This window comes from Electrona antarctica, assembly GCF_951216825.1.
Source record: "Electrona antarctica genome assembly, chromosome: 8".
Lineage (NCBI taxonomy): Eukaryota > Metazoa > Chordata > Actinopteri > Myctophiformes > Myctophidae > Electrona > Electrona antarctica.
This window is the reverse complement of record NC_136789.1, coordinates 31,468,692-31,612,870: the sequence shown is the minus strand read 5'-3', so window position 1 is coordinate 31,612,870 and position 144,179 is coordinate 31,468,692. Positions and strand designations below refer to the sequence as shown.

Here is a 144,179-nt window from a genome sequence, read left to right as displayed (position 1 = left end):
TACCAAGAGGTAATACTACTACTACAAGTACTACCAAGAGGTATTACTACTACTACAAGTACTACCAAGAGGTAATACTACTAATACTACTACTACAAGTACTACCAAGAGGTAATACTACTACTACAAGTACTACCAAGAGGTAATACTACTAATACTACTACTACAAGTACTACCAGGAGGTAATACTACTAATACTACTAATACAAGTACTACCAAGAGGTAATACTACTACTACAAGTACTACCAAGAGGTAATACTACTACTACAAGTACTACCAAGAGGTAATACTACTAATACAAGTACTACCAAGAGGTAATACTACTACTACAAGTACTACCAAGAGGTAATACTACTACTACAAGTACTACCAGGAGGTAATACTACTAATACTACTAATACAAGTACTACCAAGAGGTAATACTACTACTACAAGTACTACCAAGAGGTAATACTACTAATACAAGTACTACCAAGAGGTAATACTACTAATACTACTAATACAAGTACTACCAAGAGTGACCAGATGTAAATATGAAATAAATGCTTAAACATGTAGGTAACAGAAGTGAACCTTTCAAGCCTGTTTTCTCAACTCGCTGTTTTCTGCAAGACATTACTCTATAAGCCATATCTCTAAAACTGGTGGGTCAAACTGAACAACCATAATATGTCAATTTGAAGCTATGATTCCCTGCTTTCATATGACATGAAAAAAAAGAAAATTCAAAAAAATCCAATGGCAGTCCCTCATTCAAATTTAGTCACAGAGGTAATACTAAACTGTACTACCCAAGAGGTAATAACTACACTATACTAGTAATTAGGGTCCCGATTGGATCGGTTGATCGGAAATCGGGGCCGATCACGTCATTTTCAAATGATCGGAATCGGATTGGGAGACAGAGAAACGTGATCGGGGCATCCCTATAGTATCAATATTATATCCATATGATATTAGACTGGATATTGTCTGTGATTTGGGATATTAGTAATATTGTGATATGGTAAAAAAGTGTTCTATAATAAAATTATATATATCAGATCTGGAAAAAATCGGTATCGGCAGACGCTCAAAGTCAAATGATCAGAATGGGTTCGGGAGCAGAACAACGTGCTCAGGACATCCCTACTACTTACCAACCTGGCAACCTTTTTCAGGCCACAGACCAAAATATTCACATTTGAACTGGGGATCCCCACCCACGATTCCACTTGGCACCCCCACCCATGATTCCACTGGGCACCCCCACCCACGATTCCACTGGGCACCCCCACCCACGATTCCACTGGGCACCCCCACCCACGATTCCACTGGGCACCCCCACCCATGATTCCACTGGGCACCCCCACCCACGATTCCACTGGGCACCCCCACCCATGATTCCACTGGGCACCCCCACCCATGATTTCACTGGGCACCCCCACCCATGATTCCACTGGGCACCCCCACCCATGATTTCACTGGGCACCCCCACCCATGATTTCACTGGGCACCCCCACCCATGATTCCACTGGACACCCCCACCCATGATTTCACTGGGCACCCCCACCCATGATTCCACTGGGCACCCCCACCCACGATTCCACTGGGCACCCCCACCCATGATTTCACTGGGCACCCCCACCCATGATTCCACTGGGCACCCCCACCCATGATTTCACTGGGCACCCCCACCCATGATTCCACTGGGCACCCCCACCCATGATTTCACTGGGCACCCCCACCCATGATTCCACTGGGCACCCCCACCCATGATTCCACTGGGGACCCCCACCCACGATTCCAGGCCAGGCCAGCAATGTGTGTGTGTGTGTGTGTGTGTGTGTGTGTGTGTGTGTGTGTGTGTGTGTGTGTGTGTGTGTGTGTGTGTGTGTGTGTGTGTGTGTGTGTGTGTGTGTGTGTGTGTGTGTGTGTGTGTGCAGCAGGTGAGCAGACATCCAGCAGTAGCAGAGTACTGGTGTGACTACGGGTCATTCCTCCTCCTGACCTCAGATCAGGGCAAAGCTCAGGAGTGTTTTCAACGGGCCGTGTCTGTGCAACACACACACCTGGAGAGGTACATGCACGCACGCACGCACCGCACCGCACGCATGCCTGTGGCCACTTGAATTAAGGTGACTTGATTGATTGACATCAGCCTGTCGGCTCCCTTTGCAGCTTTTTTTCTTTTTTTTTAATGTTTTTTTTGTGGCTTTCGCCTTTATTTTATATTTTTTATGGAGGACAGACAGTAGGCTGACAGGAAATGGGTAGAGAGATGGGGGGGTGACATGCAGTAAAGGCCGTCGGGATCGGGAGTCGAACCCGCGGCACACTGCCAGACTGGATTACCAGCCAAGGTGCCTGGACCGCTGAGCCACGGCCCAGGCCCCCTTTGCAGCTTTTAAGCTTTTAAGGCGATGCTCTGTTTTCACCAGTGTTGCGTGCAGCGGACGACAGCATTACAATGTTGTTTAAAAAATGCACGAGGCAAAAAACCTATATACCACTTCCATACCAGAATGGGAAGAACACTATTATTTTCCCCACATGCACTATTTCTATTTCTCATTACAAGTGCGTTTATCTTATATCATGTAACACCAGCACAGCTATTCCAACCCCCCTCAGCTAAATGTTGATGTGTATTTCATTGCGTTAAGAGTGTGCATTTCATTGTGTTGGTGTGTTGCATTGTGTTGGTGTGTGTGTTACATTGTGTTACATTGTGTTACATTGTGTTACAGTGTGTTACAGTGTGTTACAGTGTGTTACAGTGTGTTACAGTGTGTTACATTGTGTTACATTGTGTTACATTGTGTTACATTGTTACGTTGTGTTACGTTGTGTTGCAGTGTGTTACGTTGTGTTGCAGTGTGCTGATGTGTGGCGTAGTATCTCAGTGTGTTACAGTGTGTTACAGTGTGTTACAGTGTGTTACAGTGTGTTACAGTGTGTTACAGTGTGTTACAGTGTGTTACATTGTGTTACATTGTGTTGATGTGTGGCGTAGTATATCAGTGTGTTACATTGTGTTACATTGTGTTACATTGTGTTGCAGTGTGTTGATGTGTGGCGTAGTATATCAGTGTGTTACAGTGTGTTACATTGTGTTACATTGTGTTACAGTGTGCTGATGTGTGGCGTAGTATCTCAGATGTGGGGTCAGCTCGACGACGCAGAGACGTTTCTGGAAGACGCCACACGCTGCCACCCTGGCAGCGTGGAGGCCTGGACACTGTTGGGTAACATATCGAATATATAACATGTTATTTATCACTGTTAGGTCAAATATGGAAACTATACATATATGCTATACTATGCTGTACAGCACTTCATAGTATATATGTACAGCATAGTATAGCATATATGTATAGTTTATATGTATAGTGTCATTATATAGATATGTTCTAGTTATAGTTTATATGTATAGTGTCATTATATAGATATGTTCTAGTCACGTTCTTAGCTTACGCATGTTTCGCGATAAATGCATTTTACATATGTGATGTATTCCCATGCTTTTTGTTCTTGCTTAATGTAAGTCGCTCTGGATTAAGAGCGTCTGCTAAATGCCTAAATTGTAAATTGTAATTGTAAATATACTACAATATAACATGTTATGTATCACTGTTAGGTAACATATACTACAATATAACATGTTATTTATCACTAGTGTTAGGTAACATATACTACAATATAACATATTTATCACTGTTAGGTAACATATACTACAATATAACATGTTATTTATCACTGTTAGGTAACATATACTACAATATATCATGTTATTTATCACTGTTAGGTAACATATACTACAATATAACATGTTATTTATCACTGTTAGGTAACATATACTACAATATAACATGTTATTTATCACTAGTGTTAGGTAACATATACTACAATATAACATGTTATTTATCACTGTTAGGTAACATATACTACAATATAACATGTTATTTATCACAGCGTGGAGGCCTGGACGCTGTTAGGTAACATATAGAATATATAACATGTTATTTATCACAGCGTGGAGGCCTGGACGCTGTTAGGTATAACAACATGCTGCGACGCGTTGAGAGCTTGTAGATCAGCACTCTTTAGCTATAGTGGAGATGTGGTGTAACGACATTGGATTTCTAAACAAATTTGTTCAACGCAAAATATACTGTGTTCAAGTTCAGGAGACTTTACAGACGGGTAATCAAGGAGTAGTAGTGAAAAATGATTTATATAAATAAAGCGCCTAAACCTGATCCCTGAGGAACTCCAGACCATAATAACATCATGTGCTGTGGTGTCAACAGGGCTGTTCCACGGTTCCCATGGCAACCAGTTCAAGGCGGAGATGGCGTTTCAGGAGGCGGGCAGAGTCCTCGGCCCCTCCCCTCAGCCCCCGTCAGCCTGTCAATCACCCAGCATCAAGCCAGGTGATTGGTCAACAGCAGGAGGTCACAAATGTTACCAATTGTGACCGGGGCTATAAGTCATTGGAGTTTTTCTTCTTTTTTTTACCATTTTCGTTTCTTCATGTCATGTGAAAGCAGGGAATCATAGCTTCAAATGTATTGGTTGGTTGTTCAGTTTGACCCACCAGGTTGGAGATATGGCTTATAGAGTAGAGTGTCTTGCAGAGAAACAGCGAGTTGAGAAAAACAGGCTTGAAAGGTTCACTTCTGTGGACAAAAACGGACAATAACTAAACTAAAACGAAAACTCCAAAACTATTGGACTGTAATTAGTCATGTGTTTATTACTTATAAGTGCTTTGAGTATAGTGCATATAGAAAAGGGATGTGTCGATGAGATATTTTGGCCGATATCGATATCCGATATAATTCATTGCTGTTATAACCGATATTACCGATGTCGATATGATCTAATTCTGTACTGAAGAATTATAATAATTTTGTCCATTCTGAAAAAATACATGTAACAGGGTATCTGCACTGCAGGCAAGTCAGATTTAACATATTTAATATTGTGAGCTTGTAGATCTGTTCAAGCTGTTACTTTAGGCTTGTTTATCTGTAAAGACAGACCGATTAATCGGACCAATTAATTAATTGATGAAGGAGGAGCAGCAGGAGGTGACGGAGAGGAGGAGGAGGAGGAGGAGGAAGAGGAGTCAGACCGACGCAGTGAGGAGAAGGAGGAGGCTCACACTCGTCCCGAACAATACAGCATCTACACACACACTACTGACTTCCTGCTCAAACACCACGCACTGAAGGTACACACACACACTACTGACTTCCTGCTCAAACACCACGCACTAAAGGTACACACACACTACTGACTTCCTGCTCAGACACCACGCACTGAAGGTACACACACACACTACTGACTTCCTGCTCAGACACCACGCACTGAAGGTACACACACACACTACTGACTTCCTGCTCAGACACCATGCACTAAAGGTACACACACACACACTACTGACTTCCTGCTCAGACACCATGCACTAAAGGTACACACACACACTACTGACTTCCTGCTCAGACACCACGCACTGAAGGTACACACACACACTACTGACTTCCTGCTCAGACACCATGCACTGAAGGTACACACACACTACTGACTTCCTGCTCAGACACCACGCACTGAAGGTACACACACACTACTGACTTCCTGCTCAGACACCACGCACTAAAGGTACACACACACTACTGACTTCCTGCTCAGACACCACGCACTGAAGGTACACACACACACTACTGACTTCCTGCTCAGACACCATGCACTGAAGGTACACACACACTTTAACAATTTATTTATGTCCACACAGAGGAAATTGCATACAAGGACATAAATAGTTCAGGTACAGCAAAGTTACATCCACAAAATCAAGGAATATGTCCTCAGTCACGATACAACAAGAATGTCACCCAGCATTTCAGTACCTTCATGATGCTCAGTGACATCATAATGTTGCTGATGTCTGAGGTGGGCGGGTCTTTCAGTACCTTCATGATGCTCAGTGTTTAGTGAAATCGGGACCAGTGGAAAGATCCCATAGGCTACGCCCACAATGGGCATTTTGGTTTAATGTTTGTCTCTAGTTCAATGTTTGTTTTTTAAACGCTATTGACTCTTACTTAAGTAGTAAAAAATGTGTGTGCGTGCGTGTGTACGTGCGTGTCAGGTGGCAGAGCAGTGTGTGTCTCAGTGGCTGCTGTGTTCAGGGGGAGTTGCATCATCACAGTACCTGCTCCGCCTGGCCAGACTGCACCTGCTCCAACAGGACTACCGCACCGCCTCAGACTGCCTGGAGGAGGCGCTGCAGCACAGCTTCCAGGTGACGGCACCATATATACCATCTAACACGCACGCGGCCATCTTGAGATCAGAGTTGGGAAGCGCTCGCTTTCAGTAATGCAACGTCCCGCTGCCTCCTGCGTTATGTGCACATTCCAAACAGGCGGTACGCAGCCTGGCCGTTGGGTGATATCCAACGAGCACTTCCAAACAGGTGGTACGCAGCCTGGCCGTTGGGTGATATCCAACGAGCACTTCCAAACTCCAACACTTAGAAAAATAATCACCTTCAAGGAATTTCATGACAGAAAGTATAGCTCACAACAACATTTTGGGCGGGAACCCCCTTTGGTGTTTTAAAAGCATTGTTATACTTTAGCTATTGAAAAATAGCAGATCTACAAGCTCATAGCGCGGCACCGAGTGCCACGCTATGAGCTTGTAGATCTGCTATTTCATAGCGCGGCACCGAGTGCCAAAACGTGGGGTTATGGTTAGGGTTTGGGGTCGGACTACAGAGAGGTTGTTCCAGTGCCTCAATGCACATACAAAACTGCGTTTTGGCACATTTATTATTATTATTATTATGAATTACCTGCCTGTGATTCCTCCTAGCTCCCTTGTGTCTCAAAACGTAAAAGTTTAACCACATTATCAGCAGCGCCTCGAACATGGTCAAAGGGCTTTTGTGTGCACCCCAGACAGTTGATTGATTCAATATTTAGATCTGACGTTGATTTGATCAGACCTGCCTCCTCACTGAACTTAAACTCCATGCAGAATCCATTTTAGACTACACGTCTCTGCTTCTGGTGACCGATATTGTCATTCTATAGACTCATTGACGTGTGTGTGTGTGTGTGTGTGTGTGTGTGTGTGTGTGTGTGTGTGTGTGTGTGTGTGTGTGTGTGCGTGTGTGTGTGTGTGTGTGTGTGCGTGTGCGTGTGCGTGTGCGTGTGAGTGTGCGCGTGCGTGCGTGCGTGCGTGCGTGCATATATAGGACTCAGACACGTGGGCGTTGTACGGACACACTGTGTATGAGAGTGGAGATCACAGCAGAGCTCAGCAGATCTACCAGAGATCTCTGGACTTCACCACACAACCTGCAGACACTCACAGCGTGTTCCTGCGACTGGGACAAATATATCTACGCACCGCACAGGTACTACACGACACATACTACTACAAGTACTATCCGTCCATCCATCTTCAACCGCTTATCCGTAGTCAGGTCGCAGGGGCAACAGCTCCACCAGAGTGTTCCAGACTTCCCCTCTCCAGAGCAACATTAGTGACTTCCTCCTGGGGGATCCCGAGGCGTTCCAAGGCCCAGTGAGTCGATGTGTTTCCTCCAACTGCGCCTTGGTCTGCACCGGGGTCTCCTCCCAGTGGGACGTGGTCCTTGGTCTGCCCCGGGGTCTCCTCCCAGTGGGACGTGGTCCTTGGTCTGCCCTGGGGTCTCCTCCCAGTGGGACGTGGTCCTTGGTCTGCCCCGGGGTCTCCTCCCAGTGGGACGTGGTCCTTGGTCTGCCCTGGGGTCTCCTCCCAGTGGGACGTGGTCCTTGGTCTGCCCCGGGGTCTCCTCCCAGTGGGACGTGGTCCTTGGTCTGCCCCGGGGTCTCCTTCCAGTGGGACGTGGTCCTTGGTCTGCCTCGGGGGTCTCCTCCCAGTGGGACGTGGTCCTTGGTCTCCTCCCTTTCCCTTAACGCTGCGTGAATTTTGTTTCTTACAGTTTGACGAGGCTAAAACCATCTACCTGAGAGCCTGTAGCTCCTCCCCCTCCTGTCTAACCTGGCTGGGATTGGGCATCGCCTGTTACCGGGTAAATTACATCCCACCCCTCAGCCAATCAAGCATGTCCTTGTTTGTATAACCCTTTGCCTGCTACATTTTCAGGCCACTTATGCGACTTTCAAATCCCTTATATTGATCAGAGCAATGGTCACCAAGTTTATGTATTATGTGGAGTGTATTAGGAGTGTAACGATACACTCTGGCAAATACATTATATTTGAACACATAATGGACAAACCTGCACCTTGACATGAACACACAGAATACACACATTTATCGATGCCAACGATACCAAAGTGGGGTCCGGGGACCCCCAGGGGTCCTTGAGGGAGTTCCAGGGGGTCCCCAGCTAAATGATCGTTTGGAACCCAATGGGTCTGTAACTCTCAGAGTGTACAAATGGAACCAAATGGACCCATTTGGTTCCATTTGAACACTCTCAGAGTGAAATTAACTTTGATTTTACAATATAAATTGGGGGTCCCAGAGATAGAAATGCCATTAAATGGGGGTCTGTAGACTAATATGCATGTCAAACTGGGGGTCCTTGAAACGGGTTGAGAATCACTGCTAGAGCCATACAATCTTCTCTTATGGGGGTCCCTGGAATATGTTTTCAAATGGGGGTCTGCGGGGCTAATTAGTGTCAATTTCGGGGTCCTTGATGTGAAAAAGTTTGGGAACCACTGGCACCAGTGTTCATGTGTCTCTCAGCTAGGTGTCGTGTGGTTACAGTGGTCATGTGTCTCTCAGCTAGGTGACGTGTGGTTACAGTGGTCATGTGTCTCTCAGCTAGGTGACGTGTGGTTACAGTGGTCATGTGTCTCTCAGCTAGGTGACGTGTGGTTACAGTGGTCATGTGTCTCTCAGCTAGGTGTCGTGTGGTTACAGTGGTCATGTGTCTCTCAGCTAGGTGACGTGTGGTTACAGCCTACAGTGGTCATGTGTCTCTCAGCTAGGTGTCGTGTGGTTACAGTGGTCATGTGTCTCTCAGCTAGGTGACGTGTGGTTACAGTGGTCATGTGTCTCTCAGCTAGGTGACGTGTGGTTACAGTGGGCATGTGTCTCTCAGCTAGGTGACGTGTGGTTACAGTGGTCATGTGTCTCTCAGCTAGGTGTCGTGTGGTTACAGTGGTCATGTGTCTCTCAGCTAGGTGTCGTGTGGTTACAGTGGTCATGTGTCTCTCAGCTAGGTGTCGTGTGGTTACAGTGGTCATGTGTCTCTCAGCTAGGTGTCGTGTGGTTACAGTGGTCATGTGTCTCTCAGCTAGGTGACGTGTGGTTACAGTGGTCATGTGTCTCTCAGCTAGGTGACGTGTGGTTACAGTGGTCATGTGTCTCTCAGCTAGGTGACGTGTGGTTACAGTGGTCATGTGTCTCTCAGCTAGGTGTCGTGTGGTTACAGTGGTCATGTGTCTCTCAGCTAGGTGACGTGTGGTTACAGCCTACAGTGTCCATGTGTCTCTCAGCTAGGTGACGTGTGGTTACAGTGGTCATGTGTCTCTCAGCTAGGTGTCGTGTGGTTACAGTGGTCATGTGTCTCTCAGCTAGGTGTCGTGTGGTTACAGTGGTCATGTGTCTCTCAGCTAGGTGTCGTGTGGTTACAGTGTCCATGTGTCTCTCAGCTAGGTGTCGTGTGGTTACAGTGGTCATGTGTCTCTCAGCTAGGTGACGTGTGGTTACAGCCTACAGTGTCCATGTGTCTCTCAGCTAGGTGACGTGTGGTTACAGCCTACAGTGGTCATGTGTCTCTCAGCTATAGGTGACGTGTGGTTACAGTGGTCATGTGTCTCTCAGCTATAGGTGATGTGTGGTTACAGTGGTCATGTGTCTCTCAGCTAGGTGACGTGTGGTTACAGTGGTCATGTGTCTCTCAGCTATAGGTGACGTGTGGTTACAGTGGTCATGTGTCTCTCAGCTAGGTGACGTGTGGTTACAGTGTCCATGTGTCTCTCAGCTAGGTGACGTGTGGTTACAGTGGTCATGTGTCTCTCAGCTAGGTGACGTGTGGTTACAGTGGTCATGTGTCTCTCAGCTAGGTGTTGTGTGGTTACAGTGGTCATGTGTCTCTCAGCTAGGTGACGTGTGGTTACAGTGTCTATGTGTCTCTCAGCTATAGGTGTCGTGTGGTTACAGCCTACAGTGGTCATGTGTCTCTCAGCTAGGTGACGTGTGGTTACAGTGGTCATGTGTCTCTCAGCTAGGTGTCGTGTGGTTACAGTGGTCATGTGTCTCTCAGCTAGGTGACGTGTGGTTACAGTGGTCATGTGTCTCTCAGCTAGGTGACGTGTGGTTACAGTGGTCATGTGTCTCTCAGCTAGGTGACGTGTGGTTACAGTGGTCATGTGTCTCTCAGCTAGGTGACGTGTGGTTACAGTGGTCATGTGTCTCTCAGCTAGGTGACGTGTGGTTACAGTGGTCATGTGTCTCTCAGCTAGGTGACGTGTGGTTACAGTGGTCATGTGTCTCTCAGCTAGGTGACGTGTGGTTACAGTGGTCATGTGTCTCTCAGCTAGGTGACGTGTGGTTACAGTGGTCATGTGTCTCTCAGCTAGGTGTCGTGTGGTTACAGTGGTCATGTGTCTCTCAGCTAGGTGACGTGTGGTTACAGTGGTCATGTGTCTCTCAGCTAGGTGACGTGTGGTTACAGTGGTCATGTGTCTCTCAGCTATAGGTGACGTGTGGTTACAGTGGTCATGTGTCTCTCAGCTAGGTGTCGTGTGGTTACAGTGGTCATGTGTCTCTCAGCTAGGTGACGTGTGGTTACAGTGGTCATGTGTCTCTCAGCTATAGGTGACGTGTGGTTACAGTGGTCATGTGTCTCTCAGCTAGGTGACGTGTGGTTACAGTGGTCATGTGTCTCTCAGCTAGGTGTCGTGTGGTTACAGTGGTCATGTGTCTCTCAGCTAGGCGACGTGTGCGAGGCAGAGGAAGCTCTGATCGAAGCTAACCGCTTGAACAACCATCACGCTGCAGTCTGGAGCTACCTGACTCTGATCAGCCTCAAGGTGACGCACGCACGCACGCACGCACGCACGCACGCACGCACGCACGCACGCACGCATGCACGCACGCACGCACGCACGGACACACATTACTATGTTCTGTGTTAAACTATATCTAATATATTAGATATATCTGTCGGGAAGAAACCACCTAACTCCAAAATTTACATTTTTCAGGAAATGAAAAGTACGTATACATTTTCAGGAAATGAAGAAAACCTAGAAAGCAATATTACTGCCTCATCAAAGTTGGCGTTGTGACTTATATATGGTCAAGTCAATTACTTAGAAGAGGGGGAGAGGTGCATGGTGGAGTTAGCTGTTTTAGCAGAAAGTTTGAGGGTCCAATGGAGTTAAGAGGTTTTGTCCCGAGCGCTTTTTTTTACTACTTTTCATTGATTCAAAAAATCCCAAACCTCAAAGATGGAGTTAGGAGGTTTCCTCCCGACAGCAGTGTATAATAATGTATTATTGTGCTTACTGTTGAACTGTTGTTCTGTGTGTTAAAAAAAACTCTGCTTCTTTTTCAGAGCGGTAGAAAAGTGGAGGCAGAGCAGGCTTATAAATATCTGCTAAAAGTAAGTTCATTATTACACCGGCATGTACTTCTATTGTCTCTGTAGCTGCTTGATATTATTAATATTTTCCCCATTGTTCCGATTGTTCCCATTGTGTTCCTATTGTTTCATCATATTATGTTTCAGCTGAAGTTTGATGACGAGGCTGTTCTGACGGAGATCAAACGGCTTCAGGAAGAGCTGGGATTCGGAAACCCCTGCTTCCAAACGCTGACTATAAGCCACGATGAAACCCCTGCTTCCAAACGCTGACTATAAGCCACGATGAAACCCCTGCTTCCAAACGCTGACTATAAGCCACGATGAAACCCCTGCTTCCAAACGCTGACTATAAACAAAGCAGAAATGATTTATTGTGTATTGTCCCTTGGGTTATGAGTTATATTGTCAGGGGCCCCGCTGACGATTTGGTTGCCCTATTATTCGTGCTGCCCCCCCCCCTCCCCCCCCTCTCCCACTCCCTGCATGAGATGAAGCGCTGCATTATCTCATGCAGATCGGCTACTTTGACGTTTGTGAGAACGCACACATCGGCGTGCTTGTTACTGCCTGAAATATAAATAGCAGATCTACAAGCTCATTATTGTAGCAGCTTGTAGACTGAGCATCTATATTTTTGGCTGTGTTCCAATCAGAAAAGGGGCTTCAAGTGGTTTATAATAATACAAAAATAAAATAAAAGAAAGTGACACATAATACCGCACCTTTCAGCAGGCCCAACTAGGGAGAGGAAATGATCACCCCTCCCCCCTTCCTTTAAACCCACTCTGTACTCTGACTAAAACTAAGACGAAAAATGCTCGTCGCCTTTTTTCACTGACAAACTAAATAAAAACTAAGCTATGGTGACTAAAACTAAGACTAAATATATTGACAATTTCGTCAAGAAATAAAAACTAGACTAAAATGTTAGGAAGGGTCTAGTGGACAAGAGATCCAGTATAAGTCATTTTACACTTGGTTGCATGCTGAAAATAGCAGATCTACTTGTAGATCGGCTATTTCCAGCATGTGTAAAATCAGTCATTACAACATCATCAAGGCCCGCCAAAAGACATTTTAGTCGACTAAATCAACTGTAGATTTAGGGCCGATTCATACTCCTATTTTACCGCTGTAGTGCCGAAATGATTTCGGCTCGTCAGAAATTTTCAGTAGCACCGAAGAGCCGACTTTAGGACGGTACCCGCCCCCCCGAACCTCAAATGACGTCACATTGTAGGCTCTACAGAGCCGAACCGACTTTTATTCGGCTCTAAAATAGGAGTATGAATCGCGACTTAGTCGACTTAAATCTTATATTTAGTCGACTAAAACTAGACTAACACTAAAACATTCCAGGTGACTAAAATGTGACTAAGACTAAATGAAAACTATTCAAGAGACTATGACTAAAACAAAAATCTAAATGTAGCCTACTGCTAAAAACCACACTACTGTATTTTTTTCCCCTGTGATATTGAATTGTGTCCTTATTCATGTCATGTCTATGAATTGATTGCATAGGGCCTAAATGGAAACAACACCACAAGGACCTTTTTTTAGAGGTGTGATCGCTTTTGGACTACATGTTTGACTGTAGTAACTGTAGTTTTTTTTACATTTCAACAGGTAACAGGTTTTTATACCAGACATGTAGCACAGATAGACAGATAGATTGGGCAGCGGTGGCCGAACGGTTTGCGGAGCGGTCTTGATACCGGAAGGTCGCCAGTTCGAATCCCCGGACCGGCACGTTTAAATTACCACCGCTGAAGTGCCCTTGAGCAAGGCATTGAACCCCAACCATGAAATGTTCTATGAGCAGGGTGTGGCTGTAAACAAGCATCTCGAGCTTAGTCCACTTACCCTGGGTAAAACAAAGAACTTTGCTTTACTTAAGAACTCCTTTATCCCTTAAGGGCCATTAGACTATATAATGAATCAATGGGGGCCGTGGGGGGGAGACGAGGAGGGGTCAGTTAACATATTTGCTTTCTTTCTTTTTTTCACTTTTAACTCATGCCTCTTTTAACTTATAGCTATTGCCTTTTTCTACTGCTATTCTATTTACTGATGTAATGTATTTGTTCATCATGCTCTTTTTATTCTGTGTGTATGTTTTATACTGGAGCTGTTGGACAAAACAAATTTCCTTCGGGATCAATAAAGTATCTATCTATCTATCTAATAAACCATTCAATCAATCAAAGGAGAAAGCTGAACATTTCAACGTCCATGCAATACCTCTAGTAAACCACTAGATGTCCTACCAGACCACAGCATCTACATGTCTCCATGGACCGCATACTAGTTATTGTAGACCTGATGCATTCTAAAAAAAAAATTATCTTCTAAATCAGTTTTCTGAAAAACATGTTTCTATGTCAGTGGTGCTCTAGCCTGGCTAATAAGCCAGACTAATATCACATCCGCTGGTAGGCAACTTTTTTTTGCCAACGGCTGATTCGGTCTGGTTTATTAACCAGGCTAGTGTTGTCGTGGTGTGTGCGCGTGCACGCGTGCGCCTCTCTCTCTCTCGTCGCAGTCCCGCGGCCCGCCCCCTTTCATGACGACGACAGGCAGTATTTATTAAAACAAATATTTAAAGCCTCGATTCGAACAAAGCCAACTCGGATCGTGACAACTCATGACAACAAACACAATATTTTGGGCAGAACAAATAATTAGAAAGAAGAAAAGTAGGGCATTGACTTTTTTGTTTTTCTTTATTCATTTTCTGTTCGGCCCAAAATATTGTGTTTGTTTTGTTTGTTGTCATTGGCGTTTTCTTCAAAACACACATTTTGCTACTTGTTCTACAGATTTGGTCCAAAACTCAGAACACATTTATCTCTGGAGAGTCATGTGATCAAGATGTACAATGAGTCTGATTTTTGAGGGGCGCTAGCCATGCAGCAATTAGTGTAGATTTCCGTCCTACACAAACATTAAATTCCCATTGCCAATAAATGGAGAATTGTGGAGTCATAGTGTCAAATATTATACTATGCAAATATGCATAGTGTCTATATTACATCATGATGATGTAAGCACACGGGTGTGATATTTACCATATTACGAGTGACTTCCAAAATGTGTGGGCAGCCAACCCTGGTCTGGCTGGGATATCTACAGTAGGTCATCCTCAGACGAGCTCTCCATCGTTGCTTCCAGACCATCCCGGTTCTCCATACATCTGGCCAGTTCCTTGTATTGGTGCTTTGATCTCCTGCATCGTTCTTGAGTACATCCACGTATGTTAGTGTGGGACGTCCTCGTGATCGATGCCCGTGTGTTGGTTCCCAGATCGAGCACCAGTTTGCTGGCTGACGGCTCTTGGTGTTTGGCAGTGTCCTGCTAGTCTCATTCTCCTGGCTGCTATTTTCTGGCTCACCCTGTTGGTATCCCCTCATACAGAATCTCGTTGGTAACATGTACTTGAGTCTTGCTGATGTTAAGTACTGCATGTATAGAAGAAGCCGAGTTTGATTTGACGGAGGAGGTTGGAGTTTGCTTCACCCTCTGAAGCAAAGCCAGGAGAATGAGACTAGCAGGACACTGCCAAACACACCAAGAGAATGAGACTAGCAGGACACTGCCAAAGACACCAAGATAATTAGACTAGCAGGACACTGCCAAAGACACCAGGAGAATAAGACTAGCAGGACACTGCCAAAGACACCAGGAGAATGAGACTATAGCAGGACACTGCCAAAGACACCAGGAGAATGAGACTAGCAGGACACTGCCAAAGACACCAGGAGAATGAGACTAGCAGGACACTGCCAAAGACACCAGGAGAATGAGACTAGCAGGACACTGCCAAAGACACCAGGAGAATGAGACTAGCAGGACACTGCCAAAGACACCAGGAGAATGAGACTAGCAGGACACTGCCAAAGAGACCAAGAGGAGAATGAGACTAGCAGGACACTGCCAGACACCAAGAGCTGCCCAGCCAGCAAACTGGTGCTCTGGGAATCAACACACGGGCATCGATCACGAGGACGTCCCACACTAACATACGTGGATGTACTCGAGAACGATGGAGGAGATCAAAGCACCAATACAAGGAACTCATGGCCAGATGTATGGAGAACCGGGATGGTCTGGAAGCAACGATGGAGAGCTCGTCTGAGGATGACCTACTAGATATCCCAGCCAGACCAGGGTTGGCTACCTAGGGCCCACACATTTTGGAAGTCACTCGATCGGAATGTAATTGTGGTAAAAAAAAGCTGCAACTACATATCCAACACAACACAACACACTACACGCACGCACGCACACACACTAAAAGACAGACTCTAGGGGAATTGGCTGGCTCGTCCAGCATGTAGATTTTATTTTTTATTGTGAACAGAATTGTTCTAGTTACTGCAGTGGAATGTGACAACACTCAAAAACACATCAACAGCTTCAGTGACTGGCCGACCTCATAACAGTACCCGAGGGTGGCATGTAAACCTCACAACAATACCCGGGGTGGCATTTAAACCTCATAACAGTACCCGAGGGTGGCACCATGTAAAACCTCATATCAGTACCCGAGGGTGGCATGTACACCTCATATCAGTACCCGGGGGTGGCATGTACACCTCATATCAGTACCCGGGGGTGGCATGTACACCTCATATCAGTACCCGGGGGTGGCATGTACACCTCATATCAGTACCCGGGGGTGGCATGTACACCTCATATCAGTACCCGGGGGTGGCATGTACACCTCATATCAGTACCCAGGGGTGGCATGTACACCTCATATCAGTACCCGGGGGTGGCATGTACACCTCATATCAGTACCCGGGGGTGGCATGTACACCTCATATCAGTACCCGGGGGTGGCATGTACACCTCATATCAGTACCCGGGGGTGGCATGTACACCTCATAACAGTACCCAAGGGTGGCATTTAAACCTTATAACAGTACCCGAGGGTGGCATGTATAACCTCATATCAGTACCCGGGGGTGGCATGTACACCTCATATCAGTTCCCAGGGTGACATGTATAACCTCATATCAGTTCCCAGGGTGGCATGTACACCTCATATCAGTACCCGGGGGTGGCATGTACACCTCATATCAGTACCCGGGGGTGGCATGTACACCTCATATCAGTACCCAGGTGGCATGTACACCTCATATCAGTACCCAGGGTGGCATGTATAACCTCATAACATAATCAAGCAGAGATAGGATTGGTGGTGCGGCATTCGAGGGTTCAGTTCTATTGTCATAACACCATATCTGTTCTAATACCATACTGGTACTGTACGGAGTAGTGCAATTCTGCAGTACTGAAATACTTGGGGTGGTAAATAGTAGTACCACAGTAACTGTGATACTTTTGTGCCATTGTATTTACCTGGTATTTCTACATAACCTAACATAAAGCCGGCTCCTGCTCATTTTCCTTGTTTTTTTCCACACTAAATGCATCACCATATCACACGTGGGCTTTGGGTTGTTGGTTGAAATCCTACTACAGAAACGCTGCGGCTGAGTAGCAATTTCTTGCTCAAGTGGGAATCACATTTAGCAAAAGGAGCTTAAGATTTTGCTGTCAATCGACGTATAATAAAATGCAGGCTGGCGCTGTAATTATTATTAAATGGCTAGTTCAGATTTTTGGACTTAAAGCTGTAGGAAATACTTGCCATTAATATAGTGGTTGGAAATTTATTGAATTGATTGCCTGAGTCCTGTGGTGGGAGTTCTGCTCTGGTTTTGGTGAAATATATTTAAGTAGTTCTGGTCATTTGGTGGGGGACACTATAGTCTGGGGGGCCATGTATTAAAAAATAAATTCATCCACGAATCTAGCATAATTTGTATTGTTGACCTATTTCTACCATATAGAGCTACTTTCGTTCAACTTTGACCCCACCTGTCACATGGAACTATGGCGTAGTGATACTCGGGACACAAAAACATGGGAACAAAACAGTTCCATGTGACAGAGAGGTCAAAGTTGAACGAAGGTTGCTCTGTATGGTAGAAATAGGTCAATAATACTATTACAAATGATGCTATACTTTGTGGGTTCATTTATTTTTAATGCGTGGCACCCCCAGACCCCCGCAAAATGACCGGAACTACTTAATATTCACCAAAACAAGACCAGTACTCCCACCACGGGACTCCGGGATATCAATTAATACCTTTCAATTCCAACCACTATATTTATGGTAGGTATTTCCTACAGCTTTAAGGCCAAAAATCTGAACTAACCATTTCAACTGCAAAAATAAATACATGTACTAAAACTCTCAAAACACTGGAGGGGAGCTGTGATTAAAAGTGAACAACACTAAAGCAGTGCAGGACCTCAATCTATTTTCATGTCAGGGAAATAGACACATATTACCCCACGGACTAGTGTTAGTGTCGAAGTGTCCTTGATCAAGACACTGAACCCCTAATTGCTCCCGATGTGCAGGTTGGTGCCTTGCATGGTTTCCGCCGCCATCAGTGTATGAATGTGTGTGTGTGTGTGTGTGTGTGTGTGTGTGTGTGTGTGTGAATGGGTGAATGTGATGCACAATCGCTGTAAAAGCGCCTTGAATAAAGGCACTATATAAATGCAGTATTTACCACACTCACATTTGAAAAGATATGTCAAGATTTGTATCGGTGTAGTGTATAGGAACCTTTTTCTTTAAATTTCAAGTTATGAAGTATGAGAATATCGTTGGGAATCCCGATTGGGGGTCCTGGACATGAAAAGGTCTGGGAACCACAGCAACTACAGCTGCTAGTCTATATGACAGACTCAACCTAAAAGCAGTTACTGGTCTTTAACGCCAGAGGGCAGCATTGTGTAATACTTAAGTGTTTTAAGAGCATTGTGAAACAAATTAACAAAGTTGTCATAGTGGAAAATACAGTTGTTAAAGCATTATGTTATACTTCAGCTGTTGAAAAATAGCAGCTCTACAAGCTCATAGCACGTACGAGCTTGTAGATCTGCTCTCTTTGAAAACTATGCTGAATGCTGATGCTATATGCAATACTATCTCATTTTGCTTGTACAGTAGAGATTGTACAACCTAGTTTTAGATGCTGGTCCACGGACAAATTATACACAATTCATTTGGGGGTCCTTGACATGACAATGTGTGAGAACCACAGATTTAGGGTTACAATAGACTGTCACCCTGTGGCTGTGTTAGGTACTGCAGTGTTGCACTACTACTATTTCAGTAGTCAGTATTTCAGCACTAATACTCTGATACTAGAGTATTTCAGCAGTAATACTCTGATACTCTAGAGTATTTCAGCAGTAATACTCTGATACCCTAGAGTATTTCAGCAGTAATACTCTGATACTCTAGAGTATTTCCGCAGTAATACTCTGATACCCTAGAGTATTTCAGCAGTAATACTCTGATACTCTAGAGTATTTCAGCAGTAATACTCTGATACCCTAGAGTATTTCAGCAGTAATACTCTGATACTCTAGAGTATTTCCGCAGTAATACTCTGATACCCTAGAGTATTTCAGCAGTAATACTCTGATACTCTAGAGTATTTCAGCAGTAATACTCTGATACCCTAGAGTATTTCAGCAGTAATACTCTAGTACAGTACATATAACCAGTCCTATAAACAGTGTTCTGTAATTTGCATCCATCAGACACAAACACCAATCAATCTCAGCACCACATTCAATAGTTTCTTCTACAATCCCTGCAAGATTCCCGCATTTTAATGGCATAAAATGCTTGAATTATCGTTAACCAATTAACCAATAGCATCGTGCGCTATTCACCAATGTGAGTTTGTTTGTTATTTGACAATTCATTATTTTACCATCATTTTGAGGGACTTTTTCTTCTTCCTTTTTTTTTTTACCAGAACCACCCAAAAAAAATTAACGGTATAATGATGTATAAACGTGGGTGACCAATCAGATTGCTTCCTCGAAACGACCTGTTGTATAATGATGTATAAAGGTGGGTGACCAATCAGATTGCTTCCTCGAAACGACCTGTTGTATAATGATGTATAAAGGTGGGTGACCAATCAGATTGCTTCCTGGAAACGACCTGTTGTATGATGTGGTGTGTGAACCATGGTTTTCTCTTCACCGAGGCTCAGTGAGGTCATGTTGTAGTTCGGTGCATGTTCACCTCACCACCGAAAATCCAGACTATGAAAAAGTGAATGGCTATTTGACCGGACTTGGACTTTTGATCACCAGTTATTTATTCACCGGAAAAAAAGGGTTACTCAGCAGCAACTTCCCTTCATATGCCGTGCAATTGTTTTCCGGGCAAAGGAAGCGAACGGAAGCTTCCCTTACCTCATTGTGTGGACTTGGCCAGCAGTCGGTTCCCTATATGGAGACATACAAGAGACCCTTCACCCATTCAGGACGGCCGGGAACCCCTTACAGTGTTTGAAGCGTTCATGTTATACTTCAGCTGTTGAAAAATCGGTGCCGCGCTAGGAGCTTGTAGATCTGCTATCTTTTTTTAGATCTGCTTCTGGGGGGGGGGGGGGGGGGGGGGTCGATGGGGGTCGGCGACCAACCGAAAGAACTTTGAAAGAATGTATATTCAAAGATTTGCGCCACATTTTTTGCAATTTTTCAAACAATAGCAGATCTACAGCTTGTAGATCTGCTATTTTTCAACAGCTAAAAGTATAACATAATGCTGAAAAAAGACCCAACAGGGGTTCCCGTTCCAGAACGAGTTAAAACTGCAGTTGTCATTTGCTTAATGTGAAACGTTGTCTCCTGAACAGGAAACATGCCAGCGTACGGTAACAACTTAAGAGTATATATTAATAGAGACGGCACCCGGAGGAAACCCAGAGGCGGTATTGCAGCGCTGGCCCAAACACATGAACGCGCTGGTCCGTTGACTATCATTGTGCACGTTGATGATGACACGTGAACGCTGTTTCATACGTGAACGCACATGAACGCGTGCAATGATAGTCAACGGCACAGCGCGTTCATGCGCTTGGACCCAATCCATCCCAGAATGCACTCTGTTCCTACCCGGAAGGAGGAGTGAAATCGCCTCATGCGCTTTTGAGCAACTTAATGCAAGTGGATGGGAGGAGAACTCGGGTGCCGTCTCTATTCATATATACTTTAAGGGTAACAAGTGTATATAGGATGTCTGTAAAGTGACAACTAAAGGACTTTGAACACCTCTTCTTAACATGACATACATAAACAGAAATAAGACCATTACTGCGCCAAAAGTCATCATCAAACCACCGGTATATACTATGAAAAAAAAAAGATGGTCAAATGAACAAATTGTCAAATATTACCTTAGCAAGAGAAAATAACCGATCTACATGCTCACAACCGCTCGCGTTGCTTGAAATTGAGAGCTTGTAGCTTGTAGTTTAGTTTGGGAGGTCGCGAGGGCCTAAAAAAGGCTTGAGAACCACTGCTTTAAAAGAACGGTTTTGCGGTCGCCGAGAACAAAAAACAACAATAAATAATATTAATAATACCAAATAGACGGTATCTCTCGGTAAACCCTTTGTTTACTGTGAGGTGTTAAAACATGGCTGTCTTCATGAGGCGTCGGAGGTACATCATTCACTTTGGAACGTTAGTATTGGTCAGCAGTCACATCATAACTGTTGTCAATCAACCTTCAAATTTCACCCCTGCTCCAATGAGAGGAGGCGTTGTTCCTGAGAGCCTTCCTGATTGGCTGGTCGGCTAGGAAAGGCCTGGTGATTGGATTAGAGCGTCGGGGCGGGGGATAGGGTAAGGGGGGCTTCGAGGATAGGGGAAGGAAGAGAATTTATCCAAAAACAAAAACAAAACGATTCCTCCCCCACCCACAAAAAGAATAACTGTTGATCGTAGGGCTGGGCAGTAGCTCCATCTTATATCCATATCGTGATGTGAGACTTAAAGGGGAAAACCACCCATTTTCAACATTTTACTATGTCATTAATATACCATAGAGCTGTTGTGTGGAAATAATAAAAAAGTCCCCCCATTCTGTGCTTCCTAGAACTGTAATTATAAAAAAAATCATTAACATGGTGAAACACATCTTGATGATGTCATCAAGATGTGTTTCACCATGTTAATGATTTTTTTCAGACCTCTAGTTCTAGGAAACACAGAATGGGGGGACGTTTTTATTATTTCCACACAATAGCTCTAAGGTATATTAATGACATAGTAAAATGTTGAAAATGAGTGGAATGCCCCTTTAAGGTGCGTTCAGACTTGAATTTAAAATATTCGCCTCGGTTCGTCCCGTTTTGTGCCGCGCCCGTTCGCGGCGCCTCGCGCAACTTCTCGACTTCGTGTGTAAATCGCGCCGCTCTTAACGTTCCAAGTCTGAGCGCACCTTAAGATATCGTCTGGGCGTTGTGGATATTGAAATGGTGATATGGCGTACGTTTGGTCTTTGCCTGGTTCTAATGGCGTTCTGCTCCGCGAGGCGCTGGAAACCGCCGCCCTACGAGCTCCCAGCGAAGGCATGGAAGCCTCACGCTGGGAGCTTGCACGTCGGCCATTTTGTTTTTCTTCTGTCGTATAAATTATGACAATGGTTCCCAAAGAGGGGTCCGGGGGGCCTTGAGGGAGTCCCAGGGGGTCCCCAGCTAAATCATAAGTTTGGAACCAAATGGACCCTTATGTGTGTGTAACTCTGAGTGTACATGGGACCAAATGGACCCGTTACACTCTCTCAAGAGTTAAATTAACATTGACTTTATTACAATACAAATTGGGGTCTCAGAGATAGAAATGCCTAATTAGCCTAATTCAGGTCAAACCGGTGGGCCCTTGAAAGGAAGATGGTTGAGAAATCACTGCTAGAGCCGTCAAAATCTTCTCTTATGAGGGGTCCTTCATATGGGGGGGGGGGGGGGGGGGTCCGTGGGATAATGAGTAGCATTTTGGGGGTCCTTGACATGAAAAGGTTTGGGAACCACTGTTCTGCTTTTCTCTATAAACGGCGGGTCCATGAGCTGTAGCGATGGATATGTCGTCAGCTCGTGGAGCTGCTGCTGTCGCCACTGTTGGAAACGTATACGTTGATATTGGCTGCGTTCGGAAATCCGCTGGGAGAAACACGCTCAGATATATATATAAATCCGCTGGGAGAACGTATATATATATATTATATATATATAAATACGCTGGGTGCAGTACTTAGTTCAGACATCATTGGTCATTGGTCCGACAAACGAGACAACCTACCTCAAACCCTAACCTAACCATAACCACGAGCAGCGCATGTTCAACATGCGGGACGCATTTCGGACTAACGCTCCGTCGGAATTACGTGCGGTCCCCCTGGGAGAACACGCTCAGATGGCAATACGCTGGGAAAACGCGCTCAGATGGAAATACGCTGGGAGAACGCGCTCAGAATGTCAAGAGTGTTCTGGTGTCAGTCTGTCAGATATCAGTTCATTAGCCAACAGTCGACTAGACACTCTTTAACGAACGTTGCCATTTTTCACCCTTTATAATTCATGTCGTTCATTCAATTCACCACATGCATAAACATGATTGTGAGGTGTTTTTTTCTTCTTCGTGTAGACGCATGTTGAATACCGTCTAGATAAGTGGGCACTAGAGACCTGCGGACGGAGTTTTTTGTGTCACTCGCAAACCGCAAATTCATTATCCGCCCGTTATCCAACCGCGTCATCCTATTTATATTAACCGCACCATCCGCCAACGCGGTTACCCGTGGCAACCGCGGCTAAATGCGCCATCCACAGGTCTCTAGTGGGCACAGTGGGCGCTCACTGGGGATTCCGCTTACTCACACCTGGTGAGCTTGTAGATAAGCTTTTTTTTTTTTTTAAATATTCGCAAAATTAGTGACAATTCTTTTCCATTTAACTTTTCACTTATGCACTAAGTAGCCCAAATCAGTTGCTTTATTCCGGGGTTTTTTTCTTCTTTTTTAGATAATCGCTTAAATCCGTTAGTTACAATTAACTTTTACTCCGCCAACTCCCGGCACTCTAAGAACGTTATTTCCGAACGCAGCCCGTTTATCGTTGCCACATCATCATCATCATCGATATGGAGGTTATTTGGTAAAAAATAACACTTTCTTTTCTTCTTCTTGATGGCCCAGCCCCTGGTGTGTGTGTGTGTGTGTGTGTGACGTGTGTGTGTGTGTGTGTGTGAGACGTGTGTGTGTGTGTGACGTGTGTGTGTGTGACGTGTGTGTGTGTGTGTGTGTGTGTGCGTGTGACGTGTGTGTGTGTGTGTGTGCGTGTGACGTGTGTGTGTGTGACGTGTGTGTGTGTGTGTGTGTGTGTGTGTGTGTGTGTACGGTGGTAAAAAGGTTCAGTTCTCTTCTATCATGTTCAGATCTAGTTCTGTACAATCCCTCTCAAACACTGCAGTCTGCTGCGAGGGGAGGGGCTCCTCCTCCTCCCCCTCCTCCCCCTCCTCCTCCTCCCCCTCCTCCCCCGCCTCGTCCTCTCCCCCCTCCTCCACGGGGCCACCTCCCCCCTCCTCGTCGCTCTCGCTGAGGGGTCCGATGGAGGAGCAGCGGCCCAGGAGGTCTGCGGGGGAACAGGAGCGCCTGTAGTCCAGGAACAGGTCCCTGACCCCCCCTCCTCCTCCTCCCCCGCCACCGGCGCCGCCGCAACCCCCACGCTCCACCGCCTGGGGGTCAAAGCTACGAGTCTGGAGGAATCACACACGCACACGCACACACACACACACACACACACACACGCACACACACACACGCGCACACGCACACGCACACACGCACACACAGAAGAGAAGAAAAAGAAATACAAACTACTTAGTCCAACTAGTATGTCCCTCTGTCATACCACTAGTTATACTAGTTATAGTACTAGTTAGCAGGGTATCCTGAGAACTCGCCAGTTTACCAACTTGCTGCGATTCAGTGTATTTTAGTTTTACTTCACCTTCATTTAAATTGCATTGAATTGAGAGAGAGAGAGAGAGAGAGAGACAGAGAGAGAGACATAGAGGAGAGAGAGAGAGAGAGAGAGAGACAGAGACAGAGAGAGAGAGACAGAGAGAGAGAGGATAGTTGTTTAGAGAAATTAGGAATGCTAAAAGTTTAAACACCAAAGTACCGAAACAATGTAATTCATTAGTAAACAATATCCTGAAATGGTAGCCCTATACTTAAGTTATCATTGGTATTAACATACTCACCTTTTTATCATCATCTAGCTGACCATTTAATTGCACTTTGGAAATGAACCACAACATCTGTGGGTTTGACTACACTACACTGATGAAGACAGCATGTTAGCATAACGATGAAGACATTGATGAAGAATTTTCACCGTGGCGACTTGGTAAACTGGCGAGTTCTCCGGTATTCGTTAGCAGTACTAAGAAGCGTACCTGTGTCATCTTGGTGAAGTCCAGTCCAGGTCGGGTGAAAGGTCGGTCGGGGTCGCGCCTCCTCTTCAGCCCGGGCTTGAGGAGCAGCAGGAGGTCGCACGGCTGCGAGTGACAGCGGGGCAGCTGGGGAGGCAGCGCCCTCCGCAGGGACGAGGGCGTACTGCACGCCGACGAGGCTCCGCCCCCTCCTCCAGCCGCCGCGGCCGCCGACGAGCAGACGGAGCAGCCCCCCCCACCCCCATGAGGAGGAGGAGGAGGAGGAGGGGGGGGAGGAAGAGGAGGAGGGGGGTGCGGGGGCAGGAAGCAGGCGCCGCCACCGTGGTAGTCTCCTCCTCCGCGGATGAGCACGGGCGACAGGCTGAAGCGTCTCTGGGGCTTGGTGGGGCCGCCGTAGTAGTGGTGCTGTTGGTGTTGGTGGTGGGGTGCCTGAGGCGGGGGGGGAGGGGGGCCGCCGCCGCCGCAGTGGGGGTGCAGCGGCGAGGGGGACGACGAGCAGGAGGAGGGGGAGGGGAAGAAGCAGCAGCAGGAGGCCGCTCCACCACCCCCCCCCAGCAGGGGGCCGTCCTCCCACGGCAGGCTCCAGGGGAGCGGCGAGTCGGGCGACAGGGCCAAGCTGAAGAAGGTGGGGCTAGAGGAGGAGTGGAGGGAGGAGTTAAGGGACGACGAGGGGGGGAGCGGGGGGGCCACTCCGCAGCCCCCTCCTCCTCGCCCCCCTCCTCCCCCTCCGGGCCCCACAGGGGTCCAGACGTGGGAGGCGCTGGGTCTCCAGGTGTAGCCGCGGCAGCGCGACAGATCCTCCGGCACGGACAGCGAGCGACAGTGGCGCTTGGAGGGCGGGGGAGGAGGCGGGGGAGGGGGCGGGACCTGAGAGGAGGAGGAGGCGGGGAGGGGAGGGGCCGACGGCGGGAGGAGGGGGGGGTGTTGGTGGTAGTGGTGGTGGTGGTGGGGGAAAGGAGGAGGCGCCGAGTAGGAGGAGGAGGAGGAGGAGGAGGAGGAGGGGTGGTGGTGGGGCGGGGGGAGGTCCAGGGGGTCCGCCCCCCCTGGCCCCCCCACCCCCTCCTGGAGGAGCAGGAGGTGGTGGTGGGCCGAGTCCGGAGGGGGAGGAGGGGGGAGGGGCCCCGGAGGGAAGGACGAACTCAGGAGCTTGGAGGAAGGAGAACACAGCTGGTGGTAATATCCACTGTCTGTAGACGGGAGAGAGAGAGAAAAATATAAGAGAACAGTCCAAATGCACAGTTTTGGCAGCAAAATACATGTGGAGTTGTCATCAACTGAGGGGCAGCCAGTGGACAGAAGAGACAGGTATATCTGTCTGAACAGGGTCATTAAGTTGCTGTTATGTTTCTGTTTGTTAATTTATTTTCATTGTTACTGTATTGCTTGTTGTTCATTATTGTTGGGATCTTTGTTGTTGTCTGTGTGTGCGCAATGTTGACTTTTGTTTTGTTGTATGTATGCTTTGACAATGTAGAACATATTTATCATGCCAATAAAGCCTTTTGAAATTGAAATTGAATTGACAGAGAGAGAGAGAGAGAGAGGGAGGATATTTTCACACGTCAAAAAAGAAAGAAGAAATGGAACGATGCAAGAAATCTGACCCGTCTGAACTAGTGCTGTACTGTACTTGTACCGTACGTGCGTGCGTGCGTGCGTGCGTGCGTGCGTGCGTGCGTGCGTGCGTGCGCGTTAGGCTCCGCAACAGTGACACAAGGCTGCTGTACTTTATACCTCATACTTTAAATGCTTAGTCTGAGGTATAAAGTACGTTGGCTGTGACCATGAGACCAGTTTCTGAATTTGTCTATAAGACTAGGCTAGCATCACTCAAAAAGAGGCGGATTCGTATGAAACTCAAGCGATAAGCACCAGTGGGTTACTTTTCAGTCGAATGCAAGCGAGCCAGCCTGGTGTCGACTGGCTTTAATTAGGAAACGCAGAGACGCGTTATTACTAACCCTAACCCTGGCTAAATCTAAACCTAACCTCAGTCTTAACCATCCGTACATTTAAAAACTGTGTACATTGGTGACTATAATCTAGCATTCTAGCCGATCTTGAGGCCTACAAAAAAACGGGAAAATCAACTAGTCCCAGCAAGGTTGACTAGTGGATTTACTAGTCGACTAGTCGACTAGTTGCTTAACCCATTTTGAGCTGAGGATGATTCTACAAATGCCTTTTAATTCCTGACAAACCCATGTTTCTGTGTCAGTCGTTTTCAAACATTTTCATGTCAAAGAACCCCATAACTAGATGTATTTGGCCGTCGACCCCTATCTGAATATATGTTGTTCCAGAGACCCATCAGAAGCAAAGATTTGAGTTAAAAACTCGCTCTGAAAGAATATATATTCAAAGATTTGCACCACATTTTCACGATTTTTCAAAGATAGCAGACCTACAAACTCGTAGCGCGCCACTCGGTGGCGCGCTATGAGCTTATAGATCTGCTATTTTTCAATAGCTAAATTATAACATAATGTTTAAAACACCAAAAGGGGTTCCCGTCCAGAATGGGTTAAAGCCCTAGACGTAATAAGAGTCAAACAATGGCCCAGGTATCATCAATAACAGATCTGTAGATTTAGGTAGCTCTCTAGGAAACAGAGGTTTGGTACGACCTGTGATTTATTGATCTGCTGACTGATGGAGATGAGTCTGATGATGATGATGATGATGAGGATGATGATGATGGACTCACCGGGCATCAACCCATCTGGCCACCGCTCAGCCAAGTCTCTAGGATCCAGCTGGGACTGACAGACACGCACACACACACACACACACACACACACACACACACACACACACACACACACACACGCACACGCACACACGCACGCACGCACGCACGCACGCACGCACGCACGCATACGCACACACACAAAAATAATTGATAATTGTTAGGGGTGCGCGATTATGAAATTATGACCGATATCCGATTATTTGCAGGGTCATATCTGCTGATTCCGATTCTGATCGATTCCGATATTATACAGAGGACCACATTGGAAACAAGCCTATAGGCCCTATAGGGGCTTAATTGGCCCTAAAGCCTGTTAATAAAGTATTCAATCAATCAATAAATAGCATAATACTTTTCCAAGTGTCTGTTTTGAGTGTTTTCACTACTGAATGACTACTGAATGAGACGAGTAGTACACAAATTAAAGATGCATTTATTTTTTGCTGGTGAAAACTGATTAAATAATGTGTATTATTTTGAGACCACAACTTTAGTTTTTTCCAACCAAGGTTCATGTTTTAGGTTGTTATTAGAGAAAGTAAAAGATGAGTGTTCTTTTTTTTTTCATTTGCTGCTTTCTTTCGTTTTAGGGATTTTAGCTGTTTTTGACAGGGGGGCGGGGGGCATTCGAGCATTTTTACAAAATATGGCGATTTATTTTTTTATTATTTACTATAGTCCTAATAAACCCCAGGAAATTACATCTGGCCACAAAGAAATCACAGGATCTACTGAATGTGAAGGTAGCCTACTGGGGGGAAGCCACACTGTGTGTCATAGGCTCAATATGTCAGTTTGACACATTCAGTAGATCTCGTGATGTTTTGTGGCCAGATGAAATTTCCTGTGGTTTATTAGGACTATAGTAAATAATTAAAAAATAAATTGCTATAAAATGTTGTAAAAAAATACATATTTAGCCCCATGCTCGAATGCCCGCCCCCCTGTCAAAAACAGCTAAAATCCCTAAAACGAAAGAAAGCAACAAATGAAAAAAATAAATAACATCTTTTAGTTTCTCTAATAACAACCTAAAACATGAACCTTGGTTGGAAAAAACTAAAGTTGTCCTAGAACACTAAACATAACTTTTCATCCCATTTAGACCTGAGATCAGATTCTAAAAATGTCTTCTGAATCCTGACAGTTTTCTGAAAAATCCATGTTTCTGTCAGTCGTATGTTGTCACTCAAACATGTTCATGTCAAGGTCCCCAAAATTATATGTAATTGGCCGCCGACCACCATCTGTTCCAGGGACCCTCCCCAGAAGCAAAGATTTAAGTTAAAAACGTTCGCTCTGAAAGAATATATATTCAAAGATTTTCACCACATTTTCATGATTTTTGTGCTACGAGCTTGTAGATCTGCTATTTTTCAACAGCTAAAGCATTAACCAAATGCTTAAAAGACCTGCCCAAAATGGGTTAAGCTGGGGTGACTTACCAGGTGACTGCCCCCCGGGGGCGGGGCGTGCGCGTCCAGAGTCTCTCTGGTCAGAGGACAGTCCACCAATCAGGAGACCACAGCATGATGATGTCACACCGTGGAGGAGGGGAGGACCACGATCCGTGAGATCGGTGGCGTGGGGCGGCGGTGGGGAGGAGGGGTGGGGGGGGGAGGAGGGGCTAATATTCTGGCTCCTCCTCCTCAGGGCTAGGCAGCCCTGCCCACGCCTTAAAAGGACATTGTTAGATGGCGTCGCCCCCGGCAACTAGCGCACCTGAGGAGACAGGAAGAACAGGTGAGACTTATTAGTACACCAGAGATTAAAATAGGGTGCATTTTGCATCCCAAAAACGCAGTTTATAGACGCAATAAAACAATGACCTGTGCATCCCACGGGATGCAAACTACCGTTTTTTATTCTAGTTTATTTTGCTAGCTTTAGTTATAATAATCATTTCTTCCTCTGTTTTCTACATGAATATAACCACATTATAACCATATAAGCTCATAGCGCACCACCGAGTGGCGTGCTACGAGCTTGTAGGTCTGCTATTTTTGAAAAATCGAAGAACGACTGACAGAAACATAGCTTTTTCAGAAAACTGTCATCAACTGACATTTTTAGAATCTGATCTCAGGTCAAAATGGGTTACATGGTGCAAATTGTGAAAATGGCAAAATATTACTCCTATTCTAACGTCGTTGAAGTGGGACTCATCTAAAAGACCATCCCTGCATCCCGGGACTCATTACATTGAAAACCTATTTATTTACATCACTGGTACACTTTGGTTCTCAAAGGGGGGTCATTGAGGGGGTTCCAGCAAGCTCCCCATTAAAGGCTCAATCATCGTCTGGATTTTCAGTGGTGAGGTGACCATGCACCGAACTACAACATGATGTCACTGAGCCGTGGTGAAGAGAAAACCACCGCCACCGCTCCAGCCCTTCTCTCTGTTTTTACTCACAACCACTCAACGTTATTTCATCTCCGGTCACCTCACCACCGAAAATCCAGACTATGAATGAGCCTTAAAGGGATAGTTCAGATTTTTTTAACTTAAGTTGTATGAAATACTTGCCATTAATATAGTGGTTGCAACTGTATTAATTGATTGCCCGAGTCCCATGGTGGGAGTTCTGCTCTGGTTTTGGTCAATATTAAGTAGTTCCAGTCATTTTGTGGGGGGCACTGGGGGCCACGCAGTAAAAGTAAAGAACGTAATTTGTATTGTTGACCTATTTCTAAAATATTAGCGCGACTTTCGTTCAACTTTGACCCCTCTATCACATGGAACTATTTTTTGGGCGTAGTGATATGGACACAAAAAACATAGTTCTGTGTGATAGAGGGGTAAAAAAAGAACAGAAGTTGCACTAATATTTTTGAAATAGGTCAACAATACAAATTACGTTAGTTTTGTGGATTAATTTACTTTTACTGCGTGGCCCCCAGTGCCCCCCACAAAATGACCGGAACTACTTGATATTTCACCAAAACCAGAGCAGAACTCCCACCACAGGACTCGGGCAATCAATTAATACAGTTGCAACCACTATATTAATGGCAAGTATTTCATACAACTTAAGTTAAAAGACTATCCAACGTTGAAGCTGCCATTACCCTACTGGCCGTGGCAAGTGGAACTGCAGCACATCCATGGAGGTGGACGGACGCTCATGACGTCATGCCATGTGCGTAACGTGCTTCAGCCCGGGCCTCACATTTGAGGTCCGGTTCTGCTCTTCCGCTCGCTCGAGCCGTTGAGTTATAACTAGTGATGGGAGATTAATACATACACAAACACATCTGTATGGGCCGATTTTAGTTGTTTTTAGATTAATCAGCATCGGTTTGATTAATCAATCAGACCGATTAATTAATCGGTCCGATTAATCGGTCTGTCTTTACAGATAAACAAGCCCAAAGTAACAGCTTGAACAGATCTACAAGCTCACAATATTAAATATAAAGGTATTCAAGTTAAATCTGACTTGTCTAAGCCTGCAATGCAGATACCGTGTTATGTATTTTTCAGAATGGACAAAATTAGTGTAATTTTTCAATACAGAATGAGATCATATCGGTAATATGGGTTATCGGCCATAACAGCAATAAATTATATCGGATATCGATATCAGCCAAAACGCCTCAGCGGCACATCCCTAGTTATAACGGTACTTCCGGCAGTCTTCCGGGTGCCACTGAGCAAATTCCATCCAAATGTCTAGCGGGTAGAGTTGTCCCGACACCATTTTACGAGTACAACTACAAGTACTTAATTTTTAGTACTCGCCGATACCAAGTACCGATACGAGTACTTTATTTTTGTCGAGTAACTACTTAATTTACCCCTCTTTTTCTCATAGATGCAGATTGGACCTCCGATCTACACTTGTCAGTTGTAATTTATGCCTGTAGATGTCTGTTTTTGGGCGATTTGCTGCAGTGTTGGGTCAGACTTGCTCCTGTTGCATTCGTTCAGCCTATAGTGTCAATTGGATGTTTTGGTACTCGGGGTTAAAGTATCGGGGGCCGGTTCTGAGTAACGAGTATTTGAGGGGTGGTATCGGCCCAAGTAACCGATACCAACTCTACTAGCGGGGGGGTGGGGCTGACGCTCCGGTCCTCACTCTATCCTTTATAAGTCTATGGGTTCCAGGGGGTCCATCAGCTGAATTAGTTTAATATGGCATCAAAATCACTTTACCTTTATATTACCTCGGCTAATTTGGAAAATTGTGCCGATCTACAATCACAAAATGTTTAGATGGGGGTCCCCGACATGAAAATGATTGAGAACCACTGGGATGCGAACGCACACACTCTTGATTATCCATTTTGTATTTCCCTTGCTGTTGTAGGATTATAACCATGTTATTTGTATTAATAATAATAATAATAATAATAATAATAATAATAATAATAATAATAATAATAATAATAATAATAATAATAATAATACTTATGCTGCTACAATGTCTGAGGACAACATCATGTTATTCTTATGTACACAACACCAACTTGAACCTTAACATGAACAGTACTTAATTTATACTCCCATCCCATGGAGGTGCTCCGCTTGCCTAAAATGACAAGCCAACAGCGTGCCGTGATGCAACACGTTGTTAGCTTGTAGATCAGTTATTGTAGCCGAGTGATCTTTTTTTCTGCTTTTCAATGGCAGGACAAAACAAACACGTGATCATTCATGTCCATAAATAAATCCTTGTAATCCACAACAGTCTCTCCTCAGTGTTACAGACCTGGAACCCACCTCAAGGAACCCTGAGGGTCTCTGACTGGACCCCAATTTAACCCATTCTCTACAGGAACCCCTTTTGGTATTTTAAGCATTCCGTTATACTTTAGCTATTGAAAAATAGCAGATCTTCAAGCTCATAGCGCGGCACCGAGTGCCGAGCTACGAGCTTGCAGATCTGCTATTTTTGAAAAATCGTGAAAATGTGCCTCAAATCTTTGAATATATATTCTTTCAGAGCGAATGTTTTTAACTCAAATCTTTGCTTCTAGGGGGGAGAACCACTGATATAGAAACATGAGGGTTTTCAGGAAATTGTCATGATTTAGAAGACTTTTTTTTTTTAAATTTCGACTCCATAGTCTGCTCATGTCTGTAATAGTACACAAACATTTGTGATTCTTTTTCATTTCATATCAATCACTTTGAGCACTTTTGCCAACTATAAAAAGAGCTTGAAATGTTATTCTCGACTTTATGCATAAAACAATATCATGTGTGTATTGGGTCCAGCTAGGGACCCTCATGGTTCCTTGAGGGCCTTCCAAATATATGGACCCTTACAGGTCCGTAACTCTGAGTGTAGCCTACACAATATGGAACTAAATGGACCCTTACATGGTCTGTAACTCTGAGTGTAGCCTACAAAATATGGAACTAAATGGACCCTTACATGGTCTGTAACTCTGAGTGTAGCCTACAAAATATGGAACTAAATGGACCCTTGCGTGGTCTGTATCTGTAACTCGAGTGCACAAATGGAACCAAATGGACCCTTACTCTGAAAATGTAACTCTGAGAGTGTACAAATGGAACTAACCGAATTGACCCTTTTACAGGTCAGTAACTCTGAGAATAGAACAATACAAATTATGGAACTAAATGGACCCTTACAGGTCTGTAACTCTGAGAGTAGGCCAATACAAATGGAACTAAATGGACCCTTATAGGTCTGTAACTCTGACTAGGGTTATACAAATGGAACTAAATGGACCCTTACAGGTCTGTAAATGAGTAGGGTTATACAAATGGAACTAAATGGACCCTTACAGGTCTGTAACTCAGTAGGCCAATACAAATGGAACTAAATTGACCCTTACAGGTCTGTAAATGAGTAGGATTATACAAATGGAACTAAATGGACCCTTACAGGTCTGTAACTCAGTAGGCCAATACAAATGGAACTAAATGGACCCTTACAGGTCTGTAAATGAGTAGGATTATACAAATGGAACTAAATGGACCCTTACAGGTCTGTAACTCAGTAGGCCAATACAAATGGAACTAAATGGACCCTTACAGGTCTGTAAATGAGAGTAGGCCAATACAAATGGAACTAACCGAATGGACCCTTACAGGTCTGCGTGCAAATGGAATTATGGGGGGTCTTTGAAATAAAAAAATGTTCTACACAAATTAAATTCTACACAATGCCAAAACCACAGACAGTGCACAACAAGCAGCCATCATCACTTTGCAGTTAGCTTGAAGCTAACGTGGCCATGGGTTTACAATGGTGACTGATACTATGCTAACAATCTTTTTTTCCCCTTCTTTTTCTCCAACCACCTCAAACGCTGTGGTCAAAAAATAATTAGTTTCTTAATAATAATATTAATAATACCCTAAAATATAGCCCCCCCCCACACATTAGCCAGACTACACAGATATAGCTCGCTTCAAATACAGTCACATTTAGCTAAACCTGCTAAAAATAAATATTAAATAATGAAAATCAATCCAGGCACAGCATACAACAATTTAATCCTTCCTGTCGCACGTTATTATAGCTCCCCCCAAAAAATAAACAACATTTATCTCCCAATGTCTACCCCCCCCCCCTCCCCCCCTCTAATTAAAAACATCACAACAATAAATAGAACCATGAATACTAGGCTAGCTAGGCTAACCAGTTAGCTAGGTAGGTTAGCTAGCTAGCTAGCTTGCTACCTAACGTCAGCTAGGCTGCGATATTGACATTTTTTTTAAAGAAAAGGACAAAAGCAAATGCGTACAAAATATGAAAGAGAGCGAGCGGTACGTGTCGAAGCTAAGCAGAGGTTAGAATAACAGAGATAATAGTACCACATCTTTGTGTCATTGATTAGCTGTCAGCAGCTTGTGGTAGACAGCAGGCAGGATTAAAATAACGACGATGCTACACATGCTACAGCTAACATGCTCTGTGTGTGTGTGTGTGTGTGTGTGTGTGTGTGTGTATGTGTGTGTGTGTGTGTGTGGAGAGAGAGAGAGTGTGAGACCATGCATGAATGCGTTCAGCTGTAATAATAATAATAATAATAATAATCACATTACTAAAAGGAGAAAACTATATATATAAACATTTTTTTTCGTGGATATATTTATAAATATCCATATACAGGGCTTCTTGCCAGGGTATTTATAACGGACACGTTTAATACTAATAGGCTACTACACTACTACTACTACTACTAGTCTACTACTACTACTACTACACTACTACTAATAATAATCATAATCATAATCATAATGATATCATAATAATACGATACGATGTATGATTTATATCAGCGCCAATGCTGCTAATTAAACCAGTTGTTCATAATAATAAACACAAGTCTTTACCTGCCAGTGAGTATAGCCTAGGATTTTTTAACCCAGAATTTTTTAACCTGGGAGCAGATTTTACGGGGGCCAGTTTCAAATTCGTCCGTAGCCTAGGTGCCCTTTGAGAGCGGTTTAGAAGGAGTCAAGGGATTTGCATGTCTTAATGACTTTTGGTAGGGCGTTCCATATTTTGGTGGCATATAGGAGCAAAATTAATTTAGTCCCTTGTTTGTGCCGAATCTGGGTTGCACATGGTTTGTTGCACTCCCTCTGGTGTTGTGGGTGTGGACTTCGTTGACAACTTGACATAAAGGAAGTATTTAGACAGGTACATGGGTATCTTGGTGCTGTAGCGAATCTTGTGGACCAGACCCATTGCAAGATGCTGTACTCTGTCGTCGACCCTAAGCCATTCCAGCCTGTCAAAGTGGGCAGGGGTGAGGTGGGTTCTGGGGGTGAGGCCAAGTAGTAACCTGACCAGTTTGTTTTGGGAAGTCTGGAGCCTTGTTTTAAGGGCCTTTGAGGTGCTGTGGTACTAGGAGGTGCATGCACATAGTCGAAGAAACCTTGTACGAGGGCTCCTGCTAGGGTCTTCAAGGTGTTTTTGTTGACCAGTGAGGAGATGCACTTGTGTGTGACTTAATTTGTTATGGTCCAAGCCAAGGTACAGTAAAAGTTTTGGAGCCCCCCCCCGAAGTAAATGACCCGAGTTCTTCTAGTAAACAATCTTTAGACACACACGCACGCACGCACACACACATTGTGTGTGTGTATATATATATATATATATATATATATTTGACTGTTAGACCAGAAAGACCTGAATGTTTTATTATTATTTTATCAGTTTCTAAAATTAAGGATGATTTCTGGAGGTTGTTAGAACACCTCGACGCATTGCTGTTGAATTGTGGGCAATGTAGTTTAGCATTGAACAGGGCCTCACTGTCCCTATGCGCATGCGCGCGCCTGCACGCACAGAGAGAGAGAGAGAGAGACACTGACAGATTTACTGTGACCGCGTGCTTCAGTGTTTGTGAGAGATGCAAGAGCGACACCTGGTGGACATTTGTAGCTTCAGCCCATACACTTTCATACTAGATTTTAGAACCCCGTTTGATCTCATTTTTTGTTCTCCGCATTTGACCCATCTCTTGGAGCGGTGAGCCGCAGCCAAGGAGCGGTGAGCTGCAGCGTGCGCCGCGCTCGGGAATCATTTTATTAGTAGATTTGACCCCCAATCCAACCCTTTAAGGTTCTACAGTAGCTCTGTAATACCACCCACTGCTGTGGAACAGCCTCTCTCCACTCGTGGTGTGAAGTAGGTCGTTTATGGTCTTAAGCATGATCGGGTCAGGGTTCAAATAATCTTTACACAGATGAAGGTTATGTTTACACAGACAGCTGCTAGGTTGCTGATGGCTGCAACTTTGCATGGTAGGCCTATCCAGTGCATCTCAAACTTTTTCACATCAAGGGCATTTTCAGATGGGGGTCCACAGCCATACATTTAATGAATTTGTGGTCAATGTGTTGATGTGCCATTTTTGAATAGCCAACATATATGTATAAAGTGGTTAAAATGATTACAATTCCATCTACTCTGGCCTTCCGATGAAAATCACATCCCGTTTACAATTAATACAAAACTCTGCTGCTCGACTACTGACAAATACAAAGAAACGGGACGATATAACACCAATACTAGCAGATCTGCACTGGCTGCTGGTGAGCGCTAGATGTGACTTCAAGATCCTACTAATCACGTTCAAAGCCCTAAATGGACTAGCCCCTATTTACATCCGTGATATGCTATCCCTCCCTGAATCCGGGCGCACCCTCAGATCCTTGGATAAGGCCCTTCTGGCTATCCCTCGCACTAATCTAATTACCCGGGGTGATCGGGCTTTTGCCGCTCGGGCACCCAGACTGTGGAACGCACTGCCAGTGCACATTAGGGTAGCACCATCCGTCCCGTTATTTAAGTCACGCCTGAAAACCCACCTTTATACCGAGTGTTTTTTAAATATTTAATAGCCAATTGTACATACATCCTTGTTTTGTGTGCCATTATCATTTTGTTATTGTGTTTCTTGCTGTTTTAATCTTGCTCTGTGCAGCACTTTGGAACTATGTTTTGAAAAGCGCTATACAAATAAAGTTCATATCATATATCATATCATGATGGTGCATTAACCAATTTTCCTGGGGACCCCTGGAACCCCCTCAAGGACCCCTGGGGGTAGCCTCGCGTTGCGATACTAATATACCACCGCGCTTCACTGCGTCGGGGCCAGTCTATGGTCGGGGCATATGATATGCAATAGGGGCGGATGAAGTCTGGCTTCGCCAGGCTACCCTGGGGGTCCCCAGACCCCACTTTGAGAACCAGTGTCCGTTACAACGACAGTTACAAGTTACAACTTGTTTACTAGACGTGTCCTCCTAGTTACATGGTAGAGTAGCAATTATATTATTCGTTCCACTCTACAATAACTAAAAATATGAACCCCCACAAAAAACAGCCAATATATTTGAGATGATCCCATATAATTCCTGGACAATGTCATAATGAAATGAAATGCCAACAGGCATTTTCAAACACGTTTCAAGGAATACTTTTGAAAAATATTGGCATAGACTCTTAAAACTCTTGTTCTGAACAGAAATGAGGCCATGTGACTTTGTGAAATAATTAATTAGTCTTTATTCAGTTTAGTTCTGTCAATTCAACGCTCAGAATTCAACTTTTTTTTAACAAACGACCAGATAAACAACATAAAACAGAAAAAAACCCACGAACCTAATTTACAACACACACACGCGCGCACACACACACGGATACAGATGGCAGAGAGAACACACACACACACACACCCCCAACGTGTCAGTTTTACATTACATCAAATAAATCCTCAACCGTAACATTATTAAACAGACCTGTCAACTTAAATGAAGTCTGATATTATATTAATAAAGAATCACATTTAGTGACATTTCAGGACATGAAATGTATAAATATACCATTAATTAAAGACAGTGGAGAGAAAACAAATCTATACATTGCTGGAACACGAGTGAAGGTGCTGTGCAATAATGAGCGAGTGCAGCAGTCGTGGGGGGGAGGGGGGAGGGGGACACGCACAAATCAAAATTAATACAAAAAAGAAATGATAAAAAGTATTAAATAACATTAAAGTGCAAGACGTTCATCTCATGCTCACATCTCCTCTGGTTAGTTCAAGACAGCCATTTGTAATATGCCAGTGGCTCTCAGACATTTGATTTATTTCAAGGACCCCCAGTTTGTCATCATTAGGCCACACAGGTCCGTTTGGTGCCATTCGTACACTCTCAGGTACGGATCTATATCCGGCTCCTAACCATCAATCATTTCGCTGTAGGGGACCGCCCTGGAACCCCTTCAGGGACCCCTGGGGTTTCCCCAGTCCCGCACTTTTGAGAACCACCTGTACTTCAGGTGATCCTGAACTAAAAAAAAAACACGCGCGTGTTTGACAGTGTGCGGGCGTGGTTACATGTGTGTTGTCATGGTTGCATGGTGCGCAGATCATGATTCCATTATCACAACAATGTCACAGAAATCCTTAAAATAAAACAACACAAATCGATCATTACAACAAACGGCTGCTTCCGGACCAAAAAAAAGGGCCAGTTTCAAAACCTTGCTGATAATTCCCATAATCAAAAAAAGGGAGCACTTCACCCATTTTTTCCCCCCATATCTTCGTATAATCGGCTCATGATACGATGTCATTTCTGTCTACTCGGTCATTGGTGGCCTGTGGACAGTTCAGAAACCTAGCCTTCCCGGTGACGTCATCGGTAGACGTGTGGTTTGGACATTTCATACAAGTTTTAAAAGAAAACGTAGTGGCTTCTTATATTTACAGCATGCCAACTTTCCAGAAAGTGAAAAGGCTGTCGTTTGTCACTGGTATATATAGATAGGCAGGTCTCGGAACTGTCCACAGTCCACCATTGAGACACAAGAGTGCGGCGTAGACGGAAACGGCGCCCATTTGCTAACGAGCAACAAGCGAGGACCAATTTTATACAGACATGGTTGATAATGGAATGAAGTGGTCCTTTTGATGGGTAGATGTGCTTTACTAGTTGCTATGACAACTCTAAAGTTGCGAGGACTCATTTACCCCCCCTCCCGCACCCCCCACACCCCTACCAACATCCCATAATATCGCTGAATGATAATCAGTATGGGTTCCATGACGACGGGTCGCTGATCAGGGGGACCAGCTGGTCTTCGGGGGCGTAGTCTAGGAGCAGAGAAGAGCAACTTTAGATGTATATAAAGAATTTACCATTAAATCATTCTGTAAACATTGCAATTGTCCACCGTAATCTGAAAACGGTAACACCTCTTCAGACTCCACCTCACCCCCTAGCACTCTCCTCTTCAGACTCCACCTCACCCCCTAGCACTCACCTCTACAGACTCGACCTCACCCCCTAGCACTCACCTCTACAGACTCCACCTCACCCCCTAGCACTCACCTCTTCAGACTCCACCTCACCCCCTAGCACTCACTGTGGCTGAAGTAGCTTGATGTAGCCAAAACACTCTAGAGGCGATCGACAACAACAGGGAGGTATGATTAATTCTAACGCGACTAGCGACGGGACCGCGGTTGGCCATCTAACATAATCTTTTCTTAGAATTGGACGGAATGATATAGATCAAGAGTTATTCACGTTTTTTCTCGTCGGCTAAAATGGGGAGGAACATTTTCGATTATGCCCCACCGGAAAATAAGAGTGTTGCGCAACAGACGCTTCCAGGTCCCAGCCTGTGGAGCGATGCGATCGGTTTTGATATCAATAAATCTCCGTCCTTTTGATCAATCTCCGTCTTTGAATGCTGGGCGTTACTAATTGATAGGGCGGAGAACTCCGCCCTGTGCGCTCAGGGTGTTAACAAGCAGAACAAGTCAAGTGTTACTTTCACATTGAAGTGAAGGTACATACTTAAATTAGAATAAATTAAATACTTGGGAATCGTTTCATTTTACCGTGGGTGTGGTCTGCCTCGTGGAGGAAGCGGAGCCAGCCAATCAGATTCTCATCAGTGGTCATGTGATTCCTGAAGGAGTAGGTCAGTCCAAGAGGGGAGACCTCAGCGCTCCTGTCAATCATCTGAGAGAGAGAGAGAAAGAGAGAAGAGAGAGCGAGAGGAGAGAGAGAGAGCAAGATTGATTAATTTAAGTATTTATTAACAGTTTGCAAAATTACAGTACATTTCAAGCACAACTCAATACAAAAACTGTCACCTGTGAGTGGCCAACCCAATAAAGCATTACACTTGTTTACAAGAGGGTACACCTTGTTCAATTCATCATAACATTTAGAGACGTGCGAATATATACTTCTATATAGAGCTCGAGAAAGCCAGAGCGAGAGAGCCAAAGAGCGAGAGACAGAGAGCGAATGAGAGATAAAGATATATAGGTATATAAGATATATAGGTGTTGTGTTCTGTACAGTACATCAGAATGTATACTACAATTACAATTTAGGCATTTAGCAGACGCTCTTAATCCAGAGCGATTTACATTAGGCAAGAACAAAAGCATGGGAATACATCACATATATAAAATGCATTTATCATGAAACATGCGTAAGCTAAGAACGTAACTAGAACATATGACACTATACATATATACTATACTATGCTATACATATGTACTATGAAGTGCTATGACTACATACAATGCAATTATTGTGCTGTCTACATGACATGCTATAAGTCTGTTTCGAATGCTATCCAAGTCTAAAAAGTGCTATCTAAGGGGGTAGGGTAAGTGCTATGGGCCATGATGGATACTATTGCTATACATCCTACAAACACTGACAAACAACAGTTGTGTCCCTTGTATCATTCAGGAGGACCAGTCAACTTTATCTCTATCTTACTGCAGCGTACGTGCGTGCGTGCGTGCGTGCGTGCGTGCGTGCCTTACCGTAGAGGGCGGCAGGGTCTCCATGGCAGAAAGGCAGGAGAAGGTCTTGGAGACAGGAGGAGTCTCCTCTCTCGGCACCTCCTTCTCTCCTCCTGCCCCTCCATGGCTCATCCTGCCGGCCAGGTGTTCTCCTCCCGACCCCCCATGGCTCATCCTGGCCAAATGGGACCTCCTGAAGGAGACAAAACCAAATCAATCAAGTTAACAGTTTTTAATGCCGTGATTAAACAATCGTGTTCCAAGATCTGGTGTTTTCACTAAGCCTTTGAAGAGCCACTGCGCCGACCTGATAGTTGCTCGTCATAAAAATCCACTTTAAAAACTGTGTAATCGCTTGTCGTAGTGTTAAAATATTCCAAAGTGGCGATCACGACAACAGAGCAGAAGAGGAACGCACCCGCACCGCCAACATTGTAATGCATTGGGCCTCGATTTACTATAAGTACATTGATCAGGGGATCTCAAACGTTTGTCAAATTTATATACATTTGTACTGCAGACCCCCTCCCCCAAATGGACCCGTTAGGGACCATTTGGTTTGTACATACAGACTGATTAGGGTCCACTTGGTTCCTAACTATCATTTAGCTGGGGACCCCCTGGAACTCTCAGAGTTACAGACTGATTAGGGTCCACTTGGTTCCTAACTATCATTTAGCTGGGGACCCCCTGGAACTCCATCAAGGACCCCACTTTGGGAAGCACTGTTGCACAGCAGTGGCTCTCATCGGCATGCCGAACGTCAAGGTAATTCCAGCTACAGTACTCACAGGTGTTCCATGGTGTCCGCCGATTGGATGCCTTCTGACTGGATGCCGTTCTGCGATTGGACGCTGGTCTCCGCGTCGGCCGGGATTGGATCCCACAGGTGAAGGTTCCGCCTCCACAGCCTCACCTGCATGTCCCAGCTCCGCCTGCTGTACTTCCTGTACTTATTGGGAGTGGAGGGGTGGAGCTTGGGGTCCCTCATGTGTCTAGAGAGAGAGAGAGAGATCGAGATACTGTAGTAAAACTCCCGTTTTCATAAATTCACAGATTGTTTTTAGTAATACTGTGCATGGTCATGACACTAGAGGTTCCAGTAATGGGCTTAGAGTATATATTACACTTTGTGTGCCCACGCAAAACTTTCAAAAAACCACTTTCACCTAGAAAACTTTTTGAGTGGTGTAAACCACTCCTACAACTGCCTTTGTTAGTTTGCGTGTCTGTCTGTTTGTCTGTCTGTCTGTCCGTCTGTTCGTACCAAAAAATTAGCATGGTTGCTATGGTCACCAATTTACAATTACAATTTAGGCATTTAGCAGACGCTCTTAATCCAGAACCCAGTTCACACGGGTGTGATTTCATTACGTCAGACATTACGTCAGACCACAGCTGATCAGTCTATATAAGACCTTACACCATTCAGTTCACACGGGTGTGATTTTTATAATTCAGCTGACTGTGGAGACATGCTGGAACTTTTTACTTTGAAATGTTTTATAGTTTCTGAGTTATTTAACTTAAACGCCCAATGCATTCTCAATGGCAATAACACAAACTTTGGCACCACGTATTATTTTTTTGTTTTTATTTTTTTGTTTTGTTTTTTTCAAAGACGTCAACAAACGTCTTGGGCACTGGACGTGCGGTAATACCAAAGACGTCCACAGACGTCTTGGGCACAAAATGTGTTAATAGAGACGGCACCGGATTTCTCCTCCCATCCACTTGCATTAAGTTGCTCAAAAGCGCATGAGGCGATTTCACTCCTCCTTCCGGTTAGGAACAGAGTGCATTCTGGGAAGAATTGGGCCAAATGAAACAGCGCTCACGTGTCATCATGAACGTGCGCAATGATAGTCAACGGACCAGAATTGGCCCAGCGCTGCAATACCAAATTCGGCCACTATGTCCACTTTTTAACAAATGTGTATTTGTAATTGTATGTGTACTGGAATGTTTATTCTTAATAAAAATCAAGATGGAGAGATAGAGAGAGCGCAAGAGAATACCGATTTCACAACTTTACTTTACTTTACTTTTCCGGGGAACAGTGTGAACATTAATGACATTTTCAATCAATAAACTGTACATTTCCAGACACCAGTATGCAGCACCAATAGCACAATCTATCATCAATAGCATTAGTATTAATAGTAGCACAACCAGTATCAACAGAGGGGTATCCATAGTCTTGCGTAGCCACACAACTATTCCACAATCTATTTAGGCCATGGAGTGTTTTTCCTGCAAAACTAATGCTTGGAATGGATTCAGAATCAAGAAAACCCCCTAGTTTGACCTGTCACATGCTAGCCTGGCTAATAAGCCAGACTCAAATCACACTGTCGTGTGGTATTTGAGTCTGGAGATGCTGTGTATGGATCTTGTTTCCCGGGGGGCGGGTTCAACGGCTGATTCGGTCTGGCTTATTAGCCAGGCTAGTCACATGCTACTTTAAATGGTGCATTTACTACTTAAACCATTCTGGGTGGGATCCCCTTTTGGTGTTAGCATTATGTTATGCTTTAGCTATTGAAAAATAGCAGATCTACAAGCTCATAGCGCGCCACCGAGTGACGTGCTATGAGCTTGTAGGTCTACTATTTTTGAAAAATCGTTAAAATGTGGCGCAAATCATTGAATATATATTTCAGAGCGAACATTTTTAACTAAAATATTTGCTTCTGTGGGGTCCCTGGAACAACATATTTTGAGATGGGGGTCCATGGCCCAATAGAGATAATTCTGGGGGTCCTTGACATGAAAAAGGTTGTGCACAACTGACATAGAAACATGGGTTTTTCCATTAGGATTTAGAAGCCTTTTTTTAATTGACATCAGTCGAAAAAGGGTTAAGGTATGATGAAAATGTTCCTTATATTGGTAGTCTATTGTGTGGTATACAAAAATATTGATATTGTATTACTCGAAGACACTGCAAATGAGTTTAATTACTCAGTGTAATTTCGAGAATAAATAAAACTATTTTCAAATGGGGGCTAATTAGTGCCAATGTGGGTGTCCTTGACATGAAAAGGTTTGGGGAAACACTGCTCTATATCAAAGCAAAGCAAAAGCAAAGTTACTATATTTACCCAGGGTATCTGGGCTAAGCTCAAGAACTTGTTTCCGGCCAGGCCCTGCTCATAGAACATTTCATGGTAGTGGTTCAATGCCTTGCTGAAGGGCACTTCAGCGGTGGTAATTTTAACGTGTCGGACCGCTGATTCGAACTGGCGACCTTCCGGTATCAAGACCGCTCCGCAATCCGTTCGGCCACCGCTGCCACAGTAGTAATAGTAGTATTAGGCGCGATTCATACTGCTATGGGTTCGGGGGGAGGGTACCGTCCTAAAGTCGGCTCTTCGGTGCTACTGAAAGTTTCTGACGAGCCGAAATCATTTCGGCACTACAGCGCCGAAACAGCGGTAAAACAGGAGTATGAATCGGCCCTTAGTCTTACTTGGGTACTTGCAGTACATAGTTGTGGTCTTACTTGGGTACTTGCAGTACATAGTTGTGGTCTTACTTGGGTACTTGCAGTACATAGTTGTGGTATCCTAGTCTTACTTGGGTACTTGCAGTACATAGTTGTGGTATCCTGCCGTGTTCTTTCCATACTGGATCTGTTTCTGTCTGCGTTTCAGAACGGCCCCGTTGGTCTCAGCGTTGGAAGAGAGCCAGCGACCCGGAGACCTACACACACACACACACACACGACATGAAAGCAAACCTTATGTCAATAAGAAACATACGCTCAATTAATAAAACTAGACCTGTACGTGCTCGTCGGACACCGGCCTTACTTGAGAACGATGCAACTTGGGAACCTAAGAACACCCGTTGTCAACTTGTCATATCACCCGTTTTAACTATCTGTCTGACTGTGTCCCTTTTGTGCCCATAATGTATATCAGACCAGACAGTGGCCTTGTGGTTAGAGTGTCCGCCCTGAAACTGGGAGGTCGGGGTTCGATCCCCGGCCGGGTCATACCAAAGACTCTAAAAATGGGACCCAATGCCTCCCTGCTTGGCACTCAGCATCAAAGGGTTGGATTGGGGGTCAAATCTACTAATCAAATGATTCCCGAGCGCGGCGCACGCTGCAGCTCACCGCTCCTTGGCTGCGGCTCACCGCTCCAAGAGATGGGTCAAATGCGGAGAACAAATTTCACTGTGTGACACAAATCGTATGACTTTGTCTCTGTATCTGCCTGTGTCTGAAGAGTGGAAACTGACTGTGAAAGGTAGACTGGTTAAGTAATCAATTGGCAGGTGTGGGGTTGCCATGCCAATCAATTGGCTGAGGCAGAGGCTGGAAATTGCACAGATGAGGGGACTTGGCCTCATTAGGTCTGGCCTTTTGTGATGTTTCTGGACAACGGTGTGTCCCACAGACTCGAGGCCGGGCACTAGTGCACTCTTTGTGGGGGTGTGGAGCGTGTGTGTCAAATTTGAAGTCGGTGGGGCAAACGGTTCTCGAGTTACGTGCATTACAACCGTACACGCGCACGCACACACACACACACACACACACACACACACACACACAGAGACATGGCGCATTTATAGTTAGATGATATCTTCTTCGTCCCCAAAATCCAAACCTGATCTTTGAACTCGTTAATAGCTTGACGATCGTTATTAGCTTGAAGATTGGTGGTACCATCCATCCGCCCTCCCTCCCTCCCTCCATCCATCCATCCATCCATCCGCCCTCCCTCCCTCCCTCCCTCCGCCCTCCCTCCATCCATCCGCCCTCCCTCCATCCATCCATCCACCCTCCCTCCCTCCATCCATCCGCCCTCCCTCCCTCCATCCGCCCTCCCTCCATCCATCCATCCATCCATCCCCCTCCCTCCCTCCCTCCCTCCCTCCATCCATCCGCCCTCCCTCCATCCATCCATCCACCCTCCCTCCCTCCATCCATCCGCCCTCCCTCCCTCCATCCGCCCTCCCTCCATCCATCCATCCATCCCCCTCCCTCCCTCCCTCCCTCCCTCCATCCACCTCAATCTTACTGGACAGTTTTACAGACACTTTCAGCAGAATTGTAATAGTATCGCTGTAGACTCATTAGCATATTAATCTGACCTTTTGATAGAGTCCACATCTTCTGTTCCCACGGCAACACTGCTGGTGGACACTTTGAGAATACAACGCTCTAGGATGGACGACCTGTACACACACACACACATCATTTACTTATGTCCACACAAGAGATACCAATATGTACACGGTGCTGTAGAAGTGTACAGTCAGCAAAGAATTCCAACACCCCAAGTGTCTTTGCCATATTTAGCACAAACACACACACACACAAGAAGAGGTTCGGTGTGGTGTACCTGTGAGGTTTGTTGTCGCTGCCGCCTCTTCCTCCGCTCACTACGCTGCGGCTGGGAGACGCATTACTGTGACAATACACACAATATAGATCATTACTGTGACAATACACACAATATAGATTATTACTGTGACAATACACACAATATAGATCATTACTGTGACAATACACACAATATAGATCATTACTGTGACAATACACACAATATAGATCATTACTGTGACAATACACACAATATAGATCATTACTGTGACAATACACACAATATAGATCATTACTGTGACAATACACACAATATAGATCATTACTGTGACAATACACACAATATAGATCATTACTGTGACAATACACACAATATAGATCATTACTGTGACAATACACACAATATAGATCATTACTGTGACAATACACACACAATATAGATCATTACTGTGACAATATATACACACACAATATAGATCATTACTAGGCATGTAACAATTCACTCAACTCACGATACGATTCGTATCACGATATTAAAAGAATCATCACCTGGGCACAGTCACAGACACACACAGCTCCCCTCTACAGTGCTCTACTACTGAAAGTGACTATCATTTCTCTCCAAAAGCACTTGAATATGATGGAATATGACTAAAGCTCACATTTCACATCACACACTAGCTGATACCCTATCATGCAGTAGTATATATATATATATATATATATATATATATATATATATATATATATATATAGTAAGGTTAGAAATAAGTTAAGGTTTAGGCATAGTTTTACTGAGGTTAAGGTTAGGAATAAGGTTAGGTTTAGGCATAGTTTTACTGGGGTTAAGTTTAGGTATAGGGTTAGGTTTAGGCATAGTTTTACTGAGGTTAAGGTTAGGAATAAGGTTAGGTTTAACCGTTTAAGCATCATTTACTTAGGTTACTTTAGGATTACCAGGCCACGCAGTTCCCCCGGGCTGTATGCCCGGGGGGGGGGGGGCGAGTTGTTAAATGGGCGACTCGTCTGGTATTCCATGATAGAGGTTATGCGCGTGACATCATCATCATGTGTGTGTGTGTGTGTGTGTGTGTGTGTGTGCGGTTGTAGTGAGCTCCATCATCCATACCTGACCAGGCTGTCGTAGACGAAGCTACACCCAGGGAGGAGCCATGGTTCTGGGCTGTAGCAGGACGACGACTCCCTGGGCGACACGCCCAGCTGGAGGTCCGGCACGGTGTGGTTCCACAGCGCTGGAGACCAGCTTCTGGCACACACACACCCACCAGTACTGAAACACACACTGACGGACACACAGAGTGTCACACACACACACACACACACACACAAATTATGTAATGTAAACATGCTGTAATGTAATGAATTATATAATGTAAACTTGCTGTAAATCCAATTGTGAAATGGTGTCTTATAAACCCATGAGGGTTGGGCACATTGTGTGCAGGACACGGAAATAAATAATCAATCAATCAAAAATCTAAATCAATCAATCAATATAGAAGTGTCTATTTGTACGTCTCTAAATATTTTGATGAATTGAAAAGGTGGACCCTCTTGTAAACAAGTGTAATTATGCTTAATTGGGTCGTCCACTCACAGTTAACAGTCTATGTGTTGAGTTTGTGATTGAAATGTACTGTAATTCTGCAAACCGTTAATAAATATTTCAATCAATCAATCAATAGGTTTGGCCGTTTAGACGCATTTGAACGCCGACTAGGCCTATAGTGCGCGCATTAATCAATTTATTTATTCAGTTGTGCCAAAAAATGTGTCATGTGGCTCAATTTGCCCCAGGTAAGGGGTAAGTTGATCCAAGTCGAGGGGCAAGTCGAACCACATGATATTTTAATGTTAAAAGCTTAAACTTGAACAGATAATGTATTCACTTAATAATATAATAACAGTTTTCCCTTTTGCAAATAGTTTTATTTATTTGTTTATTTATTATTTAAACAATATTAAGTCAATTAAATAAAGTTTGTTATTCAGAACCTTATTTGCAATATTGCTAATACAATATTGCAAACTTCTCTTAAATGAGTATGTACATGCAAATTAAAGGACATTCAGTATAATTTGAGTAGCAAAGATTTAATAAAAAAATATGAATAGTGATTCCCATTAACTCAATTTACCCCCGGACATTGGTTCATTTTACCCCAGCCACCATTTAGAAAACAATTACTAGAATAAGCTACTTCAGACAATTTAATTGCTAAATGATTCACATGGTTCTATCCATTGGCAAATCATCAACGTGTATGATATTACATTTTAGACCTAGGTACATTTTGCTTTGTATAACAGTCATTTTACATGATGTGTCGAAATTTTACTTTGACCGATAAAAAACAGTTTTTTGTGTAAAATAATGTTTTCTAACTTTCCCCATGTGCTTCCCAACTTCACAGCCAGGTGTAAATTATGGATGCTTACTAGATTTAAGGTCACATGGCAACACAGTTTTCTAGTTTTCTAGATAAAGGGGGTGGTTCAACTTAAACGCTGGCTCATCTTACCCCGTTCTCCCCTATACATTTTATTTAATAGTCAAAACAAATGCCGTTTTAAGGAAGGTGTTGAGCGCCTAGTGGGGACACTCTCAGACACCCAAAATAAACTTTTTGACCAGAATATCAAAATAATCCACCACCCGGTAAATATTTTGTATTTACTCCAGTGCGCCTTCTACAGATTGGCTCAATGGAATCGTTCTATAGACCGGATCGGTAGGTGGCGCACTGGAGTAACCTAAAACATTTGCTCTGTCATTTTTTTTATTTTCTAAGCCAGAAAGTGTATTTTACAAAGTAAGTGGGGGACTCGGGGTGTTGCCATCATGGAGAACAGGCTTTCAGTTTCAACACCTCAAAACCGGCTTTGTTTTTTAGGCGAGTAGCGAAAGTGTATTCTGTGTTTGGGTTAAAGTCGAGAGACGGCTGTATGGAAGCAATGCTCCAAGAGTCACACAGCGAACCTCTCAACACACCGTGCCTTGTTTTAATAAATGAATGAACCGATCAATCAAAGATACTAAATGCCCGATTCATTCATTATCTCAGAACTGTTGCCAACAGCTTGGCATTTTGCACGGATCTTTTTTAACGCTGTCCACATGTGCGTGACTCAAAAAGTAAAATTAGAATAGGCTACACCCTAACAAGAGCAATAATAGCCTACAGCCTGAACCAAATGGACCCCTCATCACTCAGTTGGTATTTTGTATCCACTCCAGGTTGCGAAATGAAGACGGAGGATTGTGGGTTAACTGACTTACACACCTGGCGTTGAGCAGGGGGCTGTGGGTGTCCATGGTTTCAAGATGTTTAGTTTGCAAGACAAACGGGCGTGCGTTGTGAACCACAGACACCTTAAATTCACAGCTGGTGTAGGGGGGGGGGGGGGGGGCGGGGCCAGCGTGGTGGTGGGTGGTGCCTTAATTCCTTCCTTCCTTCCTTCCTTCCTTCCTTCCTCCCTTCCTAATAAGGCAGTGGTCCCCAACAAACGTTTTCATGTCAAGGACCCCCACCCACACTAATTATCCCGCGGACCCCCCATTTGAAATGATATAATGCCAGGGACGATTCTTGCGGCTCTATAGCAGTGATTATCAACCTGTTTATTTTTTACGGACCCCCATTTGATGGCATTTCTATCTCTGGGACCCCCAATTTATAATGTAAAAATCAATGTTAATTTAACTCTGAGAGTGTACAAATGGAACCAAATGTTTGATTGATGTTTGATTCCATTTGCACACTTTCAGAGTTACAGACCCATAATGGTCCATTTGAACTTGATTCTCTCAACCCGTTTAATTTCAAGGACCTCCAGTTTGGCATGCATAATAATCAGTACTTAGTTTAGACAGTTTTTGGTTTAGACTAGTCATTGGTTAGACCAGTCATTAGTCCTACAACTACAACCTATCTCAAACCCTCACCCTAACCCTAACCTCCCACGGTGCAGCACACCTAAACCTAACCTTAACCCATGTCTAACCAATGACTAGTCTAAACTAGTCATTGGTTAGACATGTGAAGATGATCAAATAAACTAAACTAAACTAAACTAAAAACTAAACTAAACTAAGTATGCACCCCGGCATTTCTATCTCTGAGACCCCAAATTTATATTGTAAAATCAACGTTAATTTAACTATACAAATGGAACCAAATGGACCAGGGAACCACTGGCCTAAGGTTCTCAAAGTGGGTTCTGGGGCTCCCCGGGCCAACAGGGCCCTTGAAGGGGTTCCAGGGGATCCTCCCCGGGCCAACGGGGCCCTTGAAGGGGGTTCCAGGGGGTCCTCCTCCTCAGTCAGAAGAGACAGACATATTTAGTTTAAAGGTTGGTGTAACGAAGACTCTCACTTCTATTCATATTATCGGATCTGGGAGAGTGGAGCACGTTGGGTTATATGACATATAGAGTGAATGTTTTTAATTCAAATCTTTGCTTCTGGAGGGGTCCCTGGAGCAACATATTTTCAGATGGGGGTTGGTGGCCAAATTCATCTAATTCTGTGGGTCCTTGACATGAAATAGTTTGAGAACCACCACTGACATAGAAACATAGGGTTTTTCAAGAAAACTGTCAGGATTTTTAGAAGACATTTGTAGAATCGTCCTCAGGTCTAAATGGATGGATATTGTGATAGTAGCCTGTATAATCATTGATTGATTGAAATACTTATTAACAGTTTGCAGAATTACAGTAGCCTACATTTCAAGCACAAACTCACAGATTAACTGTGAGTGGACGACCCAATTAAGCATTACACTTGTTTACAAGAGGGTCCACCATGTTCAATTCATCAAAACATTTAGAGACGTACAAATAGACACTTATATATAGCCAAAGAACAGAACAGGAATTCATCATAAATAGATTGATTGATTGATAGAGTTCAGTAACACGTGTTAAATGGATATTGTGATATATATCCTACAGTAACAACTAACATGAGTCTCCTTGTCTCTCCTGCTGAAAGAAAGAAAGAAAGAAAGAAAGAAAGAAAGAACAAAAAAGGTCTACAAACGTAAGAAAATTCCAAACATTATTCCATGCAACACTTTCAATGTTTCCAACAAATATATTTACATAATTTTTTTTGTTTATTCATCAGTTGCGTTGCAGTTGCGTGGCAGCGGTGGCCGAACGGATAGCGGCGCGGTCTAGATACCGGAAGGTTCCCAGTTCGAACCAGCCGTCCGACACGTTAAAATTACCACCGCTGAAATGCCCTTGAACAAGGCATCAACCACTACGATGAAATGTGTTCTATGAGCAGGGCCTGGCTGGAAACAAGTTCTTGAGCTTAGCCCAGATACCCTGGGTAAATATAGATTTCATTTCATTTCATTTCACTTCATTCTGTAAAACAAAGGGGTTAAATGTTTTTACGACAGTGGTGTTCCGTTTACTACAGAGTGCTTTGCTTTACGACAGCCGTATTCCGTGTTAGAGAAAAACAAAGATGGCGTCCGGCAGTGGGGTGAGAGTTTGTTTTGCTGTTTGTTTGTTTGTTTCTTTTGTGTCCCAATCGTCTCTCAGACCGCGTCGCCGGTTCATGTTTATTAGAATTAATGAAAAAAACAGACGAGTTGAGTTAGTCGTTTTAACGAAACGACACGTTTTAACGCGTACAAACAAAATACTCACTGCTAGACAGGCTAGCTAACATGTTAGCCGCTAACCATCAACACAGCATTATTTCAAATCGAATTGTGTGCTCATGTTGTAGTAGCTCATGTAATAGACACTTCAATGTCAGTAAACGTGCCATTTTTATGTTCAAATATAGATTGTGTTTATTGTAATGTGTTATCATTGCTACATATATCTATCTATGCTGCTTGACTGCAATTGTTCAGTAACGGAGGTCTCTGATTGATTGATTGAGATATTTATTAACAGTTTGCAGAATTACAGTACATTTCAAGCACAAACTCAATACAAAGACTGTTAACTGTGACTGGACGACCCAATTAAGCATTACACTTGTTTACAAGAGGGTCCACCTTGTTCAATTCATCTCTCCAGCTTCTCTCCAGCTTGTTTATAAGTTGTTGACAATAATCATTGTGCCTTAACCCATTTAGACCTGAGAAAAGATTCTACAAAATGTCTTCTAAATCCTGACAGCTTTCTGAAAAACACATGTTTCTATGTCAGTGGTTCTCAGACTATTTCATGTCAAGGATCCCCCAAAAAAATATATGTAATTGGCCGCCGACCCCCATCTGAAAATATGTTCGTTCCAGGGACCCCCCCCCCCCTCCCCCAGAAGCAAAGATATGAGTTACAAACGTTCGCTCTGAAAGAATATATAATGATTTGCGCCACATTTTCATGATTTTTCTAAAATTAGCTACAAGCTCGTAGCGCGGCACCGAGTGCCGCGCTACGAGCTTGTAGGTCTGCTATTTTTCAATAGCTAAAGTATAACATAATGCTTAAAACACCAAAAGGGGTTCCCGATATGAATGGGTTAAGTTAGCTCTGCTGCTAACAGAATAGAAACCAGACTGTCCTCAAACGTTTTGATGAATTAAGTATGACAGAAGGACCCCAATGGAAACAAGCCAATAGGCTTTCTTGGGTTTTAATCCTCTTGTACTTTCCTGTGCACTTTTTTTTTTTTTTGCCAAACTGTTGATAAAGGAATCATCAATAGATTCAAGATTGCTTTATTTGTCATTTGTTTTACATCTGCAAGCAGCTTTGGAAAACACTCTCAAAGTTACATTCCCATGTAACTCTGACCGTGTATACATGGAACCAAATGGACCCATTTACACTCTCAGAGTTAAATTAACATTGCTTTTACAATATTAATGGGGGTCTCATGTAACTCTGAGATAGCGTATAATCAATAATATGATCTATTACATCACATTACCCACACTGTATACCTGTACGACCCATTCTTTCTGTGCTGCATGTCAAACTGGGATCTTTCATACTTTTCAAATGGGGTCTGTGGGCTAATAAGTGTAAATGTTACGGTCTTTGCCATGGAAACATTTCCCTACCATGCATTTATACGAATACTTTCATGTTATAGTACTGTTTTTATTCATTAAAAAAAACACAAAAATATATTCTACAACTTAAAATGAATGGTAATTAACAATATTTCTGGGGGGGCAATATCTCACAACGGGTAAGGACTATATTAATACATAAATAAAAATCGTTCATGGATGAATGAATGAATGAATAATCCTAAAAACTAGAAGAATTCATGTCATAAGATGAAAAACTGAGAGTTCATCTCATCTATTGCATAATTATGAATGCATGTAGCCCCCCAGCCAAGACCCAGCCCTGCCAATCGGGTTCAGCCCTATATTGGCATGACAGGTTGGTCTGGCGAGTGGGAGGCCCGGGTTCAATCCCTGCTTCCCTCTCAATGCTACACATACCTCCCCAAGTTCATATAGTGTGCACTAGGGCAGTGGTTCATATGGATGCATACCTCCCCAAGTTCATATAGTATGCACTAGGACAGTGGTTCATATGGATGCATACCTCCCCAAGTTCATATAGTAGTATGCACTAGGGCAGTGGTTCATATGGATGCATACCTCCCCAAGTTCATATAGTATGCACTAGGGCAGTTGCTCATATGGATGCATACCTCCCCAAGTTCATATAGTGTGCACTAGGACAGTGGTTCATATGGATGCATACCTCCCCAAGTTCATATAGTAGTATGCACTAGGACAGTGGTTCATATGGATGCATACCTCCCCAAGTTCATATAGTATGCACTAGGGCAGTTGCTCATATGGATGCATACCTCCCCAAGTTCATATAGTGTGCACTAGGACAGTGGTTCATATGGATGCATACCTCCCCAAGTTCATATAGTATGCACTAGGACAGTGGTTCATATGGATGCATACCTCCCCAAGTTCATATAGTAGTATGCACTAGGGCAGTTGATCATATGAATGCAGAGATTAAAGTAGGGTGCATTCTGCATCCCAAAACACAGTTTATAGTTGAGGGACGCAATACAACAACGACCTCTGCATCCACGGGATGCACTACTGTACTGTTTTTTATTCTAGTTTATTTTGCTAGCTTTAGTTATAATAATCATTTCTTCTACATGAATATAACCACATTGTAACCATATAAAATGAAATGGAGTTAAATGCTGCAATTTGTAAAAATGGCAAAATATGACTTCTAACGTCGTTGAAGTGGGACTCATAAAATGTCCCTGGGACTCATCTAAAAGACCATCCCTGCATCCCGGGACTCATTACATTGAAAACCTATTTACATCACTGTGAATGCATACCTATTACCTCCCCAAGTTAATATAGTGTGCACTAGGGCAGTTGATCATATGAATGCATACCTCCCCAAGTTCATATAGTATGCACTAGGGCAGTGGTTCCCAAACAGTGGGCCAAGGATCCATTTGTGGGAGTCACGGACCAATTTTTATGGGTCACAGACTCGAGTGAAAATCCCTTTTTCTTTTCCTACATTTAAAAAATATATATATATTTTTGTCCCGCAGTCCAACTCCAGCAACAGAATGGAGAAGAATGACTTCAGGAGGAAGTGGGACGTGGATGAGTATGAGCAGCTGGCTCAGAAACGACTCAACGAGGAGAGAGACCGGAAAGATGGTGAGTTAGTTGTCTTAGGCTGCGTTCAGACCTGAATGTATAAATTCGCCTCGGTTAGTCCCGTTTGTATCGCGACAGGTCGCGACGGCGCCCGTTTGCGCAATTCTCGTTTTTGCATTGACTTTGTATGTAGTCGCACTGCTCTAACCATCCAAGTCTGACTTTATTACCTTGTAACGGTTTGACTTGATGTTACTCTGTTTTGGGTTGCCAGTTAGGCTGATACCAAACACAACTGGACCAAATTTTATTAACCTTTTTTATGAACCTGCCCTTAACCCTGACGTCGAAAATGACGTCTTCTAAATCTTGACAGTTTTCTGAAATACCCCATGTTTCTGTATCCGTGGTGCTCAACATTTCATGTCAAGGACCGCAAAAATGATATGTAATTGGCCACCGACCCCCATCTGAAAATATGTTATTCCATGGACGCTCCCTGTAGCAAAGATTTGAGTTAAAAACTCGCTCTGTAACAATATATATAACATTTCAGGCACATTTTCACAATTTAAAAAAAATAGCAGACCTACAAGTTCGCTATGAGCTTGTAGATCTGCTATTTTTCAACAGCTAAAGCATAACATAATGCTTGAAACACCAAAAGGGGTTCCCGTCCAGAATGGGTTAAATAGGATTATGTATTGTATTACAGTGATCCACAGATGAGTTGATTGTGAAAGGAATGGTTCGTTGCTGCCAGTGTTGATTTTATCAACACCTTTAGATTTAGTTTTAGTCACAGTCTTGTGAATAACATTCCGTTTAGTGTAAGAAATGTTTTACTTGTAATTATAGTTGACTACATATTAGAAGATTTTAGTCAGCTAAATCTACAGTTGATTTAGTCAATCTTCGTTTTAGTCATGCTACTCTAGTTTTTATTTGTTGACAAACATCAGTATTTTTAGTCATAGTTTTAGTCATAGCTTAGTGTTTATGTAGTTTTTGTCAGTGAAAAAAGGTAGTCAACGAAATTGACACTGGCTGGACACTAATATTGTAACAGAACTCTGTTACAAGAAGTTATAGAAATAGTTATATTCGTTATAATATATATACCGTATATACGTATTATATTACGTTATACGTTCTATTGTAACAGAACCCCTCTGGTCCACAGAAACAACTCTTTTCCTGTGTTGAGGGATTCTTCTGATCATGTCTATCGATTGTGTGTGTGTGTGCGTGTGTGTGTGTGTGCGTGTGTGTGTGTGTGTGTGTGTGTGCGCGTGTTTGTGGTTTCAGGCAAACCTGTGGTTCCAGTTAAGAGGGAGATGCTGCGTCACAGAGACTACAAGGTGGACCTGGAGTCTAAACTGGGGAAGACCATCGTCATCACCAAGACCACCCCACAGGCAGAGATGGGAGGGTAATACACACACACACACACGTGCACAAGAAGAGTCTAGGGCTATGTGTCCAGGATGTGAAGAGTCTGGGACGTGTGGAGCGTTGTCCAGGGTGTTTTAGGGAAGGGAGATGAGTCTAGGACGTGTGGAGCGTTGCCCAGGGTTTTTTAGGGAAGGGAGAAGAGTCTAGGACGTGTGGAGCGTTGTCCAGGGTGTTTTAGGGAAGGGAGATGAGTCTAGGACGTGTGGAGCGTTGCCCAGGGTGTTTTAGGGAAGGGAGAAGAGTCTAGGACGTGTGGAGCGTTGTCCAGGGTGTTTTAGGGAAGGGAGAAGAGTCTAGGACGTGTGGAGCGTTGTCCAGGGTGTTTTAGGGAAGGGAGAAGAGTCTAGGACGTGTGGAGCGTTGTCCAGGGTGTTTTAGGGAAGGGATAAGAGTCTAGGACGTGTGGAGCGTTGTCCAGGGTGTTTTAGGGAAGGGAGAAGAGTCTAGGACGTGTGGAGCGCTGTCCAGGGTGTTTTAGGGAAGGGAGAAGAGTCTAGGACGTGTGGAGCGTTGTCCAGGGTGTTTTAGGGAAGGGAGAAGAGTCTAGGACGTGTGGAGTGTTGTCCAGGGTGTTTTAGGGAAGGGAGATGAGTCTAGGACGTGTGGAGCGTTGTCCAGGGTGTTTTAGGGAAGGGAGAAGAGTCTAGGACGTGTGGAGCGTTGTCCAGGGTGTTTTAGGGAAGGGAGAAGAGTCTAGGACGTGTGGAGCCTTGTCCACGGTGTTTTAGGGAAGGGAGAAGAGTCTAGGACGTGTGGAGCGTTGCCCAGGGTGTTTTAGGGAAGGGAGAAGAGTCTGTGGAGCGTTGTCCAGGGTTTTTTAGGGAAGGGAGAAGAGTCTAGGACGTGTGGAGCGTTGCCCAGGGTGTTTTAGGGAAGGGAGAAGAGTCTGTGGAGCGTTGTCCAGGGTGTTTTAGGGAAGGGAGAAGAGTCTAGGACTAGTGTTGTATCATGCCCTTGGTTACATTGTAGGTCATCTTCAGTGTCTTGTATTGGTTGTAGGTATTACTGTACTGAACCTCTCTCTCTCTCTCTCTCTCTCTCTCTCTCTCTCTCTCTCTCTCTGTGTGTGTGTGTGTGTGTGTGTGTGTGTGTAGGTATTACTGTAATGTGTGTGACTGTGTGGTGAAAGACTCCATCAACTTCCTGGACCACATCAATGGAAAGAAACGTGAGTACAGACGGACGGTATAATGTTTTGTCTCATTGTGGGCTGGTTGTGGTAATATTAATATTAAGGTGATGCAGATATTTCATTTCATGCATCAAGATGAGCAGCGGGTGTCAAACTAACAGCCCTGTCCCTGTCATTTAGGGAGGAAAAAGATCACATAATAAAAAGAGAGATTGTTTAATCACAGCAGGAAAACTGTAAATTGACATACAAATAATTGGCATTGGAATATATGAATAAATACAAATGTAACTTTTAGGCAAGAATTGCACAGGGCAGATGTGACAAATAATATACAACTAAATTACCGTCTGACATATTTTATAGTTTCATCTTTGATAAAAAAAACTATAAAATATGTCAGTAATTAATTTGCATATTATTTGTCACATCTGCCCTGTGCAATTCTTTCCTGGGAATCCTTCCCTCGTTCACACACCTGTGTCGGACTAGGTACAGTGCTGATACCCACGGCACATTTTGCCTCGGTTTTAGTCAGTCTTTTGACTCAAATTTAATTTAGTTCTAGTCACATTTTAGTCATCTGAAATGTTTTGGTCGACTAAATATCATCTGAAGGAAGCCACACACAAATCAGTTTCGCTCTTATGCACCTGTGCACAGGATGCCACAATAAAGTACAACCTTGAACGTAAGATTTTAGTCGGCTAAATCTACACTTGATTTTGTCGACAAAAAACATATTTTGGCCCGGCCTTAATGCCGGGCAGTGTTGTTTTCGTCGAATAAAACTAAGACGAAAAGTGTTCGTCAACTACCTTTTTCCACTGACTAAAACTACATGGAAATTAAATGAAAACTAAGCTATGATGACTAAGACTAAATGTACTGACAATTTCGTCAACAAATAAAAAAATAGACTAAAATGTTAGGAAGGGACTAGTGGACAAGAGATCCAGTATAAGTCATTTTACAATTGGTTGCATGCTGAAAATAGCCGATCTACAAGCTCACAACGCGTCGCAGCGCAAGCTTGTAGATCGGCTATTTTCAGCAAGTGTAAAATCAGTCATTACGACGGCATCAAGGCCCACCAAAACACATTTTAGTCGACTAAATCAACTGTAGATTTAGTCGACTAAAATCTTATGACATTTAGTTGACTAAAACTGGACATTCCATGTGACTAAAACTAACTGAAAACTATTCAAGAGACTACGACTACAATAAAAAATTGCTGCCAAAAACAACACTGATGCCCGGGGCATGTCCATGCGCGTGGTGATGACTGTGTGTGCGTTTGTTTTACAGACCAGAGGAACCTGGGCATGTCCATGCGCGTGGTGATGACTGTGTGTGTGTTTGTTTTACAGACCAGAGGAACCTGGGCATGTCCATGCGCGTGGTGATGACTGTGTGTGTGTTTGTTTTACAGACCAGAGGAACCTGGGCATGTCCATGCGCGTGGTGATGACTGTGTGTGTGTTTGTTTTACAGACCAGAGGAACCTGGGCATGTCCATGCGCGTGGTGATGACTGTGTGTGCGTTTGTTTTACAGACCAGAGGAACCTGGGCATGTCCATGCGCGTGGTGATGACTGTGTGTGTGCGTTTGTTTTCCAGACCAGAGGAACCTGGGCATGTCCATGCGCGTGGTGATGACTGTGTGTGTGTTTGTTTTACAGACCAGAGGAACCTGGGCATGTCCATGCGCGTGGTGATGACTGTGTGTGCGTTTGTTTTACAGACCAGAGGAACCTGGGCATGTCCATGCGCGTGGTGATGGCTGTGTGTGTGCGTTTGTTTTACAGACCAGAGGAACCTGGGCATGTCCATGCGCGTGGTGATGACTGTGTGTGCGTTTGTTTTACAGACCAGAGGAACCTGGGCATGTCCATGCGCGTGGTGATGACTGTGTGTGTGCGTTTGTTTTCCAGACCACAGGAACCTGGGCATGTCGATGCGCGTGGTGATGACTGTGTGTGTGTTTGTTTTCCAGACCAGAGGAACCTGGGCATGTCGATGCGCGTGGTGATAACTGTGTGTGCGTTTGTTTTACAGACCAGAGGAACCTGGGCATGTCGATGCGCATGGTGATGACTGTGTGTGTGTTTGTTTTACAGACCAGAGGAACCTGGGCATGTCGATGCGCGTGGTGATGACTGTGTGTGTGTTTGTTTTACAGACCAGAGGAACCTGGGCATGTCGATGCGCGTGGTGATGACTGTGTGTGTGTTTGTTTTACAGACCAGAGGAACCTGGGCATGTCCGCATGGTGATGGCTGTGTGTGTGCGTTTGTTTTCCAGACTAGAGGAACCTGGGCATGTCCATGCGCGTGGTGATGACTGTGTGTGCGTTTGTTTTCCAGACCAGAGGAACCTGGGCATGTCGATGCGCGTGGAGCGCTCGTCTCTGGACCAGGTGAAGAGGAGGTTCGAGGCCAACAAGAGGAAGATGGAGGAGAAGCAGAAGGAGTACGACTTTGAGGAGAGGATGAAGGAGCTGCGAGAGGAGGTGCACAGCCGCGCGCACGCACACGCACACACACACACACACACACACACACACACAGACACAGACGCAGGCACACACACACATTCAACTGGTCGCTGTGAGGCAGAAACCTTGTAATCTCCATACAGTGTTTCATCTTCGTCTTGTCGTTTTTTTTGTTTTGTTTTTTTGTTTTGTTTTTTACCCCCTTTTCTCCCCAATGTTAGTTACTATGCCAATTAATTCCTCCCCACACTAGTGTTGATTTTGACAGAAAATACAGATTTAGTTTTAGGTAGGGATGCACCGAGATGGACATTCTTGGCCAATACCGATATTTAATATAACAATTTAGCCGATACTGATATATGATTATTTCATTTTTGTTATGACCTCCTTTTATTTTGTGCTGCCAGGGAAACTACACATCTATAATACAAGAAATACATGTTCAGAATCTACAGCTTGGTAGACTACAGATAACCAACATAGAATCTACAGCTTGGTAGACTACAGATAACCAACATAGAATCTACAGCTTGGTAGACTACAGATAACCAACATAGAATCTACAGCTTGGTAGACTACAGATAACCAACACACCAACATAGAATCTACAGCTTGGTAGACTACAGATAACCAACATAGAATCTACAGCTTGGTAGACTACAGATAACCAACATAGAATCTACAGCTTGGTAGACTACAGATAACCAACATAGAATCTACAGCTTGGTAGACTACAGATAACCAACATAGAATCTACAGCTTGGTAGACTACAGATAACCAACACGCCAACATAGAATCTACAGCTTGGTAGGCTGCAGATAACCAACACACCAACATAGAATCTACAGCTTGGTAGACTACAGATAACCAACACACCAACATAGAATATACATCTTGGTAGACTACAGATAACCAACACGCCAACATAGAATCTACAGCTTGGTAGACTACAGATAACCACCACACCAACATAGAATCTACAGCTTGGTAGACTACAGATAACCACCACACCAACATAGAATCTACAGCTTGGTAAACTACAGATAACCAACATAGAATCTACAGCTTGGTAAACTACAGATAACCAACATAGAATCTACAGCTTGGTAGACTACAGATAACCACCACACCAACATAGAATCTACAGCTTGGTAGACTACAGATAACCACCACACCAACATAGAATCTACAGCTTGGTAGACTACAGATAACCACCACACCAACATAGAATCTACAGCTTGGTAGACTACAGATAACCACCACACCAACATAGAATCTACAGCTTGGTAGACTACAGATAACCAACACACCAACATAGAATCTACAGCTTGGTAGACTACAGATAACCACCACACCAACATAGAATCTACAGCTTGGTAGACTACAGATAACCAACACAGAATCTACAGCTTGGTAGACTACAGATAACCAACACACCAACATAGAATCTACAGCTTGGTAGACTACAGATAACCAACACACCAACATAGAATCTACAGCTTGGTAGACTACAGATAACCAACACACCAACATAGAATCTACATCTTGTTAGACTACAGATAACCTAAACCAACACACCAACATAGCCAACGCAAAATGTATGCTTATCAACAGATAAATATCGGCTACTGCCATCGGTTAACACTGAGCGCACAGGACGGAGTTCTCCGCCCTATCAATTAGTAACGCCCAGCGCTCAGGACGGTGATTGATCAAAAGGACGGAGATTATTGATATCAAAACCGATCGCATCGCTCCACAGGCTGGGAGCGTCTGTTGCGCAACACTCGATGTTATTTCCCGGTGGGGATTTTAGCCGACGAGATCGAAAATCTTAAAACGTGAATAACTCTTGATCTAAATCATTCCGTCCAATTCTAATAAAAGATTATGTGTTAGACGGCCCACTGCGGTCCCGTCGCTATTCGCGTTAGAATTAATCATACCTCCCGTTGTTGTCGGATCGAGTGTTTTGGCTACATCTAGCTACTTCAGCCGGGATAGCATCCGGTCCGTCGCTAAAAGTGCTCCCCTGCTATAAATCGCTGGGCGCTCTGATTTAATGGATTCAATAACCCCGGGCGTTCGGGGTGTTAATGTCAGTTTTATTTGCCGATACCAATATTGACCGTTAACAGCAATATCGGATGATACTGATATGTGGACCGATACATCGGTGAATCAATAGTTTTAGGCAGTCGTTTAAGTAAAATGTAATTTAGTTGAATTTAGTTGTATTTAGTGTTAGTCTAGTTGTAGTCGACTAAATCTACACTTGATTAATTTGGTCGATTTAAAATGTATTTTGCCGGCTCCAAAATCAGCAATGCCTGATTTTACATGCTGAAAATAGCCGATCTACAAGCTTGTGAGCTTGGACACAGTTGATCACCGTAATCAATTGATAATAATGTTAGACTCATTGACGTGTGTGTGTGTGTGTGTGTGTGTGTGTGTGGTGTGTGTGTGTGTGTGTGTGTGTGTGTGCGCAGGAGGAGAAGGCGAAGGCCTACAAGAAGGAGAAACAGAAGGAGAGGAAGAGGAGGGCGGAGGAGGATCTGGAGGAGGAAGACGACGAGATGACGGCTGTGATGGGCTTCTCCGGCTTCAGATCTAAAAACACCAACCACTGAACACACACACACACACACACACACACACACACACCCCCACACACACACACACCCTGTGCGAGTAGGTTGTTGTATTGTGTTGGTCTAAGGCCTCACTCACACGCAAGACATACTTGTGTCCTGTGAGTCCTGTGTGTCATGGCCGCCTCAATGCATTTCCAATGGGAGTCACATGGTTGGAAGACACAACCTTGTTGCATGGCTGTCTTCTGCCCTCCCTCCCCATCCATGCAACAAGGTTGTCTTCAAACCATGTGACTCCCATTGGAAATGCATTGAGGCGGCCATGACACACAGGACAGACAGGACACAAGTGTGTGTCTGAGGTGTTCGTGAGGCCCGTGTGTTTTCCCTGATGCTCCTACTGTATATTCCCACCCAGTATTCCATAAGCGGCGTTCCAAACCGTAACAACAACAACAGTCACATCCTTAGACCAGCAAAACAACATTAATACACTAGTAGAGAGCAGTGGTTTTCAACCCAAATCGTGGAATATTATTCTCTTGTCGTCGTTGGATAGCATTCTGGTCCACAATTCCATCTTGTATTGATGTTGGTACCATAGGACAGTGGTTCCCAAAGCAGGGTCCAGCCGGGGACCCCCAGGGGTCCTTGAGGGAGTTCCACTGGTTGAAAACCACTGCTTCTATACAGGGTACAGAATGGGACCATTGAAGGGTCCATTTGGTTCCAACTGTAGTCCTGAGTTTAAATTAACACCGGGGAGTTGAATTGTGTGCATTTGCCTGTGAATAGCACATTCATAAACGATTCTCACCGTTGCAATGTGTTTGCCTGCCTGTAACATAAATGCGAGGGCGATATGGAGCCTGTAACATAAACGCGAGGGCGATATGGAGCCTGTAACATAAATGCGAGGGCGATATGGAGCCTGTAACATAAATGCGAGGGCGATATGGAGCCTGTAACATCAACGCAAGGGGTGGGCGATATGGAGCCTGTAACATAAACGTGAGGGCAATATGGAGCCTGTAACATAAACGCGAGTGGTGGGCGATATGGAGCCTGTAACATAAACGCGAGTGGTGGGCGATATGGAGCCTGTAACATAAACGCTTTTTTATGGAAAAATATAATGTCACGATTCTTTTTCAAGCAGTATCACGGTCACCAGTGTTATCACCATGTTTGTTCATGTTGGTTTTTATGGCAATATTTCAAGTTACCTAACAGTACAACCACCAACAAGTTAAGAAAAACTACAAGAAAAAGGAGTGCCGATTCAGATCATTTGATTTCGATTATCTGCCGATACCGATTTTCTTCCTGATCCAATATTTATATTTTATAGAACACATTTATGCCACATCACAATAATATAATATCCCAAATCACAGACTATCCAGTCTAATGTCATAATATGGATAGACCATTGATGACTTTTGGCTCCCGATCCGATTCCGATCAGTTTGAAACAGACGTGATCACCCGGTCCGATCGGGACAATCCGATTGGACCAAAATACCTATTATTTTCGTTCTACAGAAGTATAAATTAGCCCATTTTGGGCAGGAACCCCTTTTGGTGTTAGCATTATGTTATGCTTTAGCTATTGAAAAATAGCAGATCTACAAGCTCATAGCGCGCCACCGAGTGGCGCGCTACGAGCTTGTAGATCTGCTATTTTTGAAAAATCGAAGAACGACTGACATAAACATAGCTTTTTCAGAAAACTGTCAGGATGTAGAAGACATTTTTAGAATCTGATCTCAGGTCATAGAACGTCAAATCATCAATCGGCGTGCACCATATATTATACGATGATGTCTCGTCTCGATATGTATCACCGTAACGCCCAGTCCTAATAAACGCCTGCAGGTATAAATCCGACACAACAACCATATGTCCACGATAAACAAAGTGACGCAATCCTTTCCGAGGCCCGTCGTCGGTTTTCATGTTTTTTTTATAATCTTAAATATCCTTTACTTTCATCAAAAGTGAAATCTTTATTCTGTTTTATTTTATTTTAATTAAAACTCTTCTGTAGATTGATGTCTTTGTGTTTGACTAGATTTCCTAGCGGTTTCCTCCAAAGGCACGTTTTGAAAATCTGCAGACCATATTTTGTATTGGTGAATAAAATGTTATTTTAAACCAGTCTTGTTTGGTAAGAGTGTGTTAATGCATTCAGGACGGGAACCCCTTTTGGTGTTTCAAGCATTATGTTATGCTTTAGCTGTCGAAAAACAGCAGATCTACAAGCTCATAACGAGCTTGTTTTTTTCAATCATGAAATGTGATGCAAGTCTTTGAATATATATTCTTTCAGAGCGAACGTTTTTAACTCGGATCTTTGCTTCTGGGGGGGGGGTCCCTGGAACTACATATCTTCAGATGGGGGTCGGAGGCCAAATACATATAATTGTGGGGCTCCTTGACATGAAAATGTTTGAGAACGACTGACCACAGAAAACTGTCAAAGGCATTTGTAGAATCGTCCTCGGGCCTATATACTATTGTATGTGATACAATATAACTAGTACATTTGCATGGCTGTGTGTTCACCCATTTAGGACGGGAATGCATCTGTGTTTAAACTTTAGCTGTTGAAAAATAGCAGATCTACAAGCTCATAGATCTGCTATTTGTGGAAGAATCGTGAAAATATGTGCAAATCTTTGAATATTTATTCATTATTTCACAGTGATGTTTTTTTAACTCACATCTTGAGTTGTCACGATCCGAGTTGGCTTTGTTCGAATCGAGGCTTTAAATATTTGTTTTAATAAATACTTTTTGAAATGTCTATGGGGAAAATGCATGGGGAATTATTTCATGGGCCTCTCGTCGTCATGAAAGGGGGCGGGCCGCGGGACTGCGACGAGAGAGAGAGAGAGAGGCGCACGCGTGCACGCGCACACACCACGACAACACAACATCCATCGTTCTCTCTCTCTCTCTTTCCGCGCGCACGCGCGCGCTCTACATAAGCATGGAATCTTAGTGCTCAAAGCGCATGCGTGACGCACGCTAAAGCAGGAAGTAAACGGCCAAACAACGAGTGTTATGTTCACAGCGGCGAAACAACGGTCGCGGTGAAAAATTAAATAATAAAAATGTCTTCAAAACGAGTTAAAATGTGTCAAACGGAGTCTGTTAGGCGGTCGATAAATGAACACATGATGTCGGTGGGGGAGGAGATACTGTGTGTTTTGGAAAGCCAGCAGCGTGGCGCCGCTGATGTCTGTAGTGTGGAGCTTAATGTCAGAGTGTTTGTGTTGGAGCGCCTCCATGCGGCAGCAGGGGTGATGTGCAACCTCTTCCAGACAGAGATGGAGTCACTGCTGGACGTGATGCTACAGCCACGCATCAAACTACACAAAGCAGGTTTGCAAATGCATTACATGTTGAAACACAAGAAACATAGAAAAGTTCCTACAATGACTAGCAGCTAGCTGAACTGAACTTAGCTCCGTTTGGAACTCTACGCTCGTATCCTTGAGAATTGATTGATTTATTAACAGTTTGCAGAATTACAGTACATTTCAAGTATAACTCAATACAAAAACTGTTAACTGAGTGGACGACACCATAAAGCATTACACTTGTTTACAATAGGGGCTAGGGCCCACCATTTTCAATTCATCCAATAAAGTAGCCCGTCTCCGGACCCCCCGGGTTGAGCTCCTTTGGACCCCTAGAGCGCCGGAACTGGCTATCTGCGCGTTCCTGCCTCTGTCGCAGGTAGCCAGCCACGGTGATGGAGGCGGTACAATAGGATGTCAATAAGGAAGTCAAGGAAGGAAGGAAGAGAGCTGCCAAAACGGTCGTACAAACATTAAAAATACTTAACGGCTTCTGAGCCGTTCGCGGGGGGGGGTCAGAGGGTTCGTTGTCTCCTATAGCGTTCATATGCTTCTTTTGGAATATGTCAGCGTCATAGCCACAGCGCAGCACAGGGGTAAGTCTGGGTAAATCAGATTGCATCCCATGTCGCTTGAAGTCGATGATACCGGACCCTACGGGTTAGGGGTCCAAAGGAGCTCAACCCGGGGGGTCCGGAGACGGGCTACCAATAAAGAAGAGGTTCCAATTGTCAGGATATCCCTGTGTAGCATTACGCGGAAGCGGGGATTGAACCTGGGCCTCCCACTCGCCAGACCAACGCGCAACCTGTCGTGCCAATAGGGCTGAGCCCGATTGGCAGGGCTGGGATTTAGCTGGGGGCTACACCTGCATATGTAGCACGGGGTTGAGCCCGTCCAAAATCAGTTGCGAAAACCTTTTTCGCAGTATTGTTTCCAAAAAGTAAAGGTATTTCTGGCTAGCTACAGATGATAAACTTAGGACAGGCACGTACATTATTTAGACAGGGGTGAAACAACCGCTTAACAACGCTTATGAAGTCAGCCAGGCTGGAATGGCTTAGGGTTGGAATACCAAACGACTCGCCCTTTACCCACTCGCCCCCGTGAAATTATCTTGTATACAGATGTATTTGATTGTATAGTAGTCGATCAATATACTATAAAATCAAGAAATAAATAGAAAAAGTGCCCCTCGGTGCCGTGCCAGGCCAGGTCAGGTTGTGGAGTCCTGGTGGTGCTATAATAGGCCAATGTGAAAAGGGTGCCATGTGTTCTCACACCATTGATGGCAATTGGATGATTTGAGGCATTTTGTTCCAAAAATGTGTTTAGCAAAAATCCACCTGTTGGTGGCGCTATAACAGGACAATGTGAAAAGGGTGGGATATATTCCTTAGCCTAGTAGGAAAGTCTGTGAAAGATTTCACGTAAATTGCACGCTGCGTTCATGATTTGAGGCTTTTCGTTTCAAAAGGGCCAATCCTGCAAACTTTGAAAGCCAATGTTGGCCAATTAGTTTGGAATATCATATATCGGACAGATCCATCTTGAACACATGACTATAGAGATAGTAACGATTTGCGGGATTTTTGGACAGAATCTGGAGGAGTCAAAAAAATTGTTTTTCAAGCGTTCTGGAAATGTTGGGGCAGAGGTTCATCGTTGGCATCCAGGGAGTGTGTGTGCAAAATTTGGCATCGACCGGGTTAACGGTGCCCGAGCTCGGATTAGCTGTACACAGATGGACACACGGATGGACGGAGTGCAAAACATACTCTCTCCCTATGCCTTCGGCCTGGTGGAGACAATAACATGAGACAGAGACGGTGACTGCTTAATTAAGTTAATTTAGGACCTTCTAGCAGTTCATTTCGTTTTATTAAACACATTTCTTCCATGTAGCCCATGTTTTGTAATGGCATCATCATGCTATTATGCCCATGGATATACAGAGTGAACTTAACAATTATAAATTCACATGATAATACCTTTTATATAATCACCAACATGAATTATGTTTGTTATTTACAGATAGGTAGAGTAGTGGGGCGAGATGGAAAAGGGGCGACCGTACCTGTTACCTAGGGATGACAACAGAGTAGTCTACATGCATCTTGCCAATGGGTCTGGTCATAGAGTATATAAAAGGATAGAGACTGGTCTGGCGCTAAGCTCCGCCCCCTCCGCTATTCATGTCAGTGGAAGTTGCTCAGTGGCGTTTTGAAGCACCCGGAAGGACCGTCTCAAAACGTCTACTTCCGCATTTGACCACCACATTTTGGTGGTCAAATGCGGAAGTGCAACCGAGCGCTCAATGTTAAAGCCCAGCTGCACGGGGTTTCCCGGTCATGAATCCACGGGTCCGCCTTCAACGTTGGAGTGCCTCACTGGCCCCTTGGGTCTGGTCCACAAGATTCGCTACTCCACCAAGATACCCATGTACCTGTCTAAATACTTCCTTAATGTCAACGAAGTCCACACCCACAACACCAGAGGGAGCTCAACAAACCATGTGCAACCCAGATTTGGCACAAACCAAGGGACTAAATTCATTCCGCTCCTATGCCACCGAAATGTGGAACGCCCAACCAACAGTCATTAAGACATGCGAATCCCTTGACTCCTTCAAAACCGCTCTTAGTAGGCTACCTTCACATTCAGTAGATCTCGTGATCTTTTGTGGCCAGATGTAATTTCTTGGGGTCTAGTAGGACTATAGTAAAGAAATAGCTATACAATGTTGTAAAAAAAAGAAAAATACATATTTAGCCCCATGCTCGAATGACCCCGCGTCCCTGCTAAAATCCCTAAAACGAAAGAAAGCCGCAAATGAAATAAATTATGGGTAACTCATTCAAGTGGTAAATTAAATGTGAAATACATCCTCTAGTGAGAAATCAATATAGTCTTCAGTTAATTTCGTATTATTTTAAAAGTAGGCTAGTACACCGTTCTAACGGACCAGAAGTGGGGCCACTGTCTCATTTGGCGGCGTGGAATTTGTAGTCCCCGTGTGTCTCTATGCAGCCTCCTCCCTCTCCACAAGGAGAGGGAGGAAGTGCACTGAAGCATTAAGGGCATTGTAGGAATTCAGCAATCCAGTCAAACACACAGACTTCATTATTTTTCTAGGGTTCAAAATTCAATTTGTGCTACTCTTTATCTACTACAAATACTATTAACATTTAGTGACCGGAGTTTCTTCCAGCAGTGAAATGTCCCTTTAAGACCTTTTTAACATTTACTGCCAGAATTATTTCGCCCCTCCTTTCAAATCAGGTCCTTAATTCAAGGCGAAAATTACCCTGTGTCTTGAACCGGAAGTTACCAAGTGGTTAACGGTTCGTCCCGCAATTTGTAAATTTTTCAACCGCGATCAGCTGCACTTTAGTTATGGGCTGTGAATATAGCCGTTTTGGGGGTAAAAAAAACAAAACAAAATCTGAAAAGAATCTGAGATAAATGGATTTTAAAAAGTCTGTTTTCATTGAAGCTGAAGTAGAGCCGTTATTTTTCACTTCCGGTTCACTGCCTTTGTAACGATTTCCTAGCAGTAGCAACCGAGGACTATTCAGACGCTGGAGAAGATCATAACGATCAAACTTAATTCAATATAAAACCAAAAACTCGTTCTTGGCGGTCTGGGCCATTTGGCCAAAACTCGTCTAACTTGTTTATTTTCATCATGTAACTCGGTAGATTCTTGACAAAAACAACATCTATGGCATATCATCACCGAGTTGTTGTACAGATGCTACTTATTTTTTCCTCCTTCTGTCTGTGTGTAAAGAGGTTTCATCTGAACATGAGCAGAAGAGGACATCCAGTCTGGTCCAGGAGGAACCACAATCTCCACAGCATAGGAACATGCGGTGCAACACTGAATCAGGTAAAAAAAAAAGAAAGAACATCATATAAACCCACCACAAACAAATTAAGGTGTATGACTGCTTTTCATAAAGTAAACAATAGAGTTGAGCGATGGAACGAATACATCGGCAAACGTGGATTGGATTCGTTCAATCGCCGAATATTTTCATTAGGCAATTTTTTTTCTTTTGCAAATTTTAATACTCAGCCTTATCAAAAATCCAACTCTTCAAATGTAGCCCAATTTTCCTGTACAGTGGAAAAAATTGTACACAAAATGCAAATCAATTTGAGCCAGCAAACGAGCAGCAGCTGTTGTGTGTGTGCATCGCGGAGCAGCTGTTGTTTATACATATACATTGCAGTCATTAAGTTGAAGTGATACTTCAGTTCAACAATTAAAACAGCAACACAAGTCTTGCAAAGTCTGGCAAAAAAGCAACACCTCTGTCTTATTTTGTATTTGTGTGTATGTATACCTTGGTTCACTCCACAACAATTAAAGTTGTTTCTTTGCATTGTCCAATGGCTGTTTTGCTTCAGCTGTTGTTCATCTCGTTCACATGGTTGCGCCGGATGCAACAAAGTTTAAACAATACAATAGGCCTATACAGAAATTAAAAACGGGAAGACGCTTCATAATCGCCTTCTCAAAGTTCTCTTTCCCCCTCTCGCTATCTCTTGGATGTGATTCTATGCATTAAAGGTTCATGTCTTGCCTTGACCTTTCAATCACATCCGGGGGGTTAATGTTAGTACATTCAAAGGAATTACAGACCTCACTTGGCCTGTGTGAATGTGCCACAAAGAACACAGAACAAAACTAAATGATTGTATTATCCATGGACCATGTCTTGTAGTTGTGTGTGTGTGTGTGTGTGTGTGTGTGTGTGTGTGTGTGTGTGTGTGTGTGTGTGTGTGTGTGTGTGTGTGTGTGTGTGTGTGTGTGTGTGTGTGTGTGTGATGCTGTTGTCGTGTGTGTGTGTGTGTGTGTGTGTGTGTGTGTGTGTGTGTGTGTGTGTGTGTGTGTGTGTGTGTGTGTGTGTGTGTGTGTGTGTGTGTGTGTGATGCTGTTGTCGTGTGTGTGTGTGTGTTTGCTCATGTGCAATCTATGATCAAGATGAAGGTTCAAACATCCAAACGTGTAACAGTTAGCTCTCATTTTATCTTTACCCCAGGCTTCCTGCACCTACCTGTGTGTAAAGAGGTTTCCCCTGAACAGCGAGAGAGGAGCCCCAGTCTGGTCCAGGAGGAACCAGAGCCTCCACACATTAAAGAGGAACAGGAGGAGATACTTCATAGTTCAGAGGTGGCTGATTGGTCAACATTGACATTAATAACAGTGAAAAGTGAAGATTATGGTGAAAGCGGAGAGACAGAGCCTGTGGCCAGCACCTCAACTCAACACATACAAACACAAGCTGATGTAGAGGACAGTGGAGCATCACAATTTACTAGAGATGAGGAGCTCCTCTCTTCACACTGTTATGAATTGGACACTGAAGACAGTGATGAGTGGGAGGAGAAACGGGAAGACCAGTCAGGTTTGAACACACTTCCATCACATGTGGAAGGAGACGAGTTGCCTTTGAGCCACAAGCTGAAGAAGCATGCAGGGGGAAAGAGCTTTGATTGCACAGTTTGTGGAAAATGTTTTATTAATAATAGAAATCTGAAGAGACACATAATGATTCATACAGGGGAAAAACCACATTGTTGCACAGTTTGCGGTAAAGGCTTTGTTCAAATGAATGATCTGAAGAAACACAGTCTGATTCATACAGGGGAAAAGCCCTATATTTGCACAATTTGTGGCAAAGGCTTTAACCTTAATGGAAATTTGAAGCAACACATGATGACTCACACAGTGGAGAAGCACCTGGTCATTCATACAGGAGGAAAGGGCTTTAATTGCCAATTTTGTGGAAAAGACTTTAATTCTAAACAAAATCTGAAGAAACACACGGTGATTCATATGGGAGAAAAACAATACAGTTGCACAGTTTGCGGAAAAGGCTTTGTTCAAATGAATGACCTTGAGAAACACTGTCTGATTCATACAGGGGGAAATCCCTATAGTTGCACAGTTTGTGGCAAAGGCTTTGCCCTTAATGGAAATTTGAAGCAACACATGATGAGTCACACAGAGGAGAAGCCCTTTGTTTGCAAAGTTTGTGGCAAAGGCTTTAAACTTATTGGAAATTTGAACCAACACATGATAATTCACACAGAGGAGAAGCCCTGTGTTTGCAAAGTTTGTGGCAAAGGCTTTAAGCTTAATGGAAATTTGAAGCAACACATGATTATTCACACAGAGGAGAAACACCTTGTCAGTCATACAGGGGGAAATGACATCAATTGCCCATTTTGTGGAAAATACTTTAATTCTAAACAAAATCTTAACAAACACATCATGATTCATACAGGGGAAAAACCCTATAGTTGCACAATTTGCAGTAAAGGCTTTATTCAAATGAATGATCTGAGGAAACACAGTCTGATTCATACAGGGGAAAAGCCCTATATTTGCACAGTTTGTGGCAAATGCTTTACCCTCAATGGAAATTTGAAGCAACACATGATGCGCATACATCATACATAAGAGAAGCCATTTAGTTGCGGCTCCAAGCTTAATCCACAGCTTGATATGCATATCATGGTGGTTCATAAAGGGGGAAAGCTCCATATTTGTACAGTCTGTGGGAAAGGCTTTAGTGACAATAAGTGGTCTGAAGCAATATGATTCATACAGGGGAAAATCCCCATATTAGGGGCAAATGTTTTATTCAAATGGGTAACCTGGAAAGGCACATGAAGACTAATCATACAAGGGAAGACACTAAAGTGTGCAAACTGCATTTTGGTCAAATTAATAATCTGGTCAAATTAATTATCTGTAAACAAGTGCATTCATCCAAGATCCAAGAATCTTTTGCAGTTTGTGGCAAGTCCTTTAGAAAAAAAATGAAAATGGAAGAAGCTTGCAGTGAGAAAGATGTTCAGTAACAAAACATTTTTTAACATGCGAACTGTGATTAGGTATGTATTAAACCCTCCCTTGCCAATCACGAGAAGACGAGATTTGATAAAAGAGTATTTTCCAGAATTCATATTTTACCTTATTTTAGCTTCCGTCGCTAGCCACCCCTTGCTTCCATGGTAGTAGCAGCCAAAATCCCAAAACGTTGTGCAGACGCACAAACGCAGTCTTTAGTGACTTTAGGGCTCAGAATGAGGTAAAAGACGATGCTGAGAGCTTAATAAAACATTCATTCAAGCTCCAGGTTAGCATATTAACGGTTCCACTGACAGACCCTGGCTCAAAAATGACCTATTATCACTTCCGGGTCATGTGGCCAGATAACGTTTATATCTATTCTACGTCCGAGCATAGACATGGTAACGCCCCGCCTGCCTCTGATTGGCCTACCGACACGTACAAGAGAATGGCAACACGCGACAGTAACTTAATTTCTGTAGAAGAGGCAAACTAATATTGTTTGTACCGTTTGCTTTGATTGAATAATTGATTGAACACGTATGTACTATGATTTGATTTGGCTGTGTTCTAAATTAAAGTGTTAGTGTTGATTATCGTGTATTAATCTAATTATAGTAAACTAATACTATTACACTAAAAAAGATAAAGATCAAGGGAAAAGAGACTTTTACAGTACAATAATGTTTAAAGTTTACACATAAAAAGGCCAACGGCATAAACAATATTAGTTTGCCTCTTCTACAAAAATAAAAGTTACTGTCGCGCGTGCCAAGCTGACATTCTCTTGTATTATATCGTACTTGTATTATTTATTTATTTCCCACCACGGAGTAACCTTGTAGCCTCGGTCCCAGGCTTACTTATCTGCGAAAAGAAAACCTCGCGGCAGACTATCCAGCATGTATCTTCCACCTCGGAGGAAACTCTGGTAAGGCTGGCAGTGTCTGTAGGCCATTCAGAGGCAGGCGGGGCGTTACCATGTCTATGCTCGGACGTAGAAAAGATATACGCCCAGATAACGGTACTTCTTCTCTGCCTTTTTTGTGTATTCTGCTGGCACTGGGTCCACACTCCAGGCATTGGCGGCAGGCGGTAAAGGGTTAAGGCACAGTAATTGTATGTGATAATTTAATTGAATTACTTGTTGTCTATTGTTGGTTGCTGGGTGTTTTAATTGTGGTGTATATTGTCTTGTCTTGAATGAACATTGACTCGAATAAAACATGTCCCCTTGTGTATAATACAGGATCTCTAATCTAAATGTGGAAGTGCTACAGTCATGAGTCCGACACCCTACCCAAAACCCAACCCTAAACCTAACCTCACAGGAAGCCACGGGTTAGTTTTAACCTGCCACGGGTTAGTTGTAATAACCTGCCAGTGCTGCCACGCATGTCGAGAGCCACAGTTAGTATCAAACTGCCACTTATTCGTTTTAACCTGCCGTGCATGTCGGGAGCCACGGGGTAAGTTTTAACCCACCCACGGGTTAGTTGTAACCAGCAGCGCATGTCAGGACTGACGGTGTTGTCAAATGTATGCCTGTCTGACTGTTCGTATGTCTAACAAACGGATGCACCCCACTTAGCACTGAATAATATTTGTCTCACACATGTGCAGGTCGAGTAATTAATATCAACAAAGTCACATTTGTCGGTGGGGGAGGAGATACTGTGTGTTTTGGAAAGCCAGCAGCGTGGCGCCGCTGATGTCTGTAGTGTGGAGCTTAATGTCAGAGTGTTTGTGTTGGAGCGCCTCCATGCGGCAGCAGGGGTGATGTGCAACCTCTTCAAGACAGAGATGGAGTCACTGCTGGACGTGATGCTACAGCCACGCATCAAACTACACAAAGCAGGTTTGCAAATGCATTGCATGTTGAAACACAAGAAACTACAAGTTCATACAGTGACTATAGCAGCTAGCTGAACTGAACTACAGTGACCAGGAGGAGATTCCTATGCAGGATCTCTTCACTGGTCAACAAAAACAAGGCCCTAACAGGAGCCCTCGTACAAGGTTTTTACAAACTGGTCAGGCTACTACTTGGCCTCCCTCCCCGAACCCACCTCACCCCTGCCCACTTTTACAGGCTGGAATGGCTTAGGGTTGACGACAGTACAGCATCTTGCAATGGATCAGGCCCACAAGATTCGATACACCACCAAGATACCCATGTGTAGCACTGCGCGGAAAGCGGGGATTGAACCCGGGCCTCCCACTCGCCAGACCAACGCGCAACCTGTCATGCGAATAGGGCTGAGCCCGATTGGCAGGGCTGTTGCGGGCTGGGTCTTGGCTGGGGGCTACACATGCATGTACCTGTCTATACTTCCTTAATGTTAACGAAGTCCACACCCACAACACCAGAGGGAGTTCAACAAACCATTTGCAACCCAGATTCGGCACAAACAAGCGACTAAATTAATTTCGCTCCCTATGCCACCAAAATGTGGAACGCCCTACCAAGTCATTAAGACATGCAAATCCCTTGACTCCTTCAAAACCGCTCTCAAAGGGAACCTAGGGACGGCTGCAATTCAAAATCTGAATCCCCCACCCCCTTTCCCCCTCACTGTAGGCCTCTATGATGAGTTCCTGTTTTTGGCTTGTTATGATGAATTGAACGAGGTGGACCCTGTAAACAACTGTAATTATTTATTGGGTCGTCCACTCACAGTTGACAGTTTTTGTATTGAGTTGTGCTTGAAATGTACTGTAATTCTGCAAACTGTTAACAAATACAATCAATCAATCAAACCAGTATTCTGTTTGTACTAGCGTTCCCAAACTGGGGTTCCCCAGTCCAGATGATTAGCTTAATGTGCAACATTGTTTTCCCACTTAACAGTAAACACACCAGCATACAGTATAAGTCTTATTGTTGTAAACTAAACTTTTTCTTTTCGACAAAATCTCCCCCTGGCCCCCTCCCCTACCGTCCCTGCCTTCATGTGTGTGAGTGAGAGTGCATTGAGTAGGCTATAATAATGAATGGTAGAAAATATCAGCGATATAAGGTCTTTTTTTCTCTCCCTTGAAAATAATGAAAGGCAGAAAATACTGGAATGTTTCTGAATAGGAAAAAAATAAATTGCTAAGTAAAGTAAACGAAAAATATTTATTTTTTTACTGTACCGTAACCTAACCGAACCGTTGCACCCTACTTTGTTATTGGCTAAAAAAACAAAGGCATATTGCTGGCTTTAGTGGTAGGCTATATTCCTGTACTCTGCAACAGCATACGCCTTACATACGCATACATACATTTGTGTTGTGTCTTTCTTTGGAATGTGGATATGTTGCTACCCTTTGCTTAGGTCATCACAACATCCTGTTTCAGTAATATTTTCTTCCCTGGTGTTTCTCTTTCTGCAAAAAAAGGCCGAAACTAAGTTCAGTGCATCATACATTTTCGACTAAATATCATGAGATTTTAGTCGACTGAATCTACAGTTGATTTAGTCGACTAAAATGTATTTTGACGGGCCGTGTCATAATGGCTGATTTTACACTTTTGCATGTAGATGCTACACTTGGTTGCATCTACAAGCTCAACGCGTCACCTAGCATAAAACTGGATCTCTTCTCCACTACTCCCTCGCTAACATTTTAGTTTTTATTGTGACTGTAGGTCGCAGATTACTACGAAAACCTGCAAAACCTCGATCCGCCACGCCTCCATATATGGCTGTCAGTCCATCACCCCTTGTGACAGATCTCGCCACCATACTGTATATGGTCATCAGTCCGTCACGCCTCGGGACACGCTCCATATATGCCAGGTTTCCATATATGAAGATCATGACCTCATCAAACCCTGGTTACCCACACATGACACATGGAGAAGACTGGATCATCACCTGGATCTGCATATGGAGCCGGCCAGCAACTCTACATCTGACCTCAAACCCTTAGATGTCCATATATGGAGCTGACCTGTTCTGACATTCCATATGTTGATCTAACCTCATCAAACCCTGTACACTCAAGACACGCTCAATATATGGCCAGGCCTCATCAAACCATGTACACTCAAGACACTGCCCCTGTTGATACCCTTAGATATCCATATATGGAGCTGACCTGTTCCGACATTCCATATGTTGATCTAACCTCATCAAACCCTGTACACTCAAGACACGCTCTATATATGGGCAGTACAGACTTCATTCCATATGTTGATCTGACCCCCCAAGCCAAAGCGCCAGCGCTCACCCTGCAGTATGCTGTCACTCAGGCATGGATGTGTGCACGCGACCTCGGCTTTGCCACATTGCTCATGTGCAATCTATGATCAAGATGAAGGTTCAAACATCCAAACGTGTAACAGTTTGCTCTCATTTTATCTTTACCCCAGGCTTCCTGCACCTACCTGTGTGTAAAGAGGTTTCCACTGAACAGCGAGAGAGGAGCCCCAGTCTGATCCAGGAGGAACCAGAGCCTCCACACATTAAAGATGAACAGGAGGAGCTACTTCATAGTTCAAAAGTGGCTGATTGGTCAACATTGACATTAATAACAGTGAAAAGTGAAGATGATGGTGAAAACGGAGAGACAGAGCCTGTGGCCAGCACCTCAACTCAACACATACAAACACAAGCTGATGTAGAGGACAGTGGAGCATCACGATTTACTAGAGATGATGAGCTCTTCTCTTCACACTGTTATGAATTGGACACTGAAGACAGTGATGAGTGGGAGGAGAAACGGGAAGACCAGTCAGGTTTGAACACACTTCCATCACATGTGGAAGGAGACAAGTTGCCTTTGAGCCACAAGCTGAAGAAGCATGCAGGGGGAAAGAGCTTTGATTGCACAGTTTGTGGAAAATGTTTTATTAATAATAGAAATCTGAAGAGACACATGATGATCCATACAGGGGAAAAACCCCATATTTGCACAGTTTGTGGCAAAGGCTTTAACCTTAATGGAAATTTGAAGCAACACATGATGATCCACACAGGGGAGAAGCACCTGCTCAGTCGTACAGGGGAAAATAACTTTAATTGCCCATTTTGTGGAAAATACTTTAATTCTACTAAGAATCTAAAGAGACACATAATGATTCATACAGGGGAAAAACCCTATAGTTGCACAATTTGCAGTAAAGGCTTTGTTCAAATGAATGACCTGAGGAAACAGTCTGATTCATACAGGGGAAAAGCCCTATATTTGCACAGTCTGTGGCAATGGAAATTTGAAGCAGCACATGATGCGCATACATCATACATAAGAGAAGCCATTTAGTTGTGAAATCTGTGGCAAAGCCTTTAATCTTAATTCACAGTTTGAGACGGTTTTTCATAAAGGGGGATAGTCTGTGGCAAAGGCTTTAATTGTGACAATGGTGGTCCGAAGCGATTATGATGATTCATATAGCCCCATAGTTGCACATTTTGTGGCAAACTATTTATTTAAATGCGTAACCTGAAAAGGCACATAAAGACTAATTATACAAGGGAAGATTTGTTTTATTATTATTATTGATTCAGTGAGATCGCTGTGCAGACCAGTGTCTGGATAGGTTGCTCGGCAATCGATAAACAGAATAGTCTGTCACTAAAAAGATTCCACTCCTTCTACTTCAGTCTTAATGTGTTATGACTGATCTGTTGGTTTAATATCAATTGAATGCTTTCAGATACATTTTAGTGTTGAAAAATATTTGTTTGGTGAAGAATACATTTGTTCAACTTGTTTCTTTACTTTTAATTAAAAAAAAAAGAAAGCCAAAATAAAAACATTCTTAATCCCCTGTTGGTGTTTCAAGCATTATGTTATACTTTAGCTATTGAAAAATAGCAGATCTACAAGATCATATTGGCTTCTGGGGGGGTCCCTGGAACTACATATTTTGAGATGGGGGTCCAATAGGGATAATTCTGGGGGTCCTTCACATGAAAAAGGTTGAGCACCGCTGACATAGAAACATGGGGTTTTCAGAAAAATGTTAGGATTTAGAAGCCTTTTTTTTTAATCGACCTCAGTCCAAAATGGGTTAAGCGGTATTTGGAAGCGATGCCAAGACACATGTTCTCATGGGTTAATTGTTTCAGTTCCTCGTTCCAATCTCTGGTGCATGTCACACATGCCACTTTCATTTCCTCATCCCAATTCCCAATCTGTAACCGCATGTGTAGTCAACGCACTGACCCCAGTTAGGGACTATAACTCTGAGGCAGTTCATGTCACATGAACTCTCTTAAATGTCCCTTCATTCCTCCCGGAGTAACACACTGGAAGGGTGATTGATTCCTCCCGGAGTAACACACTGGAAGGGTGATTGATTCCTCCCGGAGTAACACACTGGAAGGGTGATTGATTCCTCCCGGAGTAACACACTGGAAGGGTGATTGATTCCTCCCGGAGTAACACACTGGAAGGGTGATTGATTCCTCCCGGAGTAACACACTGGAAGGGTGATTGTCGCCGAGTTCAGGGTAAGCTTCAATATTTGAATTATTTTTGGACGATCTCAGTAGTGCAAATCATCCTGAGAAGCATGCGACTGTTCTATATTATATCTTAGTGGTTTGGTGAAGTACTGTAAACTGTAAGTAATTGCAACGTTTGCAGTGTTTTTTGAAAACCTTATGCCCATACGTCTAACACCATGCCAAAATGTAAAAGCTTGCACACCAATGCACAATCTTGATGATGTTGTACGAATTCCCTCCCAGCAACCAGCATAATCCCCAAAAGGACCTGGCCGTTCACCCTGAAGGACAGCCATGATGCCACAGAGAGGAATCTGGCATCCTTTCCCTTTCTTATTCCTGCTGTTTACGCTTTATCTCACTGCTATACTGGCTTACGTCCTGAAAGACTGCACTATTCTTTACTCTGAAAATGTCACCGCTGGTGTTTCACTAGACTGTGAACGCCGTCAACTCGGTAGCATACCAGAATACATTCCCAGAGAAGTTATGGCATTATCACTCATTCATAACAACATTCTAATGATAAACAGGACGGATTTGATGAATCTGATGAATCTCAGAGAATTGTCACTGGGTTTTAATTCAATAACTCATGTTGATGACGGGGCTTTTAGTCGGTTGGGGGAACTTAAAAAGTTATATATGAACAATAACCAACTAACAACACTGACAGACAATATGTTTCAGGGACTGTCTAACCTCTTGCTATTGGGTTTGGATTGGAACAATATCCGATTCATCAGCCCTGCTGCCTTCCAGTCACTCCCCAGTTTACAGGAACTATATCTGAATTTCAACTATATACATCAAATGACAGATATCATCACCATCTTACAAGTACCACGATTGCATGTGCTGGAAATCACAATTGAGGAATTAGTGTGTTTTCAGTCAAAAGATCTGCCATTAAACATGTCCTCTGAGCTCAGGGAATTGAGAATGAATTCATATTCCATAAAAAAGTTTAGCATCACAACAGCTGTATTTCCAAATCTGAAGACAATTGATCTGAGACAATGTTGTAACCTATCAGGATGGGAGTGGGACATACCAGACAAGTATTTTCTCAGTAATATAAAGCATGTGTATTTTGCTTTTACAACTTCTTTTAACACCATCAGAAAGTCTCTACAGAACCTTGATTCACTAGAGTACCTACAGCTGTCTTCTATGGAGGAGTGGCTAAACAGAGGTCTATTAAATATTGCCTGCAAAATACCCACACTGAGGACACTTGACCTACACAATAACCAGGCGCCCGACTTAAGTGAACTGACGACTTGTACTCAGCTAACCATCCTTGATCTATCATCTAATGTGCTGACTGGACTGTCAAAGGTTCCAATCAAACAAATGGAACAACTGAGTCTCCTGAAACTCGACCTCAACGAGCTTACTAAAGTGCCAGACGATGTTAAGGATCTCTCCATGCTTCAAATCTTAAACCTGGAACACAATAATATAAATAATTTACTCTGCTCAGACTTCTTAAATTTAACCAGACTCACACACCTTCATCTAGATTTCAACCAAATCACTGAAATGAAACAGTGTGTTTTTCAACAACTCAGTGAGTTAAAGGTTCTAACTATGACTAACAATTACATTAAAGTGCTTGGCACTACATTCTGGACTGGTTCACATAAACTAGAATTATTGGATTTAAATAAGAATGACATTGTACAATTAATTGAATGGGATTTTAAAAGTCTTGCGTCTCTGAAGCACTTAGATGTGTATGCAGACGGACTGTTGGAGAACTATGGTTGGTTGCATGAATTCGCTTTTGAAGGACTGGTTGGGCTTAAGTACCTTACATTACAAAATTTCAGGTTGGAGGCAACTGCCTCCAGCAAAGAAACGCAGCAAAGAAACGCTTTTGAAGGACTGGATGAACTTGAAACCCTTACTCTAATTTCTCTGCTGACTTGCCGTGACTTACCGTTATTGAAGAGCCTGAAAAGCCTTACAATACAATGCAAGGATCAATTATTTACTCAAAACATATCGTACATCACATTTAAAAACACACCAAACTTACAAGTTCTCGATCTCTCCCACAATGAACTGAAGTCCCTAGATTTCCTGGAACAATCAAACCTGACTCGAGTGTCTTTACTGGACCTGAGCCAGAACGAGTTGACGGTGATCAATATCTCTGTGTTCAGTTTTCTTCCTGCTCTCAGGTATCTTAAGATGAGTGGCAATCCTTTTGCTTGCGAATGCTCTAATTCCGACTTTCAGCAGTGGATTCTGAACAACAGCCAAACTCAGGTGGTTGATGCTCACAGCTACACTTGTGGCTATCCTCTGGTGAAAAAGGGAACCAGATTTCTGGACTTTGACTTCCATTCCTGTTGGATGGATGCTAGCTTCGTCTGCTATGTTTCCTCCACTTGTGTGATTGTGCTCACTATTCTCACATCCTTCGCCTACCGCTTCCTGAGGTTGCAGCTCCTCTATGCCTACTACCTCTTCCTGGCCTTCCTTTATGATGCCCAGAAAAGAAAGAGGGGGTCTCCTCAGCGCTACGACGCCTTCATCTCCTACAACGTTCATGATGAGCTCTGGGTTTACAGAGAAATGCTTCCAGTGCTGGAGGGAGAGCAGGGCTGGAGACTCTGTCTGCACCACCGAGACTTCCTACCAGGTACAAACCTCTCTCTGTCTCTGCACTTGCAGTGCACTGTATTTATCTAAACCTGCCTGTTTAAAAGTGTTGGGGACATTTTAACAGGGCATAGGCTATTGTGTTTCAAGGACCACTTCACCACTTTTCAACTTATCTTCATATAATTGGTCCTCACTAATGTTCATGACAAAATATCACCAGTTTTTCTACTGTCTGTGTCTCATAGGAGGGCTGTGGGCAGTTCATAAACCCGTCCACCAGTGACATGATTGTTAGGCAAATTACATTTTCTTTTAAACAAAATATTTAGATTTTTATTATTGTGAGAAGGTTGGCTTCCATTGCAACTTTTCAGGAATAGAAAGCCTGCAGTTTCTATTAGCTTGGATTCCCCATCGATGATGTCACTGGTGGACAGGTTTCTGAAATGCCCACAGTCCTCCCATGAGACTAAGAGAGTAGACAAAAATTGTGGCATTTTATCATGAACATTATAGTGAGGACCAATTATATGAAGGTAGGTTGAAAAGTAGTCCTTTAATGGCATTATCATGGCAGTATTTAACTCATTTTCGGCGGGAACCCCTTTTGGTGTTTTAAAGCATTATGTTATGCTTTAGCTATTGAAAAATAGCAGATCTACAAGCTCATAGCGAGTGCCGCGCTATGAACTTGTAAGTCTGCTATTTTTGAAATGTCATGAAAATGTGCCTGAAATCTTTGAATATATTCTTTCAGAGCGAGTTTTTAACTCAAATCTTTGCTACTGGGATGGTCCCTGGAACAACATATTTTCAGATGTTGGTCGGCGGCCAATGTCATATATATATTTGGGGTCCTTGACATGAATATGTTTGAGAACAACTGACATAGAAACATGTTTTTTTTCAGAAAACTCAGGATTTAGAAGACATTTTTTAAATCAGGCTAAGATGGGTTAATGTCTATATGCTGCATAGTAGTTTTGACTCGGGTTTGACTGTTTGTCATGTCTCCAGGTAAAGCCATCATAGAGAACATCACAGAGGCCATCTATGGCAGCAGAAAGACCATCTGTGTCATCAGTCCTCGTTACCTGGAGAGTGAATGGTGCTCTAGAGAGATCCAGATGGCCAGGTGGGCTCCCAGTTACCTAGACATTTCACTGCAACATCATGCAACTGTACATGTTCTCTGAACGCCACATTTACTCACTTGGAAGTGGCAGGAGAATCTGTGCATTCTATTTCATGCAATGTGTGCTTAAACATTTTGTGAAATAATCGGTCCTATAGATGTACAAATTTCACATTTTCATATTTTTTGATTTATCAAAAGCACTTTTCATCAAATGCTGTAGCCCTATTAATTCTTTCAGCGCCATTGCCGTTGATTAATGGCAATTGAAGCCTATTTTTTGATACTACGCTTACCGCCATTGCTGTTGATTAATGGCAATTGCGCTTTTATAGTGCATTCGATCGATCGAGCCATAATGCTACTTACGTTAGCCGGTTAGCTAGCTATATGTTGTTGTCACAGCACTGAATCGTCCATCTTAGATCGTCTGCACCATAAGCAGAGGCGTCTGGGAGAAATGCGAGGCCCTGTGCGGCGCGCAAATTAATTAATTAATTAATTAATACTTACTTTTGCGTGAGAGAGAGAGAGAGAGAGAGAGGACGACCTCTCTCTCTCTCTCTCTCTCTCTCTCTCTCTCACGCATAGTCATGTGTGACTAATTATTTGAAATAAAACCTTTTTTGTCCACACACAGTCCTACATGACATGATGGCATACCTTTTCACTTCACTCGAGTGCCGACTGCCGAGTCGTTTTGTTTGTGACCGGGAGCGGTTGTGCACTCAACTAGCCTACATGTGTTCAACTTGTTTTTGTTTCGTTTCCAGTGTGTGTATAATTCGACTGCGTTGCGCGGTGGCGCGGCCGATCTCCAAGCTCACAACGCGTCGCGCTGCAACGCATTGTGAGCTTGTAGATCTGCTCTAATTCTGCAGCGCAAGCTAGCACGGCACTGCGCAGCGCAAAGGGGGACAACAGGGGGCCCCACGACCGGACGGCCGGGCGTTGCTTAACGGGAGGCTGAATAAGTGACGCCGGTTGGGAGGAGAAGGCGACGCGCGGCCGTCGGAGGCCCCCCTGGGGGGCGGCTCCAAGCCGACCGCAGCTTAAATAGGTGAAAATCAACTGCGACGGAACGGGCTGCGATGCGATTATTGTTTCTTAAAAAAAAACACTGCCTAGCGCGAGGCCTCGCATGCGCGAGGCCCTGTGCGGCCGCACCATTCGCACTACCCTTAAAGCGGCCCTGACCATAAGAATCCATTATATCCGTTTCTTTCAATCGCCTGTATCTCCTATTCCTTGTCCCAGATGGCATTTTTGGTCAAAACAGTGTTTCTTTGATGGCACAGAGCCGGCGATGTGGAGCCCTCCAGTGCCCCGGTATAGACCCATTTTGTGAACAACAGTTGAACAGTTCAACTTACTAGGATAATACTACTTCCGATAGTCTAGAAATGTGGCTTTTCAAAATAAGAGCTCGACTGGGAAAAATGCTGGAATTAGATCCTAATTTTGCTGCTTTTCATTCCCCATCTCTCTCTCCCAAAATAAAATAAAATAAAATAAAATAAAATGTTTAAATAATAATAACCTTTTTCGCTGTACATAAATGTTTACTTGCAGTAGATGCAGCTTCACTTACTGCATGTGTTTACTTATTGTAAGCAGTGCCGTATGTCTTACCGTGAATGAGTCTGCACATAACGCAAGTAATGTTTGACTTAGCCTACTGTAAAGCTGCTCTCCTGTCCTGTGTGTGCAGCTACCGTCTGTTTGATGAGAATAAGGACTTTTTTGATCCTGGTGTTCCTGGAGGACATTCCAGCCCAGCGGTTGTCTCCCTACTTTCGCATGAGGAGGCTGGTGAAGAGACACACCTACCTGAGCTGGTCCCAGGCTGCACAGAACCCTGGACTGTTCTGGCAGAACCTGCGCAGAGCTCTGAACACACCAGACACCGACCTGTGTTTTAATTAATTATTGACGTAATTTATATACGCTGTAACAAATTATTATAGCCTATAGTTTGTGGTAACTAACCAAAAGTGGGCAACTAACTGATGATTGCATTTGTTTTCAATCCCTAAAACATACATTCTAGCTAGTGCGATGACATTTTAAAGCTGGGGCACACCTTTTTGGGTGTCTGGTTTCATTTAGCCTGTTCTAAAAGTGCTTTATTATTAATGTTGATTTTATTTTCTGCTGTTAGTTCAACAGGGGTGGCAGTGGATCAGGGGTAGAGTGACCGGATGTTCCCAGTTCGAACCCGGGCTCCCCCAGAGTTAGTGTCGAAGTGTCCTTGAGCAAGACTCTGAACCCCTAATTGCTCCCGATGTGCAGGTTGGTGCCTTGCATGGTTTACCCTGGCATCGGTGTATATGTATGTACGGTGGCGTATGTACGGTATGTACGGTATGTACGGTGGCGCGGCCGATCTCCAAGCTCACAACGCGTCGCGCTGCAACGCATTGTGAGCTTGTAGATCTGCTCTAATTCTGCAGCGCAAGCTAGCACGGCACTGCGCAGCGCAAAGGGGGACAACAGGGGGCCCCACGACCGGACGGCCGGGCGTTGCTTAACGGGAGGCTGAATAAGTGACGCCGGTTGGGAGGAGAAGGCGACGCGCGGCCGTCGGAGGCCCCCCTGGGGGGCGGCTCCAAGCCGACCGCAGCTTAAATAGGTGAAAATCAACTGCGACGGAACGGGCTGCGATGCGATTATTGTTTCTTAAAAAAAAACACTGCCTAGCGCGAGGCCTCGCATGCGCGAGGCCCTGTGCGGCCGCACCATTCGCACTACCCTTAAAGCGGCCCTGACCATAAGAATCCATTATATCCGTTTCTTTCAATCGCCTGTATCTCCTATTCCTTGTCCCAGATGGCATTTTTGGTCAAAACAGTGTTTCTTTGATGGCACAGAGCCGGCGATGTGGAGCCCTCCAGTGCCCCGGTATAGACCCATTTTGTGAACAACAGTTGAACAGTTCAACTTACTAGGATAATACTACTTCCGATAGTCTAGAAATGTGGCTTTTCAAAATAAGAGCTCGACTGGGAAAAATGCTGGAATTAGATCCTAATTTTGCTGCTTTTCATTCCCCATCTCTCTCTCCCAAAATAAAATAAAATAAAATAAAATAAAATGTTTAAATAATAATAACCTTTTTCGCTGTACATAAATGTTTACTTGCAGTAGATGCAGCTTCACTTACTGCATGTGTTTACTTATTGTAAGCAGTGCCGTATGTCTTACCGTGAATGAGTCTGCACATAACGCAAGTAATGTTTGACTTAGCCTACTGTAAAGCTGCTCTCCTGTCCTGTGTGTGCAGCTACCGTCTGTTTGATGAGAATAAGGACTTTTTTGATCCTGGTGTTCCTGGAGGACATTCCAGCCCAGCGGTTGTCTCCCTACTTTCGCATGAGGAGGCTGGTGAAGAGACACACCTACCTGAGCTGGTCCCAGGCTGCACAGAACCCTGGACTGTTCTGGCAGAACCTGCGCAGAGCTCTGAACACACCAGACACCGACCTGTGTTTTAATTAATTATTGACGTAATTTATATACGCTGTAACAAATTATTATAGCCTATAGTTTGTGGTAACTAACCAAAAGTGGGCAACTAACTGATGATTGCATTTGTTTTCAATCCCTAAAACATACATTCTAGCTAGTGCGATGACATTTTAAAGCTGGGGCACACCTTTTTGGGTGTCTGGTTTCATTTAGCCTGTTCTAAAAGTGCTTTATTATTAATGTTGATTTTATTTTCTGCTGTTAGTTCAACAGGGGTGGCAGTGGATCAGGGGTAGAGTGACCGGATGTTCCCAGTTCGAACCCGGGCTCCCCCAGAGTTAGTGTCGAAGTGTCCTTGAGCAAGACTCTGAACCCCTAATTGCTCCCGATGTGCAGGTTGGTGCCTTGCATGGTTTACCCTGGCATCGGTGTATATGTATGTGTGTGTGCATGGGTGAATGTAATGCACAATCTATGTAAAGCGCCTTGGATAAAGATGCTATATATAAATGCACCATTTACCATTTTATCAATGAAAATCTCCAGATTGAGATATTAAATGTCCATTATGTGACATCCTACTTAATGTAGTATTTATGCAGGTCAACCATGATCAGATCACTGATAAGTGGGAGGAGGATAGAGCGTGGGAACCAACACCCATCCTGCTAATTGTTTCAGTTCTTTCTTTTTTTAAATTTAAAAAAAGGTCCTCTAAATCATGACAGTTTTCTGAAATACCAATGTTTCAATCAGTGGTGCTCAATATTTCATGTCAAGAACCCCAAATACTATCTGTATTTGGCCCCCATCTGAAAATATGTTGTTCCAGGGACCCCCCCAGAAGCAAAGATATGAGTTAAAAACGTTCGCTCTTGAAAGAATATATTGAAAGATTTGCACCACATGTTCACGATTTTTCAAAAATAGCAGACCTACAAGCTTGTAGCGCGGCACTCGGTGAGCTTGTAGATCTGCTATTTTTCAATAGCTAAAATATAATACTTAAAAGACCAAAAGGGGTTCCCGCCCCAAAATGGGTTAAGGAAGGAGGGGGGTTGCACAACATGGTCTTTCATTTCCCCATCCTGATGATCTGTGTGTGTGTGTGTGTGTGTGTGTGTGTGTGTGTGTGTGTGTGTGTGTGTGTGTGTGTGTGTGTGTGTGTGTGTGTGTGTGTGTGTGTGTGTGTGTGTGTGTGTGTGTGTGTGTGTGTGTGTGTGTGTGTGTGTGTGTGTGTGTGTGTGTGTCTGTCTTTGAATATATATTCTTTCAGAGCGAACAATTTTTTATTTAAAAAAAAAAAAATGTTTTTGTGTGGCTTTCGCCTTTATTTTTATTTTATTTTTTTATGGAGGGATAGACAGTAGGCTGACAGGAAATGGGGAGAGAGATGGGGGGGTAGACATGCAGTAAGGGCACACTGCCAGACTCAGGCTACCGGCCAAGGTGCCTGGACCGCTGAGCCACGGCCCAGAGCGAACATTTTTAACTCAAATCTTTGCTTCTGGGGGGTCCCCCGATGGGGATCGGCGGCCAATTACATACATATTTTTGGGGGTCCTTGACATGAAAATGTTGAGCAATAATGTTCAATAGAAAAAGCTTTTGTAATATCCTTGTCAATAGCCGCTTGGTCTTGAGGTTGAACTTAAATAAATAAATGAACTAACTAGCATCACTTGCATGTGCTATTCTTATTACTTATATATTTTTCTTAAGCAGTATAGCCACTTACATGCATGCGTGTGCGTGTGCGTGTGCGCGTGCGCGCGTGTGTGTGTGTGTGTGTGTGTGTGCACGCGCATGTGTTTGTGCGTGAGTGGGTGCATGGGTGTGTGTGTGTCGTGGACGGGCCAGATCCGTGTCCCTATACTTCACTGAGTTGGCCTCCCCTCTGACAGACTATACCATGAGGCCTCCCCTCTGACAGACTATACCATGAGGCCTCCCCTCTGACAGACTATACCATGAGGCCTCCCCTCTGACAGACTATACCATGAGGCCTCCCCTCTGACAGACTATACCATGAGGCCTCCCCTCTGACAGACTATACCATGAGGCCTCCCCTCTGACAGACTATACCATGAGGCCTCCCCTCTGACAGACTATACCATGAGGCCGACAGACTATACCATGAGGCCTCCCCTCTGACAGACTATACCATGAGGCCTCCCCTCTTACAGACTATACCATGAGGCCTCCCCTCTGACAGACTATACCATGAGGCCTCCCCTCTGACAGACTATACCATGAGGCCTCCCCTCTGACAGACTATACCATGAGGCCTCCCCTCTGACAGACTATACCATGAGGCCGACAGACTATACCATGAGGCCTCCCCTCTGACAGACTATACCATGAGGCCTCCCCTCTGACAGACTATATGAGGCTTCCCCTTTTTAATATTGCCTAAGCATGAACTAAACACAAATAACAAACTAAAAGAGTCTTCATATTAAAATAATTAACATTAACTTCACATTAGTTCCCAAACTGTCTCTCATTGTGGTTGGATATTAACCTTATTTGACTTGTCAGTTAATTACACTCTCTTTGCAAGGCTCACACCTTGTTTGTATTTTGTTTTGTTTTTAGCTGGGAAGTTCTTCTTTTCAGCTAGACATCCTTATTCTTGTTAATAATCATCTGCTGACACCGTTACACTTCCCAGATTTTTTGGTTTTTTGGTTTATATGTTTTCACTTTGGTCAATGGTAGACTTCACCTCTCTAGCCCTGTGCTGATCACAGTTAACACATAATAACTCCTCAGTTCATACTGTGCATGTGTCCTGCGAGGTGTGTAACACACTGGAGGAAGGGTGATTGTCGCTGAGTTCAGGGTAAGCGTCAATATTTTAATTATTTTGGTACAGGACGATCTCGGCAGTGCAAATCATCCTGAGAAGCATATGTGACTGTTCTATATTATATCTTGGTGGTTTGTTGAAGCACTGTAAAAGAGATGAGCGGAGCATTGAGCTCACTGAAACGTATACCATAGAGCATTGATTCCCAACCTTAGTTGTTATACTGAAGTACCACCTAAGAAAATATTTGGCTCTCCATGTACCACCATAATAAATAACATATACTTTCCCTTTTTGTTCCATTCCTAAGCCAATACAATGCTGCTGCTCTGACAAAACTCTAGTCTCAAGTCTAATCACTAATCAGCACAACTGATGATATTTCTAATGTGATTAATCCGTTCTCAAATCTTCTATTAACGGCTAGGTGTGCCGTCATGCTCATTTCAGCACGTCTGGAGAGCCTATTTCAACCAATTGCGTGGTCAGAATAACTACCTGTAGTAATATAAATATTTCATTCCACTTTTGTCTTTTTTCTCCTTTTTAGGGAGACTGCTCTGTGTACCACCAGAGGGGGCTCAAGTACCACCAGTGGTACTAGTACCAGTCGTTGGGAACCTCTGGAGAGACTATTCTTTTATCTGACATTACATTACTGTAAGTAAAAAGCAGGCACAACTTGTTCAAGTTGGATGACTTTGTGACCTTTATATGTTAGCCTTTGGTTGAGCCGAGTTTAAAGGGCCGTAACAATGCTAGAAACTGATTTGTTTAGTGGGAAACGTGTATAAAGAACTTGATCCTGATCAAATCAGGTTCTTTACTCATGAATTGATAGATTATTTGATGTTGTTGATGATGTTTGAAACAAAGACTGATTTGGACACCTGGCCTTTCAGTTTAGGTTTTTTGTATCCTGAAAGGATTCCCTTGCATGGATGGTTCTGGTACCGGATGGTACCCAGACCTGGCAAGCCGACCCGGAACTCTGAACCCCCCCCCATCCACCCCGCCTTCACCCACAAATGTGGTAATCTGGTTCTCCAAATTGGAGAAAGAGACTGCTTTCCATGAACTGAACTGGGACTTTTCAAGTCAACAACTTAAAGTGGGCCCCATTTGTTTGTTTTTCATGAATGTTCAAAGCTGTTTATTGTCTCCACCAGGCCGAAGGCATGGGGAGAGAGTATGTTTTGCACTCCGTCCGTGTGTCCGTCCTTCCGTCCTTCCTTCCTTCCGTCCTTCCGTCCGTCTGTGAACAGCTAATCTCCGGCACCGTTAACCCGGGCGATGCCAAACTTTGCACACACACTCCCTGGATGCCAACGATGAACCTCTGCCCCACATTTTCCAGAACGGCCTGTTATAGCGCCACCATGAGGCAGCTTTTCACATTTTGTACCTAAAACTGCACCGATCTGCGTGAAATGTTGCATGCACACTCCCTAGAGGCCAAGGACAAACCTTTTACCTGCATTTTCCGCATCTGCCTTTTATAGCGCCACCAGGAGGCCGACTTTTGTAAAACACATTTTTTGATATTACTCCTCCAGATTCTGTCCAAAAATCTCACAAATCGTTACACAGTATCTCTATGGTCATGTGCTCAAGTCGGATCTGTCTGATATTTCATATTCCATCCTAATTGGCTATAATTGGCTTTCACAGTTTGCAAGATTGCCCCGTTTTGAACAATAGCCTCAAATCATGAACGCAGCATGCAATTTACGTGAAATCTTTCACACATTTTCTTACTAGGCTGAGGAATATATCCCACCCTTTTCACATTGGCCTGTTATAGCGCCACCAACAGGTTGATTTTTGCAAAACACATTTTTGGAACAAAATGCCTCAAATCGGTACACATGATCTCTGTAGTCATGTGATCAAGACGAGTCTGTTGGATTTCTCAGATTGTACACTGATTGGCTAAGATTGCCTTCCAAAGTTTTCAGGAGTGGCCCGTTTTGTACAAAATGCTGCACATGTCCTGCTCATCCAGAATTCTATCCTCAGAGATGCTATGAGTGATCTGGCTCTGCATTTCCTCAACAAAATGAAGGAAAAAAAATCCTCCTAAACATTTTGCCAAACATCACACACACTCCTATCCTCCTGGTGGAGACCTGTGCCCGGAAGGGCACTTTTTCTAGTTTTCTCTGAAGTTTAATAATAATTTTTCAGTTAACCTTTAATCCCTGTTTCAGACTCATTTCATTGGTTTTCACTCATTGAGCTCCTCATCCGAATCTGGTATATTTTCTGGTTTATACGCAGTCAATTCATAAATCTTTATACCCACCTTATCATTAGTTATCGTTGCGCAACTTGCTACAAAAACACTGAATGATTTTGCTTGTTAGCTCGGTAGAGCTCTTGCCTTTGCAACACAAAGTCATGAGTTCAAATCTGGGCACCGCCAACTCTGTGTATGAGTCTTCAAGAACCCTTACCTGCCTCCCACTATAAAAAAACGACCCTGTCACAATTCCATGGTCTTTTTCTCATGTTTAGTCTTCCATGTTTCTTGTGCATATTATTCTTATTGCCTTCCTGCTTGGTCCTGCCTTATCGCTGCTTGCAGCGATTCGTTTCTAGTTATTGTTGATTTTACATATTTTTTTTTCTTTTCTGCTGTTATATTAACTATCAACAGGGGTAGCAGTGGCTCAGGGGTAGAGTGACCGGATGGGAACCGCAAGGCTGCCAGTTCGAACCCTGTGGGCTCCCCCAGAGTTAGTGTCGAAGTGTCCTTGAGCAAGACTCTGAACCCCTAATTGCTCCCGATGTGCAGGTCGGTGCCTTGCATGGTTTCCTCCGACATCGGTCTATATGTATGTGTGTGTGTGAATGTGTGAATGCAATGCACAATCTATGTAAAGCGCCTTGGATAAAGGTGCTATATATATATATATATAAATGCACCATTTACCATTTTATCAATGAAAATCTCCAGATTGAGCTTGTAGATCTTTGAAAAACCGTGAAAATGTGGTGCAAATCATTGAATATATATTCTTTCAGAGCGAACATTTTTTTCTTTTTCTTTTTAAATGTTTTTTTGTGGCTTTCGCCTTTATTTTATTTTTATTTTTTTATGGAGGGATAGACAGTAGGCTGACAGGAAATGGGGAGAGAGATGGGGAGGTAGACATGCAGTAAGGGCACACTGCCAGACTCAGGCTACCGGCCAAGGTGCCTGGACCGCTGAGCCACGGCCCAGGCCCAGAGAGAACATTTTTAACTCAAATCTTTGCTTCTGGGGGGTCCCCCGATGGGGATCGGCGGCCAATTACAATTACGTGCGTGCGTGCGTGCGTGCGTGTGCGCATGTGTTTGTGCGTGAGTGGGTGCATGGGTGTGTGTGTCGTGGACGGGCCAGATCCGTGTCCCTATACTTCACTGAGTTGGCCTCCCCTCTGACAGACTATACCATGAGGCCTCCCCTCTGACAGACTATACCATGAGGCCTCCCCTCTGACAGACTATACCATGAGGCCTCCCCTCTGACAGACTATACCATGAGGCCTCCCCTCTGACAGACTATACCATGAGGCCTCCCCTCTGACAGACTATACCATGAGGCCTCCCCTCTGACAGACTATACCATGAGGCTCCCCTCTGACAGACTATACCATGAGGCCTCCCCTCTGACAGACTATACCATGAGGCCTCCCCTCTGACAGACTATACCATGAGGCTCCCCTCTGACAGACTATACCATGAGGCCTCCCCTCTGACAGACTATACCATGAGGCCTCCCCTCTGACAGACTATACCATGAGGCCTCCCCTCTGACAGACTATACCATGAGGCTCCTGATAGATAAATTCTGACATGTTGTTTACACGTCATGTCAAGTTGGCCACTCCATCATATTCTGTTGCTCAACACAGATAGAACTTTGGGCCCAGACCGTGTTCCATATAGGTCATATTTTGTCATCTCCCATATCATCATTTTACTCTTAGCCTACTGCCTGTTTACTCCGGGTTGTTCTTCTTATCATCATAAATGTCATGTCATCCATGTTTATGGCCAAAATATGTTTTCATCTGTCCCATTTAATATCTTGTTGACTCCTTATTCGGTCTCCATACTGTCTGTCCCCAGTCAAGTTAAGTCGCATACTGAGAGGTCTATTTTGATTTGACACTACATGTATTTGGCCTTGGTGCCCAGTGAGAAAGTAGATAGCCGGCCATTTCTCTGTTGAAGAGTTCACAGACGGCAGGGAAAGAATGTTATCAACAGGTTGCCTGGCAACGCCAGCCTCTGTGCTTTCCCGGTCTATGGTCATCAATGACGGAACCAAGGAAGATGTCACGATACCAGTCTCATCATCCATGTGCTGGTCCAATGAGTGCTCGACAACCAGCACCACCGTGGGATATTGCGGAAATGAACTATCTATTCAGCCAATGAACATTTTATCAACAACTGACGTCAGATGCACTATTAATGCCAGTAACATACTGTGAAGAGGAGTTCAGTTCAGGTTCGGGTTCAGTTCGGATCCATATTGGAACAATTGAATACTCTAAATTATAGTGATGTATTGTACTATTATTATTATTATCTGAACCATGTAGCACATTTTCTATGTAAATTGACTTTATTACCTACTAAAAAGTACAGTTAAAACCTTAAACTTCCTCTCAGAACTTTATTTCGTCTGTCTCCAATTCGTTTTTTAAGGTATCCTTCTATTTTGTATAGTAGAGTGACTGTCATTCAAGATTTAAAGGGCTACTCACTCATTTTTAAGGTAAATACAGCACGGTATTTGGTCTCCCTGCTGGGTTATTGAAGATATATATATTTACAGTCCTTTCTAATTAGCATTACAGAATAGATATAATTTATTTTTATCCATTAATACGATCCTTGGGGCCGGAATTTTATTTCCATCAATTGGTCGATCGAGCCGGATTCAGAACCCTGCAAGTGTTAATCACTAGACAGGGGGACAGAAAAAAGAATCAGTTTTTTTCCCAAATTTACAGTTTTTTTCCCCCATTTTTTGTTTTTTACCCATCATAATTCTTTTTTTAAGACATTTTTGTGTTGCCTCGTTTGAAGAGCTGCTCTCCATCTTGACTCCTTCAACGTGAACAACAATATAAGGTAGGAATCGATTTACAGAGAAAATGTGCTGCATATAGTACTCTACATCATTGAAATTATTTACGTCTTTAGTAAATAAAAGCGGACTCATATGTGACGGAGCTATCATGGCCACGTCAGATATGACGTCTGTTCCCTCTCCCCGTCCACACACCTTTTTCCCTTTTTGTTTTATTTTCTTATTATTCTTATTTTTTATTTTAGCGCTGTGGCATAGCGTAGCTTTTGCTTTTTACTAGATAGTTTTATGATTATTATGATTCATTTATCTCGTTCCCCTCCTCAGCTGAGGCGATTTTTTCCCTGTCCGACTGTTTTAATTTACGCTTTTCTTATCTACATTTGTTTTGTGTCTCCCATTACACTCCCGTTAGCGTGCGCTTACTTTGTAATGCATGTCAGTGCAGTCTCAGTGTGCGTGTGTGCGTGCGTGTCTCTCCCTCCCTGTCCATCCATGCCCTCCTGAATGTGATGTGCGTGTGTGTGCGTGCGTGTCCCCCTCCCAGTCTGTGCTGTGGGAACGCCATCTTGTTTTATAACTTCAGAAGTGTATTAGGAATAGTTCTTTTTACAGTTTTTACTGCATTTACATTTTTTTTATCATTGCCTTAAGATTACATCTGGATATTTTTCATAATATTACATGTAACATTAGGTACAAATTTCAGTGTATCCTATTTTGTGTCTGTATGCCTGAAAGAGCAGCCCTGTCTGTCTATCTGCGTAATATCTCTCATGTGAAATGCACAGTGTGAGAACAGTCTCTTTCTCTCTGTCCTCCCTCTATATGTGAAATACATGGTGTGAGTGACATATGTCTCTGACATATGTCTGTCTCTCTCTATTCTCCCTCCATATGTGAAATGCACAGTGAGAACGGTCTGTCTCTGTCTGTCCTCCCTCCAGGTGAGATTTACGGGGATAACGCTGGGTCTGTCTCTTTCTCTCTCTCCCTGTCTCAGTGTGTGTGAATCCATGCCCTGCTGTAGGTGATGTGTGTGCAATGTGTGTATGTACGTGCTTGTCCATAAGCGTCAGGGTGGGTTAATTATAGGAGATATATCGCAGAATGCCCTGAACACTTAAACTAAATTATTATGTGCCAGGAAGGGTCCAAAGTCGAAATTGCTGATATCCTGGTACTAGACTCTAAATTGTTTGTTGTTTTAAAATCCAAGATAGAACTTATTCTCCCTATTTATAATTTTGTATTTTTTTTTTTAATTACTACTCTTATGTTGTCCAATTTAATTTCTCCCCCTGCTAACGAATGGTCACAGTAGGTTGTCTATCATATATCCAACTTTGTTTCAGGACATGTACAGGTCCCATATCTATAGTTTCGCTATACCTCTCCTAATTTCATGCTGTGTGTGGCAGAGCTTTGTGCTACAGTTAGCTGCTGGAGTACACTGCTTGGGCCACCTTTTCTTACCATTATATTTTCTGCTCTTCTAGGCCGGAACAGTAGAGGATTAACAGGGTACTTATTTTATCTTAACCGTGACCCTCAACAGTATTTAACTCTTAGTTATTCTCCCTTTAGAATTATTTTCCCCTTAAAGAAACATTTCACCATTTTCCAAAGTGAACAGATCACACTGTTCTTTCCATTCATTTTTTAAGTATATTCTCCTCTCTTTTTAACTACAGGAGGGAGATTATGTAGCCCATTTTCATTTCTTTCATTTGAACACTTTCATACCGGCATTTATTTTATAATTTTCTCTCCATTTCATATTTTCCGGCTATAGGCAACTAATGCCTATTTTGCCATTTATGGGTACGATGTCTCTGACATACCAGTTAGCACTGGGGGAATGAGTGTTGAGGGTAGCCATCTCTTCACTCCCGTATACTTTGCTGATTCGTGAACTACGAGACAATTTGACTGTCTATTTTTGGCCATTAAGTGCTAGGAGCCATGAAGTGCTATCTGCTAGTTTATCGAGAGGCTTAACCTGTCACGTGTTTTTGTGTAGGGTTGTCTGATTTTCTTCCTCTGCGAGGAACACCTTTTTATGACTTTTGTGAAAGTCAATTTATAACCGGTGCAAATATTTGTTTAAATTTATCATTTATTAGTCATGTTTTTGCCCATATGATTTAACCTGTCTCACCCATGTGTTATAGTTTTCCTTTATGGAATTCTGCCTGCCAAACTACACAGTAAACCCTCAAGTATTGTATTATTATTTTATTTTTTAAACACCCAGTTACATTGTTATTATACATTCTCACCTGATATTTTTCCCTGTATAATTCTGATATTTTGTTTTCTTTATGGTTCACCCACAGGATTTCTTGGCCACTATCACTGGTGTGGACGTGAAGGGCTGGGTTTCAGAGGATCGAGGTGAGTGATATGCTGGTCATAGTGCACTCTCTTGTTCTCTCTGAACCTCAGCCTTGAGTACTGTATTTCCCAGTGATAGTGAGTACTGGAAACCCAGCCTCAGTTCATTATTCATTTTGATTATTGGTTATGTTTTCTACCTCACCATGCCTTTAAGGTTAATTTTATTTCACCATGCCTCTAATGGTTATTTTATTTTTATTTTTTATTACCCTGATTCAATCATTATTTTTATTTTTGCACCAACCACACTCATACTCGTACAGTTGTTTTTTTGTTTCCCCCCACCCCCTCCCCCCTTCACCCATTGTCCTTCCATTTCTTATTTTCTTCATTTGTTTTTATGTTTTGAGAACACTTGCTTCTTTGTTATATAAACAGCTATCTAATCACCATCCCTCCCAGTTTTGGGTGCATTCCAATCGGGAACGCAGCCTTCCCAACTTAAGGTTAAATTTAGTCCATTCATGACACTCAAGGTTAATTTTATACCGTTTTTGACGCTCTCAGTTTTAGGGTGTTTTCCCATTTTTTTACCATGGACATCCACCGTCTCGATCACTTAATGTAATTTGTTATTACTGTTATTGATTTGATATTAATATTGGGCCTTGGCCAAAGTATTTTTCTCTCCTTTCTCTCCTCTGATATTCATATCGCAGGTAGTCAAAGAAGTCAGAACCAAACATCTGCTGTGGCATTCCATTGCCATTATCCCATAGTTAAGTTACCATTCTGAATTCAATAATTCTTCCACATATGTCCCAGTTCATATCTCCAAAACATGTTTTAATTTTTTTCCCTTGGCTTTCTTTCTCTGTTCATCCATTCTCCAGGAACTGGTGTGCCTCCCCATTAGGACCGACGAGGACTCAGGAAGTATTGAATTAAAGGGAATGAGGAATATACCATCTCATGTGAGTTTTGTCTAAATTATTTTGAGGATACATGGACATAGATCCTATGGACTTGTATCCAGGCCTGTTGGCCATGAGAACCCACCTTTGTGGGTGATAATGTTAGTAAGGTTTCCACAGGACCCTAGACTAAATTGTTTGACTTTTCACTAACTTCGCCTGTCATAATGATAGCCTCTCTTAAGTTTACTGTCGTTTGCTGTTTGAGAGCCCTGAAATGTGACCCACTGATGTGATCTGAAGGAATGTGATTAGTGCACCTGGCTGACGAAGCCCCCATGTCGATGCAGGTCCTGTGGTCCATTTGACCTTTGGCTCCAAATTTTAGGTTGTTTCGGTCATTAATTTCATAAAGACCCATTTTTGGGTGGAACATGACATGGTATTTTTCTGTTTACCTTAGGTTCAATGCCCCTTACCTCAATGTAGATATTTAGATATATAGATATTTTACCATCCCAATTTGTTCAACACCCAATCCCATTTGTAGCTGTAATCTCATACATCTTTCTCCCCGCTTCTATCTTTCCTATTTTCTTAATCATTCTCATTTTTCAGATCCACCATTCAATCAATAATCAGTTCTATTGTTGTGGTATAGGGAAAGTCATTTGAGGTTTTCTACATTACAACACCTTGTTCAATTATTAGGTACATTTATATAATTATTTTGTTGCTAGTTGCTTAGCTTATGCTTCTATTATTATTTTTTTATTAAAAAAAAAATAGGTTTTAATTGTTTTATTTTTTTTCCACATTCGGACATCCTAAATTCCATAAATTATAATTTACCTTTTCCCAGGTTTATTTTGTTGCCACCTTGACATTATTTGTAAACTAAGGGCGGAGTTGATAGATAAATTCTGACATGTTGTTTACACGTCATGTCAAGTTGGCCACTCCATCATATTCTGTTGCTCAACACAGATAGAACTTTGGGCCCAGACCGTGTTCCATATAGGTCATATTTTGTCATCTCCCATATCATCATTTTACTCTTAGCCTACTGCCTGTTTACTCCGGGTTGTTCTTCTTATCATCATAAATGTCATGTCATCCATGTTTATGGCCAAAATATGTTTTCATCTGTCCCATTTAATATCTTGTTGACTCCTTATTCGGTCTCCATACTGTCTGTCCCCAGTCAAGTTAAGTCGCATACTGAGAGGTCTATTTTGATTTGACACTACATGTATTTGGCCTTGGTGCCCAGTGAGAAAGTAGATAGCCGGCCATTTCTCTGTTGAAGAGTTCACAGACGGCAGGGAAAGAATGTTATCAACAGGTTGCCTGGCAACGCCAGCCTCTGTGCTTTCCCGGTCTATGGTCATCAATGACGGAACCAAGGAAGATGTCACGATACCAGTCTCATCATCCATGTGCTGGTCCAATGAGTGCTCGACAACCAGCACCACCGTGGGATATTGCGGAAATGAACTATCTATTCAGCCAATGAACATTTTATCAACAACTGACGTCAGATGCACTATTAATGCCAGTAACATACTGTGAAGAGGAGTTCAGTTCAGGTTCGGGTTCAGTTCGGATCCATATTGGAACAATTGAATACTCTAAATTATAGTGATGTATTGTACTATTATTATTATTATCTGAACCATGTAGCACATTTTCTATGTAAATTGACTTTATTACCTACTAAAAAGTACAGTTAAAACCTTAAACTTCCTCTCAGAACTTTATTTCGTCTGTCTCCAATTCGTTTTTAAGGTATCCTTCTATTTTTTATAGTAGAGTGACTGTCATTCAAGATTTAAAGGGCTACTCACTCATTTTTAAGGTAAATACAGCACGGTATTTGGTCTCCCTGCTGGGTTATTGAAGATATATATATTTACAGTCCTTTCTAATTAGCATTACAGAATAGATATAATTTATTTTTATCCATTAATACGATCCTTGGGGTCGCCGGAATTTTATTTCCATCAGCTCCCCTCTGACAGACTATACCATGAGGCCTCCCCTCTGACAGACTATACCATGAGGCCTCCCCTCTGACAGACTATACCATGAGGCCTCCCCTCTGACAGACTATATGAGGCTTCCCCTTTTTAATATTGCCTAAGCATTAACTAAACACAAATAACAAACTAAAAGAGTCTTCATATTAAAATAATTAACATTAACTTCACATTAGTTCCCAAACTGTCTCTCATTGTGGTTGGATATTAACCTTATTTGACTTGTCAGTTAATTGTCTCCACCAGGCCGAAGGCATGGGGAGAGAGTATGTTTTGCACTCCGTCCGTGTGTGTGTCCGTCCGTCCGTGTGTCCTTCCGTCCGTCCGTTACCAGCTAATCTCCGGCACCGTTAACCCGGTCGATGCCAAACTTTGCGCACACACACTCCCTGGATGCCAACGATGAACCTCTGCCCCGCATTTTCCAGAACGGCCTGTTATAGCGCCACCATGAGGCAGCTTTTCACATTGTTTACCTAAAACTGCACCGATCTGAGGCCTCCCCTCTGACAGACTATACCATGAGGCCTCCCCTCTGACAGACTATACCATGAGGCCTCCCCTCTGACAGACTATACCATGAGGCCTCCCCTCTGACAGACTATACCATGAGGCCTCCCCTCTGACAGACTATACCATGAGGCCTCCCCTCTGACAGACTATACCATGAGGCCTCCCCTCTGACGGACTATACCATGAGGCCTCCCCTCTGACAGACTATACCATGAGGCCTCCCCTCTGACAGACTATACCATGAGGCCTCCCCTCTGACAGACTATACCATGAGGCCTCCCCTCTGACAGACTATATGAGGCTTCCCCTTTTTAATATTGCCTAAGCATTAACTAAACACAAATAACAAACAAAGTCTTCATATTAAAATAATTAACATTAACTTCACATTAGTTCCCAAACTCTGTCTGTCATTGTGGTTGGATATTAACCTTATTTGACTTGTCAGTTAATTACACTCTCTTTGCAAGGCTCACACCTTGTTTGTATTTTGTTTTTTTTAGCTGGGAAGTTCTTCTTTTCAGCTAGACATCCTTATTCTTGTTAATAATCACCCGCTTGACACCGTTACACTTCCCAGATTGTTTTGTTTTTTTGTTTATATGTTTTCACTTTGGTCAATGGTAGACTTCACCTCTCTAGCCCTGTGCTGATCACAGTTAACACATAATAACTCCTCAGTTCATACTGTGCATGTGTCCTGCGAGGTGTGTAACACACTGGAGGAAGGGTGATTGTCGCTGAGTTCAGGGTAAGCGTCAATATTTTAATTATTTTGGTACAGGACGATCTCGGCAGTGCAAATCATCCTGAGAAGCATATGTGACTGTTCTATATTATATCTTGGTGGTTTGTTGAAGCACTGTAAAAGAGATGAGCGGAGCATTGAGCTCACTGAAACGTATACCATAGAGCATTGATTCCCAACCTTAGTTGTTATACTGAAGTACCACCTAAGACAATATTTGGCTCTCCATGTACCACCATAATAAATAACATATACTTTCCCTTTTTGTTCCATTCCTAAGCCAATACAATGCTGCTGCTCTGACAAAACTCTAGTCTCAAGTCTAATCACTAATCAGCACAACTGATGATATTTCTAATGTGATTAATCCGTTCTCAAATCTTCTATTAACGGCTAGGTGTGCCGTCATGCTCATTTCAGCACGTCTGGAGAGCCTATTTCAACCAATTGCGTGGTCAGAATAACTACCTGTAGTAATATAAATATTTCATTCCACTTTTGTCTTTTTTCTCCTTTTTAGGGAGACTGCTCTGTGTACCACCAGAGGGGAATCAAGTACCACCAGTGGTACTAGTACCAGTGTTTGGGAACCTCTGGAGAGACTATTCTTTTATCTGACATTACATTACTGTAAGTAAAAAGCAGGCACAACTTGTTCAAGTTGGATTCATGATGCAAAGTAATGACTACTACACTGTGTGCCGCAAATAAACTGACATGTCAGTGTGCAGCTTCCCTCCCTCACTTAAAATGCCTATAAATCTGGGTGGTCAATATAAAAAATGATATGCACTTGGTAACTTTCTATTGCCATGGTGTTGGCTAGTGGCCTGTTTGCATCGCTCCTGGCAGCCATCGTGGACGTCAGCATGGTGTTGGCTAGTGGCCTGTTTGCATCGCTCCTGGCAGCCATCGTGGACGTCAGCTTGAAAATGATGCCTTAATTTCCAGAAGTTATTTTTTCCTTTTTTTCTCCCACAAATTTTCTCCCACAATTTTCCAATTTTTTTTTCACCCAGTGTCAATTATCAAATGAAATCATGGTCAGTACACTCCCTCTGCCAAACTGGGGAGAGCAACGGACTGACCTCATGTTCTCTTCTATGCATGAGGAGTCCAAGCTGCTTCTTTTCACCTGATATGGGGGAGTTTCCCCTGTTGGACGTAGCGCCTTAGAAGGAACATGTTAATCCAACCAGTTCCTTTCCCCTCCATCAGGCGGGGGGAGGGGCGGGGGTCAGTATAGAAACCAGGATTACTGCATGTTTTTTGCGAGGGTACCTACACAGGGAGAACATGTGAGGGTACCTACCCTAGGGGACACCAACAGGGACACGGGGAGAACGTGCAAACTCCACACAGAAAGGCCCTTTTGCCAACCCCACCCAGGGTATGGGCACTGATGACGCGGAGGAGAGAACACGCCCCCAGCGGGAATCAAACCCAGGACATTCTAGCTGTGTGGCGACAGCGCTACCGACTGCGCCACCGTGTCCATTTGTTCCTACATTTATAATGTTATTTTGCATAGCTAATAGTAACAGAGTCCATTGATTTCCAAAAATCTCTTCTATCAATGATTTGGGGTTTCAACCATGTACTGACCAGAAGGGGGTGAGCCCAACTCCTTTGCGATGTTTTTTGAAAACCTTATGCCCATACCTCTAACACCATGTCAAAATTGAAAAGCCTGCACACCAATGCACAATCTTGATGATGTTGTACGAATTCCCTCCCAGCAACCAGCATAATCCCCAAAAGGACCTGGCCGTTCACCCTGAAGGACAGCCATGATGCCACAGAGAGGAATCTGGCATCCTTTCCCTTTCTTATTCCTGCTGTTTACGCTTTATCTCACTGCTATACTGGCTTACGTCCTGAAAGACTGCACTATTCTTTACTCTGAAAATGTCACCGCTGGTGTTTCAGTAGAGTGTGAACGCCGTCAACTCGGTAGCATACCAGACAACATTCCCAGAGAAGTTATGGCATTATCACTCATTCAAAACAACATTCTAATGATAAACAGGACGGATTTGATGAATCTGATGAATCTCAGAGAATTGTCACTGGGTTTTAATTCAATAACTCATGTTGATGACGGGGCTTTTAGTCGGTTGGGGGAACTTAAAAAGTTATATATGAACAATAACCAACTAACAACACTGACAGACAATATGTTTCAGGGACTGTCTAACCTCTTGCTATTGGGCTTGGATTGGAACAATATCCGATTCATCAGCCCTGCTGCCTTCCAGTCACTCCCCAGTTTACAGGAACTATATCTGAATTTCAACTATATACATCAAATGACAGATATCATCACCATCTTACAAGTACCACGATTGCATGTGCTGGAAATCACAATTGAGGAATTAGTGTGTTTTCAGTCAAAAGATCTGCCATTAAACATGTCCTCTGAGCTCAGGGAATTGAGAATGAATTCATATTCCATAAAAAAGTTTAGCATCACAACAGCTGTATTTCCAAATCTGAAGACAATTGATCTGAGACAATGTTGTAACCGATCAGGATGGGAGTGGGACATACCAGACAAGTATTTTCTCAGGAATATAACGCATGTGTATTTTACTTTTCAAACTTCTTATAACGTCTCCAGAATGTCTCTACAGAACCTTGATTCACTAGAGTACCTACAGCTGTCTTGTATGGAGGAGTGGCTAAACAGAGGTCTATTAAATATTGCCTGCAAAATACCCACACTGAGGACACTTGACCTACACAATAACCAGGCGGCCGACTTAAGTGAACTGACAACTTGTACTCAGCTAACCAACCTTGATCTATCATCTAATATGCTGACTGGACTGTCAAAGGATTCAATCAAACAAATGGAACAACTGAGTCACCTGAAACTCGACCTCAACGAGCTTACTAAAGTGCCAGACGATGTTAAGGATCTCTCCATGCTTCAAATCTTAAACCTGGAACACAATAATATAAATAATTTACTCTGCTCAGACTTCTTAAATTTAACCAGACTCACACACCTTCATCTAGATTTCAACCAAATCACTGAAATGAAACAGTGTGTTTTTCAACAACTCAGTGAGTTAAAGGTTCTAACTATGACTAACAATTACATTAAAGTGCTTGGCACTACATTCTGGACTGGTTCACAGAAACTAGAATTATTGGATTTAAATGAGAATGACATTGTAGAATTAGTTCAAGGGGATTTTAAAAGTCTTGCATCTCTGAAGCACTTAGATGTGTATTCAGACGGAGTGATGGAGAACTATGGTTGGTTGTTCAAATTCGCTTTTGAAGGACTGGTTGGGCTTAAGTACCTTACATTACGAAATTTCAGGTTGGAGGCAGTGGATGTGGATTGGCAAGGAAACGTTTTTGAAGGAATGGATGAACTTGAAACCCTTACTCTAATTTCTCTGCTGAGTTGTCGTGACTTACCGTTATTGAAGAGCCTGAAAAGCCTTACAATACAATGCAAGGATCAATTATTTACTCAAAACATATCGTACATCACATTTAAAAACACACCAAACTTACACGTTCTCGATCTCTCCCACAATGAACTGAAGTCCCTAGATTTCCTGGAACAATCCAACCTGACTCGAGTATCTTTACTGGACCTGAGCCAGAACGAGTTGACGGTGATCAATATCTCGGTGTTCAGTTTTCTTCCTGCTCTCAGGTATCTTAAGATGAGTGGCAATCCTTTCGCTTGTGAATGCTCTAATTCCGACTTTCAGCAGTGGACTCAGACTAGACTAGACTGCCTATGTTTAAAGTTACCTTTGACCAGCCAGTGCACCAACTGCTTCGTTGCTTGTCATGAAAATCCACTTTAAAATGGTGTAATTGCTTGTTTTAGTGTTGAAAAATGTTCCAAAGTGCCGACCACAACAACAGACCAGACGGGGCAGCCGCACGCTGCTATAGGCAGATTTCCCATTGTAAACAATGGGGACTCAATTTCCCATAACCCTTTGCACGCTGGAGCGACGGACCTTTTTGCGATGACGTCATCAAAACCTGTCTCATATCCCATTCTGTCCGGTGGATTGCCCGTATGACTTAAAACTGATTAAAGACGTGGATTAAACAATGAAAACATAACTCGAGCAACTCGCGAATCGCAGGGAAAGTGTTCTACAATGAATTAACTCGAGCAACTCGTGAATAGAAGTCAAAGTGTTAACAGGGCATATTGTGTTTCAAGGACCACTTCACCACTTTTCAACTTATCTTCATATAATTGGTCCTCACTAATGTTCATGATAAAATATCACCATTGTTGTCTACTCTCTTAGTCTCATGGGAGGGCTGTGGGCATTTCATAAACCCGTCCACCAGTGACATGATTGTTAGGCAAATTAAAAAAATGAAACAAAGATTTATTTTTTTACAAAATATTTAGATTTTTATTATCGTGAGAAGGTTGGCTTCCATTGCAACTTTTCAGGAATAGAAAGCCTGCAGTTTCTATTAGCTTTGATTCCCCAAAGATGATGTCACTGGTGGACAGGTTTCTGAAATGCCCACAGCCCTCCCATGAGACTAAGAGAGTAGACAAAAAATGTGGCATTTTATCATGAATATTATAGTGAGGACCAATTATATGAAGGTAGGTTGAAAAGTAGTCCTTTAATGGCATTATCATGGCAGTATTTAACTCATTTTGGGCGGGAACCCCTTTTGGTGTTTTAAAGCATTATGTTATGCTTTAGCTATTGAAAAATAGCAGATCTACAAGCTCATAGTGAGTGCCGCGCTATGAACTTGTAAGTCTGCTATTTTTGAAATTTCATGAAAATGCCTGAAATCTTTGAATATATTCTTTCAGAGCGAGTTTTTAACTCAAATCTTTGCTACTGGGATGGTCCCTGGAACAACATATTTTCAGATGTTGGTCGGCGGCCAATGTCAGACATAGTTTCTGAGATAGAAACATGTTTTTTTTCAGAAAACTCAGGATTTAGAAGACATTTTTTAAATCAGGCTAAAATGGGCTAATGTCTATATGCATAGTAGTTTTGACTCGGGTTTGACTGTTTGTCATATCTCCAGGTAAAGCCATCATAGAGAACATCACAGAGGCCATCTATGGCAGCAGAAAGACCATCTGTGTCATCAGTCGTCGTTACCTGGAGAGTGAATGGTGCTCTAGAGAGATCCAGATGGCCAGGTGGGCTCCCAGTTACCTAGACATTTCACTGCAACATCATGCAACTGTACATGTTCTCTGAACGCCACATTTACTCACTTGGAAGTGGCAGGAGAATCTGTGCATTCTTATTTATGCAATGTGTGCTTAAACATTTTGTGAAATAATCGGTCCTATAGATGTACAAATTTCACATTTTCATATTTTTTGATTTATCAAAAGCACTTTTCATCAAATGCTGTAGCCCTATTAATCCTTTCAGCGCCATTGCCGTTGATTAATGGCAATTGAAGCCTATTTTTTGATACTACGCTTACCGCCATTGCTGTTGATTAATGGCAATTGCGCTTTTATAGTGCATTCGATCGATCGAGCCATAATGCTACTTATGTTAGCCGGTTAGCTAGCTATATGTTGTTGTCACAGCACTGAATCGTCCATCTTAGATCGTCTGCACCATAAGAATCCATTATATCCGTTTCTTTCAATCGCCTGTATCTCCTATTCCTTGTCCCAGATGGCATTTTTGGTCAAAACAGTGTTTCTTTGATGGCACAGAGCCGGCGATGTGGAGCCCTCCAGTGCCCCGGTATAGACCCATTTTGTGAACAACAGTTGAACAGTTCAACTTACTAGGATAATACTACTTCCGATAGTCTAGAAATGTGGCTTTTCAAAATAAGAGCTCGACTGGGAAAAATGCTGGAATTAGATCCTAATTTTGCTGCTTTTCATTCCCCATCTCTCTCTCCCAAAATAAAATAAAATAAAATAAAATAAAATAAAATGTTTAAATAATAATAACCTTTTTCACTGTACATAAATGTTTACTTACAGTAGATGCAGCTTCACTTACTGCATGTGTTTACTTATTGTAAGCAGTGCCGTATGTCTTACCGTGAATGAGTCTTCACATAACGCAAGTAATGTTTGATTTAGCCTACTATAAAGCTGCTCTCCTGTCCTGTGTGTGCAGCTACCGTCTGTTTGATGAGAAGAAGGACGTGTTGATCCTGGTGTTCCTGGAGGACATTCCAGCCCAGCGGTTGTCTCCCTACTTTCGCATGAGGAGGCTGGTGAAGAGACACACCTACCTGAGCTGGTCCCAGGCTGCACAGAACCCTGGACTGTTCTGGCAGAACCTGCGCAGAGCTCTGAACACACCTGACACCGACCTGTGTTTTAATTAATTATTGACGTAATTTATATACGCTGTAACAAATTATTATAGCCTATAGTTTGTGGTAACTAACTAAAAGTGGGCAACTAACTGATGATTGCATTTGTTTTCAATCCCTAAAACATACATTCTAGCTAGTGCGATGACATTTTAAAGCTGGGACACACCTTTTTGGGTGTCTGTATTATTAATGTTGATTTTATTATGTTTTCTTTTCTGCTGTTAGTTCAACAGGGGTGGCAGTGGATCAGGGGTAGAGTGACCGGATGTTCCCAGTTCGAACCCGGGCTCCCCCAGAGTTAGTGTCGAAGTGTCCTTGAGCAAGACTCTGAACCCCTAATTGCTCCCGATGTGCAGGTTGGTGCCTTGCATGGTTTCCCCCCGGCATTGGTGTATATGAATGTGTGTGTGAACATGGGTGAATGTGCATTACAATCTATGTAAAGCGCCTTGGATAAAGGCGCTATATATAAATGCACCATTTACCATTTTATCAATGAAAATCTCCAGATTGAGATATTAAATGTCCATTATGTATCCTACTTAATTTCCATAGATTATTTATGCAGGTCAACCATGATCAGATCACTGATAAGTGGGAGGAGGATAGAGCGAACCAACACCCATCCTGTGGTCATTGTTTCAGTTCTTTAAGGAAGGAGGGGGGGGGTTGCACAACATGGTCTTTCATTTCCCCATCCTGATGATCTCCTTCTGTGTGTGTGTGTGTGTGTGTGTGTGTGTGTGTGTGTGTGTGTGTGTGTGTGTGTGTGTGTGTGTGTGTGTGTGTGTGTGTGTGTGTGTGTGTGTGTGTGTGTGCGTGTGTGCGTGCGCGGGCTGCTTAGCCCGTGTAACGAGAAGATCTACAAGCTCGTCTAGAGCTTGTAGATTACATACATTACAATTACATACAATTACATACATATTTTTGGGGGTCCTTGACATGAAAATGTTGAGCAATAATGTTCAATAGAAAAAGCTTTTGTAATATCCTTGTCAATAGCCGCTTGGTCTTGAGGTTGAACTTAAATAAATAAATGAACTAACTAGCATCACTTGCATGTGCTATTCTTATTACTTATATATTTTTCTTAAGCAGTATAGCCACTTACGCGTGTGTGTGTGTGTGTGTGTGTGTGTGCGTCCGTGCGTTCGTGCACAGGCCAGATCCGTGTCCCTATACTTCATTGAGTTGTAACAAACCCACTATAACTCTATGGCGGAAAATATACTCGCTCCAACTCGCTGCTTACTTACACAAAGTGTAATTCAAATTATTATCAGTGGCTTGCCCCTTGCCTCATTTTTTTTAAATCCTGCACCAACCACCGTTGACAAAAAAAGAAAAAAAAAGAAAAGAAAAAATATAGTAATGATAACAATTAAATGCAACATAAACATATATCAAAACAAATTGTAAATAAAGAACAATAAACCAGTTCCTGCTTACTGATGCATGTGTCCCTATAGACGCCTTATCAGACAACGTCACACTGATAAGAAACAGCATGCGCGCGCACAAAGGCAGCAGAACTATATTGTGTGCGGACATCTTTTCTTCATTCAGTAATTTTTTGGGTCCAGCACCGTATTCTGAAACTGGGATGTGCATATCGTTTTCCTTCTTTACTTTCTTTATTTGAAAACTTTAGTTACTAGTTAGGCGATTCTAATTTTGATTAGAAAACATACATTAACCACTTCAACCCTATACATTTCGGCCATTTGAAAATAGCAGATGTACAAGATGCCGATACTTTTGTACTTTTACTCAAGTACATTTTCAATTCCGTACTTTTACTTGTAACGAAGTAGTTCTAAATTGCAGTATTGGTACTTTTACTTAAGTAAAACAATTGAGTACTTTTTCCACCACTCTAAATCCAAATGATAGTCATGCAGCGTATACTCATAAATGTTACAAATCAGTATCAGTTAACATGAGTTAACTGCAGTCCATTAAGCCATTTAGGCCTGACATCGAAATAAAAAAAAGAATTTGTGACGCATTTTCACGATTTTTCAAAAATAGCAGACCTACAAGCTCGTAGCTTGTGAGCTTGTAGATCTGCTATTTTTCAATAGCTAAAGTATAACATAATGCTTAGTTAAAACACCAAAAGGGGTTCCTGCCCAGAATGGGTTAATATGGAAGGTTGCATGAAGTAATACATCAGTATAGGCCTAGTTTTATTTTATTTGGTTCTCAACCTTTTTTGAGCTCTGGACCAAGGTTATTATAGTAACTAAATAAGAACACATTTAACGTTAACTGAAAACCTAGAAAAGGAAAAGAAAAACAATAACTATAACTAAAACCAATTGAAATTGAAAATGCCCTTAGTTTTCGTATTTGTCAATTTATTTATAAACTTAATCTGTAACTGTATCCTATTCTTTTTTTAAATGCAATTTAATTTTGATACAATACTCTGAGCTGACTTCCAATCCTGCACCTGACTTATGGGATGCGGAAGTGTTCATTCTATCTCAATGGGATAGTTCCGCTAATAATAAGTGGATGTGGTGGAGGAGAACATCTGTACTGTAGCCCTTAATCTGGCCTCTGTGAACCGAGGTGGGGCGGAACAGAAGTGGATGTGGTGGAGGAGGACATCTGTACTGTAGCCCTTAATCTGGCCTCTGTGAACCGAGGTGGGGCGGAACAGTCCGTTTGCTCTGATCAGCGCAATATTCTATAGACATAACATGTTGCAAAATAAATGATACTGGACTGTGTTTGACACACATGGGGCGGGGAAGAACAGATGAACTTTTCTCACCCATTGACCTTTTTTATTTGATTTAACCTTTATTTAGCCAGTAAAGACACATTGAGACTGTGTCTATTTAACCTTTATTTAGCCAGTAAAGACACATTGAGACTGTGTCTATTTAACCTTTATTTAGCCAGTAAAGACACATTGAGACTGTGTATTTAACCTTTATTTAGCCAGTAAAGACACATTGAGACTGTGTCTATTTAACCTTTATTTAGCCAGTAAAGACACATTGAGACTGTGTGTATTTTACAAGTGTGAACTGGCCGAGCAGCAGAAATAAAATTACACTTCAACGCTACATCGTACATGTCAAATTAACGCAGGAAAGCTGGAAGTACCCTCACTAAAAACGCCGGGACAACGCTCCACACGTCCCAAACTCTTCTCCCTTCTGGCCCCAAAAATGTGGAATGCACTCCCCGTTGCAATCAGAACTGCAGCATCACTCCCAATCTTCCGCCGTAGTCTGAAGACCCACCTTTTCAGACTCCATCATGGCCCATAGCACTTACCCTACCCCCTTAGATAGCACTTTTTAGACTTAGATAGCATTTGAAACAGACTTATAGCATGTCATGTAGACAGCACAATAATTGCATTGATGTAGTCATAGCACATCATAGTACATATGTATAGCATAGTATAGTATATATGTATAGTTAATATGTATAGTGTCATTATATAGATATGTTCTAGTTACGTTCTTAGCTTACGCATGTTTCTTGATAAATGCATTTTATATATGTGATGTATTCCCATACTTTTGTTCTTGCCTAATGTAAGTCGCTCTGGATTAAGAGCGTCTGCTAAATGCCTAAATTGTAAATTGTAAATTACACAACTGCCAATAATACATCCATGACACACCTCAAGGAGCCTAGAAAATATACAAGCTCCTTGAGGAGCTTGTATAACAAATCTCCAAAATGGTAATCAATATCAGTAACCGGGTGCAAGAATTGTGCACAGAGCATAATACACATTAATGTACATTATAAACAGGAATAATAACTATATGGGCCTAATACCTATACAAAGGTTAGTGCACATCCGAACATGTGCAGGTGTTGGACTGTACATCTAAGATGATCCTTTTGAAACTACTCCATGGAACTTTCAAGGCCTTATTGTTGTAGGCCTACTCTGGACTGCAGGTCATTCTATGACCAGGTACTGTACTATACTGGTACTATACACACCGTAGGTACTATACACACCGTAGCCAATTATGATCTGAGGTTTCTACTATACACACCGTAGTACTGGTACTATACACACCGTAGGTGGTACTATACACACCGTAGTACTGGTACTATACACACCGTAGGTGGTACTATACACACCGTAGTACTGGTACTATACACACCGTAGCTGGTACTATACACACCGTAGGTGGTACTATACACACCGTAGTGCTGGTACTATACACACCGTAGTGCTGGTACTATACACACCGTAGCCAATTATGATCTGAGGTTTCCACCATTTTTTACCAAATTGAATTAGGAGGAAATGTAAGGAGGCGTTCTGAAAGGTGAGTCATAGTTATTATGAATGTCAGTAAAGCTACAGGATCCAGTTACAGGGGATCCAGTTACAGGGGATCCAGTTACAGGGGATCCAGTAAAGCATGGTACAGGGGATCCAGTCACACCTGTAACTTACAGGTGTGACAAAAGCACATTATTAATGTTGTTCTGCTTTATTTTCTGTACATGTTATTTATTGTCGAGAGCTATGTAACATGTGGGTTGTGAGAGTCTTATTCTTTCTTATTCATATATGAAAGGTAACGGGGCTGGTACAAGGGTGATTGACAGGTGTCAGTGATTGATGCCACCACCCAAGTTTACTTAGGTAGGAAGTGACACACGGGAGATAGCGCCCAAACAAACAGGTTGTGGCCTACACGGAGGAGAAGAGGAGCTCCAGGCGCCAGATAGCGTTTGAACCGTTAGTAAAGCTTAAACGCATTTATCTGCAGCCGTAACTATTGGAGAACAGTCGTGCCCGTCGGGTAAAGCATCGCGCTTGTTGCTGCCGTCGGGGGTCGACGTTGGAATCTATATCTGCCGGCGGTTGGAGGCTAACAGAGCTGCTGTGACCGGTGAGATCATTCCAAAGTGTTCTTGAAGGATTATAAATACTAAGGGGTACCCCACGCGTGTCGTTCATTGCGTTGGATTGAACTATTATACAGACTCTCGCGTGCGCGCGCCTCGTTGGAAGAGGAGGACGGATGCGGTCTTTATTAATTGTTTAGTTCCAAGCGCAGTTGCGTTCCGCTGACTTTGGGACTGGTTTGGGGTGGGAGGGGGGTTTGAATGTAATTATTGACTGTTGGTTTAAGTTTGTTTTCTTGTTTGTTTATTATTTAGTAGGGACAGAGACAGGGAAAGACGTGCACTGTTTACCTGTGATAATACAACTTTTGAGTATCCCTATAAAGTGTTAAGAGTTAACCCTACGGTCCTGCTTATTTATTCCTTAGTTAATAATTTGCCTTGCTGTGAAGAGGGCGATTGTTACAGGTGGTGGCCCATACGGGGACTGCGGGTTAAAACAATATGGGGATAGCTTGATTTGGTAACAAAAAACATGGAGAGAAGTGAGGGCACTACTATTACTGTGGAGCTGGCCTTAATTAGGAAGGAGCTGCTGATGCATATAAATTTAGGATAAGGGAAGGATTGAAGACCAATCAATCATCTGGACTCTGGAGGAGTACCGTGGAGGAGAATTTGTAAGAATGTAATAGAGTACAAGTACTCAAGTCAGAAGGACGGTAAACCTTTTAAACAAGTGAATATTAACTTTATCTTTACTGTTATAATGTTCAACTGTAACTCTATAGTAATACCTTTTAAGGATAAATACTTTAGAGGAAAACTATAATACTAAAAGGAAAGAATAGGCAGAGTAGAAGTATCAGTATACCAGAATACCTTAGAATGAGTTTGACACCAGACACGGAAGAAAGAAGTCCACACCAGAGCTATGGGGATTTTCCATTTGATATATATTACCCATCACATCGGGAGAGAAATGGCAGGTCCGTACAGCGTTAAAACGATCTCTCACTGACACATCATCAGTGACAACATTTTATACTACATAAGTCATAACATCCTTTGGACATGGGGAAGTAATGTATTTGAGTTCAGAGGGTAACCCAAAAGTGAATTATGGCGACACCTATTGCCGGGAGGCCTACTTGGGATACGTGGCAAATTATACTTCCGGTAAAATCCCGGAAGAGTGATCGAAGGGAATTGTAGTTCTTTAAGTAAATGTAGTTCACAGCCCAAGTTACTGACAACCAGCTAACGTAACTAGGAGACAATTTGTCTGCTCTAGCACCGTACCAAGGCCGAATAACATGTTTTTCACCAGAGGGGCAGATAATGCAGGACGTCCAACAGGAGAAAACAATCTTTTATCTTACTCGCTGACTGGGGGAGAGTGAGATTTAATACTATCTGTTTTACGCTGGGGCAGAAATGATATGTAAACTCAGTGGGATACAGGGCATGAAAAATACATAGTTATTGAGAACATGGAAACTACCATCCACCAAAAATAACAGATCTACAGATCTAATAACTCAAAATTATCCATCAACTCCATCGCTTTTTGTGGGTGAAGTGTCATGTGATCAATAATCAATAATCAATCTTCAGGGAATTAAATAAAATATAAACAGGGTCAATTGGGAGATGAGAAATAAAATTAACTCTATACTAAGGATCAGGAGGGGAATAAAATGGTAACAGGAACAATGAAAAATAAAAAATAGTTTGACTTACGACCAGGCAAGAAATCACTCATTATTTAGATGGTACTGTGGCAGAGAGACAGAATGACTTTTCTCTCTCGAGGTCTTCGGTCTTCGGGGTTCCCGAGGAACCCAGCAAACGGTGCAGCGGTCCACGCCGACGTTAGTGTCAGGGTTTGACAATGTTCTTTAGGGCAGATCTTCGGGGTCCCCGAGGAACCCAGCATCGTTGCAGCACGCCGATGCGCCGTCGAAAGTGTCATTTGACAACAAAGTTCTTTTTAGCAGCGCAGATACTGCGATAGTTCTTCTTCGCTCGTAGTCGGAGCCGAATCTTCGCCCCGTCCCCAGGATGGGTGACATAACAGGTGACCCACAGGTGACAATATCAGCCTATACTTTCTCATTGACAGATACACTCGATCTCTGTCATTCAAACGGGAGAAAACGGCCGGAGATGCACCTAACAGTTCTTATACCCAGCAGAGCTTGGAAAGGGGGACAGGGTAATCGATGGTGTTATGTTTGTTGCGCTCCTGCGCCGATCGTAGCAGCTTCCGGGTGAGTCCATTAGTACCATAAAGGTCAAATATAGAATCAAGTCTATTCAGGGGAGGATATATGCCTAGTCAAGCCAAACTCATGGTGATGAAAACAAAATAATAAAATGAAATGGAAGGGGAAGGTGTCCCTATTCTAAATATCTCAATGTAAGGTCAAGGGGTGGTTCGGGGATAATAAAGGTTAAATGTTTACAATGGAGGGATATTCCAAATTCAGAGGTAAAATATGAATCAAATCTAAAATAATAAAAATATAATGAGAGGGATAATGAATCATAATGGAATGGAATTTAGATTGTCCAAAGATGGGATAATTCAGTTAAAATAATCTATATAATGGGGAAGATGGAGATCCTTTTTTTATAACAAATGGAAAATAGTTTTAATAAAAATAAAAGAAAATAGTCAATTAAGTCAAATTGTCACCTGTCTATACGTCAGGATAAGCGAGCAATCAGTCAGTGTCAGGTAGCTATCAGTCTCCTACTGTCAAATGCAGAGGGAATAGTAGTCTATGTACCGGTAGTCAAGTCCAAAAATAAATGAATAAATGTATGGAAATAATAACGAACATGGTCTGTTTGTCAGTCAAAATAAAATAAGTAAAAATGACAAATAAATCAAATTAAAATAATTAAAAATAATCTAATATTAATTAATTGAGGGGAGAAGGGATGATCAAATTAATCCTAATATTAGGTAGGGAGGGGTAACAGTGTTTTAGCAAAATACAGCGTTTTAGCAAAGAAAAACATGGATAAAAACATAAAACCATAATGTGTATGGTGAAACATGAGTGGAATTATAATGTGTTCCCGATGGGAAATCTATGGGCAAATTAAGGCCTAATCATAATGATAAAAGGGCAGTCACTGTTCTGGGGGTTTGGGCCTAATACTAATGATTCAGACGGTTCTCAGTGGGTCGGGGTCTAATGATACTGATTCAGACGGTTCTGAGTGGGTCGGGGTCAAGGGTCAAACCTTATAAACAAAGGGAAAGGAATCTCGAGGTCCACAACACATGTCCATTCACTCCATCGCTTTTGTGGGTCTCTAGATTCCTCTGTCCTGACTCGGGTTTGTTCCTGACCACGAAACCACCAGAGATCCGTATCTGTGAGATAAAACAGAAAGACAAAAAACAAACTGGTGAATGAAATGAAACAATAATAATTATAAACAATTCATCAACAGGGTAAACATCAACAGGGTATGTTTTTAAATGAAAATGACTGTTCTACCAACCGCGCATGTACACAGCTTAATGGTGAAGGGAGGGCGTGTAGGTAGACAGGGTATGGTTTAAAAAATGAAAATAAAAATAATAATAAAATATTAATATTTGTACTTCTCCTGACCGTTCTTACAGTACGTATTTACACATTTATATGGAGGGAGGGTACTTAGAGAGACAGACGTTCTCACAGCACGCATTTACACATTTATATGGAGGGAGAGTACTTAGAGATAAGTCAAGGAGAGAGAGAGAGAGAGACCCAGCGTTCTACGTACGCATTTACACAGTTGTAAAATGGAGGGAGGATACGCAGAGAGACAGAGTTCTCTAGCGCATGCATTTCACATTTATATGGAGGGAGGTTACGTAGAGACAGGTATCTCAAAAAGAAAAAAAATAGAGACTCAGCATTCTACGTATGTATGTGCACCTTAAAGAAAAGGGCAGGGAGAATCCGTAAAAAGATATCTCAAATAGAAAAAAGTATATAGACGAAGATTGCCCAAAATGGGTCGAAGATTCGTTTACATGTTATGCATAGGATGGGATGTCTTCTGTGCGCCAAATATGCGCAGTGAATACAGACAACTTGTGTCCCGTATATCACTCTGGGATCAGTAAATACAGACAACTGGTGTCTGTATTACTCTGGAAGTAACTATGGGATCTAAGACACACTTCTTTTGCATTCCGGTAGGCTAGTACACAAACTGTCTGTACTCTGTCCCCTGCACGTTTATTTGACGTAGCTAATCGTCACACGCAGGTTTGCCAAAAGAGTCAAGATAGACCGAAATTGACCATGATTGTACACATCAGGTCACAGAGAGACAAGATCTACCTGTAGGAGCCTGCAGAACTCGTTCCAGGCAGAGAAAGAGAGAGTAGAGTACAAATAAAAATAATAATAATCGGGAAATAAAATCTCTTGGGAATAAATCGTCCACTCCAAACAAAACCTGTGAAACACTATTTGTGTCACGTGTGGTGGAAAACCTCTAACTGTTCTTGTGACAGATTCAATCACACTTAGTCCATACCTTAGACTCTTGACCATGTTGTCTGTAACATGGTGTTTATACCTTGACGCGACCTTACGATACATAATGTGGCCTTCTCTGTCCTGAATAACACTATATTAACTATGCTATTTTTTTTTTAAGCTGTAATGCATTTGTTTCCTTCCACACATGCGTCCATGTGAGGATATGAAAGAAATGTCCATGCAGTCAAAATCATCACTTAGTAAACTTCTGTCACTTGGCGAATACAAGAAGAAAACAGCCAGATATAACAGGGAAATAAATGAGGACCGACCCCTGTAGCTGACCATTAAAGTAAAGAATTCTGAAAACTGAACTCCACTGGATGCTGGGGGTTCCCTAATAAAAAACTAGTAATGAGCAAAAAAATATAATCTGAGGCCTGTTGTCTTCATGAACAGTAAAAAACAAGTTTGAATGTAGATGGCTCTCTCTAAAGGTACAGACTGATAGTGCACTGACTATGTTACTAAACAAAATATTAAAAAAATATTTATACTGTCTAAAAATAGGGAAAGCAAATGAAAACAGAAAGAAAAAAAATTCTAGTGTAAGTACTAATCTACAAATGGGAAAACAAATGAAAACAGAAATAAAAATAACTATTTGCATCTACTATACTGTCCTAGCACACAGGGAAATATAAAATGATAATGGTGATAATTTGGTGATAATACTATAGGGCCAACAGCAACTTCTCCTATGGACCCGCCCTATAGCACCTGAATTGTCAACATAATTTTTTTTTTTAAATTAAACTTAAAACCTAAAACTTAAATGAATTAAAATTAAAATCAAAATTTTAAATCCAAAATCCAAACCATAAAATGAAAATTCAAAATGTAAAATGTAAAATGTAAAATGTAAAATCCAAAATTCAAAATGTAAAATTCAAAATTTAAAACGTTAAACTCAAAATCCAAAATTTAAAATGTAAAATTCAAAATTCAAAACTTAAAATTTAAAATGTTAAATGTAAAATTCAAAACTTAAAATTTAAAATGTAAAATTCAAAATTTTAAAACTTTTAAACTTAAAAACCGAAATGCAAAACTTAAAACTTAAAATCTAAAATTTAAAATGTAAAATTCAAAACTTAAAATTTAAAATTCAAAATTTAAAACTTTAAACTTAAAATCCGAAATGCAAAACCTAAAATCTAAAATTAAAAATTAAAAATTAAAAATTAAAAATTAAAAATTAAAAATTAAAAATTAAAAATTAAAAATTAAAAATTAAAAATTAAAAATTAAAAATTAAAATCTTAAAATCAAAAATAAATAAATTAAATTACAATTAAAATTAATACTGGGATTTAACCTAAAAGATAATTAAAATATAATAAAGGAATACTTAATTAATAGTACTGGAGTTTGGATGTAACCTATAGTTAATGGATGGCCAACTAATTAATGAGTTAAATCAATGAGGGTTGAAATCAATGGTTGAAATCAGTATGGCATAATGGCATAACTAATGTATTAAATGGACAAGGGGCCCTATCCAAAAAGGATTGTGGGAGTTGTAGTTATTAAATGATGATGAACGGCGGAAACCAGAATGTAATTGAAAAATCACACCCGTGTGAACTGAGTGGTGTGAGGTCTTATATAGCCTGATCAGCTGTGGTCTGACGTAATGTCTGATGTAATGAAATCACACCCGGGTGAACTGGGTGACCGTAGCAACCATGCTCATTTTTTCCTGCACAGACAGACTAACAAAGCCAGTTGTAGGAGAGGTCCACACCACTCAAAAATAAATGAAATGAAATAATACAAATAAAGAATGAATTAAATCAATAAGGGGATTGGTTGAAATCAATAATAAATTGTCATACTAAGGCATTTAAATGGTCAAGGGGGTCCTATCTAAAAAAATAAAATGTATGAAATGATGATAAATGGCGGAACACGGAGCCTGACAGATAAATAAATCAATAGTCGTCACGCATTTCTAATATTTATCAATAATCACACAATAACCAAATGGGGAATTTAAGTGGGAATGAGCAAAAAATAAAATATGAAATGTTCAGGTAGAATGGAGGCTATACGCAAGTACACGTTTGTCACACTCTTAAAATAATGAAATGGGAAATTTTAAACTGACCTATTTGTGGAATAGGAAGTTATGATGAGGTGAATTTAAAAGGAATTGTTCCACACACACATATAAACACAGAAACACACATGGAGCGAGATGGGGGTTATCTGACAAAAATAGGATAAACGGAAATTTGTACTGATGCTACTATGACATGAAACATAATGTAAAAATATCTAGATGTAATGTAAGGCCATTATAAAGTTTTGAAATGCAGTAAAAACTGTAAAAATAACAAAAATCTAAATTTTGTTTTGCCTCCCTTACTAAAAGTCTGAATTTTGAAAAATGTGGCTTTGCTCCGTTACTAAAAATCATGCAAAGTATGAGTTATCTATTCAAATAAACTTCTAAAGTAATAAAACAAGATGGCAGGGGACCGAGCCGGGGTAATCTCACATGCACACAGCACACGTATTCAAATAAAAATTGTGGGGGGGAGGGGCATTCACACACCCATGCAAACGTCACACTGTTCACATATATCCATTAAAAAAAAAATAATAATAATACTAAACTGTTCCACGGGCATTCACACACACATCCATACAAACAGGGGGGGTGGGGAGAGGAGGGAGGGGGGGATTCGTGCACCCACGCACATACACACTGGCACGCGCACACACATACGGATATACACGCACATACGCCCGCACGAACGCATGCACGGACACAACTGGCACGCACACACGCACACAAGCAGACAAAATACATGGGGTGGTACACACATATACACACGCATGCACGCACAAACGCACGCACGCAGACACACATTGGAGCGGAGAGGAGAGACAGAGAGAGAGGCAGCTACCTCTCCCACGCATTAAGCACATTCCTGACACAGATAAGACAGAGACAAGCTTTAAAAAATAAAAAGGTAACATTTAAACCATAATGGACAGGCGAGAAATAGCCAAATGTAGTCTTAAAAAGAAAATGTGGGAATTAGATGGTCAAATGTAATAATGGCATCATTATTGTTACCTTGTTTTGGGGTGATATAAAAATGAATGAATTAGTACTGAATGAGAAAAGCGTCTGAATGAACGCAAGTCAAATCTGGACCCTATGAAGGTTGAAATTGAACCCTTGCAGCTCTCGCTCCGTATCGACTCAGAGGAGAATGCAAGAATAAATAAAAACATATATATATACTTCCACACACACGTCGATCCTGTGCTAAAAAACATATATATAATTCCTATCCAGACAGCTGACCATACTAAAAATGTTTACTACATGGGACAGAAGAAACTCAGGGAGGTTCCGATCGAAACATTGTCTAAAGTTGTTAAGCAACTAAAAATAAATGCCTCGCTGCTCGAGGTGGGGTGAATGATAATGACAACTTAATCTATGAAGGCTAAAGAAACCATAAATTACTTAACTTAGAGCAGATGAAGAAGCAGATAGGCAGAAGTCGGACCAGACGATCCAGGGCAGCGGGGTATGGAAGGAGGATCAGGGGGAGATCCGTGGAGTGCACACACGCCGTGAACCGTTATGTTCACTGCTGTTAGCAGTTCACGGACCCCAAAATAAAAATCGCTGTCCGTCCGAATCCCGGTGACATACCATTCCGATGTAATGGTAAACAACGATCAAATGAAATCTCCAAAAAGCTCCCAAAAATGGCCTGTGTGAGGTGTCTCCCCTCCGTGTGTGTGTCAAACAGAGATAAAGAAAGGGAGAAATTGGGAGAGGAAAGGGAAAACTATGGTCTAACATTCATAATAATGCTGATGAGAAAGGACTGTATAATATTATAATAGCAGAGCGAGAAACTCCGGAAATGTAAAAATACTTTTTGAAAGTAAGAGTAGAAATACTCTGGCGCTGGGACATGCCTTTGTCGGAGCCGCTAATGTTTAAATTAGTCTAATACTCCTTAAAGGCCGGCTATCGAAAGGACCAATTGATGCATATAAATTTAGGATAAGGGAAGGATTGAAGACCAATCAATCATCTGGACTCTGGAGGAGTACCGTGGAGGAGAATTTGTAAGAATGTAATAGAGTACAAGTACTCAAGTCAGAAGGACGGTAAACCTTTTAAACAAGTGAATATTAACTTTATCTTTACTGTTATAATGTTCAACTGTAACTCTATAGTAATACCTTTTAAGGATAAATACTTTAGAGGAAAACTATAATACTAAAAGGAAAGAATAGGCAGAGTAGAAGTATCAGTATACCAGAATACCTTAGAATGAGTTTGACACCAGACACGGAAGAAAGAAGTCCACACCAGAGCTATGGGGATTTTCCATTTGATATATATTACCCATCACATCGGGAGAGAAATGGCAGGTCCGTACAGCGTTAAAACGATCTCTCACTGACACATCATCAGTGACAACATTTTATACTACATAAGTCATAACATCCTTTGGACATGGGGAAGTAATGTATTTGAGTTCAGAGGGTAACCCAAAAGTGAATTATGGCGACACCTATTGCCGGGAGGCCTACTTGGGATACGTGGCAAATTATACTTCCGGTAAAATCCCGGAAGAGTGATCGAAGGGAATTGTAGTTCTTTAAGTAAATGTAGTTCACAGCCCAAGTTACTGACAACCAGCTAACGTAACTAGGAGACAATTTGTCTGCTCTAGCACCGTACCAAGGCCGAATAACATGTTTTTCACCAGAGGGGCAGATAATGCAGGACGTCCAACAGGAGAAAACAATCTTTTATCTTACTCGCTGACTGGGGGAGAGTGAGATTTAATACTATCTGTTTTACGCTGGGGCAGAAATGATATGTAAACTCAGTGGGATACAGGGCATGAAAAATACATAGTTATTGAGAACATGGAAACTACCATCCACCAAAAATAACAGATCTACAGATCTAATAACTCAAAATTATCCATCAACTCCATCGCTTTTTGTGGGTGAAGTGTCATGTGATCAATAATCAATAATCAATCTTCAGGGAATTAAATAAAATATAAACAGGGTCAATTGGGAGATGAGAAATAAAATTAACTCTATACTAAGGATCAGGAGGGGAATAAAATGGTAACAGGAACAATGAAAAATAAAAAATAGTTTGACTTACGACCAGGCAAGAAATCACTCATTATTTAGATGGTACTGTGGCAGAGAGACAGAATGACTTTTCTCTCTCGAGGTCTTCGGTCTTCGGGGTTCCCGAGGAACCCAGCAAACGGTGCAGCGGTCCACGCCGACGTTAGTGTCAGGGTTTGACAATGTTCTTTAGGGCAGATCTTCGGGGTCCCCGAGGAACCCAGCATCGTTGCAGCACGCCGATGCGCCGTCGAAAGTGTCATTTGACAACAAAGTTCTTTTTAGCAGCGCAGATACTGCGATAGTTCTTCTTCGCTCGTAGTCGGAGCCGAATCTTCGCCCCGTCCCCAGGATGGGTGACATAACAGGTGACCCACAGGTGACAATATCAGCCTATACTTTCTCATTGACAGATACACTCGATCTCTGTCATTCAAACGGGAGAAAACGGCCGGAGATGCACCTAACAGTTCTTATACCCAGCAGAGCTTGGAAAGGGGGACAGGGTAATCGATGGTGTTATGTTTGTTGCGCTCCTGCGCCGATCGTAGCAGCTTCCGGGTGAGTCCATTAGTACCATAAAGGTCAAATATAGAATCAAGTCTATTCAGGGGAGGATATATGCCTAGTCAAGCCAAACTCATGGTGATGAAAACAAAATAATAAAATGAAATGGAAGGGGAAGGTGTCCCTATTCTAAATATCTCAATGTAAGGTCAAGGGGTGGTTCGGGGATAATAAAGGTTAAATGTTTACAATGGAGGGATATTCCAAATTCAGAGGTAAAATATGAATCAAATCTAAAATAATAAAAATATAATGAGAGGGATAATGAATCATAATGGAATGGAATTTAGATTGTCCAAAGATGGGATAATTCAGTTAAAATAATCTATATAATGGGGAAGATGGAGATCCTTTTTTTATAACAAATGGAAAATAGTTTTAATAAAAATAAAAGAAAATAGTCAATTAAGTCAAATTGTCACCTGTCTATACGTCAGGATAAGCGAGCAATCAGTCAGTGTCAGGTAGCTATCAGTCTCCTACTGTCAAATGCAGAGGGAATAGTAGTCTATGTACCGGTAGTCAAGTCCAAAAATAAATGAATAAATGTATGGAAATAATAACGAACATGGTCTGTTTGTCAGTCAAAATAAAATAAGTAAAAATGACAAATAAATCAAATTAAAATAATTAAAAATAATCTAATATTAATTAATTGAGGGGAGAAGGGATGATCAAATTAATCCTAATATTAGGTAGGGAGGGGTAACAGTGTTTTAGCAAAATACAGCGTTTTAGCAAAGAAAAACATGGATAAAAACATAAAACCATAATGTGTATGGTGAAACATGAGTGGAATTATAATGTGTTCCCGATGGGAAATCTATGGGCAAATTAAGGCCTAATCATAATGATAAAAGGGCAGTCACTGTTCTGGGGGTTTGGGCCTAATACTAATGATTCAGACGGTTCTCAGTGGGTCGGGGTCTAATGATACTGATTCAGACGGTTCTGAGTGGGTCGGGGTCAAGGGTCAAACCTTATAAACAAAGGGAAAGGAATCTCGAGGTCCACAACACATGTCCATTCACTCCATCGCTTTTGTGGGTCTCTAGATTCCTCTGTCCTGACTCGGGTTTGTTCCTGACCACGAAACCACCAGAGATCCGTATCTGTGAGATAAAACAGAAAGACAAAAAACAAACTGGTGAATGAAATGAAACAATAATAATTATAAACAATTCATCAACAGGGTAAACATCAACAGGGTATGTTTTTAAATGAAAATGACTGTTCTACCAACCGCGCATGTACACAGCTTAATGGTGAAGGGAGGGCGTGTAGGTAGACAGGGTATGGTTTAAAAAATGAAAATAAAAATAATAATAAAATATTAATATTTGTACTTCTCCTGACCGTTCTTACAGTACGTATTTACACATTTATATGGAGGGAGGGTACTTAGAGAGACAGACGTTCTCACAGCACGCATTTACACATTTATATGGAGGGAGAGTACTTAGAGATAAGTCAAGGAGAGAGAGAGAGAGAGACCCAGCGTTCTACGTACGCATTTACACAGTTGTAAAATGGAGGGAGGATACGCAGAGAGACAGAGTTCTCTAGCGCATGCATTTCACATTTATATGGAGGGAGGTTACGTAGAGACAGGTATCTCAAAAAGAAAAAAAATAGAGACTCAGCATTCTACGTATGTATGTGCACCTTAAAGAAAAGGGCAGGGAGAATCCGTAAAAAGATATCTCAAATAGAAAAAAGTATATAGACGAAGATTGCCCAAAATGGGTCGAAGATTCGTTTACATGTTATGCATAGGATGGGATGTCTTCTGTGCGCCAAATATGCGCAGTGAATACAGACAACTTGTGTCCCGTATATCACTCTGGGATCAGTAAATACAGACAACTGGTGTCTGTATTACTCTGGAAGTAACTATGGGATCTAAGACACACTTCTTTTGCATTCCGGTAGGCTAGTACACAAACTGTCTGTACTCTGTCCCCTGCACGTTTATTTGACGTAGCTAATCGTCACACGCAGGTTTGCCAAAAGAGTCAAGATAGACCGAAATTGACCATGATTGTACACATCAGGTCACAGAGAGACAAGATCTACCTGTAGGAGCCTGCAGAACTCGTTCCAGGCAGAGAAAGAGAGAGTAGAGTACAAATAAAAATAATAATAATCGGGAAATAAAATCTCTTGGGAATAAATCGTCCACTCCAAACAAAACCTGTGAAACACTATTTGTGTCACGTGTGGTGGAAAACCTCTAACTGTTCTTGTGACAGATTCAATCACACTTAGTCCATACCTTAGACTCTTGACCATGTTGTCTGTAACATGGTGTTTATACCTTGACGCGACCTTACGATACATAATGTGGCCTTCTCTGTCCTGAATAACACTATATTAACTATGCTATTTTTTTTTTAAGCTGTAATGCATTTGTTTCCTTCCACACATGCGTCCATGTGAGGATATGAAAGAAATGTCCATGCAGTCAAAATCATCACTTAGTAAACTTCTGTCACTTGGCGAATACAAGAAGAAAACAGCCAGATATAACAGGGAAATAAATGAGGACCGACCCCTGTAGCTGACCATTAAAGTAAAGAATTCTGAAAACTGAACTCCACTGGATGCTGGGGGTTCCCTAATAAAAAACTAGTAATGAGCAAAAAAATATAATCTGAGGCCTGTTGTCTTCATGAACAGTAAAAAACAAGTTTGAATGTAGATGGCTCTCTCTAAAGGTACAGACTGATAGTGCACTGACTATGTTACTAAACAAAATATTAAAAAAATATTTATACTGTCTAAAAATAGGGAAAGCAAATGAAAACAGAAAGAAAAAAAATTCTAGTGTAAGTACTAATCTACAAATGGGAAAACAAATGAAAACAGAAATAAAAATAACTATTTGCATCTACTATACTGTCCTAGCACACAGGGAAATATAAAATGATAATGGTGATAATTTGGTGATAATACTATAGGGCCAACAGCAACTTCTCCTATGGACCCGCCCTATAGCACCTGAATTGTCAACATAATTTTTTTTTTTTAAATTAAACTTAAAACCTAAAACTTAAATGAATTAAAATTAAAATCAAAATTTTAAATCCAAAATCCAAACCATAAAATGAAAATTCAAAATGTAAAATGTAAAATGTAAAATGTAAAATGTAAAATGTAAAATGTAAAATGTAAAATCCAAAATTCAAAATGTAAAATTCAAAATTTAAAACGTTAAACTCAAAATCCAAAATTTAAAATGTAAAATTCAAAACTTAAAATTTAAAATGTTAAATGTAAAATTCAAAACTTAAAATTTAAAATGTAAAATTCAAAATGTAAAATTCAAAACTTAAAATTTAAAATTCAAAATTTAAAACTTTAAACTTAAAATCCGAAATGCAAAACCTAAAATTAAAAATTAAAAATTAAAAATTAAAAATTAAAAATTAAAAATTAAAAATTAAAAATTAAAAATTAAAAATTAAAAATTAAAAATTAAAAATTAAAAATTAAAAATTAAAAATTAAAAATTAAAATCTTAAAATCAAAAATAAATAAATTAAATTACAATTAAAATTAATACTGGGATTTAACCTAAAAGATAATTAAAATATAATAAAGGAATACTTAATTAATAGTACTGGAGTTTGGATGTAACCTATAGTTAATGGATGGCCAACTAATTAATGAGTTAAATCAATGAGGGTTGAAATCAATGGTTGAAATCAGTATGGCATAATGGCATAACTAATGTATTAAATGGACAAGGGGCCCTATCCAAAAAGGATTGTGGGAGTTGTAGTTATTAAATGATGATGAACGGCGGAAACCAGAATGTAATTGAAAAATCACACCCGTGTGAACTGAGTGGTGTGAGGTCTTATATAGCCTGATCAGCTGTGGTCTGACGTAATGTCTGATGTAATGAAATCACACCCGGGTGAACTGGGTGACCGTAGCAACCATGCTCATTTTTTCCTGCACAGACAGACTAACAAAGCCAGTTGTAGGAGAGGTCCACACCACTCAAAAATAAATGAAATGAAATAATACAAATAAAGAATGAATTAAATCAATAAGGGGATTGGTTGAAATCAATAATAAATTGTCATACTAAGGCATTTAAATGGTCAAGGGGGTCCTATCTAAAAAAATAAAATGTATGAAATGATGATAAATGGCGGAACACGGAGCCTGACAGATAAATAAATCAATAGTCGTCACGCATTTCTAATATTTATCAATAATCACACAATAACCAAATGGGGAATTTAAGTGGGAATGAGCAAAAAATAAAATATGAAATGTTCAGGTAGAATGGAGGCTATACGCAAGTACACGTTTGTCACACTCTTAAAATAATGAAATGGGAAATTTTAAACTGACCTATTTGTGGAATAGGAAGTTATGATGAGGTGAATTTAAAAGGAATTGTTCCACACACACATATAAACACAGAAACACACATGGAGCGAGATGGGGGTTATCTGACAAAAATAGGATAAACGGAAATTTGTACTGATGCTACTATGACATGAAACATAATGTAAAAATATCTAGATGTAATGTAAGGCCATTATAAAGTTTTGAAATGCAGTAAAAACTGTAAAAATAACAAAAATCTAAATTTTGTTTTGCCTCCCTTACTAAAAGTCTGAATTTTGAAAAATGTGGCTTTGCTCCGTTACTAAAAATCATGCAAAGTATGAGTTATCTATTCAAATAAACTTCTAAAGTAATAAAACAAGATGGCAGGGGACCGAGCCGGGGTAATCTCACATGCACACAGCACACGTATTCAAATAAAAATTGTGGGGGGGAGGGGCATTCACACACCCATGCAAACGTCACACTGTTCACATATATCCATTAAAAAAATAATAATAATAATACTAAACTGTTCCACGGGCATTCACACACACATCCATACAAACAGGGGGGGTGGGGAGAGGAGGGAGGGGGGGATTCGTGCACCCACGCACATACACACTGGCACGCGCACACACATACGGATATACACGCACATACGCCCGCACGAACGCATGCACGGACACAACTGGCACGCACACACGCACACAAGCAGACAAAATACATGGGGTGGTACACACATATACACACGCATGCACGCACAAACGCACGCACGCAGACACACATTGGAGCGGAGAGGAGAGACAGAGAGAGAGGCAGCTACCTCTCCCACGCATTAAGCACATTCCTGACACAGATAAGACAGAGACAAGCTTTAAAAAATAAAAAGGTAACATTTAAACCATAATGGACAGGCGAGAAATAGCCAAATGTAGTCTTAAAAAGAAAATGTGGGAATTAGATGGTCAAATGTAATAATGGCATCATTATTGTTACCTTGTTTTGGGGTGATATAAAAATGAATGAATTAGTACTGAATGAGAAAAGCGTCTGAATGAACGCAAGTCAAATCTGGACCCTATGAAGGTTGAAATTGAACCCTTGCAGCTCTCGCTCCGTATCGACTCAGAGGAGAATGCAAGAATAAATAAAAACATATATATATACTTCCACACACACGTCGATCCTGTGCTAAATAGTCCAGAGGCTTAGTGCACTTTTTTAGGAGAATAGTGCACTTGCGGATAAAAGCGCCAAATTTTGTATGAGGCTTCTTTATGTCATGCTAAAGGATTTTAGCCTAGGAGCCCTTGTCAAATATCTATTTTAAATATCAAATTGCAAGACTATCAATATCAATGAAATATGTGAAATATGTGAAAATCCGCCTAGTATTTTTCAGACTATATACATCATAAAATGATCAGATTACTTCCAAATGTGATAAAGTTGACTTATTTTGACATTATTAAAGTCACAGAACATGAAATATCATCAATAACACCTTTATTGCAATGAAGAATACAAATTAATATGCATCATAGTGCGAAACATGTTATAGAGCTGTGCGCATTCTGCCTAGCTGTCACAATTGCATTTGCAAAGTGGGGAACAGTCCAAATTTGCATTGCTGCATTGGCAGGTATACAATACCTTTACAGGTGCATCTGATCAGCTCTCTGCAAGCTCTGGAAACCTTTGGAATGGTCAGTCAAACTAGCACCCATGACCCTTCTTCCTTGGCCCACCCATAGTTTTGTGGAGAAGGAATCATTTGATGGCTTTGTGTGCTGGTGGCTCAGATACCTGCTTGGTAGACTGCCCGTTTCACATGTGAGTGCACCCTGGGTGGGAGGTAATTTCTCTATCGTTCGATTTTGTTCACAGAAGAGTTATTTTCTTTTTTTGTTGATGGAGCTCAAAGGACTGGATTTGTCGTACAAAATTACTGTCAGTCTTTCAAGCTCCCGGAAGTGCTGGCAGTTGACAAATGTTTCTGTCGCAGCATCATAGGCTTGCCAGGTCCACCAAGCTGACTTCTTACCCTTTCCATTAATAGCCGGGGAGCGGGAATAGAGATGAACCTGTGATGTCATGACATACTTTTTATTTGTGTTTTTTCTATTCACTTGGTCATTAAGGAACACAGAATGAGAGGTCTGCTCTGACCAAATGAATAGAAAAAAAACACAAATAAAAAGTATGTTATGACATCACAGGTCCTCTCAAATTGTGGGTGACTGGCTCCCCGGCTATTAAGGCATATGTTGTCTCACAACCGGAATATGCGTGAAACATAGGCAGGGCTCGAGATTTGGGTTCCCCTATAGGCTATTGCAGTCTACCAAGCGGGCATCTGGGCCACCAGCACACGAAGCCACCAAGTGATTCCTTCTCCACAGAACTATGGGTGGGTTAAGGAAGAAGGGTCATGGGTGCCAGTTTGGCTGACCATTCCAGAGGTTTCCAGAGCTTCCAGAGAGCTGATCAGATGCACCTGTAAAGGTGACTGTAGTGTAGTACCTGAAAATGCAGTAATGCAAATTTGGACTGTTCCCCACTTTGCAAATGCAATTGTGACAGCTAGGCAGAAAGCACAGCTCTATAACATGTTTCACACTATGATGCATATCCTTGTACTATAATGGAAAGGGGGAGCAAACCAATATGTTTATCCGTCCGGCTTCTCCTACGAAACCTGGCAATTCTGCTCAGCAAGCCATCCTTGGAAGCAGTATAGGGGAAGGCCTCTCGGAGGACATGAACACCCTTTCTTCATACCTGAAGGACTGCCGCCTCAAGCTCAGTGGTGAGAAGACTGTAGCAACAATGTTCCACCTCTACAAAAGGGAAGCAACTCGCCAAATCAACATCATGGTCGACGGTGCCTGGCTGCAGTCCCAGTCCTCACCGACATACATGGAGTGAAGCTCGATAGAACACTGTCCTTTAAACAACACCTGGACAGTGTTAAGGGAAAGCCCGTGCCGCACTGATACAGCATCTAGCTGGCACCACGTGGGGAGTCACCACAAAGACACTGCGCATCTCCACCGAGGCCCTAGTTTTCCCTGCCGCTGAATACTGTGCCTCAGCCTGGATGGACCATGTCCAAAAGCTGGACATGGTCTCTGGATGCCTACGAGCCACGCCAACCAACCAACTGCCAGTCCTTGCTGGAATCGCCCCAGCAGAGGTCAGGCGAGAAGCAGCCAGACTGGCCCTCACTCGGAAGGCACAGTTGAGAAAATCTCACCTCCTCCACAAGGTCGTCACGGAGACACCACAGCGTACGCATCTCAAGTCCCGGCGGCCCTTTGCCACACAGGCCCAGGAACTGCTCGGCACAACACCAGCCGACACCTCCAAGGCTTCCTGGGTGAAGGCAAGATGGAGGGACCAGTGGAAGGCAGCAGATCCTTCCAGGCTTCACTACTACATCGAGGATCTCACAGATGTTCCTGGCCAGCGCCTCCCCCGCAGGGAGTGGACAACCTTCAACCGCCTGAGGACGGGTGTGGGACGCTTTGGTGCATCCATGCAGAAGTGGGGTCTCACAAACAGTGCCCACTGAGAATGTGGGGATCCATTACAGACTGTGGAACACGTGTTGACCAGCTGTCCCACATACCGGCCACCAAATGGTGATCAAGGCTTAATTGACCTAGACAATGACACACTTGACTGGCTTGCTGCAATGGAGCTGAAGGTCTAAGGACATATACGACAGAATAACAAATTCTACATGCCACAGGAATCCATCTGCACTACATTGCCTCCGCTCACCTGTCATATGTATTGTACAAATATTGCTTTTGTGTGCCATACTGTTATTGTGCAACATTTTGCTGTGACGCAAATTATATCACAATTTCCACATTCACCGACCCCTCCCTTTTTCACTTCACACACACACACACACACACACACACACACACACACACACACACACACACACACACACACAGCAGCACGGTATGGTACAGTACAGTATGGTACGGTACGGTAACGTACAGTCTGGTACAGTATGGTACAGTAACATACAGTATGGTACAGTAACATACAGTATGGTACAGTACAGTACAGTGTGGTACAGTCTGGTACAGTGCAGTATGGTACAGTACAGTGCAGTATTGTACAGTACGGTACAGTATGGTACAGTACAGTACGCTACAGTATGGTTCCGTATCGCACCCAAAATGTAGTCTGACTGAACAAGTGGGCACCCTGCACAAGTGGCCACCCGGACAACTGGCCACCTGGATAGTGTGGCGCGAGACCGTCCTATGGCCGGTCGAGTTCTAGTTCATTTGTATGTATTCTTCATTACAATAAAGGTGTTATTGATGATATTTCATGTTCTGTGACTTTAATAATGTCAAAATAAGTCAACTTTAACACATTTGAAAATAATCTGATCATTTTATGATGTATATAGTCTGAAAAATACTAGGCGGATTTTCACATATTTCACATATTGCATTGATAATAATGTCTTGCAATTTGATATTTAAAATAGATATTTGACAAGGGCTCCTAGGCTAAAATTCAATAACTGACCCTAACGAACCATCATGCAAAAAATTACGCTTTTATCCGCAATTGCACTATCCTTTCACTAAGCCTCCGGACTAAAAAAACATATATATAATTCCTATCCAGACAGCTGACCATACTAAAAATGTTTACTACATGGGACAGAAGAAACTCAGGGAGGTTCCGATCGAAACATTGTCTAAAGTTGTTAAGCAACTAAAAATAAATGCCTCGCTGCTCGAGGTGGGGTGAATGATAATGACAACTTAATCTATGAAGGCTAAAGAAACCATAAATTACTTAACTTAGAGCAGATGAAGAAGCAGATAGGCAGAAGTCGGACCAGACGATCCAGGGCAGCGGGGTATGGAAGGAGGATCAGGGGGAGATCCGTGGAGTGCACACACGCCGTGAACCGTTATGTTCACTGCTGTTAGCAGTTCACGGACCCCAAAATAAAAATCGCTGTCCGTCCGAATCCCGGTGACATACCATTCCGATGTAATGGTAAACAACGATCAAATGAAATCTCCAAAAAGCTCCCAAAAATGGCCTGTGTGAGGTGTCTCCCCTCCGTGTGTGTGTCAAACAGAGATAAAGAAAGGGAGAAATTGGGAGAGGAAAGGGAAAACTATGGTCTAACATTCATAATAATGCTGATGAGAAAGGACTGTATAATATTATAATAGCAGAGCGAGAAACTCCGGAAATGTAAAAATACTTTTTGAAAGTAAGAGTAGAAATACTCTGGCGCTGGGACATGCCTTTGTCGGAGCCGCTAATGTTTAAATTAGTCTAATACTCCTTAAAGGCCGGCTATCGAAAGGACCAATTGATGCATATAAATTTAGGATAAGGGAAGGATTGAAGACCAATCAATCATCTGGACTCTGGAGGAGTACCGTGGAGGAGAATTTGTAAGAATGTAATAGAGTACAAGTACTCAAGTCAGAAGGACGGTAAACCTTTTAAACAAGTGAATATTAACTTTATCTTTACTGTTATAATGTTCAACTGTAACTCTATAGTAATACCTTTTAAGGATAAATACTTTAGAGGAAAACTATAATACTAAAAGGAAAGAATAGGCAGAGTAGAAGTATCAGTATACCAGAATACCTTAGAATGAGTTTGACACCAGACACGGAAGAAAGAAGTCCACACCAGAGCTATGGGGATTTTCCATTTGATATATATTACCCATCACATCGGGAGAGAAATGGCAGGTCCGTACAGCGTTAAAACGATCTCTCACTGACACATCATCAGTGACAACATTTTATACTACATAAGTCATAACATCCTTTGGACATGGGGAAGTAATGTATTTGAGTTCAGAGGGTAACCCAAAAGTGAATTATGGCGACACCTATTGCCGGGAGGCCTACTTGGGATACGTGGCAAATTATACTTCCGGTAAAATCCCGGAAGAGTGATCGAAGGGAATTGTAGTTCTTTAAGTAAATGTAGTTCACAGCCCAAGTTACTGACAACCAGCTAACGTAACTAGGAGACAATTTGTCTGCTCTAGCACCGTACCAAGGCCGAATAACATGTTTTTCACCAGAGGGGCAGATAATGCAGGACGTCCAACAGGAGAAAACAATCTTTTATCTTACTCGCTGACTGGGGGAGAGTGAGATTTAATACTATCTGTTTTACGCTGGGGCAGAAATGATATGTAAACTCAGTGGGATACAGGGCATGAAAAATACATAGTTATTGAGAACATGGAAACTACCATCCACCAAAAATAACAGATCTACAGATCTAATAACTCAAAATTATCCATCAGCTGCAAATCCTCAAAAACCAGGTGCAGTGTGTGCAGGGTGAGTTCGAGATGTCCATGGAGAGTACTTTTAATAGGGAAGAAGTCCTAAGAGGGTACGTGGATCGCGGAATGGCAGAAATGGAGATTCTCGTCAAGAACTCAGTAGAGCAGGTACAGAAAAACTGTTTTATGAGGATTGACGAGAAATGGAACAGTGAAGCGTTGAAAATAAAAAGAGCCAGTGCATCACACCTAGGGTCCAACACTCTGCCTAACCCTCACGGTTGTCCCACCAGCGCTCCCTACCATCTGGACTCCCATGGCCGTCCCTCCAGCACCAAGAAGGCTAATAGACAAGGCGGTAACAAAGGACTCAAAAAGGAGACGAGGAAGGGGGCTCAGTTGGCACACGCGGACGTCAAACTGGTGCAGCAGGTCAAGGGTGAGTTTCCGCCATCGAGAGGTGGTGGTGGTGCCACTCCAGGGTCCCGGGGTCGAGGTGTCCCACCTGAGGTGGAATGCCTGATCCAGAGGTGGCCGTCAGGGTTAACCCTGGAAGGCCTAAAGGAGGGTCAACGTGCGGATCCTAAACTCATCCGTCTACGGGAAGATCTGGACCCGTCCGACCAGCGAACGGGCCGCATGGGCTATGAGGAGATCCAGGGAATCCTGTATCGTAGGCGGTCGACCAACGGCTCTAGACGGAAGTACCAGGTGGTGGTACCGGAAGACCTGACCCATCCTTTCCTGGAACAGTTCCATGACTGTCGGACTAGTGGTCATCCTGGTCGGCTGAGGACTCTTCTCCGGATCCTTGAGGTGTCCTGGTGGCCAACGATCCGCAGAGACGTGTGGGAGTACATCGCCAGATGTCACGTGTGTCAGCGGGGCAGGCCAGAGAACAGCGAGCCAACCGGTAGGTTGCAGCCCACTCAAGGAGACCAGGCACCACCCGACGGGGCCGGTCTCGAGATGCGGGAGAAGAAACACGATGCTGCAGGTCACCATTGACTACAGCACCAGGTGGGCCATGGTCAGAGAAGTTCAACGAGGGGTGGGGGGATCTCAGGCCAGAAAAGCCAAGTATGAAACCTGGCGGAACAATGCGCAGTTCCAGCCAGACACTTTGGACTGGGCGAGAACTTCTCCACTCCCAAAAGCATCTGCATACTCGTCAAAGCTAGTGCCCCCGAAGTGGTCAGGTTCAGTTATAAGACGAGTCAGATAGGCCCTGGAATTTACCTAATGGAACGGAAAGATTGTTAAAGCGGAACTGTTTAATGTGGTCAACCTCAAACCCTCCTTTGGGAGGACTTGGAGAATTAGCTTCCAGCTGGGGGGGGGGGGGGGGACTGTGACAAAAGCACATTATTAATGTTGTTCTGCTTTATTTTCTGTACATGTTATTTATTGTCGAGAGCTATGTAACATGTGGGTTGTGAGAGTCTTATTCTTTCTTATTCATATATGAAAGGTAACGGGGCTGGTACAAGGGTGATTGACAGGTGTCAGTGATTGATGCCACCACCCAAGTTTACTTAGGTAGGAAGTGACACACGGGAGATAGCGCCCAAACAAACAGGTTGTGGCGCTATCTCCCGTGTGTCCAAAGGGGATCCAGTAAAGCATGGTACAGGGGATCCAGTTACAGGGGATCCAGTAAAGCATGGTACAGGGGATCCAGTACAGGGGATCCAGTAAAGCATGGTACAGGGGATCCAGTAAAGCATGGTACAGGGGATCCAGTAAAGCATGGTACAGGGGATCCAGTTACAGGGGATCCAGTAAAGCATGGTACAGGGGATCCAGTAAAGCATGGTACAGGGGATCCAGTTACAGGGGATCCAGTTACAGGGGATCCAGTTACAGGGGATCCAGTAAAGCATGGTACAGGGGATCCAGTTACAGGGGATCCAGTAAAGCATGGTACAGGGGATCCAGTTACAGGGGATCCAGTTTCAGCATGAATTCAGACCGGATTCATTCAACACCAAAATGTTGGGAAAGGTTTGTCATGGGGGGTCAGATCAACATATCTCTGCTGTCATGGGGGGTCAGATCAACATATCTCTGCTCTCCAAAATGTTCATTTTTCAGGAAATTAAGAAAACCTTATATTTTTAAAAGAAAGCACATACAGCCTCATCAAAGTTGGTGTTGCAACTTTATGCATTGCATTGCTTCCATGAGAGGGGGAGAGGTGGTGGAGTTAGTTGTTTTAGCAGACATTTTGAGGGTCCAATGGAGTTAAGAGGTTTTGTAATTAAATTTGATCAACGTTTACCAAAAGCATGGAATTGTAGGCAAAGTCTTATGCAATGACAACAAAATATTCTTTAGTTTTGGGCCTGAGAGGCTAAATCTCATCAAACGGTTCCGTGGTTCAAAATTAAATGATGAACAAATAATGGGCCTTGATGTGAAAAGGGTTGAACACCACTGCTTTACTACTAATACTTTTACTCAAGTAAAATCTGAATTCTGGACTTTTACTTTACTTGCACAGAGTATATCTGAATTGCAGGATTACTTCCCTTTTGGTGTTAGCATTATGTTATGCTTTAGCTATTGAAACATAGCAGATCTACAAGCTCATAGCGCGGCACTCGGTGCCGTGCTATGAGCTTGTAGGTCTGCTATTTTTGATAAATCGAAGAACCACTGACATAGCTTTTTCAGAAAACTGTCAGGATGTAGAAGACATTTTTAGAATCTGATCTCAGGTCAAAATGGGTTAAGTAAAACAACATAATAATAAGTGGATGTGGTGGGAGGAGGTCTTGAGACCTGTAATTCCTGTAATCTATAGGACTATATGGACCTGTATTGAGGTTGGAGCATTTGCATTCTGTAGGCTACATTCCAGGCCATCATTGATTCATTGACTTTGGGATTCTGTTCTACAGAATGGCCCATCATCAAAGGTGTCTGGCAGGCTATCATGTAGTCTAAGGTTTTAAATTCCTGTAATCTATCTAACTTTAGTGCCACCTGCTGAAATAATGGAGGTAATGGAGGAATGGTACACCTTTCCAGAATGGAATTTCAAGTACTGTACTTGGATTGGAATTTCCAGAACAATGGAGGGGAGTAAGCCATTCATTATCCATGCATAATTTTCATTTGACCAACAACAAACTGGTTCTAAATGTTCTCCTTTGACAAACAATGTTCTAATATGAGAAATAAGGTAAAATAAACATGAAATAAACACGGGGCGAGATATCCGTGCGTTGGGGCGAGATATCCAAGTTGTGGTTCGAGCTGTCCACACTTTGGGGGTGGGCTCTCCACGGCTCGGGGCGAGCCGTCATCACTTTTCGAAATTCTGTGACCTGGTACCCATTTGTGCTGATCAGCGCAATATAGGACTAGTCATAACACGTTGCAAAATAAACAATACTGGACTGACAACACAGCGCAGTCTACTTAAAAACCCCAGGGGGTAAAATCAAAAACATCGGAGTTGGAACCGGAGACCAGTTGGGTCTCCATTTACCCGCTGAGAGCTGTTCATGAGGTGGACAGCCGCTGCCCCCGCCAGCAGGGGCAATGGGGCTCAAGAGGTTAAAAAACAGATTCACTTTTCTCACCCATTGACCTCGAGTTAAAAAGGGCATGTCACAATCAGTGGTGTAAAGTAACTAAGTACTTTTACTTAAGTACCGTACTTAAGTACAATTTTGAGGTATTTCTACTTTACTCGAGCATTTCCAATTTCCAGTACTTTTACTTCTACTCCAGAGCCAAAATTCGTACTTTTATTTCACTACAATTATTTACTTTGGCGATTTTAAAATAGCCAATCTACAAGCTCACAATGCGTCGCATTGTGAGCTTGTAGATCGGCTAGCTAGCTGATACTGAGACATCTGTGGCCCTTAATCTGGCCTCTGTGAACCGAGGTGGGGCGGAACAGTGCATTTGTGCTGATCAGCGCAATATAGGACTAGTCATAACACGTTAAGACATAAGACTGGACTGTGTTTGACACGGGGAAGGGGCAGGGAGGAACAGATTCACTTCTCACCCATTGACCTTAAAAATGTCTCCCAAATCATGACAATTTTCTGAAAAACCCTCATGTTTCTATTTCAGTGGTGCTCAATATTTCATGTCAAGGACCCCAAACATTATATGTAATTGGCCACCGATCGACGCCCATCTGAAAATATGTTGTTCCGGGGACCTCCCTAGAAGTAAAGATTTGAGTTAAAAAAACGTTCACTCTGAAAGAATATTATATTCAATGATTTGCGCCACATTCTTTAAAAAATAGCAGACCTACGAGCTTGTAGATCTGCTATTTTTGAAATGAACAACTGATTAACTGCATGTCGACCCGCCCTATTAACCCATTCAGGGCGGGAACCCCTTTTGGTGTTTTAAGCAATACATTATGCTTTAGCTATTGAAAAATAGCAGATCTACAAGCTCATAGCACTCCCCCCCCCCCCCCCACACACACCCACCCACCCCTTTTTCCCCTTTCTTTTCCCTTTTTACCTCCTTTATGATGAACTCCTGTTCTGTTCTTTGACTATATATAGAAGTGTCTATTTGTACGTCTCTAAATGTTTTGATGAATTGAACAAGGTGGACCCTATTGTAAACAAGTGTAGTGCTTTATTGGGTCGTCCACTCACAGTTAACAGTCTTTGTATTGAGTTTGTGCTTGAAATGTAAAGTAATTCTGCAAACTGTTAATAACAATCAAAAACCGAGTGCCGCTACGAGCTTGTAGGTCTGCTATTTTTTTTTTAATCTTGAAAATGCGGCACAAATCTTTGAATATATGTTCTTTCAGATCGAACGTTTTTAACTCAAATCTTTGTTTCTGGCGGGGGGGTTCCTGGAATAACATATTTCCAGATGGGGGTCGGTGGTCAAATTACATGTCATTTTTGGGGTCCTTGACATGAAATATTGAGAACCACTGATATAGAAACATGAGGTATTTCAGAAAACTGTCAGGATTTAAAAGACATTTTTTTTTATTTCGACGCCAGACCTAAATGGGATAATAATATCAGTAATAATTTTAATAACCAGTAAGACGCCCTGAGGGCGAGAAACGCTGAAACAACAGATTAATACGGCACAGTTGAGAAGCAGGAGTTAAACTATTAATCTGGTGTCAGTTAGGTCATATATATGCAGATCTAGTAATCATCATTAACCCATTTTACCTCTGACGTCGAAATTAAAAAAATGTCTTCAAAATCCTGACAGTTTTCTGAAAAACCTTATATGTTTCTGTATCAGTGGTGCTCAATATTTCATGTCAAGGACCCCAGAAATTATATGTAATATGCCCCCCCCCCCCCCCCCCCCATCTGAAAATATGTTGTTCCAGGGACCCTCCCCCCCAGAAGCAAAGATATGGGTTAAAAACGTTGGCTCTGAAAGAAGATATATATTCAAAGATTTGCACTCCATTTTCACGATTTTTCAAAAATAGCAGACCTACAAGTTCATGGCGTGGCACTCGGTGGCGCGCTATGAGCTTGTAGATCTGCTATTTTTCAATAGCTAAAGTATATACATAATGCTTGTTCCTGCCCAAAATGGGTTAACTCTGAGAGTGTTGGAATCATCATGAATTGTGTCTTGTCATACTCCTCCTTGCCCTGACACAAACACACGCCATATGAACCTGAGGTGGGCGGGGCTGGACGAGATGTTGTGGTGGTGGGGCGGGGGGGGGGGGGGGAGTGAATGACTGACACGCCCACATGCTGAGATATAACAAACTGGATATAAAAGTGCTTCTGTTTCTGCATTTCAACACTTCAACACTGGAAGGACGACTGAAGGTTTGAGAATCCTCTCCTCTCCTCTATTCTCCTCTCCTCTCCTCTCCTCTCCTCTCCTAGTTGTTATTTCTCTTGAGAGATAGCTCAACCTCTCTCTCTCTCTCTCTCTCTCTCTCTCTCTCTCTCTCTCTCAAGGCAACCATCTTCAAACATGATGCTGAGTGTGGGTCTACTTCTCTGTGCTGTGATGACTCTGACAGAAGCCAGATCAGGTGTGTGTGTGTTTGTGTGTTCTATATATGTCTGTCTGTCTGTCTGTCTGTCTGTCTGTCTGTCTGTCTGTCTGTCTGTCTGTCTGTGTGTGTGTGTGTGTGTGTGCGTGCGTGCGTGTGCGTATGTGCGTGTGCGTGTATTTGGGCATGAGGCTATGGCCGTTTTTAGCCCAAGGAGTGTTTTTCGTGCAAAACTAATGCTTGGAATGGATTCAGAATCATGAAAACCCCCTAGTTTGACACATTCATGCTTCTTAAAGCATAATTAAAAAATAAGATTTGTTTTGCCTTAAAGGTTTTTAATGGTACTCTAACTTTCAACCCCTGGATTTACCATGATCCACAATTTATATAATACTTTATTTATAATATGTTATTTGGATGAACCTATAAGCCTTATAGCCTATACCTTAGTATACGGTATAGGCTAAAGGATCATAAAACAAACACTTGAATGATTATTTTTGCGATTTCTTTTGGGCTAATGTTGTCCAACAGAAAATGTAATTTGAGCATTCCATGCTGTTTATCTCCATCAGACCCTGGGCCCTGTTATGATCTCATGGACGCCGGACCCTGCGACGCTTCCATCCCTCGCTTCTATTACAACTCTACATCAAAGACGTGTGAAGAGTTCGTGTACGGAGGCTGTTACACCACCCGCAACAACTTCCTGACCAGAGCAGAGTGTGTCGAAGAATGTGTTCCCAAACCTGGTGCGTATGTATACTGCATATAGAGCAGTGGGTCCCAAAGTGGGGTCCGGAGACCCCACTCTGAATTTTTTAACTCAAATCCATTTTCTTTTTTTCCCATTTTATTTATACATTTTCAGGTTTAAAGACAGGACATACTTTACACACAAACCCTTCCCACCCCCCCATTCAAAGGAAAGAAAAAGGAAAAAAGGAAAAATAATAATACACTTAGCACAGAAACAAAAACAAAAAATACACAAATGAAAATAATACTATACAATAGATCACAGTTAAGAGTGTGCATTACTCAAATCCATTTTTATCTCAAATCTTTGTTTTCCGCGGGGTTCCTGGAACAACATATTTTCAGATGGGGGTCGGCGGGCAATTAGCATATGATTTTTGGGCTTCTTGACATGAAATAGTTTGAAAACCACTGACATATAGAAACAGAGGTTTTTCAGAAAACTGTTGGGATTTAGAAGACATTTGTTAGAATCGGCCTCAGGTCTAAATGGACTAAGTAAAACATATTAGTGCTTACAATTTACAATTTACAATTTAGACGTTCTTATTTTTTAATTTCTTTTTTTTTGTGGCTTTCGCCTTTATTTTATATGTTTTTTTTATGGAGGGACAGACAGTAGGCTGACAGGAAATGGGGAGAGAGATGGGGGAAGACATGCAGTAAAGGCTGTCGGGATCGGGAGTCGAACCCGCAGCACACTGCCAGACTGGATTACCAGCCAAGGTGCCTGGACCACTGAGCCACGGCCCAGAATTTAGACGCTCTTAATCCAGAGCGACTTACATTAGGCAAGAACAAAAGCATGGGAATACATCACATATATAAAATGCATTTATCATGAAACATGCGTAAGCTAAGAACGTAACTAGAACATATCTATATAATGACACTATACATATAAACTATACATATATACTATACTATGCAATACATATTTACTATGATGTGCTATGACTACATACAATGCAATTATTGTGCTGTCAGCTGTCTACATCAGGGGTTCTCAACCCGTGGGTCGCGACCCCTCGGGGGGTCGCCAAATTATTTTAGGGGGTCCCCAAATTATAAAAAAAAAAAAAAAAGATTATTGTTTTAATTTTATTTTTACGATTTTTCAAAAATAGCAGACCTACAAGCTCGTAGCGCGCCACTCGGTGGCGCGCTATGAGCTTGTAGGTCTGCTATTTTTCAATAGCTAAATTATAACAATGCTTAAAACACCAAAAGGGGTTCCCGCCCAAAATGGTTTAAGGTTATTGTAGCAGTCAATTTATATTGGGGGTCGGGAGGGGGCGGGGCGGGGGTCCCGAGACATTGCCAAAGCATTTCCGGGGGTCCCCGGCCAAAAACGTTGAGAACCCCTGGTCTACATGACATGCTATAAGTCTGTTTCAAATGCTATCTAAGTCTAAAAGTGCTATCTAAGGGGGTGCTTTTCTTCCTCCAGTGATTGTCATGTTGTCCAACAGAAATGTCACTGCCATGTTGTTGTTTTTTTCTATATAATTTTTATCCCACGATTTTGTAACCCATTTTTCACCCCTGTGTCAATTATCTAATGTGATCCTGGGCTCTGTTTGACACATGGGGCCCCTCCCATAGTTACTTTGGCGATTTTAATTTTGATTAGAAAACATACATCAGCCAATCTACAAGCTCGAGCTTGTAGATCGGCTAGCTGGTAGCTAGCTGATACTGAGACATCTGTGGCCATTCATTTGGCCTCTGTGAACCGAGGTGGGGCGGAACAGTGCATTTGTGCTGATCAGCGCAATAAAGGACTAGTCATAACACATTGCAAAACTAAATGACTGGACTGTGTTTGACACAGGGAAGGGGCAGGGAATGTTGTTGTTTTTTTCTCTCTAATTTTTATCCCACGATTTTGTAACCCATTTTTCACCCCTGTGTCAATTATCTAATGTGATCCTGGGCTCTACACACCCTCCGCCAACCTAGTCCCCATATATGGGGGACATGGGGAGAGCAACGGACTTGAACTCATGCTTCCTTCATGTTGTTTTATCTCCATCAGACGATACTTGGTGTTTGGTTCCCGTGGAGGTTGGGCCGTGCAACGCTTCCATTCCTCGGTGGCACTTCAACACTTCCTCAGAGAAGTGCGAGCCGTTGGTGTACGGGGGCTGCGGCGCCAACAACAACAACTTCCCGACCGAACAAGCGTGTGTGGATCTGTGCGGTCGCCTGAACATCACGCCTGGTGCGTATAGAGCAGCGCTTCTCACACTTTTGTCAATGTCAAGTGGATTATGTAAATGTCGGCGGACCCCACATCTGAGGTTTTGTGCCACGGACCTATATATATATATATATTAGGGTTGTCCCGATCGACTCGGGTGATCGGAAATCGGGGGCCGATCACGTCATTTTCAAATGATCGGAATCGGATCGGGAGCCAAAAAACGTGATCGGGACATCCCCTAGTATCAATATTATATCCATATCATGATATTAGACTGGGTATAGTCTGTGATTTGGGTATTGTGATATGTATGGCATAAACATGTTCTATAAAATATAAATACCGGATCGGGAGAAATCGGTATCGGCAGAAGCTTAAAATCAAATGATCTATATAATATTTTTTTCTTTCTTTGTTTTTATCAAGCTTTCCGACGGATCCTTCAAGATCTAGGTCTGATGCCTAAGCCATAAGCCATGGTCTGCTGAGTGGAGCCCAAGGAGGTCGGACCATGTAAAGCTTGCCAAACGTCGGTGGCATTTCAATTCTGCCTCAAAGGAAGGGGGGGGGGGGGGGGGGGGGGGGGCATGCAGGCACAGCGGGAACGACCTCCTGTCCAAAAACGTGTGTTTTTTGTGTGTTTTGAGTGTTTTCCGAGCAGTGTCTGCTTGGAGAAAAAAGGGACAACCCCCTCCTATCCACCACTCTCTAAAATAAACATACCCTCATACCAAACTGGCGTGTGTGTGTGTGTGTGTGAATCATTTATGATTGTCTTCTAGACAATACCTTTTTGGAAACCAGTGGTGTGCTGGTTTTGCTGTTAAACCCAACCCCCAGTAGGTGCGTTTACATGGACACCTTTCTTCCAATCTGATTAAAATAAACCCGATTGAAGGTTTTGGATCAAGTGTTTACATGGGGCAAGTTCAATCCGATCAGGTGTTTACATGTGCCCACTACTTTTAATCAGATTAGCTGCTGTTTGTATAATGAAATCAGACCCATCTGAACAGAGTGGTGATGTACTCAGGGGCGGCCTTTGAGATCGGGAGGCCCCGTTCATGACGTCATAATTTTAATAATTAATAATTATTATTAAAAAAAAAAAAATGTTTTTTTTCCCCTCTTTTTGTCAGTGTCTCAGCGCTGCTAGTGCAGTGAGTGCACGCGGGAGGCCCCGTTCATGACGTCATAATTTTAATAATTAATAATTATTATCCCCAAAAAAAATGTTTTTTTTTCCTCTTTTTTTGTCAGTGTCTCAGCGCTGCTAGTGCAGTGAGTGCACGCGGGAGGCCCCGTTCATGACGTCATAATTTTAATAATGAATAATTATTATCAAAAAAACAAAAAAACCTGCAGCAATTATTAGCTGATGCCAACTAGTGGTAAGTGGACGTACAGGAGGAGGATGAATAATTGACTAGGCTGATTGGAAGGATGTGATGCAATGCAATACTACTACTACTACAAATAATAATAATAATAATAATAATAATAATTACATAATTTTTAAATTCAATTGAAATGATTGAGACATATATAAGGCCGCCACTGGATGTACTGTACTCGTTCTGTACTCGTACTGTACTAATACTGTACTTGTACTGTAGCCTACTACATTGTACTGTACTGTACTGATACCGTACTTGTACTGTAGCCTACTACATTGTACTGTACTGTACTCGTACTGTAATGCACTTGTACTGTAGTCGTACTGTACTTACTTGTACTATACTGTACTCATACTGTACTACATTGTACTGTAGGGCATTCACTTCTAGTCAGTTTTACTAGTTGACTAGTTGCCTAGTTTACTAGTCGACTAGTTGATTAACACCTTGGATGTCCAAGTCAGAGTTCTCCGTCCAAGTTCAAGGTCATGGTCAAGTGCCCAACACGGAGATTGATAAACAGGACGGAGATTAATGAAAACAAAACCGTTCGCATCGCTCTAGAGCCTTGGAGCGCTTGTTGCCCGATCCGATGACGTGTCAAAAAGTGACACGTCATCGAAAATCTCCCCTGCCTGTTTAGCTGACGAAAACGAAAATCTTAAAACGATCATAACTCCCGATCTAAATCATCCCGTCTAATTCTGAAAAAAGATCCTGTGTTTGACGGCCTTCCGCG

The 144,179-nt window shown here is 42.6% G+C and overlaps 6 protein-coding genes and 2 long non-coding RNA genes across 11 annotated transcripts in view; 5 read left to right on the top strand and 3 right to left on the bottom strand.

Annotated features, from left to right (window-relative positions):
• LOC306928027 (cilia- and flagella-associated protein 70-like) overlaps window positions 1–11,879 on the top strand; it is a gene marked incomplete at both ends in the record, with an annotated part of 35,385 nt that extends 23,506 nt beyond the window's left edge. The window contains 8 exons of the mRNA XM_079507946.1: window positions 1,927–2,051; window positions 3,113–3,228; window positions 4,294–4,416; window positions 6,178–6,290; window positions 7,293–7,412; window positions 7,983–8,072; window positions 10,951–11,052; window positions 11,754–11,879. Of these exons, the coding sequence (XP_079364072.1) occupies window positions 1,927–2,051; window positions 3,113–3,228; window positions 4,294–4,416; window positions 6,178–6,290; window positions 7,293–7,412; window positions 7,983–8,072; window positions 10,951–11,052; window positions 11,754–11,879 (915 nt within the window). The remainder of the gene's footprint in view (window positions 1–1,926; window positions 2,052–3,112; window positions 3,229–4,293; window positions 4,417–6,177; window positions 6,291–7,292; window positions 7,413–7,982; window positions 8,073–10,950; window positions 11,053–11,753) is intronic.
• A 4,042-nt stretch (window positions 11,880–15,921) lies between these two features.
• Window positions 15,922–16,716, bottom strand: LOC306927648. The gene is made up of 2 exons (XR_013790552.1): window positions 16,656–16,716; window positions 15,922–16,592 (listed from the first exon to the last, which is right to left on the bottom strand). It is a non-coding gene; the product is annotated as an uncharacterized lncRNA (long non-coding RNA).
• Window positions 16,717–23,918: 7,202 nt separating this feature from the next.
• On the bottom strand, window positions 23,919–34,630 carry fam53c (family with sequence similarity 53 member C; the record flags this gene model as incomplete). 2 transcript variants are annotated; one of them, XM_079507661.1, is made up of 5 exons in its annotated part: window positions 34,514–34,630; window positions 29,163–29,439; window positions 27,673–27,727; window positions 24,969–26,152; window positions 23,919–24,263 (listed from the first exon to the last, which is right to left on the bottom strand). In XM_079507661.1, exons 3-5 carry the CDS (start codon window positions 27,677–27,679, stop codon window positions 23,919–23,921), a joined length of 1,536 nt encoding a protein of 511 aa, XP_079363787.1. In that variant the 5' UTR covers window positions 27,680–27,727; window positions 29,163–29,439; window positions 34,514–34,630. The 2 variants fall into 2 exon arrangements, 1 of the variants encoding a protein (XP_079363787.1); XR_013790591.1 differs by lacking the exon at window positions 23,919–24,263 and having other exon boundaries at window positions 26,022–26,152; window positions 27,593–27,727.
• Window positions 34,631–37,696: 3,066 nt separating this feature from the next.
• Window positions 37,697–49,746, bottom strand: slbp2 (stem-loop binding protein 2). The gene is made up of 9 exons (XM_079507623.1): window positions 49,636–49,746; window positions 47,460–47,633; window positions 46,350–46,415; window positions 46,099–46,182; window positions 44,575–44,700; window positions 41,787–41,990; window positions 41,017–41,188; window positions 40,069–40,192; window positions 37,697–39,315 (listed from the first exon to the last, which is right to left on the bottom strand). Exons 1-9 carry the CDS (start codon window positions 49,665–49,667, stop codon window positions 39,251–39,253), a joined length of 1,047 nt encoding a protein of 348 aa, XP_079363749.1. The 5' UTR covers window positions 49,668–49,746; the 3' UTR covers window positions 37,697–39,250.
• A 2,014-nt stretch (window positions 49,747–51,760) lies between these two features.
• Window positions 51,761–64,797, top strand: zmat2 (zinc finger, matrin-type 2). 2 transcript variants are annotated; one of them, XR_013790669.1, is made up of 7 exons: window positions 51,761–51,851; window positions 54,897–55,008; window positions 56,257–56,380; window positions 57,498–57,571; window positions 59,905–60,050; window positions 62,532–64,233; window positions 64,305–64,797. XR_013790669.1 is itself a non-coding variant. In XM_079508318.1 (6 exons), exons 1-6 carry the CDS (start codon window positions 51,834–51,836, stop codon window positions 62,670–62,672), a joined length of 615 nt encoding a protein of 204 aa, XP_079364444.1. In that variant the 5' UTR covers window positions 51,761–51,833; the 3' UTR covers window positions 62,673–64,274. The 2 variants fall into 2 exon arrangements, 1 of the variants encoding a protein (XP_079364444.1); XM_079508318.1 differs by lacking the exon at window positions 64,305–64,797 and having other exon boundaries at window positions 62,532–64,274.
• An 872-nt stretch (window positions 64,798–65,669) lies between these two features.
• Window positions 65,670–74,113, top strand: LOC306928161. The gene is made up of 3 exons (XR_013790634.1): window positions 65,670–66,026; window positions 69,798–69,896; window positions 71,056–74,113. It is a non-coding gene; the product is annotated as an uncharacterized lncRNA (long non-coding RNA).
• Window positions 74,114–74,327: 214 nt separating this feature from the next.
• On the top strand, window positions 74,328–107,328 carry LOC306928707 (toll-like receptor 13; the record flags this gene model as incomplete). The annotated part of the gene is made up of 4 exons (XM_079508977.1): window positions 74,328–74,344; window positions 81,505–81,968; window positions 106,042–106,159; window positions 107,115–107,328. 4 exons carry the CDS (start codon window positions 74,328–74,330, stop codon window positions 107,326–107,328), a joined length of 813 nt encoding a protein of 270 aa, XP_079365103.1.
• Window positions 107,329–138,877: 31,549 nt separating this feature from the next.
• LOC306927620 (kunitz-type serine protease inhibitor A-like) lies at window positions 138,878–142,761 on the top strand. 2 transcript variants are annotated; one of them, XM_079507422.1, is made up of 5 exons: window positions 138,878–138,902; window positions 139,038–139,114; window positions 139,654–139,830; window positions 141,876–142,061; window positions 142,470–142,761. In XM_079507422.1, the coding sequence occupies exons 2-5, from the start codon at window positions 139,054–139,056 to the stop codon at window positions 142,514–142,516; spliced, it is 471 nt and encodes a 156-aa protein (XP_079363548.1). In that variant the 5' UTR covers window positions 138,878–138,902; window positions 139,038–139,053; the 3' UTR covers window positions 142,517–142,761. The 2 variants fall into 2 exon arrangements, with proteins under 2 accessions (XP_079363548.1, XP_079363547.1); XM_079507421.1 differs by lacking the exon at window positions 138,878–138,902 and having other exon boundaries at window positions 138,921–139,114.
• Window positions 142,762–144,179: the final 1,418 nt, after the last annotated feature.

What these genes read in the sequence shown, in the direction of transcription:
- LOC306927620 (XM_079507422.1), top strand. Translation starts at nt 139,054, where the DNA reads ATGATGCTGAGTGTGGGTCTACTTCTCTGTGCTGTGATGACTCTGACA. An exon ending in TCTGACAGAAGCCAGATCAG is followed by an intron (nt 139,115 to 139,653) that starts GTGTGTGTGTGT and finishes TATCTCCATCAG; the next exon opens with ACCCTGGGCCCTGTTATGAT. An exon ending in TCGCCTGAACATCACGCCTG is followed by an intron (nt 142,062 to 142,469) that starts GTGCGTATAGAG and finishes GTTTTTATCAAG; the next exon opens with CTTTCCGACGGATCCTTCAA.
- zmat2 (XM_079508318.1), top strand. An exon ending in GGAGAGAGACCGGAAAGATG is followed by an intron (nt 55,009 to 56,256) that starts GTGAGTTAGTTG and finishes TTGTGGTTTCAG; the next exon opens with GCAAACCTGTGGTTCCAGTT. An exon ending in CCACAGGCAGAGATGGGAGG is followed by an intron (nt 56,381 to 57,497) that starts GTAATACACACA and finishes GTGTGTGTGTAG; the next exon opens with GTATTACTGTAATGTGTGTG.
- slbp2 (XM_079507623.1), bottom strand. Translation starts at nt 49,667, where the DNA reads ATGGACACCCACAGCCCCCTGCTCAACGCCAG. An exon ending in AGCCCCCTGCTCAACGCCAG is followed by an intron (nt 47,634 to 49,635) that starts GTGTGTAAGTCA and finishes TGTGTCCGTCAG; the next exon opens with TGTGTGTTTCAGTACTGGTG. An exon ending in GCGGACACCATGGAACACCT is followed by an intron (nt 41,189 to 41,786) that starts GTGAGTACTGTA and finishes TGTCTCCTTCAG; the next exon opens with GAGGTCCCATTTGGCCAGGA.